The 144,179-nt window shown below is 29.2% G+C and overlaps 5 protein-coding genes across 8 annotated transcripts; 1 reads left to right on the forward strand and 4 right to left on the reverse strand.

Moving 5' to 3' along the window:
* Positions 1-29,807: 29,807 nt before the first annotated feature.
* Positions 29,808-32,399, reverse strand: LOC147810986 (uncharacterized). The gene is made up of 3 exons (XM_087162179.1): positions 31,932-32,399; positions 31,149-31,871; positions 29,808-30,866 (listed from the first exon to the last, which is right to left on the reverse strand). Exons 1-3 carry the CDS (start codon positions 32,397-32,399, stop codon positions 29,808-29,810), a joined length of 2,250 nt encoding a protein of 749 aa, XP_087018305.1.
* Positions 32,400-32,711: 312 nt separating this feature from the next.
* LOC147810987 (uncharacterized) lies at positions 32,712-33,515 on the reverse strand. Its single transcript, XM_087162180.1, has one exon. The coding sequence runs from the start codon at positions 33,513-33,515 to the stop codon at positions 32,712-32,714; it is 804 nt and encodes a 267-aa protein (XP_087018306.1).
* Positions 33,516-36,361: 2,846 nt separating this feature from the next.
* LOC107439507 (protein spaetzle 3) lies at positions 36,362-102,648 on the reverse strand. Of its 4 annotated transcripts, none has more exons than XM_016052137.4 (6): positions 102,348-102,626; positions 59,115-59,239; positions 56,568-56,618; positions 54,651-54,842; positions 51,714-51,839; positions 36,362-39,092 (listed from the first exon to the last, which is right to left on the reverse strand). In XM_016052137.4, exons 1-6 carry the CDS (start codon positions 102,360-102,362, stop codon positions 38,924-38,926), a joined length of 678 nt encoding a protein of 225 aa, XP_015907623.1. In that variant the 5' UTR covers positions 102,363-102,626; the 3' UTR covers positions 36,362-38,923. The 4 variants fall into 4 exon arrangements, with proteins under 4 accessions (XP_015907623.1, XP_071038441.1, XP_015907625.1 ...); XM_071182340.1 differs by lacking the exon at positions 102,348-102,626 and adding an exon at positions 81,359-81,492; XM_016052139.4 differs by lacking the exon at positions 56,568-56,618 and having other exon boundaries at positions 102,348-102,648.
* Positions 59,362-60,636, forward strand: LOC147810988 (protein GVQW3-like). The gene has a single exon (XM_087161185.1). The coding sequence runs from the start codon at positions 59,563-59,565 to the stop codon at positions 60,304-60,306; it is 744 nt and encodes a 247-aa protein (XP_087017311.1). The 5' UTR covers positions 59,362-59,562; the 3' UTR covers positions 60,307-60,636.
* A 24,968-nt stretch (positions 102,649-127,616) lies between the features above and the next one.
* LOC147810989 (uncharacterized) lies at positions 127,617-130,880 on the reverse strand. The gene has a single exon (XM_087162181.1). It carries the CDS (start codon positions 130,878-130,880, stop codon positions 127,617-127,619), a length of 3,264 nt encoding a protein of 1,087 aa, XP_087018307.1.
* Between the last annotated feature and the right edge of the window lie 13,299 nt (positions 130,881-144,179).

The raw sequence follows: 144,179 nt of genomic DNA on the forward strand, positions 1-144,179 counted from the left end.
GTTAATGGTAACCAAACCAAAAGCACAGCACAACTGTATTTCAATGTATTCTATTTCTTCGTACCCTCCTCCGTTCCTACCAACTTAAATTGTTTTAAATAATATATTTATCATACGCTGGAAATACTTTAATTTCAATTTTGACTACTTTCAAGAGATGTCCATGATACATCAAAGTTTCCTATGTATTGAATTTTTTGAAGTTATTTAAAATCTGCCGGGCAGCTATTAAATCACTCAAACCACCATGAGTTTGGAACATTTCAGTTTAGTAGGCAGCAGATGAATTAAAATTATTTCCATCTCTGCCCTGAAATAAGATAATATGCATCCCATTATGTGCTGTACTTCTTCCTCGCTCACCGCTTGAGCCATAACTTTGAAATCGTATAATATATACTCACAATTGCTCGAAAAAGGTCATCAAAAATTATGGCGTGACAATGTGCGGCACGTCTATGCTTAAAATTCCTACAGCCATTTCAGAAAGGATCAAAAATAAATCTGAATAATTAGTTCTTAACTAAGTTTTTATTTCAATAGAAATACAAAATTACTCGAAATAAATACTTAACAGAGAACTAACTTTACAACAGTACTTAAATTTCATTTAAGACATCCTAACAAAATGAAAAATAATTATGGTGTTGCTTAGTTGTGACAGATGAATAATACCATCCGAATTTTTTATATATATATATATATATATATATATATATATATATATATATATATATATATATATATATATATATATATATATATATATATATATATATATATATATATATATATATATATATATATATATATATATATATATATATATATATATATATATATATATATATATATATATATATATATATATATATATATATATATATATATATATATATATATATATATATATATATATATATATATATATATATATATATATATATATATATATATATTACAGGTAGTAAAAGATCTAGAAATCGTAGTTTCCGAATTTAATTTAAAAAAAGCAGATAAGGCAAACATAGATTGATTGACTTTTTACTATTTTTTTAATAGTTTCATTTATATATTTTTTAAGGTCCTTGTCTCAATGAATCCAGCTCTTATCCAACCTCAAGTGATAAAAATACCCTGTGTCTTAATCAGTATAATCAGACTGAAACATTTCTTATAAAATCTTAACCTTTAAAAAAAAAATAACACAAAAATCTTTTCCCAGGAGCAGCATAGCCTCTAACAGCGCAATGCAGGTGGGCCATTGAAGTACAACGAAATCTTGAAGTTTCGGTGGCACTAAAGAGGCTTTGATTGTTCAAGTGGCGAATTTTTGTGGTGTACTTACCTTTCTGATCTTCTCTACTCGTATGCTTCTTATTTGAGGTGCAATATTCCACTTAAAATGTTTACTTGCGAGTCAATACAGCTGTGAAACTGTTACCGAGTAGCAGTTACTCTAGTTTATTTAGACTAAAGCACACAGCAGTCAAATAGCAATACTGATAAGGGGCACATTTGGGGAGACTTATACACTTTTTGTTCATTTTTTATTTTACTTAAACTGCAGTTTGTTTGCATATGAATTGAAGAAGGCAATATCGGAGCCATCAATTTAACAATGCTACAAATTACATCCATTAAAATTGCTTCCATTCAGAATAAGGAATACATACGGAATACGACTGATGCATACAGTTCGATAAAATAATTCTGACGCGTACAACTTTAAGCCCGGACCTTCCTGAATTTAAGACAGGAGCCACCTATTTAATGATGCGACAATCTAGATAGCATTGTGTGATTGATTTCAAAGAAGCAGTAACTTTTAAATGTAGAAGAGCTGCTGTGGCTCAGGGGCTAGAACGTTCGCTTCCTAATGAGGTGTGCAGGTTCGAATCCAAGCGGTGGCTGATTGATACGAATTCTGCGCCAGCTCGCACCGACCACAGTGCTGTTGCAAAATATCCTCAGTGATAGACGGAGTCCCCTTTCCGTCCGGCTGAACGTGGGAGGTTTTGTGATTTTCCTCTCCATGTAACGCAAATGCGCTTAGTTCCGTAAAGAAGTTCTCGACCAAGGCTAGTTTATCCCTTTCATTTTTATTATGAGACTGACGCGCTGCCTACTGCGCTACCGAGGATTTTGGGAGTTTCTTTGTCATCGGGGTTCGGCTCAAAATTACAAAGCTATGGATTTGAATATTGAGAGTCGTAAGCTCAGAATTGGATAGATGTGTTCAACGCCGATAATAAAATTAAATATCCTTTATCACAAAACCTCAGCAAGCTTTATAAATGATTACCAGATAAAGCATGCACTCTTGAAATTTTTTTAAATTTAACTGGGCTAGTTAAGCTTAGTTTGCATTAAGCTTAAGGTGCATTAAGGTTCCACATTAAGGTTTGAATTAAAGTGCTACATTCTGCAAAATATGGTCCCAATAGTTTGCTCAGAAGAGCGTTTAAATAGTCTTACTGTGAATTTTACTTTTTTGCGTATTTCGGCATGCCACGAAAACTGTTTCTAAGCAATCAAAGCATTTTTACATGCAAATATAGATTTGTTTTCATTGCTCACAAGGACAATTATTTTCAATTATTTAAAAAAAATTTTTAAAATTTTAATTTGTAACCATGGAAAGAATTTTGAGTTGATGGTACGAAGTTTTACAATATTTTAAAAAATGTAATTTTAAATAGATAAGTTCAAAATTTGAACACATTTGGTGAAATAGTTCTTGAGAAACTAGATTTGAATCACTTTTTTTAAAAATTTGATAAATCAGACTTTTCTATCAATTTCGTTCAAATTTTGTCGCTTAAATTGCATTATTTGAAACGATGCGTATAACTTGCAAATAACATTTTTTCGACCATTAAGAAATAAAATAATAAAAAATAATAAATACTGAAAAATATGTTTACACGGAAATATGTTTCGTTTAAATAATTTTATAACAGAGTGCAAACATTTTGATTCGTTTAAAAAGTTCACGAGATATAGCGAAACATGCAAAAAGGGAAATCAAAGGAAAGGGAAAGGGAATATTTGACTAGTGCTGAAACATTTTGAGCTAGTTTCTAAATTGTGCTAATTATAAATTTAGAATTGTTGTACTATTAGCTTTCGAAAAATACTTTACTTTTGTTTGTGTTCTAATTATTTACTAAGTTATAGCAGTTTTTACGCAAGGTGATAACAGTGGATATACTTACGATTTCAAGTGTGTTTATTTCAAAATCAGATTTTTTCACATTTTACATCACCTTAAATACGATATCTCCTTCTATCGATATCTGTTTTTAAAATAATTGTCTACAATTTTTCATGAGTGCTTATAACACATGTACAGTCCGCAAAAAAAAAAACGAATCACCCTGAATAACTTTCGTTCTAATGATCGGATTTTCACGAACTAAGTGTCAATCTTAATGGTTCCTGGGGGTGACCTCAAATATGCTAATTAATTAGTGCTAACTATTAATTAAGTTACGAAATCAGACACAAAAACGTACTTTCTCTGAATAAACATGTATTTTTTTTTATATATTTGGAATCTAGACACTTGAATTAGGGGGGGTAGACAAAATTTTAAAAAAATTGGGTGGTAAAATGGGTTGCAATAAAGGTTTATATATTTGGCGATAGTCCAGAAAACAGCCAAAAAAAGTCGCCTGCGCAAATGAATAATATTAAGATAACCCATTGAGTAATTCAAAAGAGGAATGCGTAATTTTACTAGGTTGCTAGGCAACCACGCTCTGACTGTAAAAAAAATTGAAATAATGTTTGTGACTGATGGGAGAGGTTTAATTATTTGTTAATAGTAAATATCTCGAAGTTTCTAGGCAATAGACAATTTTTAAGCTGATTTCTGTCCAAAAAGCAAAAAAAAAATTATAATATTTTAATCCCCTTTGAAAAGAAAATTTGTATCGATTTATAAATTATTTATGATTTTCTAAGTTTTTAGAATTTAAATACATGAACTTTTTATCTGATATTATATAGATTATGCTGTTTTTGCTATATTTATTCGAGGATTTCATACTAAAATTAAATTAACATAACTTATTATAGCTGAATACAAAATTTTAGGGATAATCATTTTTACAGCTTTAATCGAGTCTTCTAGGCAAGAAAGTTTGAAGAAAAAAAAAGTACTTGAAAAGTAAAATTAAAGATTGTATAGTAATTCTAATGCACATTTACAAGGTTTTCTATAATTTACGATATTTCTTTTTTCTATAACTCAAGGAATTGCTGAATGTTTAGTTCCATTTTAAAAACATTGAAATATGTTATGTTTAAGAATAAGATATTGAAATAATATGTTGCACAATGTATGATTCATTTTTTAAAAAATCGCTTCATTCTGCTAGATATTTAGTTTACATGGTTTTCTTTGGATAAAAATGATTAGCAAATAGCATCCTTATGTTTCGATACATTCTGAAACTTACGTTCGCAAATTCACCATAAAATGTCGCACAACATATTCTTCAATTACGATACGCTACATTTACCACCAAATACTGCTACTATGATTAATTTGTTTTCTTATATATATCTGATACTTTCTTTTTAAACAGAGCTCGTACAAGATACTGAAATGGGGGCACAAAAACTTAAAAGATAAAATATTTAATTTCATTAACTCAAAATATCTGGTCTCAAAATTTTAACTTTTAAGTTAAATATAACTTTTACAATATTGATGCTCTTACATTTTTAAAGACCACATAAATCCTGTTAAAATATTAAATTGCATATGTTTACTTTAACGAGTGTAAAATCCTTATCAAAATAATGATCAAGACCCAAATGTAAAACAGTATAATTGACGATAAAAACTAAACTGGCTTCAAAACATAGGAAGAGGGAAGCAAAAGTCAACATGTTTCGAGCGTTCAAATATAATCGCCCATACTCAAGACTTGTCAGGCTTGAATAACTTGTGACTTTTATTATTGGACGCTCAAAACATGCCTATTTTTATTATCATCCATTATTTTTTTAAAGTAATGACGTTATTATATTTTCGATTCCGTTTCTTGGGATTATCCATTTAGTTACACAACACATTAAATTATTTCACTCTATATTAAAATAAGTTTCAAATAAGTTATAGACACAGGTTCTTAGATCGAAAAAATAACAATTCACTACTTTGTAAAAAAATCAATGCAGTATTTTTTTTTTATTGCTACAAGCCTTAACATTTTAATTTAATGACATCAAAAAATTCCGTTTAAAATTGAAATTTATCTTTATATTATTTATTATCTTAATAAATAATATAATAAACTATGTTTGCTGACTAAAAATAATAATAAAAGCTTGAATGGAGTTTAATGTCCAAACGGGAACTGGTAGGAAAAATCCATTTAAAGACAATCATCCAGGTAAAGGGTTTTTAAGGCGACCTCCACCGATGACTCAGTGCAATGCGAAGATAATTTCAAAAAGCAAAACTTCCCTTAGAGAATAATATTCGAAATATTGATTTTAAGAACTTTAGAAGAATCTTTAGGAGGGAAGTAGCCCTGGCATCCTTTTAGAAAGTGATTGCATTTACAATGCGGACGAAGTAAGAGTTGCATACTGCCCTTAAACGGGAAAAATTTTTGGCCCTAAAAATTATAAGGATTTATATTCTAAAGTACCCAGAAAAGAAAAAGTACCTCCCTTGGTAGTTTTTCCTTACTGAAGAATTCTTTGAGATATTACAGAATCAGTCCCTGCTATATATTTCATGAAACGATGATGGCAGCAACATTTTACAAATATATTGTAAATGCTTCTACCCATGGCTAATTAAAAATGCTATCAAATTTCCTATTTCGCTTGTTCTGGATAGGTATAAATCTTCACATCAATTTGAAACTGAGCAAGTTTTGTTTATCAAAACAAATTTTCTGGTTCAATTTTCTACCTAATTCATTGAAATCTCCCGTTAGATCGTGAAAGCAAAAGAATTGTAAAACAATATGTCGAGAAAATTTTTACATCCATTTTTAAATAAGATTTTGAGGCATCAACTGATGAAGTTAAAATGCTTTTATGAAATGTGATATTTTTCCATTTGATGTAGAAAACGTTGAGTTTAACGAATGCATGCAAAACAGACACCAAGAGTTAATGAGCGAGACAGCTTATCAACAAAACACATGCTTCGAGAGTAACGATGCACTATTTCTTCAGAAGCTTGAGATGGAAATCTCACAAGTTATGTGGCAAATTTTTAAAGGAACACTGACAGAAAAGTTTAATCTCCCAAATATCCAATAGCCTGTGCTTTTCTCAATATTGAAGAATTTATTTCTAAAAGAACATTTGGTTAATCAAATTTTGGCACTGAAGCTGAGACAACTAACATTGATAATGAAAGTATCTTGAAAATTGATTTTGAGATAAGTCTTCTTGAGGCATTGTTAGTTCGCAAAAACAATCGGTTCCACAAGTAAATGGTAAGTACTGCTGATGACCCACTAGATATAAGTCAATGAGAGATGGATTTTACGCAAACTTCGAAAATCCTTTTTCTAATTTATTATCCAGTGAGAAATTCTAGAAATGGTACTGGAAAATCAAAAGAAATTTCGAAGATACATTTACAGTGGCCAAAAATTTGGAAAAAAGAGGAAGGTTAAATCAAAAGAAAAATAAACAAATTACTTTTTTGCATTAACTTCAGAAAAAGAACGAAAATTTAAAGAGATTGAAAGAGCTGAAAAAAAGTTAAAGCAGAAAGTATGAGGAAGAGAAAAAAAATACTTAAGATAAAAAAGAAGTTCAAAAAATATGGGGAAAAGAGTAAACAAAAAAGTGATCTAATTATAATAATAATAAAAGCTTTATCGGATTACACAATAATAAACATTCATAATTTAGAATTGACTATTAAACTGTTTGGAAAAAAATTAAAAAAAATTTTTTTTAAATTATGTATTCAAACATATTTTACTTTCCATTCCATGACTGAAAAAAAGTAACATTTTCCACGTTAACTGTGGTTATATGTTGCAATTCCAAGAAAAATCTTGTTTTTAGACATTTGTGTGGCCTATGGATTCCTAACGAGCATCAAACATTCTCTAAATTAAGTATTCATTCACTTAAAAATTTAGTGTTTATTCACTGGTAAGAACTGTTCCTTCACTTGGTTATCTTACTACTTATTATTTAAACCACCAAAAGCTTAAAACAATTGCATTTAATAACAAATTTAGAAATTTTTATGATTTTTTTTAAAGGCAAGCTAAGCTTAAGTGTTTCTTCATTGGCTAGTTTACCCTATAAGATGTTGAGAAATTTGCGATGTTGTGACAGATGCTAAAAAATGTTGACTACGTATTTTTATTAATATTTATGAAATATATATTCAAAAAATTGATAAATATATTACTCCAAATCTAGGCATACGTATGTATATTATTGAAATTGTAACAGTTATTGAAAAACAAAATCAAAAAATAAAAAATAATCACATTAAATTAGCACAATCTGGTGTATAATCATATTCTATCAGAAGCACGCTTTTATAAAACTAGACATTCGTTGAATAAAGTATTTTTTATTCAAATTTCTTTACTAAATAGAAAAATAAAATATTAAACGACTAAAAAAGAAATATCCTATTTTATAGTTTGAAAGAAATAAAAATAAAAAGATTAGCAAACGGTTATTAGCGAAAAAAATATGAATGAAATTTTACGCTACGCGCGCGAAGTCAAGTTCCTCGCAAGTTTATCACATTTTAATATTAATCGCCCCATTTAATTATTTCTTTACTGTCGCCAAATTATTTTTTTAAAAATAATTAGTTTTAATTTTTCTCAGCTTCTAATAAATAAAAACGGTTGAAACTTGAGATTTTTCAATTGAAAAACATGTAGATTAATATAGTATAAAAAAATTCATACCTTATAATTCAAAATTTTTTAGTCCTCAATTTAATTAAATAATAAAAAATAATTAATAATTATTAAAAATTATTTTTTTCATGAAATTATCTTTGGGTAATCGAGTTTTATGAGTGGGTGCAATTTTCTTTGAATTGCTTTAATAGTTTTAAAAATATGACTAAAAACGTAAAAAGTGAAATTAACATTAAGGGGTACGAATTTTGGATCGCTCTCCTGACCAAACTATGGGGACCATATTTCCCAGATTGCGGCTACCCCCTATATTTTGAAGGTTAGTAATCCAAATATGTAAAAAAAATATATGTTTATTCAGAGAAAGTACGTTTTTGTGTCTGATTTCGTAACTTAATTAATAGTTAGCACTAATTAATTAGCATATTTGAGGTCACCCTCCGGAACCATTAAGATTGACACTTAGTTCATGAAAATCCGATCATTAGAACGAAAGTTATTCAGGGTGATTCGTTTTTTTTTTGCGGACTGTACAACTTTAACACTCACACTACAGACGAAGAGAAAAAAGTAAAATTTCATTTTTAATGCTTTTTTTCTTCTTCGTGGAAGTGAAACACGAGAGCACTAATTTTTAAAAATTTGCTCTTTTAGCTTTGATCCCTAACTCAATAGTATGTGCATTTATAATAACACTCGGTATTATATGCACTTAAGATAATAGTTCAAAACATAGTTGATAGTCTTTTAAAGAAAAGCCTCAAAGGAGGTTTTGCTTTAGGCGATAGAAATTTATTTCAAAGGGCTTAGCGCATATGAAAAAAGGCCTTATTTTGACCTAAAAAGGACCATTTAAAAAATATTATTTATAATTATTTGTTTGCTAGTTCAATAATTTTTAATACAAAATAAAACAAATAAACTAGTTTTTGAAAGTTTTATATTAATATTTAAAAACAAATTGTCGCAACTAGTCGGATACCTTTATCCATAATATAATATTGATAACGAAATGTTGGAATCATCTTGGATTTTCAAGAATTGCATTTCATAAAATGTTCAATGATTGTAAATAACTAATACCTTTATAAAATATTAAAAATTAGAGATCCTCATTTTCATGCCATTAGTAAAAGTTATTGTGCAGCTTATCTACAAACTTTAACATTTCTACAAACTTTAAATATGCCAATTCTAGTAGATAGGAATAAAAGTAGAAAAAAATTTCTCCTCAGCATGCACTATGTAAAGGAAAAAGCTTTTGTAGCTCTTTTTTTAAATATATTTTAACAATCGTCTCATGAAGTTTTATTTTGTTACCTTCCAAAGGTCAATTGGGCAAAGCGATTTTTATTTCGATAAGCATTAAAATATATATATATGAATAATTTCTTGGAAAGATTCTTTTCTTAGTACGTACGACAAAATAATCGCCAAGTTTTGGGAATTTCCGTAAAATGGCTCCCGAAAAATGAAAACATCACAGAATTAACTCGTAGGCATTCCTCTACATGTTTTTTTAAAAAAAATTCAAGTTTTAAGTGATTAAGATAAAAAATATTTTCAAGTTTAATATTAAAATGATTCCCTGGTGGTATATACATGTACCGTTACAGAGATAACCCAGTTTAAATTTTAACTGACAAAATTTTCATTTTTAAAAGCTTAAGTGCAAAACTACTTACTTATTAATTTTAAACTTTTGTTTGAGACTTCAGACACTGCTCATGCAAACTAATGGAAGAATAAGTTTTTATATCTGCCCACTGCTAACATAACTTTTTCTTCTTTTTGCATGATAATTTTTTCCTAATTTTTTACTAGAATTATATTTTGAGACGCTTTTTTCTTTGATACATGCTAAGTTCAGTATAATTAATATTATGGATGAAACGAAGCTTCTATAAGGCCGAGCTTCGTCCACCTCGCCAAATAATGAACTGTGATTCGGTCACTTTGGCATGAAACAATTTATGTTGTGGATATTCTTTTACAATTATTATTATTATATACTAGGGCGCTTAGCCCTCTGTTCACTAATGCTCATTCACCCCGATGACTGCTTTAAAATAATTGTTTCTTGGTATAAAACATTTGAAATTATTCAACTAAAAATAAGTATAGGTTTTAAAAAGAACACTTGTTAAAAAGAACACCACTTCTCATGACCAAATATTTCCCTTATGATTTATTGGTGAACATAAATCATTTTTCAAAATAATCAATTTTTGAAATAATATTTTTAAATAAAAGTACATTGTTATAACAAATTTGGTGAGCTCACATCTGTAATTTAATATTTTTGCTTACCAAACGGAAGTATATATTTTAAATACAATTTTTTCATTCACACATCGCATGAAGAATTACATTACATTTGATGCCGGTATCAACCAAACCAATAAGAAAATTAATGTGAGAAAACTGGATCCTACCACGTTATTTTCCGGCCAATAAAAATGCACCAACAGCAATGGTAAATTACGACTCCATCATTAGATTTCTATATATACTTAGAAAATATTGTCTTTTAAATTATGCACAATTATACTTAATAATAAAACTTAGCAAAAATTTATAATTTATAAAGGTGTGTATATTATAAACTTTAAATTATCCAGTATAATATTATTACCTTGTGCACATCCATTTTCGGGTCAATTCTTGGTAACTAACAAATCAAACGAGCTTCAGTACTGCAGTAAGAACGCGCCATAAAAAATCCCTTATTCATGCTTCTAACTCCATTTGCGCTTCTGTTTTCATATTTCGTAATCTGGGAATCTTACTATGAAAATGCTTTAAATCATTCTTGAAAGATTCGATACGTGTAAGTTCATTTGAATTCGATACTAGCTTTACAGATTTCGTTTTGCGTTTTGTTCTGTATTTTCTTTACATTTTATTTTTTGTTTTTTAGTTGATATATTTTTTACTTAATGTGTTCTATTTTCGTTTCAAAGTTTTTGAGGATATATATATATAGATATAGGCTCACCTGAACTCACTCTTTCTATAGTTTAAAGTTTAAATTATTTTAAGTACACTGTAAAAAAAATTCCTGATCAAATTAAGGTATAAAGTACCGGTAGTTTGTGTGCATCATCGTAAATTCCATTTTTACCGATAAATATTCTACCGTAAATTTTACAGCAATATTTATTTAATTAGAGTGATTCAGGAAATTTTCGGTAATAATTACTGTAAGAGTTACGATATATCAAAATTTTTTTGCGTAACGTTGCTCCGGTAAAAATAGGTTTTACGGTAAGAAGTATCGGCGCCTTGAGCGGTGGTACTTTTTACAGTAATTTGATTTGAAATTTTTTAAAGTGTAAGTGGACGAGAATTTTACAAGAAGAGTTTCTCCCGTAGTTTAGCGTCCTCTTAAGAAGCAAACTGTATATTGCGAAAATATAAAAGCGAAATTAAATATGTTTCGTCGACAAGAATGCTTTTATTTATTTTTTTATTTAATTGTCTGATTTATACCTAAATGTTTGAAATTACTCACTCGAAACAACAGCCATGAAGAAATAAAAACATCTCAAATTGATTAAGAGAACAAACACCTTATGAATTAGTCTCAATTCACATTTAATGACGTCTAATCCTTATAAACTTTCAAATAATTAAGATGTTTTTCAGACTAATTTCTCTATAAGGAATAATTGCACTCTTTGACGTTTAATTTATCATAGTTTTGTTTAGTACTATGAATATTTTTGTTGCTAACTAAAAAGGCTATTTAAACTGTGCTTATTAAAGTAACAGACAAACTGTACATTTACAATTTTCTGAAAGAAAGCAGAATTAGATAGTTTCAAATTTTAGGAAGTTTGAAAACTATTTAGATTTTAAAACTAGTGCTATGAATATTTTCGTTGTTCAGTTGTTAAGTACTATGAATAGTTTTGTTGTCTTAGATTAGTCGTCCAATACTATGAATATTTTTGTTGCTAACTAAAAAGGCTATTTAAACTGTGTTTATTAAAGTAACAGACAAATTGTACATTTACATTTATTTGAAGGGAAGCAGAATTAGATAGCTTCAAATTTTAGGAAGTTTGAAAACTATTTAGATTTTAAAACTACTACTATGAATATTTTTGCTGTTCAGTTGTTAAGTACTATGAATAGTTTTGCTGTCTTAGACTAGTCGTTCAATACTATGAATATTTTTGTTGCTAACTAAAAAGGCTATTTAAACTGTGTTTATTAAAGTAACAGACAAACTTTACATTTACATTTCTCTGAAAGAAAGCATAATTAGATAGTTTCAAATTTTATGAAGTTTAAAAACAATTTAGTAGATTTTAAAACTAGTACTATGAATATTTTAGTCAATAAATACTATGAATATTTTGTTGTCTAAGACTAGTCATTCAGTATTATGAAATTTTTGTTGCGAACAAAAAAGGCTATTTTGTCTGCGTTTATTTCAGTTACAGAAAGACTGCCCATTTGCATTTTTTGAAAGAAAGCCTAATTAAATAGTTTAAAATTTTAAGCAGTTTAAAAACTACTTATATTTTAAAATATTTAGTTATTAATGCACGATAATGCAAAATAATTTAATGGCTAAGATGTAAATTTTTCATCCACAAAAATTAATTCTTATCTGTCACAATTTTTTCAGAAGCGTAATTTTGAAATTGATAGTCTGAAAATAATTTCAAAAATAAAGAGCTAAGAAATTTGCTCATTTAAAATTGTTGTTTTAATTTATATATTGTATGAAATTTTTTTATAAAATTAAAAACAATATGCATTTTTTGAAATTAAAAAATTTAGTTGTTTGCTCTAATAAAAGTTTGAAGTTATTATTCATTATTAATTTGCAAAATGTTATTGTTTCGCTTGAACATAAAATTTTTGTGCCTTTTACGAAGCCTGAAATTGAAGTCAAAGAATGTTTTCAGAAATGTTTAATTTTCTAAACTTGTTTTCTTTAAGAATCAAAATGTCCTTTCCCTTTTATATTCTTAAGATATGATGAATTTTATTATTATTTTAATAATATAGGTATCAATAGTTTGTAAAGCGTGAAAATTTTAAAATAATTTGACCTAAAATAATTCTTTTAAAAAATTTTAAATCGCTTTTTTTTTTAAAGTAAAAAAAGCTCATGAAAAACTTTTTGGTCACAGTATGTCAGATGTTGATATGTTTAAAAAAATAGTGAACGGTTATGTTTACAACAAACAAAATATTCTGGAACGATTTTTTATTCGCGTTCTGTGCGATGTACAGCGCAAAGAGGGAAAAAAGAAAAATAGAATAACTTTTGGTCAAACAATGAGTTTTCTCCGGCCAGCAAGCCATCTTCATAAGTTTAGAGATTTCCCTTAAATATACTAAATGATTAAAGCAAAGGAAAACTTATGTTAACATTATGTTATGTAACATTAAGCAACAATAAAAAAGTAACGTCAGGTAAACTTATGTTAACATTAGGAAAACTTATGTTAACATTACATTATGTAACACTAAGCAACAATAAAAAAGTAACGTCAGGTGGTCAAAAGTTTAACCCTTTAATGTTACTTTTTTGTACTCCGCCATTGTGCTCCATGTTCATCATAAGTATTGATTTATTTAAACGAATTAAAATATTTTTGTAGACAATTACTTAACTAATTTTCTTTCTGAGAAAAATTTCATGAAAGGAGGAAATTTCGCAATTATTTGTTACCTTTTTTTAATTTAATCATGATCGTTGTTTTTAATAGTGAGGTGCATACATTTTTACCAAATTTTTAAATAGTTGAAGGAAACATGGGAGCTGTAATAATAGAGGAGGTTTGAATAACTTTATATTATTTTATATTTAAATGTGATAAAAATGGCTAAATGAAAGATAAAACAATAGCCACCAAATTACATCGTGGTGTTGAACAAAATTGCATATTGGTTTTGCCATATGTTTTTCAGGAAGGTTATTGAAAAATCACATGCAATAATATTTCACCCGGAAATTTTTTTTTTGTAGTTTTTTGCTCTGTCAGTAGTTTTAGTAGTCAGTAGTAATTAGTTATCCTTTTAAGTAGTTATTTTCTCCTACTTAATAAGTCATTACTTGCATTAGAAAAATCTGAATTTTTTGAGTACTTCAATAAAATTCAGCATACCAGTGTTTTACTTTTACTTTTTATTTTAATAAATTTTAAATATGTTTTTTTTTTTAAATTTTTTTAATAAAAAGGCTAATAATAGAGGTTAGAACCTTCTAATCAAATTCAAGATTTTTGACAGATACTTCACTAAAGAAAAAATAAATAAGAAGCACAATATGAGAAAAATAATGAAAACTTCACAAAATATTACCAAACTGACAAAAAAGCGAATATTATAATTTTCTTCAGATAGTTCAAGCTCATATATACAAACTACATTAGTTTAACAATTTCAAATCAGATATATTATTTTTTATCAGTAAATAAATAGTTGGTATTTTCTAAGACACGATTATAGTCTGTAATATTTATATAGAAATTAAATTTAATTGGATTTAGTAGGATTTATAAACTCTTTTTATTTCCAGTGAGTATAACCTTTTTTACGAAAATATCCCTACGTAAGGAAGTTTGAACATGTTTTTATATTCCTGAAAAGATATTAATAAAAAATAACTTATAATTTACATACAAAATGATAATGTAAATGGCCAATAATTATTAAAATTCGTAAAAAAATCTCTACTCGGAAATTTTATAATTAAAAAAAAAAATCTTTGTTATTTCGAACGTAAAAATTTTATAATTAAAATTACTTGTTTTATAAAAAAGTATTTCAAATTTTTCAGGTTTTATAGTGGCAAAATTCAAATTATAGTGGCAAAATTCAAAACTTGGATGAAATCGGTCAAATATTTTATGAGCAATGATGCTACAAAAGTTATATTTTTAAATTTAAGTTTTTCTAGAACTATTGAATGTTTAAGTTATTCAGATTTATTTACTCTGCCCACTTTTCATTTCAATTACTTCAGTAAAGGACACAAGGAACCATATGGCTCACTTTTCTTTTACCCTACTATACTGAAGCTAATAGTGAAAAGATTCCATTATTTAATTACAAAATATTCGTCTATTTAATGATTTTCATTTCTAGATTAAGTAAACACGTGTTTGGAGAATAGTTATTAAATCATTTCTGAAGGGGAAATTCTCTTTCAATATCTAATAAATCTGCATGACAATTAAAAGTTTTACCCAATATTTAGATAAAAACATTTTAAATTAGATCTTTAAAGGATTTTTTTACATTCCGATTATATTTTAATCTTTACGATTTTACTTATAGAAAGGATGAAGCAAGATGCTATCGGTACTTTTGCATATCTCTTAGTGTATTAAATTTGTTTCTTTTTCTTCCTTCGTTGGCAAAACCTTTCGGGATTTGTGCTTTGAAAAAATAGTTTGTGATTTTTAATAATTGACAAGAACTTTTAGAGTTTCATCAGAAATGCATCCCATTTATCATTATTTCTACATTACAGATAGATTTTTTCAAAATTTCTAATTTAAATTCTTAAAACATTTCAAAACTTGCACAGAAGTTTTTAATTTATTTGAAAGATTCATTCCTTATTCAAAATGTGTTTTTCGAATTCGCGAAAATCCCATGTAAGAAATCTTTCATGAAAAGCATAAGTACGATTTAGGGCACTTTTGCAATCTGACATCTGGCACTTGAATCCAACTCCTAACCCTGGAAGTGGCTCCTCGCTTGTGAAAATAATACTATATCCGATATTTAGCTTCGCCTCTCCAACTAAAACTGCCACTCCAAATACAGAGGAATCCTCTCAACATAATCCACAATTCGTATTGGCCCATTCTCTAATAGTCAGGATTTCTTTTGTTTGTTCTGGCAACAGCAACAAGTACGGGGAGTAGCTAGCTCCTTCTGCCGTAGGTTTCCTCCAACCCAAACAGATGGTACAACTGATGTGTGAAGACAAACATGAAAGTGGAGGCTCTACGTCACCTGTTTCAACACGTGCCGTTTGTTCAAACTGCGGCTCTGGAGTCTCGTATTTCTTGTATTGTGGCTACTTAATGGGTGTTGTATCTTATTTTCACACTCTATGAATAGCTTCTACTTTGCTCACTATTAATATTTACAATACTCTTGGAGTGGTGCGATTGTTGGAAGTGGATGGCTTTTTAGAGAGCTTTTATGCTGGACTGTCAATTAAGGAAGCGAAAGAGATGGTATAAATTAGAACTCGATTTTTATGATTGCACCATAACTTATTTTTTTAAGGGGACAATTTGTCTTGGACAACTGAAATTCAAAGATTTAGTAGCTCATTTGGATAAATGAAACTTCATTTACAAGTGTTCAAATTCAATGCAAATTATTCAAAATTAAATTAAATTATTGTACTCAATGATGTAATTTTACATTTTTAAATTCATTAGAAACTCTGAAGCTTTTCAAATTCAACCTGAATACTTAAAATTTCTGCAATTTCATTTTTAATCTCGGTCGATATTCATCAGAAAATCTTAAGCTTTTCAAATTCAACCTGAATACTTAAATTTTCTGCGATGTTATTTTTAATCTCCTTCGACATAATACTTAAACGCGAAAGTAGTGCATTCAAGACAATAAACGAATCAATTATGAAATGCTTCAACATTTTGAATTTAAATACCAGAGAACTTAAAACCCAATTCAGAGACCAAGATAATTCCTTATTTAAATAATGACATCAGAAAGCATAGGCTTTTTTTTTAGGGAAACTATCATCGTTGCAACGTGCAGAAGAAAAATTTATGAAACCATCCGTTGGCTAAGGGACTTCATTGTTAAAAAATGCCATTATTTATTGCTAAACGTTTCCGACGAAATTAAAATCAAAAATAGGTTAAAAAAATTAAGTATTACTAGTGTATTTATTACCAATATGAAGAACAATGTGCAAAAATTAAATAAGACAAGCAAGTCTAAAAATTTTTTGTTAATCTTTTGGTGAAAAAATATTATGTAGATTTAAAAAAGATCAAATTTCAAAATTATTCAAATTCTACTAAATGTAATTTTTTAAATAAGTATTCAAACACTTTCTCCCCGAATTCAACTACTTTGTAAAACGCTCTAAATAAAACGAATTTAAAGACGACTCCTTAAATGAGTACTTAGACAAAATATCACATCATTTATAATCCAATAAAAGAAACTATAGATTTATTCTCGTTTATGAGGGATTTCCAATCTACCATCGTTCGAATGATTCAAGAATATTCCCCGAGATTTGTCTGATTTCCAATGAAGAAATCCCTAAAGGTTATCATCATGATTCAAGACTATATCAAAAAGTAATGTTTTATAAAGAGGAAAGGGAATTAGGAATCACAATTTGAGAAAACTTTCCCTCATAAGAACAAAAACGAGCCGTCGGATAGCATTTCTGTGGAGGATTAAGTATTAGAAGTTTGGAAAGTGAGGTAAAAGCGTTTGAATACTTTATCCTTTGTAGACGCTTCTTAAGAGGGAAGACGCTTGGAAATAAGCGGGGATTTATTCAGATATTTCTCCCTCAACTTGAAATCTTTTCCCCCAACTCAAGCATCAATATGCAAAGTAAGGGAGAGATACAGCGGATATGAGAATTTCATTTCCTTTTTTTTTTTTTTTTCGGTAATGTTTTTCCCCATCATCTTCGATTTCTATTTCACCACCAAACGCTTCGAACTTTTTTTTTATTTTATTATTATTTTTAACTTATTCCTTTTAGTTCTAATCTTTTTCTTGCGAGAACGATTAGAATTCTGTGTTTCTACCAAAGGGTATAATCCCAGATATTTTCTTTACCAGAACAAAATCCCTATTTTTTTTTGTTGTACCATTTTAGAAAAGAGATGGGAATCGATGCTTGAAGTAAATGCCAAAAATAAATGAGGGAAACGTAGAGGGAGAAAGCATCAAATCGTGAAATATCCCCACCCCCCGAGTAAAACGATCCCGATTTATTTATGACGATTATGTCTGCGGTTGAGAAAGTGTTATGGTAATCGTCGTGTGTAAATAGTCATCTGGTATAGAAGGGGTGATATAAGATCGAAGGATCTTCTACATTTATTAGAAATGACTTCATAAAGCGTTATTTCGAGCTAAAATGGTGCAAGGAATTTTTCTTGCTTAAATAATTGAAATACAAAACAAACCATGTTTAAATAAGGCCAGTTCCTGACAATTTTTTTTAATTTAAATTTATCACATAACTCCTCATGCCCCACAAAGTATATCATGAGGCATACAGAAGTAAGTGGGCAAAGTTCAATTGTAAATTAAAAAGAAACAGAACAAAATTGAAAGTTTAAGGGTGTAAACAAAATTGCGTAAAATATTTAGGTTTTCGGTGCATTTAACTAACAAGGACAGAACTGGTGGCCAAAAAATAGAGTGTCCAAATTCCTTTTTTAAGCTTTCTCTTTGAATTGAATATAATTTAAAATAAAGTATAACATGTTCTACAGTGTCAACATCCTGACCTAAAAATTACAATTCAATAAATTAAACCTAAAGATGTAGCTGCTAAGATTTTCATATCCTGTTAATATCTGAGCTGAATATAATTTACAATAAAATATAACATGCTCTACAGTGTCAACATCCTGACCTAAAAATTACAATTCAATAAATTGAGCCTAAAGAAGTTGCTGTTAAGATTTTCATATCCTGTTAATATCTGAGTTAAGGCCAGTAAAACATTTCATTCACTTCAAATGCTGAAAAGCAGTTGCAAAAAATCTTTTGGTACACACAACTTTTGGTGAAGCTAAGAATTCAGAATTGCTGCTGACAAGAATCGATGGAAAATTCGACTGACCGAATTTTTGACCAGTCCTTTATCTTGAGAATCAAAAACCGAAATGCATAGAAGCATTTAAATTTTTTGGTGCACTTTTAGAAATATTGGTTTAACATTAAACCATAATATTTGAACTCTGACTCATAATATGGTGCATAATTGCACCACATTAATAAGGCGCTGAATTGAACCATACTTCTGCTCGACATGAACCATAGTATTGTATTGCGGAATCAAGTTCAACAAGCACGATAGTGTAATTCAAAGTAGGACCATATTATGGTTGTATCAAATTCGAACGATATTATGGTTCCACGAGCACCATAAATTTCCTTTTCAACATTGTACTAAAAAAGGTCATTAGGTCAGGTGATCCTAAGTAAGCTTACAGGATGCATTGTTTTGTCCATTTCAATGTGGATCCATTTCAATGGGTCCATTTCATTAGGTTTATTTAGAAGATAAAATTTAGAGTTTATGTTAACAGAGGATTTGAAATCGTGGTAATATTTGAAATATTAAAACGAAATTAACTTTTAAACTTTCTTATTTCTTGCCTTTAATGTTAACTCTGTCGATAAATCTGAAAATTTTAAATGGTAAAAAGAAGGAAACTTTGCCTGTCAGCTTATTGTCGTACAAATGTACGTTAATCTATCTATATTATATAAAACGCTAATACGTACGTATGTATGTATGTATCAATAAAACCGATGATATTTCTTTTCTCGCGCTGGCAACAGTTTTCATTTTTAATTGATTGGATTCGGCGCGCAAGAGCACGTAGTGAGCAACCAGATAACAATAACCAGAGTGAACATTATCAGGTTGTTCAATTCAGATCCATGCACTGAAAACATGACAATATTTAATTTAAACTCAATTAGGAATTAATTAATTAATTGAAGTGAGAATGCTTTAAAAGGCCGCTGTTGAATTGATATTTTTCTACTGGGAGCTACCTAAACGTCTAAAAAACGTTTAAGTGTTTGTATTGAATGCATTGAATTTTTTTATATTTCGCGTTTATTTATGCATTGAATTTTCACTCTTTAAAATGCAGAATATTAGTGAAGCAATATTTGATAATTTATTTTGCTAATATGTTTCTTATTTAGCTAATGTTTTGATTTTTTCACCATGTACAATCTAAATAGCTAATATACTTTTTTAAAAGTCAATAAGAACATTGGTAGAATTCATCTACATAAGTACAATACTATGTCTTTGATGATAAAATACTATGTCTTTGATGATAATATATTATGTCTTTGTGCTAGAACATTGTGTTCATTGGCGAGCGAGCGCAGCGAGCCATGGTTCACGGCGTGAACCACATAGGATTGCGTAGCAATTCTCGGGGGTTGGCGAGCGTTAGCGAGCAGGGGGCGGAGCCTCCTAGTTATTAAAAAAACCAGCTATAATTGAGGAAATTTTCAAGTGGTAAAATTTAAATAAAATAATAAATATATTGAAATTTCGCATTTTTTATGACAACTGTACCAGTTTCCTTCAAAAGGAAGATGTTTTTTTTTATACTATACAAAAAATTCAAAATGCATCCATTTCTTTTGGCGTATTTTTGATTGCGGTGGTTTGAAAAAGGATTACTTAGAGATGCTTATATTCTTACGAAAGAGCGTTCAGGATGATTTCGAATTGCAAGTACTGAAATCTTTATTTTCCTGAAAGAGGCGACAATACCCGGCAAATTGCGGCAGATTACGAATAGGAAAAACTTCCGAGATTTCAGATGCCAAAAATCTCCTATCGCTTATCTTCTAATTTATTTATTTGTTTCGTATAAAAATGCATAGATTCCCCTTTTGGCGATTTTTTTTATTTCACTTAAACCACTTAATATGCGATGTCTTTGGCAAGGCTGTAAAATGCAGAATTGTGTATATCATTATCTTCTTTAGAATAATGCGTAGACGTGGTTTTTAAGGGGTGGGGAAATTTTTTGCTAGTGCTCTTCTTCTTTCTCCTCAATCCATTTTTTTGGTCTTTTTTTTGGTGCTGAGTTTTATTTAAATCCATTGCTTTGAGTTATAAGCTTCGAAATTTTGCACAATTGTATCGCTTGCTTGGGAAATATTAAATAGAAAATAAAAATAAAGTGCAAATGTATTTTTTTTTAATCTCCGCTTTATTTGTTTAGAAAAGGGATTGTGATTTCGGGATTTTAATGAAATGACATTGCTATTCCAGGAACAAATGCAGGTAAAAAAAAGCAACCATAAATCGAGTATTTTTTCCGGTTTATGAATAGGAAATTATTTTTGTAGTGACAAAAAATTTGCAAAAAAAGAAAAACCAAAATTTTTTTTCAGATTCGAATGAAAGATTATGAATTGATGGGGTTATTAATTTGTGGTTTTATTACAGGGATTAAAGAATAAAAAAATGTCATATCGTTAATTGAAAAAGGAAATGAATGAATTGTTTCGTGCTGGAATTAATTAGTTTTTATGCAGACAAGTATTTTGCACAATTTTTTTTGAATTAATAAAACTAATGAAGACAAAATAAAAATAATAATTATGAACCATTGTTTTGTTTTTGGTGAAATTAAAAGCAGTAAAATAATTAAGGGGTGAATATATATATATTCACCCCTTAATTATTTTACTGCTATATATATATATATATATATATATATATATATATATATATATATATGTAATACAAAAAATTAAATACTCTTGTATTAATAAAAGAATTAAAACTCTTTCGTTTTCATAAAATGTCTTTGTTAAAGAATAAGCGTAGAGAGATTCTATTTTGGGAATTCAAGGCTGAAAACATACCATTGAAATATAAATAGATTTATATTTCAAAGGAAGAGTTATGCTTAGAATCTTTCCCTCTTTCACTTCCATATTAGGAAGCAGTAAATGATTTTCCTTAATGCGTAAGGTTACAAGGAATGTACGAAGTGTGCCTTTTTACCTCAAATCTGTGTTGGTATAAAACGTAGGAACACTAGTTTTGCGTGTCCTTTTCATCATGATGTGATCCTGATAAGCTGTTCCGGAATTGTCAAAAGTCTTGTCTATCCCCCTCCCGTAGGGAGTGTGGATGTGAACTGTTATCAATACCAGCCTACATTTAAATAAACCTGTTTAGAACGTCTGATGGCTTAAGACTGCATTATTTCAAGCTAAATACAACACTGATAACAGGGATGTAGCCCTGTTATTACAAGCCGGCAGGATAATTACTTGCGAAGGAAGTTTACCCATTTTTATCTCGCAGAAACTAAGCGTAACGTAGTCTGGCTGACTGCTAAGTTGAAGTTTTCCCCATCCCATCACACACGCCGGGAGAAAGAAGAGAATCGTTGGAATCCCTCATCGTACAGGGAGAAAAAATTGCTGCAGTAAAAAAAAAAAACGTATAAGGAAAGGAAGGATAAGGTTGTCGTTTCAAGTACCTGTACCTCATCGCGCCTGAAATGCTGATGTAGATGGAAGGAAGGACGATTTTCCCACGTCGTTTTCAGAAGAGACGTTGGCTGGAGATTGTCCCCTGAAACCAGTGAAAGTATCCCATCCGATGACCCTACAATTCCATAGTGCCTCTAAGTTGGAAGAAACATCATCCATGGTATTGATTCGACACCGAGTGATCCTACAATTCTTACTACTCAAGTTGTGAAAACAAAAGTGAATGTGCGCGTTGCGAATAAAAAAAGAAAAATGATATATTTTGTGTCTCTCTTCAACGAAAAATAGATGAAGGTCAAAAGAAAAGTGTGGCAAATGGAAAGGATTTACTGTAGATATATTTTTTTTTCTCTCATTTTTTTTCTTTCTCAATGTTATGATTAAATATTTTAGTAATATTAGATATGAGTAGTAATCTAAATATTTTATTTTGAATAATGGAATAGAGTATTATTAAGAGTTAGATTGTATTTCTTGTGTTTATATATATATATATATATATATATATATATATATATATATATATATATATATATATATATATATATTTTTAAATTATGATAAAATATTGTTTTTATAGTGCATTTAAAATGTTTTTTGAAGGAAAAAAAATATGGTTCAAACATCAATTAAACTAGTGACGGCAAAACAAAATTAAGTTTTTTTTTGAGAACTTCTGTTTCATAATGATTTATCACGGTTAAATCGTTATAAAAAATTTAATTTTTCAGAACTTTCTTTTGAACCTAACGATGAAGAGTTTTCAAATAAACTTAAAGAAATTTGTAATTCTTTGACTTTTTCGGACTTGGTCAAAACTAAATATTCCTATTTAAAAAATGTGAAAACTTATATGTTACCCAAACAAACGGACAGTTAACACTTAACAAAATTTGTGAGTCTCCCTTATTACGATAGGCGAAATTTTTAACTCAGCAAAGTTTTATACTTGATACTGATTTACCATATGCTTTAGTAGGGTTGTAGACTTGCAGGGATTTTAGTTTGTTTATTTATTGTGTCGGGCCAGTTGTTACTCAATTTGGTAAGAGACTGATCATCTCTGCTAATTCCAAAAGTGACAACTTATCTTTGCACATTAAACAGCAGAATTCTCAAAATGTTAAGGTTAAAAATGATGAAAAAGATGTTTAAAAAAAAAGTAAACATCGAAAAAAAGAAAAGTTAATGATGTTTCAAAAAAAAAATAAGCATAAAAAAAATGAATGTTAAGGATGTTTCAGTAAAAGTAAACATCGAAAAAATAGAAAGAAAGAATGTCCAAAAAGTTCAAATGATTCGAAGATTGATCTAGGTAATGAATGCGCTCATTATCAGGTTAATATCGACGAAAAAATATGTAAAGGGTAACAATAACAAAAAATAAAAGGAAAAATAGGAAAAAGAAAGAATGACCAAGAAACTGATTACAAAATAAACAAAAAGAATAATTTAAGTAAAAAAAATTTTGAAATAGTACATGTATCAAAGCTTACGAAATATCACAACCCACAAATGTTGAAATTAAATCAAGTTTAGAGTCCAAAGGAAAAGAAATTTTTTTTACTTTCTTCAAAGGAAGAAGTAAACCCTATATTTTTGAGAGATCCGAATCACGTGTGGAGATGTTTTCCTCTACATCATTTTGATGTGAGGGCGATGTAAGTTGAACCTTTTTTTTCTCAATAAGGTAAGAAAAATTTTTATAAACTATTTTTATATCGTCCAAACTGGATCTCTCATTTTCCCTCTGTTTCATGAAATTCTGTTTTCTTCCATTTTAACGGGGAATACAGATTTTCATAAAGTAAATAACCCCTTTTATCCACACAGAATCTTAAATTCTGAATAAATGACACTTGTTGTCCGGTTCGTTTTGCATAAAAATTTTGTATATTTTTGCTTGAAAACTTTTTTTTGAAAATTTTAGTAGAATAGTTATATTTTATCAAGTAAATAATCATTTAACCACACAGAATCTTAAATTCTGATTAAATGACTCTTGTTGTCCAGTTCGTTTGCATAAAAGTTTTGTATATTTTTGTGTGAAAAATTTTTTTGAAAATTTTAGTAGAATAGTTTATAAACATGTTTCATTTTTCTTTCTGTTTAGTTGACTAAACAGATAATTTGCATAATTATGTTTTTCATATTTTTGTCATTGTAAAAAATTGTTTTTTTCTTCTTCACATAATTGAAAAAATGTTGTTTGTAGTAGGGAAAAAGGAACAGTCGTACCAACCTAAAAATTTTAAATTTAAAGTATTCTAAATTTTTTTTATATTGGCTTACCAAAAATTTTTTTTGGGGGGGATGCAATACAAAAATTAAATACTTTTGTATTAATAAAAGAATTAAAACTCTTTCGTTTTCATAAAATGTCTTTGTTAAAGAATAAGCGTAGAGAGATTCTATTTTGGGAATTCAAGGCTGAAAACATACCATTGAAATATAAATAGATTTATATTTCAAAGGAAGAGTTATTTTTAGAATCTTTCCCTCTTTCACTTCCATATTAGGAAACAGTAAATGATTTTCCTTAATGCGTAAGGTTACAAGGAATGTACGAAGTGTGCCTTTTTACCTCAAATCTGTGTTGGTATAAAACGTAGGAACACTAGTTTTGCTTGTCCTTTTCATCATTATGTGATCCTGATAAGCTGTTCCGGAATTGTCAGAAGTCTTGTCCATCCCCCTCCCGTAGGGAGTGTGGATGTGAACTGTTATCAATACCAGCCTACATTTAAATAAACCTGTTTAGAACGTCTGATGGCTTACGACTGCATTATTTCAAGATAAATACAACACTGATAACAGGGATGTAGCTCTGTTATTATATATATATATATATATATATATATATATATATATATATATATATATATATATATATATATATATATATATATATATATATATATATATATATATATATATATATATATGATGCACCGAAAGTATGCATCAAATGTAAATGGAAAAACTCTGCATGGTATGCATTGTATTATTAGACATTAAGATAATGTTCCTTGATTTAAATTTATTTTAAAAGAAAGTAAATAGCATAACGTTCTGGGGGGAATGGCGAGTGATATCAAGCATGAGGCGATTGACCCCCTAGTTAAATAAATATTGTTGTTGCTTCCCTTTTTTTAATCTTTCTTTTTTGGAGGGTATTTAATTTTTTGCATTAATTGAATAAAGTTTTATGTATCGAATATTTAATTTACTTTCAAACACATTATTTAAAATTATATTTTTGTAAACAGCTTTTTTTCTTCTTATTTTAAAGCAATAGTGTAGTAAAAATAATAAATTCATAGCTTAATAGTATAAATTTCATATCATACTAGTAAGCTCTGCAAAAAAAATGTATTTTCGCAATCATTCAATTTGGTACTTACTCGAGAAGAAGTAAAGTAAATGTGCCTAACCATGTGATTTAAATCAAATTTTATCGAATACCTGTAAACAACGTGACACGTTTGTGCCGAACCTGACTGTCTTCCTGAATCCACAAATGCTAAGATGACATAACTAGCTTATATCCAATCCTCATATACAGGTTGTTGTTATATTTATGTCTTATTTTATCCTTTATACCTAGTGGTTACTTTATTATGATCACCTAACAGTATTGTGCAAGGTGGTTTGAATAAGGCACCATAACTAAACTTCGTTGTTAACTATATTTTTGGTTCATACGCGCATTTTAAAAGGTGAGAACAATAACGTTAATAGCAGCTAATTCTGAATTTTATTAATATTTATGATATCATATGCATAATTAAACATGAACAGAGATGCCAACTGCTCCGGACAAGCCAAAATAATTTAAAAAACGGTTAATAAGTACGAAGTAAATTTTGCAAATATTTGACTATTTTTGCTTGCTTTTTAAAATGTATAGCTTGACAAAGGTACTATAAAGTGGTGAATTACATAAACTTACGAATTCTTTAGAAATAGTGGTGGATAAAAATCTACTACATAGAATTTATTAAATCAAGAATCACAAATTGATAAACTACCACTTTAAATTATATATTTGCTGTCCGGAGCAAGTTGGCATCTCTGCATGAATTATGAACTAAATGTTAATTACTTATGCAATGTACTTCTCAATGTAAATAAGCACTATAACAAAATTTTTCATTGAATTTCAAGTCATCAGATTATCTTTAATAAAAGCATTTGAAAAACTATCGGAGTTTTTAAACAATTCCATATTTGACGCGTAAGAAAATTGCATTTTACAACATGAATATTTCATAAAAAGATAAAAAAAAATACTTAAACTAATTTCCAGAATTGATAAATAATTTTTTTTTGTTAAAATGAAAGGGAGATTTCATACGATATTTTTCTTGGACGTGCTTTAAGCAAACACTTTTTCTGAAAATCTTTCACACAAAAATATAAATCTCTATTGTTACCATTTGTTAAAGATCTTATTAGCAAACAATCCTATTTAATTTTTATACTGTTATTTTTTTAAACATTAATACACTATTTAAATTTTTTTTGGTTTTATATTAGCTTAGGCATTATGAATATCCTAAAATTGGTCTTTTTGATTAGAAATTTTTTTAAAGGTCATTGTACTTCTTTTTTGCAGTAATTCATTAATATAAATTAGTGTTATAATTTTTTCTTCAACTTACGTTAATTCTTGTCACGAGACAGAATTATAAATTTTCTCTAAAATTTTTATTATGAATGAAATTTAAACTTATCGATGTCAGATTTTATATCTGCGTGATAGTCCTTCTCCTCCTTTTGAAAAATGCCCCATCCCAACAACTGTGGGATACTTTTAACAAGATAATGTGCCTTGCCAAACTGCTGTCATTGCAAAAGGTCGATTCAAACATGATAAAGACTTGATTTGACATAGTTGTGTTGGCCTCTACAATCTCCAGCTCTCAATCCTATTGTTGGATGAAACTGAAAGAGCCTAGATCAAGAATCATTTTGTCTCATATTTTTGGAAAGTGCTGAAAATAGACTATATATATTCTTATCAACGTGTCGTAATCTATGCCATAAAAGTATGTATATACAATTTTATTTAAGGGAGAGTTATTGAGGGTGGGTTCAAATAAAGTGAACACTTAGTGTATTCGCTCTTTTTTACTTCCAATAACTCTGATCGGTAGTTAAAAGCAATAAAAACCATGCGTTGATGACCACTTTTCCGAGTTGGTGCTAAAATGAACATTTACGACTACAACCGATAAATGCCGTATTTTATTATTTTGATGAATCGCCAAAAAATGTCGATATTTAGCAATATAACTCGATATTTTCTCAATTTAAATAACTTAACAGTTAGACTGAGAAGTTCGTAGGCTGACACATAGATGGGGCTATTATTATTAAATACATATGATTTTTAGTTAGTTCTAACCTTTGAAAGACACGTGTATAAATTTGACAGCTGTCGGACTATTAGTTTGTGAGATATAGTATTTTTAGTGAAGCAACTTTTTTTGGTTTAAAAACAATGGATAAAAAGGAATTTCGTGTGTTTTTAAAGCATTGCTTTTTAGCGAAAAAAAATACTCTTGAAGCCAAGGCTTGGCTTGGGAAACATCATTCGGACTCTGTACCAGGAAAATCAACCATTGAGAAGTGGTTTGCTAAGTTTAAACGAGGCGAAATGAGCACCAACGACGATGCGCACAGTAGTCGCCCCAAAGAGGCTGTTACCTACGAAAACATCAAAAAAGATCAAATTTTAGATAACCGTATAGTGAAGTTGATCAAAATATCTGAGACTCTAAAGATATCAAAGGAACGTGTTGAACATATCGTGAATAAATATTTGGGTATGCGAAAGCTCTAGGCAAAGTGGGTGCCGCACGAGCTCCCAATTGGACAAAAACAACAACAAATTGATGATTCTGAGCTGTGTTTGAAGCTGTTTAATCGTAATAAACCCGAATTTATGCGTCAATATGGGACAATGGGTGAAACATGGCTCCATAATTTCACACCGGAGTCCAACCGACAGTCAGCCGAGTGAACTGCACGAGACGAACCAATTCCAAAGTGTGGAAAGGCGCAACAGTCAGCAGGCAAAGTTATGGCGTTAGTATTTTGGGATGCTCATGGTATAATATTAATTGACTCTCTTGAAAAGGGAAAAACCATCAACAGCGACTATTACATAGCGCTATTGGAGCGTTTGAACTACGAAATCGCAGAAAAACGGCCCCATTTGAAAAAGAAGAAAGTGCTATTTCATCAATACAATGCACCGTGTCACAAGTCAATGAAAACGATGGCAAAATTAAATGAATTGGTCTTCGAATTGCTTCCGCATCCACCGTATTCTCCAGATCAGGTCCCCAGCAACTTTTTCCTGTTCTCAGATCTCAAGAGAATGCTTGCTGGAAAGAAATTTGGCGCCGATGAAGAAGTAATCAGCAAAACAAAGGCCTATTTTGAGGCTAAAGACAAATCATACTATAAAAATGGTATCGAAAAATTATATGGCAGCTATAATCGTTGTATCGCCCTTGAAGGAAACTATATTGAATAATAAAATGGAATTTTATCCAAAAATTTTTTTTTTCTATGTTAGCCTACGAACTTTTCAGCCCAACTGTTATATTATTTTTATATTGGTTAATATTTTTGTTACCCTCATTAACAGCACGATCTTCAATAATTCTTTAAATGCTTAAGTTGTTTAATGCCACTCTGCTCTCAAGAAGGAAAACAATAATTAGACCTATTGTCAAATGTGCAGCAGAAACTTGATCTGCCGCTGAGAATGAAGAAAACTTACTTATTATTTTTGAAAGAAAGATTTTGAGGGAAATATATGGACCAATCAGAGATATAGACGTGTGAAGAATTGGGAGTAATTTAGAATAAAGCAAGCTTTCTAAAGAAAAAGATATGGTAAATATAATAAAAACAAAAAGAATACAGTTGTTTGGACATCTGAATGAATGATGAAAGAGCAAGAAGGAAAACCTATAGGGGAAGACCAGTTCTAACGTCTAAGGAAAATATAGCTAGATGAGGGAAATAGCGATTTGAAAAACTTAAAATCAAAAACTGGAGGATAAAGGCTAATGATATTTTATAATTTTATAAACCTCGTTGAACAGATGACCCAATTTCGAGTGCACGACTACCAATGTTCAACTCAATAGCCTTGCAATTTTGAACCCTATTCAAAAGAGATGAGTATACAAGAAGGGGAGGGCAATCAATATCGAAAACAAGAAAACAAATATTTATTTAAACAAAGCAACGAGTTCCATATTATTAGGGTGGAACCCTTCTGATTATAAAGTTATACATTAGAAGACAATTATTACAAGCCAATGCTTACTGCTTAGTGGTTCAATGTAGACTGATTATCAGCCCTCTGGTGGGGAGATTTCGAATTATTAAATTTACTTCTACATTTCTCAACACTCCCCACCTGATAATTTTAAAGTAAAAATTATCACAAAACAATATACAATAGCAAAACTATAATTCTACATTATATCAAACATTATACGTTTTAAACTTAAAATATAAAAATAAACACTAATCAATTATAAGACAGTAAAATATAATTTGAAGTATCAAATTTAAAGGAATAGTAAATTATTAAAATATCATTAGAATGTTAATTATAAGTTTTTAGTTCAGCTCTAAGGGATAGAGCAGTTGAACTGGTCTCCTATATTCCCCAGTTTTAGTTTTTATAAGACAGGATCTAACTAGTCCGTCACGACCCTTATAAGCTTCAAGGACTCGGCCTAAATTCCACAAGAATTTGGATTTACTCTTGCCTTGAGAGAGCACCAAATCACCTATTTTAATGTTTTTCTCACAGTTTGGTTTGTTGGAAAAGTGATGTTGCCTCAAAGTCAACAAGTATTCATTTTTCCAGCGTAACCACACTTGTTTCAGAAGACGAGTTTGATAAAGCTTTCTTTTTATCAGACTTTCTCGCGTTGGGGTCACATTAATAAGTTCCGCAAAATTACGCGGATATTCGCTCACCAGTCCAGAAAACAAAAAATGAGCAGGTGTCAGGGGCTGTAGTTCCGATTTATCATCACTTACATATGTGAGTGGTCGACGATTAAGGACGTTTTCAATTTCAACTAGGATAGTCATGACTTCTTCGAAGGAAAGTTGAGCCTTTCCAAGTATCTTTTTGAGAGGTTCTTTAATACTTCTCATCAACCGTTCATAAAATCCTCTCCACCATGGGGCAAACTCAACAATAAACTTCCATGCAATACCTTCAGAGGAAATGAAATTTTGAAATTCTTCTCCTCTAATAATAGAAAAGAAGTACCTTATATCTCTTGAAGCAGTTTTAAATGTTGCTGCGTTATCAGAATAAATAGTTTTACAGTTATTTCTTCTTGACATGAAACGGCGTAAAGCTAAGATAAATTTATTCGTAGACAAATCGGAAATCAGTTCTAAATGTACAGCCTGTGTGACTGCACAAGTAAACACAATAATATAAGATTTCAAAACTTCATCTTTATGTTTTACATAAATAGGACCAGTAAAATCAATTCCAACCACTGAGAAAGGTGGAGATTGTGAAATTCTATCTTTAGGCAGTTCTCCAGTACGCTGATTGGCTGGTTTCGCAAAGTGTTTTCTGCAAATCACGCATCTTCCAATTATTCTTTTCACAAGTTGTCTGGCTTGTGGAATCCAATAACTTTTTCTAATCTGCGAAAGAGTGACATTAACTCCACTATGAAGCAACTTTTTATGTTTTTCAGTGATCAAAAGCTCGGAAAATTTCGAATTCTTGGGTATCAGTATACGATTAACTGCTTCAGGATCCACTTCAGATTGAAACAGTCAACTGCAAATTCTTAACATCTGTTTTTCATCTAGGTATGGACGAAGACAAAATATGCTGGAGTTATTTTTTATATCTTCATTCTTCATCTAAGTTTTAATTTCTTCTTGATAATAGTTATTCTGCGCCTCCTTTATTAAAATAACTTCGGCTTCTTTCAATTCTTCAGTAGTTAATGGACCTTTCAGTTTTTCATAATTTCGACAGTTTTGGATAAACCGCTTTGACCAAGCCACAATTCTTTTCACCTTTAATAAAGAACTGTAATTTTCTAAAACCAGTAAAGTCTCTTTCGAATCTGCGAGGCAACTGTGTTGAGAAATAACGCTGTTTCTAAGTTCTAAATCAACTGAATGCTGCTGATGATTAAATTCAGTATTTTCTTGATGCCACTTACTTTCATCCTCTATGAGCCAAGATGACCCGAATTTCCATAAGTTATCATCAACAAGGCTTTTTAGTGATTCTCTTCGAGTTAATTTATCAGCAGGATTTGAACTTCCTGGACAGTGCTGCCAAAGTTTAGGATCTGTCAGAGTTTGAATTTTAGACACTCTGTTTTGCACGAAGGGTTTCAAAGAGTTGTTATTCTTTATCCAAAAATATGTAATTTTTGAATCTGTCCACAAATAAAATTGTTGGCAAATGTCACTAAACAATTTGTGTAAATAATCATAGATTCTAGCACCAATAACCGCTGACATAAGCTCTAAGCGGGGCAATGTTAAAGTCTTGATTGGTGCTACCCTACTTTTGGACATAATGAATGAGATCTTAACTTCGTTCGAAACATTTGCATATCTGAATTGCGCTACAGCACCATAGGCCTTTGTGCTAGCATCAGTAAAAATATGAACGGCAATTTCTTTCTTATTATCACAGTTATCAAAATATTTCCGCTCCATAAAAAAGTTCTTTAAATAAGGAACTTCAGAAATCCGATTGTTAAAGTCTGTTTCAATATCTGAAGGCAGAGGGTCATCCCAATCGAGTCCAGCCTTCCAAATGTTTTGCAGCAAAATTTTCATCTTAATAACTAAGGGAGAAATTAAACCGATAGGATCATAAATTTGAGCAGCAAATTTTAAAACAGTACGCTTGGTGCACTGAACTGACTTAGATGATGACTGCTCTAAATTTTTATATTCAATCAACAGTACATCACTTTCTGTATCCCATCGAAGACCTAACACCTTTGCATGTGCAATTGAATCATTAATGGCAATACCATTTTGAATCCATAATTTCTTTAGTTCGCTTGAATTAGAATTAAATTTCCGTAAATTCATACTCGCGGATTGCAAAATATTTACAGCATCAGATGACAGTCGATATGCATCATTAACTGTATCAGTTACCCAGTACAGATCGTCCACGTATAACGAAGAATTTAACATTTTAACGCAATCGGGTTTGTCATTAGCATATTTTTTTAATGTGGTACTTCATTATTGCCTTCAAAATGAAAGGGGAAGTGGTAACTCTGAACGGTAACCTTTTCATATTCATAATTTTAAAACCTTCACAATTATCATAATCAACCCAAAGAAATTTTAAATATTTGCGCTCATTTTCATCTATCTCTATCATTAAAAACGCCTTCTCAATATCACCAGAAAATGCAATTTCATACTTTCGAAAATTTAGTATGACATCCAAAATATTCGGGTTCAAATTTGGACCTGACAATAACATATCATTAAAGGATTTTAAACCAATATCCTTCGAACTAGCATCGAAAACGATACGAACACGAGATGTTTCTTTATCGGGTCCGGCATGAAATAACCAGAATTAACGGATTTATCTTTACATTCCTCAACGATTCCATCTCTTATCTGATCCTCAATAATATTTGCATACATGTCAAAAATATTTTTATTTTTACTTAATTTTATCATTAAATTATCAAACCGTTTTTTGGCAATAGAGAAATTACTATCAAGATCATCAGGATTTGAATTCCAAAGTAATCCGGTTTTATAATGATTGTTTTCATATTTTAAATTGCTTTCAAATTTATCAATTGTTTCTTTATCTTTTAGAGATAAAGTTTCACACTCCTTGATGATACCTAAGGAATCGAGTGACCAGAATTTTCTTAAATCAAACATATCACCTGATTCAATTACACTTTTCATAACCGCTATGTTTTGCGACAATGTATGCTCCCGTTTATAACTACTTCCACTAATCACCCAACCAAGAACAGTTTTTATTGCACACAGGCGATTACTTATAGTTATCTTTTCATATAAAAGAAATTCCCAGAATAAATCTGAACCAATTAAAAGTTCGATACTCAGCAAATTATCATTATCTTCCAAATAAGAATCAGCCATATCAATTTTATTTTTATTCATAAATTCAATTACTTTGGGGTCTGGAGGTTCAACTTTAACTCCAGTAATGCATGGTATGACCAGAGTTCTAATTTTAGTTCTAAAATTCGTGTTCTTTTTGAAAATTTCGAATTCGACTACAGGATAAGCCTTTTCTGTTGCTCTTTGCATTCCAAATTAATAAACTGACAAAACTTCGTAAGCAACCGGTTTTAAATTTAAATTATTTGTAAATTGTTCAGGCAAAAACGAACGCTGGCTGCCATTATCTAAAAGAATTTTTGTCAATTGAGACGAAGAATCTGATTTAACTTCAGCAGTACAAGTCTGCAAATAAACCCTTTTAGAACATTCAATTTCTTTATTATTACATTGGGAAATAGAACTAATAACTTCTTCATTGGAAATACTCAATGGTGGAGTTTCATTAGAAACTGCAACCAAATCAGAAGATTCATTTAACTCTAGTTCAGCATTTTGAATTTTACTAACTTTAGCATTATTTATTCCCTTATTACCTCCTAAACAAATAGACCTATGATGACTTAATCCCTTACATTTATAACAAGGTAATTTATTTACACGACAATTCTTGCTTACATGAAACAATTTAAAACACTTGAAACAACGATTAGAATTTTTCAATAATTTTACCTTGTTTTGGGGAGACATATTACATTTAAAAGCGTCATGGGGTTCAGAGCAAAAAATGCATATTGACTGCGTCATCTGTGCATTAAGCGCAGTAGCTGAGGGTGTGCCTTTATTAAAATTTCTGTTTATATACCTATTTTGCTCGTTACGCAAATTACAGCTACCTCGATGGTTATAGTTAGTCTTTTTATCATATAAAAACGCAACCGATTCACGATATTCTATCTCATTCCTTAAAAACAGCAATAATTCATTAACATCGGTTTCATCTTTAGATTTCCGTTTTCGTTGAAAATCTAAAACAAAATCTTAAGGAAATAATAGTAAAATTATTGGTATCAAAAGTATACCATAAGATGCAGATTGAACTTTCCTTGAATCTAAATTTCTAACTGCGATGTCTAAGTCATCGTACAATTTGCGTAATGCTGTAATATTAGAGGTATGTTTAACACTCGGAAAACTAAGTATTTTATTAACAAATGAATTCAAAATTAAATCTCTACGACCATATTTCTCATGTAATAATTTAATACAATTATCATATTTATCATTCGTTCAATCAAAACCTGATACAACATTACCTGCCTGGCCAGTAAGATAAGATTTCAAATAAATGAATTTTTCAATTTTAGAAAGTGATTCATTTTTATAGATAGTATTTTCAAAAGAATCCCAAAAAGAATTAAAATATTTCGGATCTCCCGAAAATGGAACAATTTGAATTTTCGGTAATTTAATACTGGAATTGTTATTAACTACTCTTTTCTGCTCAATTATAACCGAATCATTTTTTACAGTTTCAACTGTTTGTTCATTAACTGAAACCTTTATTCCTTTACATTTTATCAATTGCTTTAATTTAGCTACATACGTCAAATATTTATCCTGATATTCTTCACTAGAAGCTAAATCTTCATCCAGCAAATTAATATCAATTATATTTTCAATTTCCTTATTCAAAGCTATTAAATTTTGATTCCTTTCAATTAACACAGTATTCTCATCTAATACATTTGTTTCAACATTTTGCTCAGTTAATAATTAATCAATTTTATTTATTAATTTAGTAAAACTACTTCTTTCACTAGACCTTTTTCTTTTAATTCTCTCTAAATAATCTGTTTCAGCCATAATGAACGTCTAACACAAAGTCACACCCTTAGCAATATAAAAAAAACAATAAATTTTAAATAATCAAAACCTCAAAACGAAAACGAATTCTTCAACAAAGAATAAAAACGCTTACTTTGCACATAAAAAGAATTAGACTAGCTGTCTCCTTGAAGTGATCATGTATCTTTACACTGTTCGATTTTGCCCTTGAAATTAAAAATAACACTTTATTTTCTCTTGCTTTAAATTCCTCTAGTTCGTAAAATACTTCGTGGCCAATTGCACCATATACAAGAAAGGGAGGGTAATCAATATCGAAAACAAGAAAACAAATATTTATTTAATCAAAACAACGAGTTCCATATTATTACGGTGGAACCCTTCAGATTATAAAGTTATACATTAGAAGACAATTATTACAAGCCAATGCTTACTGCTTGGTGGTTCAATGTAGACTGATAATCAGCCCTCTGGAGGGGAGATTTCGAATTAATTAAATTTACATCTACATTTCTCAACAATGAGAACTCCTGGATCAAGTATTGGAAGAAATTTGCCTTCGTGGGGGATTTTTTGATGGAACTAACCAGCATTTGCTTTACACGAAGAAAAAAATTCCGAACATCTCTCAAGGTTAGCCTGACGGCAATTCGATTCTAACCTGTGATTCGTCTACTACTGAGGATATTTTACGCCAGTACTGTGGTCGATGCGAGCCGGATGCAGAATTCATATCAACCAGCCATCGCTGGGATTTGAACCGACGTCATCTCATTGGGAGGCGAGTGCTCTATCGCCTGATCCTCCATGGCACAAGGCATGGGATAGGAAAAAGTGGAGCTGTGTGATAAATGATGCCAAGGTCCTTCATGTACTGTAGAGCCAAGGAATAAATAAGTATGTATAATATTCACGATGCTATCTTTTTGATATGTCATGTTATCGATAATTATTGCGATATTACCGTTTTCAATGATCATAGCTATCAACAATGATTGCGATACTGTCGTATTTGATACACTTATGTGCATTATCGGTATCTATGAAAATCAGAATATGGAGTTGTTCATATAAGTTGGCGAATATGGTCGCTGTAACCAATGTGTACCATCTAATATTTCAGATCCAAATGTAAAGAAAAAGAGAACACCGAATTAGGTGTGTTATTTGCAGATTTTAGAAAACTGCAATTTTTTCAAAAAAAACTTTAAAAACTATTTATAAAAATGGCTAATAATTAATCTCAATGAGATTTCAAACATTTTTATTAAGAACAAAACACAACTAGCTCAATATATACAGCTAAGGAATTTTGATTTTCAATACAGTCATTACATAAAAATTCACTGGTATCTTTTATAATTACGAGAATTAGACTGTAAAAACACAAAATAGGAACTAATACTTACATAAAACTAAAGCTTAATAAAAATGATCATTGCACAGTAAATGAAATTTACATAAAAATACAGAAACTTCATAATTTTTAAAAGTAGTTTTGACTCCACAGTTGTTTCCTAAAAATGGCAATTTAAGCTCATTCTCAATTGGTTTGTAATGCTTGCTGTAACAAACTTTATAAAATCCTATGAAATAATATGTAACACAGAAAATGTTTGAGATTTTAAAATTCAAAGTGCATCTTGAAAAGATGAAAAAAATTGACGTTTAGAATACAACTTAATGCCAATAAATCATGTTAAGAAAAAGGTTGTGCGCGTCAAACCAATGAAAATGCATGAAAATATTAAATTAATGAATGCACTTATACAAAATGGTTTCATTTTTCTTTTTTAAAATATTACAGTAAGTGAAAAATTGATAGAAATATTTTTGCCATCTATACATATTGAAGAGTCAAAACTAGAGAGACATTCTGGAAACCTTTTTATTCATGAAAGTTATTTTTATAACAACAATACCTAGGTACACGAAAGTAAAATGTAATTGGTTACTTTTAATTGAAATTACAAGTAGTACTAATTTATAATTATAAATAATTATAATTACAAATAATTATAATTCATGATACGATAATAAAGGTATTTATGACTACAAATGATCTAAAATTACTAGTAACCATGATCTAAGCTTAATTTCATAAATACTTGATTGATAATTTCAGACTTTGCATTAGTAGCTTAGAATAACTACTATGTGCAGCTTTAAACAGATAGTAAGAGCTTTCATATTTTGTTAGGTACCATATTCAAAATGCGCTTTGCGTATTTTGACTCTTCCATGCATATAAATGTAGTCGAAAAGCTTGGGGTAAGAAAATGATAAGCCGAATTTTCAAATAGTTCAGGAGAACATTTTTAAAAAGTATTTTGGTAGAAAAACTCTTATCAGGCTGCAAGATTTTTCTGTGTTATCTGGAGGATATTTCGGTAACTTGTAATGTACACATAAGGAAAGAATATTAAGGATCCGTTTGATTTAAAAATATTGCCTTTAGAAACAGTGTGGCTTATCATTTATATTAATCCAAGCCCTTCAATTGAAGAAAAAATGTTTTGTCAACGTGCAATGATGTAGGACAAACACACATTTAATAAGTTAAAAAAATAGCATTCACAGAAACTATTTCACATAGTGAATCAAAAAGTTCTGCGATAAAAACAATCACACTTTCTTTAAATTATTCTAAACATGGACAAATATTATCCATATCAGAATAAATATCGAAAATAATGTTCATCGGTAGGATTGGTTTTACAGTTCTTTTTCAAAATCAAATATTGATCTTGAAACTTTAAAAAAAAATTGTACAGTTTCTTTAGATGGCACAATTTATGGCACCATTATAAGCCATGCAGCATAAACTCTGAGACATAATTTAACGTGGCAAAAATAACTGTGATAAGTAGATAACACACAATTGATTATATTATGATTTTTTCTAAATCAACAGCGATAAAACCTGCTGTAATTAGTTTTTTGATGTGAAATAGTTAACTTGAAATTATCTTTATATTTAACTTTATAAGAGCTTCGTTTCATGTTTTTGTTTTTGAAAAATTTAATTCTGATAACTGAAGCAGTTCAAAACATTAAACATTACTTTTTCTTTGGATTAAAACCATCTAAATATATCAGCTATTAGTTACATCTGTATTTTATTCTTTGATATTTCAAAAATGATTTTTTTTTAGCTTATTTGGATTATTAATTCATTTGTTTGTAGTTTTATATGAATAATCATCTGAGAACGTAAAACACCAATGAATTGGCTAGCATTTGTGTTAATATTTTGTATGTCATTACGTAATAATTATCTAATCTTGTTCAAAGGGATAAAACATTTTCTTTTTTGATCACATACTTGAATTTCTTGATAAATTGATCTTGAATTCGTATGCATCAACAGTTTCTAAAAAATTATTTTAATACAAAACTTATTATGTTTTTTGAAATTTGCATTATTTTATCTATACAGTACGCTACTTTCATTTATGCTTGATTTCTCTTAATTTCTACTAATTCAGTACTGATCCGCTATTTGGCAATATATATACATACATACATACTATATTTTGACCAAAATAATTTATTATAACAGCGTATTTATAAAATAATTTCTTGATTTTAAAAATTTAGATTAACAGGTATCAAACTCTTTTTTTTCAAGAACACAAAAGTGTTTTTGGATAGATTGAGAAATTTAAAACTAAGTAAATTGCAACTTAACAGGGTCCAGATGCGATTTCTTTCGTCATTCAAAAATTTCTCCAATAAAATTCATTTGAATCAGAGTATGGTGCTGCATGCTAAAATTTGTTTAATAAGTAATCTGTCCAAGAATTGATTTATTGCTTCAGAGGGCTGAGACACCGACAGACGCAGCAGGAGGGGAAGAGGAACCAGTCCATGAATATTCCTTTGCAATCATCATCAGGATCATACGCTAGGAGCCTGTGCCATTTGTATTTTTGCTCGCAATTGCATTCGCCGTTGCATTTTTTTGTCTGCACTGCCCTGAAAAATAAAATACACATTAAATCATACTCTGTGCTTTTGTTTTTTGTGTTCAATCATTCAGCTAAAAAAATGGCTTTATTTTTCGTCACTGATATTTCGGATCTGTAACAGAATCGAATCTGTTTTGAAAGTAGCATGTTACATTGAAATTAATATTATATAGAGCTCGTGCGGAAACATTGAAGAAATTCTGGATCAAATCACGGTATAAAGTACTGGATCTTTGAATGCGTAAAATTATGGTAAAAAAGATTTTTTTGATCAGTAATATGCTCCGGTAAAAATGGTGAAAGGTAGCAGCATCCTGAGTGCCGGTAATATTTTACAGTGTATTGCGATTTCATTGAACTGCAAAAACCTATGTTTCCTACTTTATGTTTTAATTAAACTGTCTTTAATTATTTTTGATGCAGTTCTTACAAAATCAATTGGAATATAAAGGCCTTATATATTTTGCCAAAGTATTAATAAAATTTATTATTTTTTTAAGATATTACGTTTTAGCCATTAGTTGTTGAAACTGCCTGTATCAGCTTAGCCAAGAATCTAAATATCTATAACACAAATTGTTCATTTTAAGCTTTTCTACGGTATCTAGAGCACATTTCCAAAACATTTTTAAAAAGGTTTTTATTACTCTCTCTAATATATATATATATATATATATATATATATATATATATATATATATATATATATATATATATATATATATATATATATATATATATATATATATATATATATATATATATATATATATATATACTGACCATTAAAATTGCTACACCAGGAAGGCGACACACCATGAATGTGAAATTTGGACGGATAAAGCATGTTGTGGTATGCAAATGATTAGCTTATTAGCGTATTCATGCAAAGCAGGCGGAGGTAGCAGATTAAAAGAAGAGATTTGACAGTAAGTTTCTCATACAGAAATTGAATTTGAGCGTTGTTCTTGCTTTGGGTAAAAAAGAAAAAATATTATATAACGAATTCCATTAACGAACTTCCATTTGGCGGAATTCTCTGTTTTGCGATATTTTTTCGAGGAACCAAGAACTATTTGGAAATTTCTTCGTAGAATAACTTCCAATTAACGAAATGAATTTTCTGTTTAACGACATTTTTTTCGAAATCCACTTTCTCTATTGCCAAAAATATCTAAGAACATCTCAGACTTGTTAATGCCTTTTATGGGGGATATGACCTTGAATTGATTTTCGAGGCCACTTAACTTTTAGATAAAGCAATAAAATTCCTTTCCCCTTTTGTTTGCATTTCAAACGAAAAACTCAGACAAAATTGAAGGAATTTATCAGTAGCAATTAAACTGTGGTAATGCATGTTTAAAAGTACTTTTATAATAAATTCAGCTGTAATTTCATACAGTAATTTAGCTTTTTTTTAGTTGAAAATATATGTAGCATAATAGTGTAACACTGGATAATGTTTTGCTCGATTCTTGCTTTAAATGCAGATTTCTTTTATTTCTCAAGATTTATAAAATAAATAGTAGATACCAGTTTACAAGATAAAGGTGTATCAAATGTTATTTAAATTATGTCTAGTTTTATGAATTTAAAACCTGTTTAGTATTTCAAAAGGTAATTTTCTGAATTTCCCATTTAACGAACTTATTATGGAGATTTAGCGATTTCGTTAAATAGAAGTCCTACTGTGTTTTTTTTCCCTCCAAATTTCAGAAGTAGACAACTTTCTATGCAAATAATTTCATTTTTATTTATCTTGTTATTTCACTTGATTAGAAATTGTAATTTGCACCTTTCCGGAGGAAATGTCAAGAATTTTTATTATAGAATAATCTTATTAATTAAAATAAATAAATAAATAACGCGAAAGAAAATTCTCATTTTCTCGAAAACAATAGTTTCATTCTTTTCCAGGACAAAAATGCAGACAAAAAGTCGAATCGTGTACATTCTTAAATATAAACGTCGCTTTCCTAAACGGGTGATCTCATTTCGATATTTATGGGTACATAAAAAAAGAAAGAATTAGAAAAGATGGAATTGAATAAAAAAAAATACATTAAATAGCTACAAGATAGGACAACAATAGAAAGGGATTGTTCCTCACATTTGCTGCAAAATACTGCCAAAGGAGGGTGGGGGGAGTCAAGAACACTAGCCTTAATCTAGAGCTATAATTGAGCAATTACCGTCCATAGAAATCTTTTGGAACTTTCAAAAATCATTCGTGACTTTCACTGTGTTGCCGGTCTTCTCTTTACTGTTCCATCACTGATATTAAAAAACGGATAGCAATGGGAGGGTGTAAGGTAAGGTGAATATGGGGGATGGGGGCCTGGAAATGGGAGGGGGCTTGTTTCGAACCGATGGGAAGGTAGTAGACAAAGGAATGCTCTTTCAGAGGAACAGAAGAAAAAATCCAACTAGGTCGTAGGTTATGCGTGGGTGGTATGGGAAGAACTGACCTTGGGTCAAGAGGCCCTGAGGCGACTGACCCCGAAAGCGAAGCTTTCATTTTTGATTTGCTTTCTTTCAAAGAGTATTTTAGTTTCAATCTACTCGTTCTATTTGAAGTTAGTTTTTTCAAGCAAATTTCTAATCTACTCTTCATGGCATTTAATGTTATTTATGTTTTATTTTATAGAAACAATAGAAATTTGAAGCTACTAAGGTCAAAATTTGTACACATACACTGAATGCAAAATTGATCTGTTTCTATATTTGGAAAGAATATTTTTTAGCTTTTCATAATGATAAACAAAGTAACTCTTTCCAATTCCTTCGCTAAATTTTTCAAATTTTGCTTTTAAGATAATTAATTACAAATTTTGCAAAATCACTCTTCTAGTTTCAAATAATTTGCAAACAATTAAAATGTTCAGCTTGCAAAAGATTATTTGTAAATAATATTCCATTTAGAAGCAACAGTTTCAAAATGAAGAGAAAAGAAAATTTATTCAATACTATTTTTTAGCAGCATCTTTTTTTTCTTTAAATTTAAATAAATTAAATTTGAAATATTAAGAAATTTTATATAAAATTTACTGAGAAAAAAATGCTCCCTTTTTAGTAGCTTATTTTGATTTCAAGAGTATATGGCACAATACAAAAAACAATTAGGTTTTCTTTTGCGGTGGACATCACTTATCACTTTTACTTTTTTACTCTTATGAAAAATAGCAGAAGCTAGTGTAAAGCAACGCTTTGGTGACCCTACCACATGCCCACGAAGGCGAGCAGTTTGGGGTAGAACAGTTTATCAGGGCCAATACCACACATCCTCGACCCCTTCGCAGGCTGATCAAGGTGGTAATCCACCCGCTCCCTGACACTAACTGATGTCAAGCATCACTAACAGTGATGCTTCACATCAATGCTCTGCTTTGCACAGTGTTTTAACAAGCAGTCGACTGCTGGACTTGTAGTAATTACAATACTTTATTGTAGAGGCCGGGATAGCCTGGTCGGTAGGGCGCTGGGCCCATATCCAAGAGGTCGTGGGTTCGATCCTCGCCGGCCGAAGACTCCCCGTGTAGTAAATGGTGACTGATGCACGTTAAATCTGTCGAGTCTCAAAGTCCTCCATGTTCCCACAACAAATCAATACCTCTGGGGGTACTGATCCAGGAGTTTCCTTGTTTTCTGGATTGGTTCAAAAATTACAAGGCTACGGAGTTGAACGTAAGTAGTTGTAAACCCATGAAATTGGGTCGGCTGTTCAACGACGGTTATAAAATAAAAATAAAATACTTTATTGTAATAATAATAATTTCTGTTCTATTAGATCACTGATATTATATATGAAAACATCTTTTATAATAGTATTAGACATCCAATAATCGGTTCAATATTAGACATCTAAAACTGTATCCGCTATTAGATTCATAATATTATTATGAAAATTTGCTAATTTTAATCACTTCATTTGAGTTTTTATGCAACGTGATTTAAAGGATAACATTTTTTAGTAAAACATTTAATTTTTTATTTATTATATAACTAAAATTTGCAATTTTGTCGCCAGAAAATTATTTATTTTGAAAAAAAATCTGCATAAAATATGTTGCAGAGAAAATAAGTTTCCCTTAATCTACTTAGTACTTATTTGACATTTTGAATTTTCAAATAATTAATTTATTAATATGCCCCTTTAAATTATAAATTTTTATTAATATTAAATCATTGCTATTATTAATTTTCCTAAAAAAGGGAAATTGAATATAAGTAATCGAATATATTTCTCTCGATTATATAACATTACATAAATCGAGTATTGTTTTTAAATATCATGCTTTAATCTTGTTTATACTTTGTTAATTGTTATTAATATCTTATATGTTGTCCCGCTATTTATATATTGTTATTTCTATCCTACTAACTTCAAAAGAAAAAATGTGTAATTATTAGAAACCAACTTAGGTATTTCTTCGTTATCTTAACTTAAGAGAAGAAAAAAACGGCTATCTCAATTGAAATATAAATTGAGATGCAAACTAATACGATCATCTGGTATTTCTGCTCTATTCACTTTAAGAGATGAAAAGCAGCTATTACATTAGAAATATAAATTGAGATGCAAACTAATACGATCATCTGGTATTTCTGCTCTATTCACTTTAAGAGATGAAAAGCAGCTATTACATTAGAAATATAAATTGAGATGCAAACTAATACGATCATCTGGTATTTCTGCTCCATTTTAACTTTAAGAGAAGAAAAACGGCTATCACAATTGAAATATAAATTGAGATGCAAACTAATACGATCATCTGGTATTTCTGCTCTATTCACTTTAAGAGATGAAAAGCAGCTATTACATTAGAAATATAAATTGAGATGCCAACTACTACGATCATCTGGTATTTCTGCTCTATTTTCACTTTAAGAGGGGAAAAAAACAGCTATTAGATTAGAAATACAAATTGAGATGCAAACTAATACGATCACCTGGTAAGTGCACTTTACTTAAAAGACCAAGAAGTGTTAAAATAACACAAAAAAAGTCTTTTTTTCCCTTCCCCGATACCGAAGGTAGGCAAACAAATAAATAATGTGCGTTTTTGAGAGCATTTAATACCTGCTAAGATTCCATAAAGATTTCTTCGGCCATCTCTTTCAAGAAGCCTCCAGAGAAAATGACCTCTTGACCTCCTCAAAAAGTAACAAAAATCTTCTTTTACACCATCTCGGTAGCCTCTTTTCTTCAAGCTGAGTGGAATATACACACCCAAGGCCATAAACCTCCAAAAAATACCTTCGCAAGGTTTTTATTCGAATTGTGTCCCTTTATTTATTTATTATTTTTTATTATTACGAATATTTCCCTCCCCCGAGCACTGTCAACATTTCGATGTGATGGGGACTTATCCGAGATTTATTTTTCCTCTTAATTTATTTATTACTGTTTTATTTTTTTAGGATACAAAATTGACCGGCCGGCGAAGACACACCTAAAAGACGCAATTATAATTGAATGTCTTACCTGCGGCCTAAGGCAGTCTTATCGTTTACCATTAGGCCTTGTCGTTCACCCGCCCCCGAATGTGATAGGGGGTGGGCAACAAAGTGATAGAGAGTAACGAAATTAATCTTTAACAAACTTTAATCAGATTTTTCAATTAAAATTTAACGGCCTAGTTAGGAAGAAAGGATTGAAAGTAAAAAAGAGAATAATAATAAATTCATGTTTTAAATTATTGTTAATACAGAATAATTTTTTTCTTCTTTTTTTCTTCTTTTTTTAAATTATGAAACTATCTATAAAAATGCAAAATACATTTACTTTTTGGTTATCTATTAAAAAAATTAAAATTTTTATCTTATTGAATGACTATGAAATGACTTACTCTAACACAAAATAAGTCACTTTATATCAATTAAAAACTAAATTGGATCTTAAAAACTAAAATTTGCTTTCAAGAAAATATGCTTTTAAATTGGGTAGGAGTAGTTTAACTTACATTTGAGAATAAATTATTAAAGAAGTACTACCGATGCAAAATTTATGAACGAGATTTTATAAAGACTCTACATTGCTTAGTAAACTTGTTTAAAACAAGGCGAAGTTCTTTCTTTTTCAAATTAGGAAAGCTTTTTTTTTCAATTATTTTGTCTTATTTTAGAAAGTAAGTTTTTTATACATTACTTAATTTATACATTACATTGTGTTTAAAAAAATATGATTTATAAACTATATTATTATCACATGCAATGTATAAAGTTTATAAAAAAAAATAAGACTATTAAAAAGCATATTGTCTTCCATCGGCACATATGACTCATTTCTTTCAAAAACAATACTTTAAAATGAGAAAACGAACACATTTCATCGGATTTTTTTCCAATTCCCAATTTTGACTAATTTCTAATTGACTAATTCCTAATTTTCTAATTGACTAATTCCTAATTTTTTTCTAATTACCGATTTTTAAACTTTGTCTATGAATAAAATGAGACAGATCATGCTACGTTTTCGATGATAAATTAATTTATAACAATCGTTTGTAAGATGTGCAAAATATGAAATATTATTCTCCCAATTCAACACACACGCACGAAAAAAAAAAAAAAAAAAAAACCCTGCTAGAATTAGCATTTTTTGAATTAAGCATTCTATGTGTTTTAAAACTGAAAAAGGTGCTAACCGGCTGCCTAGAGATTCTCCTTTATAATGTGCTAAGTTAAGCAACTTGGTTGGAAATTTTTAAACGTAATTACACGATGCTATGGTTCAATTTAAATTTCATTATATCCACAACAAGTTTTACTGTTGGATCAATTTTTGTTAAAGATTTGAAGCATCATTAACTTTTTAGCAAATTTATACCATATTTAGTTTCTTTGTTGGATCGAATTTTCTAAGAGTGCATAAATCTTAGAATTTCTCATACTCTAACATTAGGTCACTAAGGCTTTAAGTATTCCTTGAAATTTCAGTAGACTAAACAGCAATTTAAATAGAATAATATATTGATGGCCCCTTATATTTGGCGATGACATTCTATTCTATACCTGCAACCATCGCATACCGGTCTTCAACATCATACGCCATGTGACAACCTCCAACCGTGTTTCTTAAGGTGTATTCCACGTGCACCACCCCCGATACAGAAAAGCCCACTAGTCTGTCATCACTGAAAAGGCACGGGATGGAATGTAAACATTCCGAAAGTGGGGTCGGTCGGCAGCGGTGAAATACCCCAAGAAAGAGAATAGAACGTACATCACAATTTGATTGCTGCTGTCTAACTTCTCGCTCACTGCTTTTTTTCTACCCCAGCCAGAAGAAAAAGCTTTTTAAAAATGTGATGAAGGTTACAAAGTAACACTTTAACCTAAGCTCTCAAATCGAATTTCATTATAATTTAAGTCAAGACCGGTTCAATTTTTTTTTCTTAGTGAGCTATTTTTTTTCTATTCCTCTTGTAAAGCTTAGACACTTGAAAGGTTTACGAAATTGAGGAAGTTTCAAACTTAAAATATCTCATGAACAAATCAAATTACTATAAAATCAGGATGATTTAGAGAGCAACACGAGGTCCAATTATTAGAGTAATAACTTTACAAACAGCAATTATTAAATTAATGCTGAAATTTATGTAAAATCTTGTCTATTTTGTATTTTCTTGTAAAGCTTAGACAGTTGAAATGTTACCAAAGATTACGAAATTAAAAAAGTAAAAAATAATATGAATAAATCAAGTTACTAAAATAGAAATGATTTAAGGAGCACACACAATGTAAGACCCAGTTACCAAACTAACAGTTTTTAAAATTGGAAGTAATAGATAAATACTAAAATTTAAATAAAATTTTGTCTATTTTTTATCTTCTTGTAAAGCTTTGATGCTTAAAAGGTTTACGAAATTGTGCAAGTTCCAAACTTAAAATATCTCATGAACAAATTTTATTACTATAAAATGATTTAGAGAGCAGCATGATAAATATATCGGGATGATTTAGAGAGCAACACGAAATTCAATTATTGAAGTAATAACTTTACAAACAGCAGTTATTAAATTAATGCTAAAATTTGAATAAAATCTTTTCTATTTTGTATTTTCTTGTAAAGCTTAGACAGTTGAAATTTTACCAAAGACGAGGAAATTAAAGAAGTAAAAAAATATGAATAAATCAAGATACTAAAATAGAAATGATTTAGAGAGCAACGTAATACCCAATTACAGCTTATGAAATAAGAAGTAATAGACAAACACTAAAATTTAAATAAAAGTTTATCTATTTTGTATCTTCTTGTAAAGCTTTGATACTTAAAAGGTTTATGAAATTGAGGAAGTTCCAAAAGTGAAATATATTAAGAACAAACCAAATTAATAAAGGATAGGGATGATTTAGAGAGCAACATGAGACCCGATTGTCACAGTAATAACTTTTCAAATAACACATGTTAGATTAATACTGAAGTTTAAATAAAATCTCGTCTATTTAATATTTTTTTGTAAAGCTTAGACAGTTAAAAGTTAATCAGAATCGGGGAAGTTTCAAAACTAAAATAAAATATATTACGAGCAAATCAAGTTACTAAAAAATCGGAATGACACAAGAACAACGTATCCAATTATCAAAAATTAAAAAAACTTTGAACATAACAAGTAATAGATAAATACTAAAATCTAAATAAAGGTTTTTTTATTTTGTATCTTCTTGTAAAACTTAGACACTTAAAAGGTTTACAAAATCCACAAAGCTTCAAAAAAAAAAAAAAAAAATATTTAATGAAACCAAAATATACGGTATTTAAACCTTTTATTCGGTAATTTTTCCCGTTCATGTTGTAAAGATTTACAAAAAATTCTGGTTTCATAAAATTATAGTTTTTATTACCACATATTTAGTTTAAAAAAAAAAACAGAAAATTAATTTAACCGAATAAAAGGTTTATGTACAATGCTCTAAGGCATCATGATAAAATTACCAAATTTTACCACATTTACCAAATTTAATCAGATATAAGACAATATTTTAAAGTCAATTTAACCAAAATCATTTCAAACTGCAATGGTAAAAATTACCGTGCTTTTCGGTGTTCCTATGGAGCCAGAAATACTGTAAACTTTGCCATAGTCTAGTAGTTTTGACTATACATTTTTTCTCAGAGCCGAATAACTTTTTTTTAATTGAAATGAAAACTTCTTCTATTTTCAATTTTTACGAAAGTGTGGAAGTCGAAAGTGTAGAATCTGTTTCGCGCAAATAAAGTTTTCGTGTCAATCGAAGTTATCAAAGAGAACTTCGTAAGTTGCAATCAACACAGAAACAGCCTTTCAAATAACAAGTTATAGATAAATACTAAAAGTTAAACAAAATTACGTCTATTTTGTATCTTCTTGTAACGCTTAGACACTTGACATATATGACTGAGACGTATACGAATTTCCTAAATTTCCTAATGGCAATGTATAAATAATTAAAAGGCAATGTATAAATAATTAAAAGGCAATGTATTCATTGCACCTTTTTTTCTCAACATACTAAAATGTCTTCGTAAATCATATCATAGACATGAGCTTTTTCAAACAACCTCAGTAGTATAATAATGACATCAGTCAACTCTATGAACTTGATTTTTAACATTCAAAATAACACTATCAAAAATTTTTAAGTTTTGTTTGTTTAAGAGAGTATTAAGGTTAAATTCAAAGTGAATAAACAACACATATTAAGTTTGTAAACGCCGTGAAAAACGGTATTTTTAAGGTTAAATTCTAAGTAAATAATACATTTTAGGTTTATAAATGGGATGAAAAACAGTATTTATAACAGTATAAAACAGTATTATTAAGATAAAAGTCAAAGTGCATAATGCATGTTAAATTTGTAAATGTGACGAAAAACAGTATTTATCTAGTACACAGACAGTTGATACATACGCAACTGTTGGATTACAAAAGTATTTATTTACCTTTTTTCACTAGTATTATGACTTATATACTTTTTTAAATAAAGAATTATACATTTATTTCAGAATAATTATAAATTTCCATAGCAAAAACAAAATTTTTTATAGGTTGTTAGATTTTAGGAATACATTATTACTGATCATTCTATTTTAGCGTTTCCAGATGTTAAGGGTTAAGTTTTTGCGGTTTCTGCATAAATCAAATGTGTGGCAGAGAAGATGTTATCAGAAATGGTTTTTGAGCGATTATAATATTGTTAGAAATAAAATGTATGATACAACTTAAAATGCAAATAAATACTTCCTTATATCGCGATTTAAATTTAATTACCGATGAGAAATAAAACCATTCTATTTATAAATCTATTAATTTTAATTAGACAATTCAAAGTTACCATAACATTATTCTTTTGAGAATTTGCAAAAAAGAAATCGACAAAACTAACTGTAATTAAGTAGATCATTCTCTAATCATCTACCCCACTTTTTTTTTCACAAGAGCAAAGTTCAAGAAGAAAAAAAATCACAGATAATTCTCCATCAACGGCAGACAACTCAATTAAGGACCCTCCACGAGCTTGAGGGAAACGTCGGAAGTAGATCAAGACGTCACTGCAACCCCACCCCCAATTCACCAGGTAAAAAGAAAATTTAAATCTACCTGGACAACCAAACGTCCCTAGCCGTAATTGACATTAGCAGCAGGGGCACCACGAAACCAAATACTTTGAAATTGGAAACTTATTTACTTCCCTATATCAACTGCTACAGAAAGACAAGAGATTTTTTTAATGGGGAATTATATTTTTTCTGTCCCTTGTCTCTGTAACTGTCCCAGTGGGACACCCTTACATTCTAGAGATGACCCATAGATAAGAACTGTTGCAACAAGTAACTCTAGATAAAAATCAGCACCATGTTTGTCGTAGTTTTATTGTTTCAAAAGGGATATTTTTTTTGGTGACATGCTTTTGTGAATTATACGATTTTCTAATGTGTAGCTAACTATAGGTGTGTTGCTGATAGAATTTATCGCTGGAAAATTTATAGTATGTATTTTTTATGAGCCATAGATTCAATATTATTTCTATCTTTGGGCAGTTAAATAAAATGAGAAGCATTGCGGTAGGAACTGAAGCTGAGTTCTATATTGTGCCATTGTTTCGTTGTTTAAACTCTGCTGGTTTCAATGCAAATCAAAATACTACATATTGGATTAATTTTATAAGATAATCTAAATTGTACACTGTAAAAAATTCCGGATCAAGCAACGGTGAAATGTTCCGGCACTCAGAGTGCCAGAACTTTTTACCGTAAAATCCATTTTTACCGTAACACGTTGCGGAACAAAAAAAACTTATATACCTTAAATTTTACAGTAAATATTACCGTAAAGTCACAGAATATATACCTTGAAAATTCTCCAATTTAATAAATATTACTGTAAAAATTATGGCATAACATTTTAAGCTAAAAATGGAATTTACGGTAAAATGGATTTTACGAATAAAGTGCAGGTACTTTAAATTGTAATTTGCTCTGAAATTTTTGACAATGTATGAACTGAAATAAGCGTTCTATATTTGTTATTGTTTCTATTTTTAATCTTTAGGGCAGCAAAATTCAATGCAAATGAAAAAGTTACACATTGGAATACTTTAACACGGTGTATCTAAATTGTATGTAACTCATATTTTTTGAAAATATATATTTTTGGAATCTACTTGATATAAGCTTATTTCTACGCATTGCTCCCTTTTCATTAAAATTTTTTTCATCATTATTTGTTCGTCTGATAGTAAGAAAACTGCTGCTTTTTTGTTCTTTTTTAATATTTCAAAAGATTATTTTATATTTTATAAGTATTTAAATTTTGTAAGATTATTTAATCAGTAAGATCACTTATTCACTTACACCTTCACAGAGAAAAAAAAATTGGTAAAATTACTGTACTGCATGATAATTATATGTCTGAAAGCAAACCATAATTCTGGTTAATAAAACCAAAATATACCGTATTTAAACAATTCATTTGGTAATTTCTCCGTTCATATGGTAACAGATTACCGGAAATTCTGGTTTTTAAAATTATTGTATTGAAGAGGTAATATTTCAATTAGTTTTTGTGACAAAATACTTTTAGATAAAAAAAAAAACAATCCTAAATTACAAAAAACGTTTATCGTGTTTCAAGAAAGTATGATTTTAATCTAAAACATTTGAGCTTAGATTCATTAAACGATGTGTTCTTTAACTCTATTAGACTATAAAATATGAAACCTGTGGAAACAGGAACTAAATACAGTGAAATATTTTGAAATATTTTGATTGAATAGTATTTATATTATATTTTGTTGTGGGATAAAATAAGCAAAGTAATCTTACATATTAAAAAAAATGTTTACTTTAAATTTAAATCAATATTATAAGGGTTGTGTTGTGTATAATCTCTTCTTATAAAGCTACATGACCTTTGTAATGATTGTTTTCTTCTTCTTTCAAGGTCCTACAGCCTGTTACTGCTCAAGAAGAACCAAGGGTCCTAGATGGGTCCTAGACGCACGCAAGCCAACCCACCACAGCAAGGTGGTAACAGCAGTCGGAGAGAATAATCATTTTAGAGAGTTTAAGTAAATTTTATAATTTAAAAAAAAGCATGAAAATTTATGCAAATTTGTAAATATGAGAAAGGAAGATTTTGCTTACTGGCAGACTTCTTGCTGTATTGCTTGTTGTAAATGTTGTGTGTTGACTATGGCTCGAATTTTTCCTGCGCTATTCGAAGCCCAATATGGAGTAACAATCTCCACTGCTGACTCGCATGCGTCCACTCTATAGTAGAAAGAAAAATAAAGTATAATTACTAATTAAATGAAAAAATCAAATGCATTTTTTTTGTATAATGATATACTTTTTTCCAAATGCAAAACCGCATTATTTAAATAGAGGATATGCACTCATGAACTTTAGCATTATTATAGTTATCAAAAATTTGTTTTATGATAAACTGAAAATAGTACAAGAAGCAAATTATTTGAACAAATCTTGCACAATTATTCTTTTTAAAATTTTGAATAGCTATGCATTTTTGCATTAATTTACCATTTGATATTTTTGTGGCGTATCATACAATGGAAATAAAAATTAAAGAATCAAATCTTTCATTTTATCAAAGTTTCAAAAAAACTTTATAAAGAGACATTTCGATTTTCATCTTGAATTTTTCTTTAATAAAATTTTAGTCATACTTGATGTGTATGATGTGATATGAAATTTTATGTATAGTTTTCACAATTACACATACAATATTTCGAGTTACAAATTGGGAAGTAAACGAGAACAATATAAAATTTAAAAATTTAAATATAATTTATTGCTAGAAATGATTTTCTTATTGACATGTAATGATATGTTTAAAATTAAAATTCGAAATTTAATTTTTATTAATATATGAGTAAAACATATTTGTAATTCCTTATATTATGTGTAAAAGGAGAATGAGGTATTGCTTGATAGAATTGGGATAATATTGTTCTTATTTGTTGAAACATGAATGTATAATTCTTTTGATATTTCTATTATGAAAAGGAAAGAAACTCCAACAATAATAAAAAAAATACTTATAATGAAAAAGAGTTTTAAAATTATGATTTCGAATGCTAAGCGTAAAAACATAATGTTACTTAAATAAAATAAAATATATGTTTAGGTTCAATGTTTGTTTTCAACGAAAATTAAATTTTGTATTAGTTACTTTTTATTAAATAATTGCAATTTTTTTCTCCCATGTAAAACTAAAACTAATTAATTCAATTTAATTAATGAATTAATATTTAAAAAAATCTGTTTTAACATCAAGTTTCATCCACTACAGGTTTGAAAACATGTATTTGGATGGATAAAATGTATTTTATTAACGATTGAAAATTTGAACGAGATATATAAATATTAACAGGGAAAGTGAACTAATAGTAGGTATTGGAAAAAAAAAGGCGCGTGGTATCAGATAACTATAAAAGTATAAGTTTGTTCTTTATTGAATGTATCTGACACATGAAATATAAAATAATTAACTGTTTAAATGTGAGCAATAAATTATTTTTTTCTTCAAATAGGGCTGTAAGTTAGAAATTATCACTGATTTTATTTTTAAAATATGTGAAAAACTGAATCTCTTATGGTGAAATTTAAAACAATGACTGACTCTTGTTTTTCACTCATCCCTATTTAATTAGGGAATTAATATTTGAAAAAATTGTATTAACATCAAGTGTCATCATCCACTACAAGTTCAAAAAAATTTATTTAAACTTTGAGTATATGAATAAAAAGTATTTAATTAACGACTGAAAATTTGATCAATGAGATAGTATGATAGGAGTAAAAAAATGTGTGGTATGAAAGAAATTAATTTTGAAATTATAATCTTCATCATTTCAAATCTTGAATGTTAATTGTTAAATATCATTTAGTCTTATCAATCAATTCTTATATCAATTCATGATTTAGTCCTCAATAAAATCAGCCTATATTGTAGAAGTTGAAATTCAGTATTGTTTTATCAAAATAAAAAATAAAGGAAGCAAGAAAATAATTCTGAAATAATTATTTCGAATTTTTAGTATTATCATTTATTTAATATTTGATAATATAAATTTATATGCGCGCTGAAGCTTAATTTATTCGCAACTCTTGTAAAGATTAAAAGGCTCATAATTTCAAATCTTAAGAATTAAAATTATGCAATAAATTCTTTCAACACACTTCAAAAATTCTGGATCAAATTACGGTATAAAGTATCAAAATTTTGAGTGCAACGTGCGTAGTAAAATTCCTTTTACCGTAAATTCCATTTTTGCCGTAAAACATACCGTAATTTTTACAGCAATATTTATCAAATGAAAGGGATTTAGTGATTTACAGGAATTAATTATAGCTGTAAAAACTACGGTACGATTAATTCCATTTTTGCCGTAAAACATACCGTAATTTTTACAGCAATATTTATCAAATGAAAGGGATTTAGTGATTTACAGGAATTAATTATAGCTGTAAAAACTACGGTACGATTAATTCCATTTTTGCCGTAAAACATACCGTAATTTTTACAGCAATATTTATCAAATGAAAGGGATTTAGTGATTTACAGGAATTAATTATAGCTGTAAAAACTACGGTACGATTAATTCCATTTTTGCCGTAAAACATACCGTAATTTTTACAGCAATATTTATCAAATGAAAGAGATTTAGTGATTTACAGGAATTAATTATAGCTGTAAAAACTACGGTACATTTGAAAGTTTGTTCCGTAACATGTTTAGGCAAAAATGGATCTTAGGGTGAAAAGCACTGGCGATACTTTTTACCGTAAATTAATCCGGAACTTTTTACAATGTAAGCATTTAAATTCACATTTAAAAAAAGAACTTCGTTTAGCGTGAAAACATTTCTAAAATATTAAATTTCGAATGTTCATTAAGTTTCGAATATTCATTTCGAAGTTCATAAAATCAACACATAGGTATACAAGTTCAATACATTAAAAATATTTCGAGATGAAAAATGACAGATAAATAATTATATTTACGTGTGAAAACTTGATCAACTTTCAAAAAAATTAAATTTTATGAGTTCAACTTACTTATTGGGTGACGCTCCAAACGCCGTTCTTGCTCTTTTATTTCTACTATGTACAGGATGACCATCATATGTTTCAAACTGGTCAAATTTAAAGGCAGGAGTGTTGTTATCATCTTCATTTCCGAAGGAATATTCACCCACCATTCTTTTTACTAAAGCTTTATTTTCATCAATGAATTTTTCAATTCGATCTCTACAATACAAAAACAATAAATGAATACTTAATGCAAATGTGTAAAGAATGCTTTAAAAAAATAAAGTCAAAACTATGTATACAGTAGAAAATGTAAATGTATTTTTATACAAGGAAAACGAGAAAAAAATTTTATATGCGGAATTATAATTGGGGAAATGGGTGTTAAAAACTTCAAAACTAGTTTGATTGCCAAATAAAATTTAATTTCTTTCAATTGGAACTAGGGAATTTTAATCTTGCTGAGCTCAATAGTGATTCTTCTGATTTAATAATGCTTTTGTATGTTTTTTTGTTGCTTGAAGCACTAATTAGAGATGCTAAATGTGTTTTTATTTTTATAAGGATTCTAGAAATATATTTTGAGGGACGTGATTACAGAATATTCTTTACATTTACTTAAACATAAAATAAATTTAAAGAACAATTTGAAAAAAAAAGCTGTAATTGAAATAAAAATTATGAATTAGAAGTTTTTGTTGAAAGCTTACGATTTTTAAACATTTTAAAAGTTTTGCGCAATTTTTCTAACATGAGTGCAAAGTTTTGAGTTCAATATCATATCAAATGAAGCTTAACTATTTTGATTCCACATGTTAAAGGAATTAATTGAAACTTTTCTTAATTAACCACTTTGAAATTTTTATAACAATAATTAATATAGTACTAAAGAAATGACAATTTTAGAGATTTTTTTCTAAGCAGACAAAAGTTACAAGATAATCGATATTTTTTTCTTATTTTCTTGAAAGAGTTTTTAATTATAATAAAATAAAAATTGCAAATTATTAAAATTTTATGAATAATTTAAAAAGTCTGAAACACTAAGTCATTGTTTGTGAGTTAAAAAATTTAAAAAATGCTGAGTTATTTAAAAATGAAGTTTTATATTACTTTTGTTATTTTACTGTAATTGAAGTAACGCAATAATTAAATACATGAAATGGTGGTTTGAGATAACAAATCATGATTTCTATCAAAATTCATTTTTATCTTTTAAAATAAAAAATTATGTGATAGAAAATTCATTCAAGGAATTAATTAATTTTAAAACAAAAGAGTAATTTTAAATTATATTTAAAATCCGAACACATTTCTGTATCATTGTTTGCGTAACTTAGTTATTGATAGCATGCATACTATACAATGTGCATACATTTATCTTAAATTATTGGGAAAAAAATCAATAATGCAATTAAAAAGTCTGATATAAATTGTGTCTTAAGTAAAACTTACAATACTTAAAACGGATGAAAAGTTTTCTATCGTTTGACCTTAATTTCTTTTCAAGTAAAATATTTTTTAGTTTCGATTATTAAAAATTAAAATTAATTACTTTACCATAAAATTACTTTTAAATTTTAAAATTATGTTTTTAAAGATAATGATTTAATACTTGATTAAAAAAACACTTCTAAAAGGGAGTCAGTAAAGTTTATTATTAATAAAAGGAGATTTTAAATAATAATAGAATACATATTAATTGGATTAATAAATGATTTCGTAAATGTGTATAAAATAATTTCATATAATTAAATGTGCATATAATAATTTCATGCATACAATTTTATAAGGATCAATGTTAATTGAACTCCAAAAGATTTTCCGACAACTCATTTATTAATACATAACAAATCATTATTCATTGATTTCATGCAATAATCAAAACGAATAATAGTCCATAGAAAAATATAAAATAAAAGAGAAAAAAAAAAGTATTTTTACCTTTTGCTCCTCTTCTCCCTGCCTGTCCTATCTTCTTCCCCTTTCGTCGAACTGAGGGAAAATAATTATAAAAAAAAAAGAATTAATTTTGTAGAAGATATTGGAAGGACAGGGAGAAAAACAGCAATAATGCGCGCTTAATAACATTCAGTTCACACACCCACAAAATAAAAATAATTAATTTACATTGTGTATGAAATACCAAGTTTAAATTAAACTAAAATATAAAGAACAAATTGACTGATTATATTTTTAATCAAAAAAAAAAAATAATTACAAAAGAAATGCTGATCATGTACAATTTAATTTATAGATAAAATTAAAAATAAAAATATTATATCTTAACAAATAAAAGAAAAAAATGATTTTGATGATTACAATAATTATTAAAGGAATAGTATTTAATATTAAGAAAATGTCTAGAATATTATGTTGCAAATTTTGATAAATAGTGACAAAAGCATGTGAAAATCTAGCATCGTGTAAAAAGTTTGAACAAACCATAATGCAAGAAAAAAAATAATCTAATAACAAATTTTTTTTTTTTTTTGTAAATGCTAAAGATAACTTCAAATGTGAAAGAAAGGTTGGTATCTCAGAAAAACTACATATTTATCATATTAGTGTATAGAAATGTAATTTAAAAAATTTTTCGGAGAAAAAATTTAAAAAAAATTTGGTTTTGGTGTTTTTAGTATATTATATTTAGTAGAGAAACATAAAATAAGTTTTATAGTATTTTATAAGTTTTAAAGTTTTGTAAATTTTGGTTTTGGAAATGCTAAAGATAATTTCAAATGTGAAAAAAAGGTTGGTATTTCAGAAAAACTACTTATTTATTATATTAGTGTATAGAAATGTAATTTAAACATTTTTCTGAGAAAAAATTAAAAAAAATATTTCGTTTTGGTGTTTTTAGTACATTATATTTAGTAGAGAAGCATAAAATAAGATTTAAAGTATTTTATAAGATTTAAAGTTTTGTAAATTTTTGTTTTGTAAATGCTAAAGATAATTTCAAATGAGAAAAAAAGTTTGGTATTCCAGAAAAGCTGCATATTTATTATGTTAGTGTATGGAAATGTAATTTAAAAAATTTTTCGGAGTAAAAATTTAAATTTTTTTGTTTGTTTTGGTATTTTTAGCATATTATATTTAGTAGAGAAACATAAAAATAAGTTTTAAAGTATTTTATCTTTTTACAATTTATCTTTAAATATCACGCATGTACTGGAATTTAATTTTAATTTCCAGATTATAAATGAAAAATTTATATTCTGTGTTTGTTTGCTTCAAAAAACAAAATTATAAAGAACCCTATAATATAGAAACAAAGACAAAAAAACTAAATGGAACTTGTGATTGCATTAGCATTAAAAATTGAGAAGTGTGCAGAAATAAGGTTTGAATGACTTTAACAAAAATTAATTTTTAGTTGATGTTTTCTTTATTCGATATTCCTTCAATACCATATTCTCGTATTACGCAAAAACAATAAATTAATTCTTACACATTCAAAAAGTGCAATTTTAGAAAATTTTTACCAAAATATAATTAAAAATTAAGTATACGCATGTGACCAAAACGAACCAGTTTAAACTCAGAAAAAAAACTTATAAGAATATAAAAATAATTGTCCTTCCAATAAAGTATAAGAATAAAACTAAACATGAAAATCGTTTTTTAAAGTATAAGAAATAAAAGTTTGGATTTTTATTTACACGTATATGTAAATATGTATATTGTGAACATATAAAATATTGCGAATTCTTTAAATACACAATTAAAACTTCATGACGTGCATGCTTAAGAAATGATAATGAACATACCATAAAAATCATTGCTATTTATCAACATGGCTATACAACTTCAAATTTTAACTGTAGAAACTGAAATTTAATCTCGCAAGCTAAGTTTGTTATTATTCTGAATTTTATGAAGTTAAATTAACTTTGACGATATATGATGGATCCTAGCTACTCTGCTAATTTATATTTCGTATCAAACATTTATGTCTTAAGTTCATTAATAAAAAAATTACATAATTTTTTAAAGCTGATGCAAATAAATCGCAAGAAATTAAAAAATGTTAACTATTATATTTTATTTTTTTAATATTCATATTGATACATTATTGAATATTATATCTATTGAATTTTAAAGTATAAATGCGTTTACATCAAGTTTATTAACCAACATTAAATCAGGAAGAAGACACTTATCTCTTTCTCTTTAAAAGTAGAGACAAGATAAAGAAAGATTTTCAACATTCCTTATAAGTTTTATTTTAAATCTGTTAATATACAGAAGATAACATGATTCTATGTCTGATAGGAATAAATATCAATTTAACGTTCATTACTCACATGCAATGTATAATGATTGTTAAATTGAATAAAACTGTTCAGAAAATTATAAAAATTATCGTAATTTATAGTTGGCTAGTATTTTTCGTTACGTTAATTAATAAACATTAATTAATAAAGCTAACAAACGTGCTATGCCCTCCATAAGAATTGAAAGAAAAAATCTCTCTATAATACATACTTTGGATAAGTATTTCCCGGCGAAGGACAGTAAAGTTGGTTTTTCCGCCTGATACAAGGATAACCTCTGAGGATTTCTGCACACGTTTCCATCCAAAGTAGAAGTGCGAAAACAGCTAAGCTCGCCTGTAATAAAAAAGAAAAGTAAACATCACGAAGAAAAAGTTGGATCCTCATAAGAACTATATATATATATATATATATATATATATATATATATATATATATATATATATATATATATACGAGGTATGATCAAAAAGTATCCGACCTTAATTTTTATTGGTCAAACAAACGCAGCTATGGGGGCGGGGCTCGATGTGTGGTTGTAAGCATGCCTAGTGCGCATGCTCATTTTTTTCTACAGCTCCAATACAAGTCAGTCGGCGTCAGGCCATTCATGATTGAACAGGTGCAAGTGAGTGTCGTCGGATTTTATTTTTTTTTAAATGTCAGAAAAAGTCGAACAGCGTTATTGCATAAAATTTTGTTTTAATCTTGGTGATTCGCAAGTGGAAACAATTCGCAAGATTAAACAAGTGTTTGGAAATGAAGCGATGGGCACCACACAGATAAAGGAGTGGTACAACCGCTTCAAAGATGGCCGCTTATCAGTTGAAAGTGAACCACGCTCAGGGAGACCCTCAACATCGAAAAATGATGCCATCATTGATCAAGTGAGGAACCTGGTGATGCAGAACCGCCGAATCACGATCAGAGAGCTTGTAGACGAGGTGAGTATTAGTTTTGGTTCCATTCAATCAATTTTGACTGACGACTTGGGCCTCAGGAGAGTCTCAGCAAAGTTTGTACCAAAGCTGCTAACATTTGAGCAAAAAAACCTTCGTCTGGAGATCGCACAAGACATGCTGGAAACTGTGAACGGTGATCCCGATTTTATGATCACAGTGATTACAGGTGACGAGTCATGGGTTTATGGATATGACCCAGAAACCAAGCGCCAGTCAACACTGTGGAAGCATCCTTCATCCCCGAGGCCCAAAAAAGCAAGGCAAGTTCGCAGCAATGTCAAGGTCATGCTAACTGCCTTTTTTGACTCCAGTGGCTTAGTACAGCACGAGTACGCACCACACGGTACTACAATCACCAAGGAGTACTACCAAGAGGTTCTGCGTCGCCTTCGTGACGCAGTGAGGCGCAAGCGCCTGGATCTGTGGGCAACAGGCAGTTAGAAGCTCCATCATGATAACGCTCCCGCACATTCTTCCCATTTAATTCAGAACTTCTTGACAAAACACAGCACACCAGTGGTTCGTCAACCTCCCTACTCTCCTGACATGGCTCCCTGCGATTTTTGGCTTTTCCCAAAGCTGAAAATGCCACTAAAAGGGACCAGATTTCAGACCAGAGAAGATATTATGCAGAATGCGACAGACCATCTGAGAGCCATACCGAAGGAGGACTTCCAGCGATGCTTTCAACAGTGGCAGAAGCGTTGGGAGAAGTGTGTGGCAGCCCAAGGGGACTACTTTGAAGGGGATTTGTATTAAATAATTATATCATAATAAATGTTTATTTTATGAACAAAAGTCGGATACTTTTTGATCACACCTCGTATATATATATATATATATATATATATATATATATATATATATATATATATATATATATATATATGATGATGATGATAATTTTTAATTTTCTTAACAAGTTTTTGAAATCAAACAACAAACCATAGAAAAATTTTATGTAGCATTGCCTTTCATACACGGAAAAAAATTAACTAAAAAAATTATTGTACTGTATGGTTATGACATTTCTGGCAAAAATAAACATAATTATAGTAATAAAAACTAAACTATACGATATTTAAAGTATTCAAACCACTCATTTGGCAGTACTTCCGTTCCTATTGTAACGGTTTACCGAAAATTCTGCTTTTCAAATTTATAGTTCTTATTACCACACACTTTGTAAAAGTTAAACTAAATTTAACTGAATAAATGGTTTTTTAAGCCATGGCCTACATCACGACTGGATTTCCATATTTTAACATATTTTTCTAAAATTTTTTTCACTTATTATAAAATTATAATTTATTGTTAATTTTACCAAAATGATCAGGTAAAAATTAAGAAGTTTTTGGAGTTCTTGTACTGGCAATTTTTAGGTAATTAAGTAATTTTTTTACCATATTCTGTTCCGTTTATACCATACTTTTTCTTAATGTATATTTTTTACATTATCGCACTAACCATTTAAGGTCAAATAAATTAATGGTGTTCCAGATACTAAAAAATGTGTTAGTATAACAAACCAGTGTGATTTTCATCACTTTTAATTTAACGGATCTGATTGTTTTTCATGGCTGATTCTTGGATACATGGAGTAATGCATGCAAAAATACACTATAAAGAATTTCAGATCAAATTACGGTAAAAAGTACCGGCAATGATGGTGATGGTAATTTTTAACTTGAAATTTCGTTTTACGGAACGTGTTACGGAGCAAAAAAAAATGATATGAAGTCATTCTTACAATCATAATTGCGCGCAAAATTCGCTGAATTACTCTAATAAATTAAATATTACTGAAAAAATTACTGTATAGTATTTTACGGTAAATGGATAACTGGGAAATGGATTTTACGAATGATGAACCAAAAGTACCGGTATTTATTACAGTAATTTGGCCCGGAGTTTTTAACAGTGTAGGTCACTCTCAATCTATTTTAGTCGTTTTAATTTTTTACTTAAATTGAGAAACCTGACTTGCAAAGATAAATCGGCACAAACGGAAATAATGCTTTGATTTTCCGCGATTTGTAGATAATACTTGCACATCAAAGATCAAGACTTAGTGATTGAGTTTTCTCCTAATATGTTTTTTGCCTGGAGATCATCTCTTAATCCAAAATATTATCTTGCAAAACATCAAGAACTTTTTCAACAAAAGTTGAAATAGATGGATTTTGAGCTAAATTTAACTTCGCAAAAGAGAGTTGATGGAAGCATAACTTAAATTTATTTTCTGATGGGATACAAAGGAATGTGCAGTTGAAAGTAAAGATAATGAAAATAACATGATTCTCCCCTTGGAACTATGAAATTCTCCTCTAAGGTAAGTTCCCTCAGGTTGTGAACCATTGTCTATAACAAATAGGGCTCTTATACACAGTTAGAAATTTCTTGGAAAAAATGGTTAAATAACAATTTATTGAATGGTTAATTTACCATATTTAATCAAGGCAGTCAAATAACCATAAATAAAATATTAATCAAACTGTTTATTAACTGCTTTCACCTAATACTGTTAAACAACCAGAATTTTATCGCACCAGCTAGAACCACCTTATGAAACTGTTTAGCTCTTTGCAACTGCTTACATATCATAGCCGAGCGGGCTTATCTGTCAATCTCATGACCGGCAGAATCTGAGTTCGAGTCCTAGTGTTGACACCACGATATTTCCTCCATTCCCTTCAACACATGAAGAATTTCCAGTATCCGAATCTCTCCAATGCCCAATGAAAAGCCGAGCTCCTATGTCTAGATAAATAATTATTTTTTTTTACGTTTTTGAAAAATGCTAGTTGAAAATGGTTAAAAACCCGTATAGTTTCGTATTGATGGTTTTATAACCATACCTTTCGTAAATGGTTTCAAAACCATAAAAGAAAAAAAAATGCTCTTTACCGTAAACTTTACGGTTAATCGGATGGACAGACAGCTGCCAGTTATTTTACCATAATTTTAGAATGAAAATTTTAACAGTGTAAAAATATTGCTTAAATTTTTATAACAGTTTTACGTGAGAGAAGCTTTCCTAACTCTTCATGAATTTCCCATGAAAATTATACTGAAATGAAGCTTCTCGATCTCAGTATATATTTTCAACAGTAACTTCACACGGATGGTGATATGCAAACTATTTATTAAAGCATTAAATGAGATTTGAAAGTCACCTCTTAAAATCTCCATGGTTGAAAATTTAATCAGTTTTTTTATTCTTTAAAGCGATGACGTGTGCGTAACGCTTTTCCCACTTTCTTTTCTCACGCCAGCGCGGGGTTCCTACCCTTGACCCTCAACTTGAGATGACGGTAACTGACCGTCCACTGACCTCTAAAAAAAAGGGGGACTTCCATTAAAAGAGAGTAAAGAGATGGAACACTTTGCATGCGCCGCACGCGCCTATCTTCTTGAAAGAGAAAGTAAAATGGAAACAAAAAAATTAACTCTACTACACCTGCTATAATACTTGGTGACTTATAAACTAGAAGGGTGAGCCCGTTTATGTTTTTCGTGTTTTGGTTATTAGCCAGCTCCTGGCTTGTCTTTGTCTTTAAGCAGGGAGCTCATCTTTCAGGTTTGCTTAAGATGAGTTGTTTGCAGAATGGCTCGTATTATGTGGCATACTGTCAAGTCTATGTGGGTGTGGGTCACTTATTGCAGCGTGGGTTTATTTTTACAAAATTCTCACGCCTGAAAGCCGTCACAATTTAAAGGTATTTCTCATCAGAAAAAGCCGGCAAGTTTATCGAAATTATTTATGTCTTGATATTTTTAGACTAAAAGTCACCTATTTAATTTTAAGTTCGTAAAAATGTTCAGATTTTACAATTCTAAAATTCTGAATTTTTTTTTTTGTTAAAAGTATTTTTTTAGTTCATCAAAAACTTTTTGAGCTTTTCGTTAACATTGGTACTTGTTCCTTAGTCGGTTTTTTCTATAAACTACAAATGTCAGTACGGAAAATTATTTTTTTTAACACTACTGCTGTAACAGACTTGAATTTCGGTATATATTGCCTTTGCAAAACTTTTAGAATTATTTTATAGAAGCTTTTGTGTGAATATTTATTAAAAATTTTCTATCAATACGATTCCTATGATTTTTCGGTGTTTTTTTCCAAACATTCATAAAATCTATCAAACAAATATTTCCTGAAAAATATTATTCCAACTTTTTAAAAAAAAACTTTGATTACTATAATCATAAGTGTTGCTTGAAAAAAGTTAAGTTTGTATATTTTTTAAATTCGTAAAAATGGTGTTTTTAAACTTTACTGATATAGGGATTCAGCTTTCTGAAGTGATCAGTTAAGAAAAATAATATCATTATAAACTATTCAATGTACTTAATTATTAGAGAAAAACATAGTATTCCTGAGAGATTCTGTTTGAATCCTTGAATCAATTATCAAATAAACGCATATCTGATTAAAGTATTATGTCATTGAACCATTTTAAACGTGATTACAATCGAAACAATCAACGACACTGTAAAAAATGTTCCCGTATCTGAGCCCCAAAATGGTGGCAAATACTTAGCACCAAAGTGGCAGAGTGGTGTTCTATTCAGTGTTCCTCGACACCAAAGCCCAAGGATATTACTACTGCGTGAAACACCAATGTTCTTTTGCACTACTTGGTTTAAGTAGTCGCCACCTACCACCATCTTTGTTATTTATTAACACTAAAATTTATAATTACAGTAAGATATGATAAACATAAGAATCAGTAAATAAGTTTCACTTTTACGAGTTACTTGCTTACACTAAAGTTGCATACTTACACTAGTTCTTAAAATAAAACGAGTTTGTAAATAAAGCATACGCGTAGCAAAAAAATTATTAAGACTAATTCGAATTAAGATTAACAGAGCAGGAACAGGATGGAAATTATACTTTATGTAGTTATTTAATACAATTTACAAAACTCGAAATTACAGAGGCTCTTAAATATTCTCATTACATAATTAAAAACAAACATAAACATTTTTAACGGCGAGCTTAAGTTTCTGCAGATGCAAAGCAACATTGAAGACATCGGCCAACATGCGTCAACTTGTTATGGATTGTAAAAAATATTACAGATGAAATCAAAACGCGCCAAGATTGAAGTTTTCGGAAGTAAAAATATTTAACTTATGGTGTAAAGGTGGATGAGTAATCTCGGTGTAAACTTTTTCATTCACGGTGTTTCGAGATTTCATTCCATACACCCTTTAAATTGTATTTGAGCGATCGATTTGGTGTTAACTTGTGGTAAAACAAAAAAGTGTTTCTACACACAGCTTTTAGGGTTGTTTAGCTTGAAATTCGGAGAGATATTACACCAGAGTTTTTACAGTTTCTGCTATAACGTGCTTAAGATTTCATGAAATGTGAAATACATTCGAGTTTTTACCATATTCGAATTCCATCAACGCACAAATATTGATTTGAATTTTTAACTACAGAAATACCAAAATTAACATGTAGCTTAAAAATGATTCCTTTTGATTTGAACAAGATTTTGCTTAGGGATTAAATTGTACACAAGTAGGAAATAAAACTTGATATTTTTTACAATATCATAAATCATAAATTCCCGTTCATAAGCCCACAGGATCACAAAGTCCCTTTTTATGCTACTAGTAAGCTCCACTATTTTACCCACTGTGTTCAGCGACACCTGAAACTGTTTTTGCAATTCTTATCAGATTTCTTTTTCATTCTTACTTGCTAATAGGTAATATGTATTTTTAGTCTATTTAATATGTACGCTGGTGCTTTCAGATTAAGTTCTAAAAATGAGCAGATTAAGTTCTAAAGTTCTAAGATTAAGTTTAAGTTCTAAAAATGTGCAACATATACATTCTGTAAAACTTTTGAGTCATAAATATTGCATTTATTTCATTTATGTTACTTTTCAACTTATATGTATCTCAATGCTATTTGGACATTGCATTTGGAACTAATTCATAGAATTTCCCTTTATACTTAACCATAAATATCAGTGTTGTGAGACGCAACAGCTTGGAGCTAATGTTAAGAAAAGTCCTTTGTTTTTTACATAATCTCCAAGAATGAGTAAATAATAAGCCCCCTCCAAAAAAAATATTAAAAAAAATAGTTACAAAATAGATGAAAAATTGAGACAGTACACTGGAGTTTAAAAAGAAATTAAAGTTTAGTCAACAATCAACATATTCCTGATTGATCTCTCTTGTAGAAACGCTGACTGAGTTAGTTATTAAGCATCATGCATATTAAACACTTAATAAATTATTCATGTTCCCGTTATATAAAAAAATGCTTTTTTTCCATTAAATTTTGAATTTAGCTTCAAAATTTCTTCAAGAACCAATATGATAAAAATTTTTAGTTTTAGTTTGTTTTTCTAGTATAAGGTCTCACAATTTAACTAAATATTTTGATAGTTGAGGCTCTGAAACGACTGAAATGAATAGCTCATTTAAAAGTCGCTAAGCTGAATTAAAATACATTTATAATATACTATGCGTAATATTAATCATTAAACAATTTTTACGCCATACATATATTATTACATATATTATTTACAGATAAAAAAATTAAGAAAGATCAACTAATCAAAATAAAATTGATTGAACAAATCGAAATATTTTTACGCAGAAATTAAAAACTTATTGACGGATAAAAAAACAATATTACATAAATATACTTAGTAAAAACTTAAAACGGGGTTTACAAGTTACGACTATCTCTCCAGCTTTATTACTTTTGAACCAAACCCAGAAGACAAGAGAACTCCCGTATCAAGCACTGGAACAAACTAGCCTTCGTGGCAGAATTTATGACGGAACTAATCCGCCTTTGTGTTACATGGAGAGGAAAACCATGAAAATTTCATACGGTTAGCCTGATGGCAAAGGGATTCTAACCTATTATCTGTCTACCACTGAGGATATTTTCTTTAGTACTGTGGTCGGTGCGAGCCTGGAGCAGAATTCGCTTCTACCAGTCACTTCTGAGATTCGAACCTGGGTTAAATCATTGTGAGGTGAACGCTACATCACCTAATCCACGTCGGCTGCGGTTATATATTTGTAGTACGACATTTACGCCCTAAGCTGTAGCTTAAAAGAAAATGTTTTCATGGGAAGAGGACTTATTTAGTAGATATTTAAGTTTTTGCTATTTTGGAGTACTGATATCACGCTGTAACCGATAAAAATGTAACTAGGAATGTTGTATATATATATATATATATATATATATAATAAATAAATACAAGAAAACACGAAGAAAGTTAAGAAAAACAATAAGTTTCATTTATTGCGCTTAAGCTGCAAGTAAAGCGCAACAGATAGTAATAATATTTAATATTGTTGATCAAAAATGGTAATTGAGTCGGCTTGTTTGACTTGGATGTTAAAAATGACAAAATCTGTAGATTAATCTTACTTTAAATGCATATTCAAATAAAGTACCTCGCTTAGAAGATAGCTCAAAAAACAAATGCAATATCAGAAGAATACAAATTTTTCCTTTGCCTATGAATTTGCACAAAACTTTAAAAGATCTGCTTGTGCCTAATTTTAGAGACCACCTATTTAAATCTTTCATTCCATTAAAGCCATAATTCTCGAAATTTTTCAACAGATAGAATGAAGATAGCATATATTTCACCAGATCAAAACAATCCGACAAGCTCTTTTCAGAAGCCAGCCAAATAGGCGATATATTTATTCCCGAATAAAGAAACTGTCACAGATCTCAGAAAAAAGTCACCAAATAAATTTCCTCGTGATTTAAACCTCTCGTCTCATGCTCCTTAATCTGAGCAAAGCAACATGGCGTTCCAGTCATCTCCAGGTTTTGACATTGACTAAAAATTATGATCTTGTAAAGCTCGACTTCCTCTCTTCTCCTCCGGACGGCAGCGAACTCGAATCTGGTGTAAGGGATTACCAACCCTATGTTCATAAAGCATTGAATCGTTGTACAGCATGATGTATGGACATCACGGGGATGTTTCTTTTTTATCCATCTTGGCAGAAAAAAAAGAAATAAAAGACGGACTCGCTAGTTGTCAAAACAGCTGTTGCAGTCTGTCTTCGAATAACTATAAGGGTGACGGGTGCAAGAAAGATTGCTGGATTTTGTGACTCTGAACAATCGCCTTTCATGTCCAAATGAAACAGAAGTTCGCTATTGAGAAATATGTTTTCATTGTTCGAATCATCTCTAATATCGCATAATATTATGTACAGTTTTCGTTGTAAGAAAGACAGTTTAAGGAAATAAGTTAAAAAATTAACCCCCTCTGAAGAAAAGAGCAATATATCTGAGATGGATCTATGATGTTTTAGTAAAGTTATTTTTTGTGCCTCACTACTCATTAAATGTAAGTGTCATTAACCCGCTCACTAACACGCACTAACACGTTTTTTTTAACATTCAGGGTAGTCAGGTATTGTCTTTCAGGCAGCATTTTTATGATGACTATGTTCTTAATATCTCGATTTTCCGAGAGGAAACGCTAAAATTCGTTTCAGTTATAGGAAAGTGTGACTAGTTTAATAGTCAGGTATTGTCTCTCAGGCAGCATTTTTATGATGACTATGTAGTTATTATCCCGATTTTCCGAGCGGAAACACTAAAATTCGTTTCAGTTATAGGAAAGTGTGATTAGTTTAATAGTCAGGTATTGTCTTTCATGCAGCATTTTTATGATGACTATGTTGTTAATATCCCGATTTTCCTAGAGGCAACACTAAAATTCGTTTCAGTCATAGGAAAGTGTGACTAGTTTAATAGTCAGGTATTGTCTTTCAGGCAGCATTTTTATGATGACTATGTAGTTATTATCCCGATTTTCGGAGTGGAAGCACTGAAATTCGTTGAGTTAGAAGAAAGTGTAACTAGTTTAATAAATAAAATCTATACAATTTCATATTGATTGGCCTGAAAAACCACCTGACTTGAGATCCGTAGAATATATGCGATGCGCGTTGGAATACCGGCAAAATGCCGAAATGAGCAACTCGGTTATTTGGAAGATTTTCCGGATCAAGTATTCAGCGAGTGGCTATAATTGGAGGCGAAGAAGTAGTAAAACTTTGTGGTCTCAGTTTTTAATCAAGTCTATGCGATAGTTATGTCCAGTGGTGGAGTTTCAATGTATTTAGTTAAGTTTTTTTTAAAATTGTTTATCTAAGGATAACTGATTTGTTCAGTATGCTTGCATTTGCTTTGAAGAAGATATGAAGTTTAAATCAGTAATGAATATAGTGCTAAAGTAACCTTATCATATTAATTGATAAAATTCTTTTTCACTTGTGTCTGACGCTTTAATAAATTAGATAATAAAACTATTATGTAAAATATTTCATTGAATATGGCATGATATGTAGTTAAAAAGTCATAAAGTTAAAGTATAGATACTTAAAGCTATAAAATATTTGTAAAGTTCTAGAATAAACTTACACAAATAAATATAAAATTGTAATAAAAATAGCAAAAATTATCAGTATAAAGCCGTAGACTTATAATAGAAAATTTATTTTTAAAGATAAATTACTTAGAGCAGTACATAATATCATTATTATAATAAAATATATTATTTAATTGGGTGTGACAGAATGCGTGGCTAGGGTAAAATAGTTTTGATCAATCTATAGGAAGTAAGTAAATGCTAACAAAAGCAATTTTTTTCTTCTAAAAATGAAGATGAACAACAAAGCTTTATTACGTAAGTAATAATTCTTTAGTAAGTAATAATAGATTACTAAGTAATAATTAAGTTTTCTCCGTTCAGTCATCATGTTGTTTAAATGTACAGTAAGCAAAAAAAGAGAAAAAAATGGGACACCCTGAATAACGTTTGATCTAATGATCGAATCTTCACTTTCTAGGACTCAATCTTTAGGGCTCAAGGGGGTGTCAAATATGCTAATTAATTAGTGCAGACGATATTTTAAGTAACAAAATATCGTCTGCACTAATTATTTTCGAAATAATTAGTTACCTTAGTTACCTAATATTAGTTATAATAAATTAACCTTCTTACATTTTTTAATTAGTCTAAAGGCATATATGGTCACACTAAGAAAAAAAAAAGTATGGTCAAAACTACCAAAATATGGTAAAATTTACCATGTTTCTGCTTCATGAGAACACCAAAAAGCTCGGTAATTTTTATCGAAAAGGTTTGGTTATAATTTCTGTAAAGTTAACAATAAAATATAATTTTATAATTTGCAAAAAATTAGGTAATTGGGGTAAAATTTGGCAATTTTTATAACGATGCTTTGGCGCATGTCATAGAAACCATTTACTTAGTTAAATTCCTATTTTTGTATTTTACATTAAGTATCTTTGTTTTTATGAAATAATCTGTATTAATAATAAATAAATTTAGATTTCAAAAAATCTAAAAGCTGAGAAACGTGCAGTTTTAATTTACTCACTCAAAGCCGTAAAATGTATCATTTGTTATTTCAAAGGTTTTGATGAAAAATTCATACAAGTTCTCATAATTATCAAGTGCATTTTTTCCTAATCTATTTAAGCGACCCTTTATTTTTTATTCTTCTGTCTAATAATACTATATAATCAAAAGTCTGTTAAGTATAAAAAAAAATATCAAGAAAACACAAATTTTACCTAAAACCCTTTCCCTTTACTCTGCCTGAAAATTTTACCTAAAATCGAAAATGGGGATGGTAGAGGCCTCTTAATTTGCAAAACATTATTTGAAGCGAAACGTTTAGAAAAATGCTTCTATCAAAAAGGCATTTTGTGAAAGGCAATTGTGTAAAAATTATCTAATACTTTCAATACTTTAAACCAAAAATGTATAAAACAGTTTGTAACTTTTAAGTAGGTATTATATCTGATATGTTGTAGCAAATTTTGTAACTACTTAAACCTTTCTCGTAATTTTAGAATAATATTTATATATTTACATAATTGCAATTGGTACATACATCGACTATAAAAGAAGACACATCATATCACGATAAAACACCACAGAACTGGTCTTCTTACGTTCCGGAGCAGAACAATAAAATTAAATACATATATATTACTGAATGAACAATAACAACTTAAACGTTCGCAAAAACAGGAATCAGCGGGAGGTTCCACTTTGAACACGAACTATGGCCTTCCCGAAACGAGTTAAAAACATCTAAAGCGTTTAAACGAGGAAATGAATTTCGGTTAATTTCTCATAAACCACGTAGAAACAACCACTCTCCGAAAGACGAAAAACAAGTGTAAAAATCAGCTTCGTTCCCACGGTTTACCGAAAGAAAGATAAAAGGCAATGAAAAAAAATTTTTTTTCCTCTCTTTTCTACGAGATCGAAACATAAATACTTGCCTCGCCTTTTCTTATGAGTCCATAACCCACACTTCACTAGAAGTTCAGAGAAGAAAAAAAATTACGAGGAAGAAAAAAAGAAATTGTTCACAAAGCTTACATTAAACGCTGACACTATCGTCCATTGAAAAGAAAATCCAGAGGATTATTATAATGTCCTATTAGAAAAAAAGCAATAAAAAAGGAAGAGAAAGCTTTTTTTCACCCCCCTTATTTTAAAGAGGGGGATAAGTCAGAAGAATTTAGAAACATGGACGCACTCCATAGTTAACCTCGCGGTACACCTGTCAGAGTCCAGCGGCAAGCATGCCGCGCACGCCCACATTGCTGGAAGGTTTGCTGGAAAGTTTTTATCAAGGGAGTCAAAGGCGGAGGGTTTTTTTTTTTGGCGAATTTTCATTCATTACTTTACAGTGGAGTCAACTCAATGGGATTGTGGAAGTTAGAACATTTTAGCTACCAGTCGTTTTTTAACCGTGGGTCCGATAAATCCATACTATTTTACTCCATAGTTTAGTTGGTTCTGAAACCACGAACACAGATAAGATTTTAAAATAATTGGAGAATCAGTATTTGCTTTTGTGCATCAACAATGAAAATAAAATAAAAATCGACAAGTGTGAGAGTATGCGAAATTATGATTTTAAATGCTAAATGCGTGGATTATACGTGTATGAATAGTTTTAAATAATAGAAAAAATACGTACGTCCCCGTATGCAAGTTTGAAATTATTGCACGCGGCAATTCTGATGAAATGCGCATGAGCCCGTGAAAAAAATAATCTTGCGTGAATGAATATATAAGATTTCGCAAAAGCTAAAAAAGCAAACGTAGTGAAATAACATCTTAACCTCGACCACAAAATTAAAACAAACATTTTCAATGGACGTGGATATTATTGTTGATAATCTTCTTCCAACTAAATTGTATGAGTAAAATAAATATATTCTTTAATTTCAGAAAACGGAAAAATATTTAGTTACTTATGGCCTTAGTTAGACAAGCACAATTTTTAACTAAAACTGATAAAATGTAATTTTTTTAATTAAATCAATCAAATGTTTCAAAATCTCCGAATTTATTTGAACATTTCGTCATAAACAATTCTCCACCTTCATTTTGTGTTGGTGCTCCTTTTGATCTATCTGTAACAAGTCCATATTGTTAATTTGAAAGTAATATTAAACAGAAAACAACATTCAACAACTTGCAGCTTTATAAAATCACGCCAACAAACCTAGAAATATATAGGGTTAACGCAAGCATGTGGAGTTTCTTTGACTCTTACGTACGGGAAAGTACGAAATCTAACTTAAATTCCCAAATCCTTCCAGATAAATGATCGAATATACGTAGTAATAATTTTAATGATGAGTGCTTTCGATGCTTTTAAAAATAAATGACCCTAACGTGGTGACGATGACAAAGAATGAGAAAAAAATTTTAAATGTTCATTCTAGATGAAAATTATTTGGATGTAAATGAAAAATCTACGAAAAAATGATGGAAGTATCTAAGTAGCTCTAGATGAGAATGTTAAACTTAAATGAAAGCTGTAGATGATAACAATAAGTTTTAATAAGAGCTTTAGGTTGCAATAATAAAGCTAAATGAAAGTTTTGGATAATAATTAATAGGTTTGAATTAAAGCTCGATCAATAACTCTTTATGGTAAAAATATATTACTGAGTTTGCAACAAATTAGCACAGTATCATGGTTCAAAATAACTCTTATCACGTTTAGAGCTTCATTTTAATATGATGATGTAAATAATTGCCATGTATTATAACTGTATTTTAGAAATATATTTACGATAAAAAATGGCGTTTATAAATTATCTCTTCAACAATTTTATAACCTTTTGTTTTACAATACGCGAATTTTTTTTTGTTTTGAAATTTGCAAATAATTGTGCTTAACAATAAACAAATTAGCTACCAATAAAAGATTTTGGAAAGATTCTTGCAAAGTGATTATTAAAAATTATGAGAATTTTTCTGGTATTTTTGCATTTACACTGAAGGAAATCGATATTGTTTTATGAAAATTTCCTAAAAACTCATTATTGCTTAAAACAATATAACTTTTTCAAGCAAAATTACCTTCAAATCTTTTACGTTAAGAAAAGCTTCAATAGTAATAATATTTATCAAAAATTAATATTATGATGTCAAACAGTTAATATTAATATTTAAAACTTAAATTATTTTAATTAGTTTCATACTTCTTTTAATTATTTTCAGAAGAGTTTGCTGAAAATTAAACTCGTAAATTTAACGTTTAAGCAAAAAGATGAGCAACCAATTTCAATTCTAGTGACTTAAAACTGTCTAATCAAAGAAAAACAATTGTCTTCTAAGTTTTAAGATTAATTAAATTAATTAATTTAAAATTAATTGATTTTAAGACAATAATTCTGTAAGTATTTGCTAAAAAATACAACCCAAACTACAAAGTGCACATCTAGACTATCAAAAATTAATGTTGTGTGATCAAACAGTTAACGTAACTATTTAAAATATTATTTATTTTAATTAATTTCAGAAGAGTTTGCTGGAAATTAGAGATCCAAAAATTAAACGAATAAATAAAAATATGAGCCACCAATTTCAATTCCTGAGTCATAAAGTTGTTTGATCAAAGACTAATAATCGTCAACTAATTTTTAAGCCTCATTAAATTCAATAATTTTAAAACAATAGTTTAGAGAGTGTTTGCTAAAAATACAACACAAAGTACATCAGAAAGTACCATGATACCTAAAGGTTAAAATACGTTAAACTTTCCACCAATACACCATCCAGATAATAGATCACAGCGCCGACTTTTAACAACTACTAACCTACGGCATCACGTGATCCCTTGGCCCCAGTTTCCCATAGACCTCAACTGACCCCAAAGGTCAATTCATCCTCCGATTCTTCCTCAGAGATGGAAGATGCTGGATACATTCTTCTTTCCCCCAGCCTTACATAAGTAAGGAAGGAAGGAAGGGGGGGTGAAGAAAACTATTTCTCTTTTGGATAACGATTATTAGACTGGTCATTTCGCGTGTGTCCAAAAAATTCTACCTTTAGAGTTTATTATTCTCTTAAGAGTGCTAAGGTGAACCCCCTAATTGTGAAAGAGGCATAAAACCGAAAGACCTCCAACCATATGAAAATAGTCATTAAATCAGCGGAACCATTTAGCCGGCACAAATTTTTATGTGTGTAAGCCTTCCACTTCTGATTGTTGTACTAGGGGCGGAAGAATTGGAAAATTGGCGGCTTCAAGTACGTTGCTTGTGGGAAGTGAAATGAGTATGAAAGGTAAATTCGATTACGTAGCCAGTGCTTTTTTTTCTTTTCTTTTTTTCCTTCTTTCTTTTGCGGAATATCTACGTCATTTTTCTTTTGTTGGTTGAAATGAGTAAAAAGGAAAACAAAAATAAACAGAGCATGACTGACTTTTTTTTTTTTTTTTTACAATGCAAAGAAGTTTTATAGAAAAATGACCCCGGTTAAAATTTTAAAGGCTTTTAAAATGCGAAACTAAAAAGCGGGTGTGAAAAACGAACAGAGCAAGGCTGCATTGTATTTGTTTTCCTGTTGCTCAAATATTACGTTAAGCACAAAAATGGGGGGGGGGAGAGGTTGCTTATTTTGCTGAGGAGAGAGGAATAGAGGTAGAACAATACTTTCGGAAGACCTTAAAATCCCTTTGTTTGTTATAATTTTTTTTTTCAAAATTCAAATAAAGAAAGAAAGAAAAGAAAAAGGAAAAAAGGAGAGAAAATATGAAACGAAAATAATTTGAAACATATTACACATGTAAAAATTTTAAATTTGAAAAAGTTAATTTTGGGAAAAGAAAAAGTTAGAAATATATTTTGCACTAGTTTAAAAATTTTATTTATTATTATTTTATTATTATTTATTTATTTATTAATTTTTTTAAATGACGGGCACTTGGAACTATTGTCCATTGGCCACAGAAAGTGCCAGAAGTGCTAACTCTCTTTTCGTTACCCAGTGGGTACCTGTGGCGAAGCCAAGATGGTGGAGCAGCGTCGCTCACGCCACACTACCACAACCCGTTTATACGGCGAGTCACATTCACACACAAAGGAGAAAGGACATAGAACACAGATAGAGAGAAAGAAACACCCATGCCTTGCCCGGAATTCGAACCCAGAACCTTTCTGATGCAACGACAGTTCCCTGCCCCCTATACGGGCCGGTCGGCTTAAAAATTTTATAAATTTCTTAAAACGTACGTTTTGTTTTACGCAAAGTTACGTCATACACTTGAGTATAATTCTAAAATTCTTAAAATCGAATTACTGCAGTAAAAGTTATAGTAAGAGAAAAAACACAAAACAAAAAAGGGTTACAGGAGACTTCTTACGTAATATTCTATAAAATGAATTTAATAAAATTCTGAAAGCTAACCAGCATGCTATTAAACGATTTAACCCTTCACGCTTTCCCATTCTGTTGCAAGCCAAATGTCTAACAGTCTAAGTATGAAATGGATTAAAATTCTATCAACGGCTTAATTATTCTATAGAACACCATTGCTGGTAAGAGGACATACAGGTTCTGTTTCAAAATAACATTTGTACTTTTTAAGGAAGCTACATCATTTAAAAAACAGATTTTATCAAAGGTACTGTACCTAAAGAGAGTTTGTCCTTCTATGCAATGGTGAGATGTTATTCCTTATGCTTAGGTTAATATTGTCATAATTATCACATTTCATACTTTACCTGAAAACTTCAGGTAGTCTGTAAATTACTAGATACTAAATTACTAGATATTAGTCATAAATTACTGGCAGTCTATAAATGACTAGATATTAGTCATAAATTATTAGTCATAAACTACTGGTCAGGTTCATAAATTACTAGATATTCTATAGAATGTCGTCATTTCGTATATTGTTTGTAACATACATCTAATTATATATTTTAAAACTGCCTACACTATGCATTCAAAAGGAATTAAAAAAAAAAATTTTAAGACTTTTGTTACTCAAAAATGGCATAAGTGGGGAAAAAGCAAGCTGAGCATTTTTTTAAATGAAGTGGTTTAGTTTTTATCTACAAGGAACTTTAATTTAAAATTACTTAGTTAAACTTTTTTAGAACTGAAATTAATTCTAATACAAATTCTCGATATGATGAAATATCGCAGGACATAATCTTGTGTTGACAAAATATTGCAGTGGAGCAAAAATTATTGCTAATTGTGTTATTTTAAAACTGCCTAATAAACTTCATTCTCGCGAAACTTTGCTTAGCAAAATTTTATGTATTTTGATTTAGTTCCAAAATTTTGTCTGGTACAACTAAAAAAATAATTTCAAACGAAATTGAAAGCGTTACCATATTTTCTCCCTATTCTACTTTAGTTGCAGCGCTCTATTAATATTTCATTTCCGGCTGTTTTTATGTATGAAATTGAGAGTAAAAGTATATCATAGATGCCATATAAATAAAAAAAATTGTATTTGAGTATTGTACTGAAAAATGCTTGGATTAGTTTTAATAAATTGGCATGTTTTTGTTATTTATTTTAAAATGAACCAAAAAAAACAAACTAGTTATGCTTTTAAAAAAATGATGAAAAACGCTTTTTTTTACATTGATTAAAATATAGAAGAACTATTTATGTATTTCTTGACAATTATAAAACTATATAGGATTGGTGTTCATAAATTTTACAATTTTAAATGACACATATTCGTGGATTCTTTGTTTCTTTATGTATCTTCCTATTTCCTTTCATTGATTACTCATTTCATGGCCTTCCTCCAATTCCAGCGTGATGCCCTACATAAGTTTCCGACAGCCACTGGCAAGGAACATATTTTTAAAACTATAGCCTGCACATAATGATTAGTTTTATTGGTCTCCATGCCACACTTTCGGGGGTCGGTCACGGCGCATACACGTGGGAGTCGAAATATTTCCTGCCACCCAATAGACTCTAAACAACAACTGTAACAATAAATAGACAAGTGGAAACTTAATGAAGTAGAGGAAGGAAAAAAAATTGAAATTAAGAATCAAGGCCAGCATTTACCGTTCCTATAGCTCAGGAAAACACAATATCGAAGTCACCAATTTGTGCCTGCACATTCTAGATCTCAACAAATGTTTCGTGATGTGCCCACGGCGGTTCGTGAGTGGGCCTATTCTGCACATTGCGATGGTAGAAGTGTGACATACCGAATAAAACCCCGCCTTTTGAAGTAAAAAAAAATTATTTTAGCTCCACTGGTATTTCATCGTCTTCTGACTAGGGGCTATTTCTCACACAATTCGATGACATTGTCTGAGTTATGGTCTGAAACTATTAGTTGCTCAAAATTTTTCCCTCCTCTTGAAAATGGACGGTGTTAATAACGATAATAATAAGCCGCCTTATTTTGCTTGAAGTCTTTGATTTATTTACAATTTTTTGGCTGAGCTCCATATATTTTGTGTTCATATCTATGAGCAATTTTAATTCCTACGTTTGAGCGATTGATCGTTCAGCTGATGCTGTCATCTGATATGGAATAGAAGATAATCCAATAGCAGGCAAAAAATGTTTGTAGTTATTGGCTTAGGAGTAAGCTGTGGCTATATCGTAACAATAACGGGTACCAATAAATAGTTGTTATAAATAACGAATTTGTTGTTGGTGAAAAGTTAGATTGATGGATAAAAGTCTATGTTCTTGAGGTATGGGACAACACTTTTCAGAAGGTTGTCTGTAATCAATAAAATGAATGGTAGATTGAAGCTACTGAAACAGAGCTGTTGCACTGGGTTAAAATATATTAGCCAGTTAAGTGCATTTAATTTAATTATCGAAATCTCTCACAGAGTGAGGAATTAAAATTAAACAATTACGTGCATTTACGTCGAATACGTAGAGCAAATTGTCCTTATTATAAATTTTACGAAAAACGTCCTACCAAAATTTCTCTTTACTGTTATAACCTATATGTAGGGCTAATTCCGTTCCCCCCCCCAGGATAAAGTAAAAAAATTAATAGCTATATAATAATTAAAAAAAGTAAGAGCTTCTTTTACTCCTCACAAAAAAATAATGAGCTATTAATGAAATGGTTTTGCTAGCAGATTTTCTTCTTTTCAATTTTCTTTCAACCCTGCTTTAGAAAGAGAAAGGGTTCGGATAGAACGTTTTGGATTATTTTTTTTTCGATTCAAGAATGACCAGGACTCGTAGAGAAAATGGCCAGCACTGTCCCTCCTAAATGTTTCACAAATCAACGCTCTTGATAATCCTGCTCTTCTAACTCTATGACAATATATCCGGATTGCCCATATTCTTACTATAGGACAACAAGCTTCATTTACGCATCGAGAGAATTACATAACCATAGCTTCACAAATGGGTGCTGAAAAACTATACTTCTCAGAGCCCCGATCTAAACCTCAAAGAACGCTTTTAGAACGAAATAGGACGCAAATTACGTAGCCAACCAAATCGACCATCCTCACTGCCAGCATCAATTTCCGCTATGATGGACACCCAAGACAATTCCTACGGCCACCATCGATCGAAAACTGGTGAAAAGTCAACGAATGCAAGCTATCATCAATACAAAAATAGGACCTACATCCCATTAATATAATATATGCATAAGGACCTTTCGAGTTCATACCACTGAATTTACGGATACTTTCGGCTAGGTAGTGTATGACTGCTCTGTGAAGTTCTTCTTCGCAGCAATTATTTACATAATTACTTTGACTAGCAACAAATGCTATAACTGTATACTCTACGCTAAAGAGCAAACATAGCAGTGATAAATTATTTTACTTCACAATGGTAAAAGTAAATATTGTTGCTCAGGGGTAAAGTCTTCGTAATAAAATATTTTTAATCGGCTCCAATTATCTGAATTCTAACATAATCGTATTTGTTTGTATTGGTAAAAAAAGATTTATGTTTTTAATAAGAAAAAAAAGGGGAGATATAAAAAAGAAAGAGAGTGTCCGAAGTCCTTTCTTCCAGAGTAATTTATACTTTATAAGTATCCGAGATTCATTTTAAGTCATTCATAAGTATATATATCTCTCTCATATTTTTTAAATAACTTTTCAATACTTATTTTTATTCTCATTTAATTTTTTATCATGTAAAATTTAAATAATATATAGAGCGCAAGGTATTAAATTAAAAAAAAAATTACGCTTATTGTTGTTTTTAAAAATGTATAGTTTTATAACTGAATAAAGTAATTCGCCCATTCAGGGTTTTTCTTTCTTTTTAATCTTTCTTTACACATTTGCATATCTAAAGTGTGTAATACATTAGTTGTTTAGTTTTAAAGCGTGTTTGACATTCCTTAGTTTGTGTAGCTAACTATACCAGGGGTCTGTCCAGGTTTTTCTGAGAGGTACCTATTTTGTGAAAATTTTGACATAATTTGTGAAAAATTAAAAATTAAATTAAAAAATCAACACAAAAATATGATAAAAATATGGATTTATCGTTTCTTAAGGAATACAAAAATAAAATTTTAAGAAGAAGTATTTTGTGAAACTACCGTTTTTCCTAAAGTTGAATTTGTGAAGGTACCGCTAAACGGTAGTAAATTCGGAACAAAGAAAAATATTCAAAACTACACTAGGAAGCAAAGACTGAATAATTACAAACATTCAATAACATAAACATGCAGAAAATAACTTGGTGAAAATACATTAATAAAAGCTTTGTTTACGATTTTTAAATTCAAACAATTAATATTTGCATGCATTATAGTCAAATAAAAAAATCATTTTGATTAAAAATGGAAAAAAAATGAATTTATATTCAAACACAAAAATCATTTTGATCACAAATGGAAAAAAATCAATTTATAATCAAATGAAAAATTTTTCAATAATAGTTCTACGAATAAATGGAATGTTTCAAATCTATGCACCTTACCAAGATTGACTAATTAGAAAGCAAAAATGGCTGGTTCATGCTTAATTCTAAAAAAATGAAGTTACATCTCAGGTGTTAATTGTAATACTTTATAGAAATAAAAATTATATAGATTAATGACCTTTTCCTGTAGGAGAAAAAACAAGATAGGAAAGACGCTACTGTGAATATTGAGGGTTATAGAAAAATAAATAAATCTGAAACAAAAACTTTAGTTTTGTTTCCAACAAACGAACATTATAGTACATACTACGAACATATTTTTTTTCAATTGCCATCATTCTAGAATTGGCTACTTTTTTTTTCGTTTCAAAAATTGTAATTTTTTCTCGCCAAAATTCTTTTTCTATTATAATCCTTAGTACTTTTTGGTTAGCCGGGAGCAAAGAAAATTCAGCTATATTTTATATGTTTGTGTTTTTTTTTTTGTTTCATTTAATTTTTTTGTGAACGTCGATTTTGTTCAGTGTTTAAAAAGTAAACAAAATAAAAATAATAAAAGGTTGGCGGAGGTCTACATTTTTTGGCGCCTTATCGCTTGCATCCGGCTAACCTATTTTCCCCCTTGTTTATTACTTATTATGTATATCACTTAATCAAATTCATTTCATATATATATAACCTAACATTATCTTTTTCCTGGGTGAAAATAGATTGCATTAGACATAATAAGGCTGCTTTAAATTCGTATTTACTCTTGCATCACAGTTACTTTTATAAGTAGAATTTAAAATATTTTCAAAAAGTTGAATTTTAATCCAATGCTTAGCGTAAGTTTAAAAAGTAACTTGCTTTTTTTTTTTAACAAAGATTCGAAAGGCAATTGAGAATGCATACTTTTAAAATAATTTAATTTAATCATAAGTGTTTTCTACTGTAGTAAGTATTTAAGGACATAAAATTTATACATGAAAAAATTTATAAGAAACTCTCATATTTTGTAAAATAAACTTTTGAAAGTGTCCTAAAATCTCGTAAAAATTCGTTAGCGAACACTCTTTTATTTTCATTTAAATCTAGGGTAGATATATTTTATTCCGTATGCTTCATATTACTTTTTTTATTAATACTGTATCAAATTATATTTTTTTCCATTAAATATTTAATCCAAATAGAATGAGAAAAATGCAAGCTATAAATATAAATAATATCAAAGATTCGCTTATCATAACATGAAATTCAATGAGAAGAAAAATAAAACATGAACTTACTAAAAAAGTCTTACTTTGATTACGGGTTACATAATAATTCCATAAAAACATTATTATGTCTTACTCAAATAAATTGTTAATTACATCAAAGCAAATACATTAACATCTCTAACCAGTGTTTAAAAATCCTTTTTACGCTGTTGTTAAAAACAATTTCATTTTTCCAATGTTGCCATTGCGTGATTCGTATTAAAAAGAAAACGATAATTTTGAATTCTATTTCGTTGTTTTTCTTCTTTTTCGTGACTCATTTATTGTAAAACAAATGAATCACAGTGTAAAATAATTTAATTCAGATACTTTTTGTAGCTAGTTTTTTTTTTCATGTTTATAATATGGGTTCTTTTTTAAAATAGAGAGAAAAAAAAACATTACATCGCCAGTTTACGACGTAAGATAACTTAAAAGAACCTTGTTACATTGTTCAGTTGTTTAACAACTAGTTTTATCCCGTGATTCTTTTCATGTATAACTTATTTCTGTAATTTGGTGTGGAAATCGTTCATAAATATCCAGGATTAACATCTCTCAGTTAAGCAGCGGTGATTCGAATGATTCTGACCGCGTAAAAAAACGAAACGTTTAATCTAATTGGAGACCTTTGTCTTTATTTTTTTTACTTACATTTGTTCGTTTGCGTCCTTTGAAAGCGGGCACATTTGAGCAGAGTTATTGACTGAGCGGCTTCTCTATCAGCTCGTTATTATTGTCCAAGATTATGGGAAAAAAGCCAACGTAGTGGCAACAATAAAAAAAAGCAGACGATCGTGAAATGAAGTAAAAGTAAAAGAAGAGCATTTGGAATTGCATTAAGTTTGACCTCCCAAGTGTCGGCGCAGTGCATTTTCTAATTATTTTAATTAACGATCGTAGAAAAAAATTCAAAACTACCGCAAAAATAACAAGCTACTTTCTACACGTCATATTTCGGTTTCATCTTTTGTATTTCTCTAACAGTGGAAAAATTAGCTTGCAAAACGATTCTTTTAGAGCTTGGCAATTATGAGCATAGTTTCTTTTTAATGATGGATAAGCTTTGCGAACTTTTTGGGAGGTAAACATATAAAACATATTTTACTATATTTTTGTGGATTATATTTCAATAGACTTGATACTGGAAAATGTTTCATTTTAATGTAGTGCTGTAACAATTGCTACTTCTTGAAAAGTAAAATGTGCTGCATCAGTGTACAAAGTGATCGGGATAAACTGAAAAATTTGTTTCTTTTGAGAAACAACTAAGCTTTTACTCATACTATATTTTTATATGGATACATGAAGAAGAGCATGGCTTAATTCTGTTCTAGGGAATTTGTGAAAATATTTTGACTTTGGCTCTATAGAATTGTGCACATATTCTTGATTCCATCATCATGTAACCATGTTTATAGCATTATTCATTAGAATTTCTTGTTTTGTTTACAGTCTCGTTTTTTTAAAAAAAAATTTTGTTTTATTATTTATTTACTTTCAAAATGCTTCGCATGCTTTCAATTGCTTTTTACGTTTGGAGAACTTTCAAGTAAATAAAACAACGATTTTTGATTTTCCGTTCTAAGTCTCTAGATCATTTTGAAGACACTAGATAAGAGATTTGGCATTGGCTCCATAGAACTGCACACATATTCTTGGTTTAATCCTCATGGGACCCATATTAATACTGGTATTTTTATAAAAAGTTTTTTTCTTGCTTGCAGTTCTATTTTGCACATACTTTTAAATTGTTCCACAAGTTCTCAATTCGATTTTACTCTGGAGAATGTTCATGTAATTAAAGCAACGATGTTTGATTTTTCATTCTTAGTCTCTCGATCACTTTGAAGATGGTCTTGGAGACATTTTAGTATTGGTTCCATTGAATTGTACGCATATTCTTGAATTCATCATCATGGAATCATGTTTAGAGTATTATTCTACAAGAATTTTTTTGCTTGTAGTTTCATTTTTTTGTTTACTTACTATCAGAATATTCCACAAATTCTCAATAGGATTTTACTCTAAGGAATTTTCATGTAAATGAAGAAACTTTTTTTTGATTTTTTAGTTTAAGTCTCTCTATCATTTTCGAATTGTGACAAGAAGGCGAGCTATGTTTGTTTCGTCAATGTTTGCATCCATACAATAACTTAATGTCGCAAAATATTTACGTTCTTGGTAGAGCATTATTTAATAAAATATTGTACTTTAAAAATCATAAAAGCAGGTGATATAAAATTGATTACTTTCAGATATTTTCTAATTCAAAACTGTGTCACAATAATATCATCATATTATACACAATACTGTATTACCACAATACATTATTACATGCACAATATTATGATAATGCTAATAATACCTATTATTACAGTTAATCGTGCATCATTATTATCAATAAAAATTTTGTGATTTCTTACGACCCCCTAAAACGAAATAATATCAAAAATACTTTATATAAAAACTAGATAAAGTTAGAGTTCCTATATATAACTTTAGTTAGAAATAAAAACAACTATATCTAATATAGGAATAGTTGAAAAAAAAAGATATGATACATCCTCATTTTAAAAGATGAAATGGCAAATAATCCATTTGATGATCAGTTCAAATGGACTAAAATCCATATTAACTTTGCACTAGTTGTAAACATAGCCTGTATCTGACAGCAACAGGCAAAGCTGCTATAAAAGCAGGCAATTGTAGAACCAAGATCTTTAAAAGATCGTGTAAAGTTCGTGTTAAAGAAGTTCAGAAGAATTGATAGAGTTAGTTTAAAGTAAGTACTGATTTTTTTAAAAATTATTTTATTGTCTTGTTATGTCATTCAAAAGTCATTCGTGAAGCATATCTGATTAGTACATTCTTGAAAAGGTAAACACCTAATTATGATTATATGATAAATATGAATGAATTATAATAAAAAAAGAATAGTAATTATGGTAATCCAAACACGCTTTTAAATTTACATTAGTATGTGGCACCATAGCACCGTTTATGTTCAAAATTTCTGCAGCTACTTTAGAAAGGATCAAAGATAAATTTAAATTTCTTACTTCGTAACTAAGTTTTTATTCCTATACAAAAAAACTATTATAAATAAATACCTAATGTATAACTATTTATTCTACTCTACAACAACCTAACTTAAAACAACCTAACAAAATAAATCTATATAAATCTTAGCTAATTATTTAACCCTACTTAAATTATTACTTTAAATTACCTAAGCAAAATGAATAATAACCATGGTGTTGGTAACTAGATAGAGAAATATCAGAGTTTATAGTACCACATAAGAAAAAAAAATTATGTATATAGAATATTTTTTTAACATTCAAAAGCATGCATATTTTATCTAAAAGGAATTACTGAAAAAACTTTTTTTTCTTAGGGATTACAAAACTGGTACATTCTGTTTATTAGTTCGTTATATCGACTTCTTTAGGAGGACGTAAGAGTTATATAATAGGTAGGGTGGCTCATATTTGCATATATCTTCTTATAAATGTGTCACTTTCATTGATTGTTGATATCTCTAGGCCAGTGGTCGGCAAACTTATTGGCCAAAGAGCCAAATATGAACATTACAACAATTTTTAAAAAATTTAGGAGCCAAATCTGCTTGTTTAGTAAACTTTTGTTACACTAAATAAGTAATACACTAAATAAAACTATTTCATACTTAATAAATATGTATTAATGCGAACAATGTGCTTGCATCTCCTTGGGAAGTTTGAGTAAGTCAGGTTTGTATATTGTTGTTTTTAATTTTAGGCATGATTCCAAGTTCTCATCAATAAGACAACTTCTCAGTTTACTCTTGACAATGTTCTTGTTGAAAAAGATTGTTCGCATATATATGTAGAACCGAAAAGGGAAAGAACAGCAAACGCGAGTGCTGGTCTGCAACTGCTGGTCTGTGATGCCAATTTGTACCCCCACTACTTTAGAAAAAGTATACGTGCATATGCTTGTGGTACCTTTATATCACACCGGAGTACGCCGAAAACATACGAACAGTTTCAGCCGGTAGCTTGTACATGGTTTGCGTTTACGTTTACGAAAACTAATAAAATTAAACTCGATGTTCGTTACGTATTTTTACAACAATATAAAATTTTAATCACCTATCTATCTTTTAACTTAAACAAAAAATAATACATGTTCTCGATTTATAGAAGAATTTTAATTTATCAAAATAAGATGCAATTTTTTTCTTACCAAGTTTTTTTTAAATGAAGATATTATGGCACCTTCCGTGGATATTTGTGCCAGAGCCGCACTTAAGGAGACAAAGAGCCACCTGCGGCTCTGGAGCCGCACTTTGCCGACCACTGCTCTAGGCTATTAAACCAAAAATTTAAATAAGAGTAGTAGTCAGTCTTGATCATCTATCCTATGTCTTACTATGTGAGTTTATGATATGATAATTTAAAAATAATTATAAAAATATTTGTTGTTTATACATACCGTTGGAAGGAATTATTTGTTGTTTATACATATCGTTAGAAGGAATTATTTGCTGTTCATACATATCGTTAAAAGGAATTATTTGTTGTTTATACATATCGTTAGAAGGAATTATTTGTTGTTTATACATATCGTTAGAAGGAATTATTTGTTGTTAATACATATAACTAGAAGGAATTATTTGTTGTTTATACATATCGTTATTAGGAATTATTTGTTGTTTTTGCATATCGTTAGAAGGAATTATTTGTTGTTAATACATATAACTATACTAAACTGCAATGTTTCTTGACAATGGAGAAATATGCTGAGGGCAAACGAAGAAAATAGTTCCCGGCGCGATGTCTGTATTTCGAGGTAAATTACGCATTTCACAATAGAAATATGATAAGTTATCTTAACCCACACATATATAGCGTTAATTTGTTATAATTTTCTTAAAATTTTATATATTTTCAAATTTACGAGCGGCGCATCGCGGAATGGTATCTTTATTTAGTTATATTTCTTCTATATAACGACTGAACTTATTTCTCCTTCTTCCTCCGCCAGCCGTGACGTCATTGTCAAGAAACTTTGCATTCTAGTATAGAAGGAATTATTTGTTGTTTATACATATCGTTAGAAGGAATTATTTGTAGTTTATACGTATCGTTAGAAGGAAATACTTGGCTTCCATAGTTCGGCATTTGATAGAGGGATATTCATATTCTGTGGTTTTTTTTTAAAGTAAGTAAGGCATACATGATATGGCACAAACAAACTTTAGTTATAAATATCGTAGAAATATAGAATAATCGGAATATTGAATACAACAAAACAAGGAATGCAATAAAACATGAATGAATGCGCTAAATACGCTAAAAATTAATAAAGTTGTGTTTCGAAAACTTTAAAAAAAACAAATTTTCATTCTTTGCTTATATTATAATTACAAAAAAGAAAAGGAGGAAAAAAGAAAGAAAAATAAACAATAAGAAGAATGAGAATTCATGAAAATTTAAAGATTGTTATCATTGTAAGAAAAGGAATTCATAATATATCTAAAAATAATATCACTTGAAGAATAAGTGATTAAAATTACCTAAAATTGATAATGATCTTTACAGAAAGTCCTTAAAAAACAATTTCTCTTCTTTTCCCTATTACATTTAATATGGGAAAATGGAAATTGATAACGCAAAGGTGAAATATCTACAAATCAATTGAACGTTCTTTAATATTTTATTAAAATAACGTTAAATAGAGTTTCCTAGAAAATTAGCTAGAATATTGAGGAGGCAGAACAGTATTGTTTACTTATATGAAATTAATCACGTAAGCGAAGGGAGATAGCAAAACACCGAAACGATTATCCAATAACAAATCTAGACGAACGCGGTGTTTTATTTTTAACGTGTTGAAAAGCATTGAGGGGGTACTGCTAAATAAAACAGAATAACTTCCTGTCAAATTTGCTTAGAACAAATGAAAAGTATAGTTATAACTAATGTTCCGGGGGGTAAGAAAAGAGAAAGAAATTTTTGCCTGTTTAGCGGTCTCTTTGTGGGTAATTACAATGCGGTTTAAGTCTGTAGCTATATTTCCCCCTCTCTAAGAACAGCCCTTCATCTTTTGTTGAGTTTTAAAGCCAAAATTCGTGTTCTGAGGGCAGGACCGGCTCGTGCATAGACTGTCCCATGTATAATTGGTACAGGAAGAGGGTTTGTTTTGTTGCCGTCAATTTGACGACAAGAAGCCAAGCTCAGAGTTCACTTGACGCCAAATTAAATTTGAAATTGCTTGAAACTTCTTCTTCAAACAATGAAGGATCGATCTTTTTTTCAATCATAGTTAAAAAGAACAAAATTTCGCCAATTTGTTTTTCATTCGGGAATGGTGCGGCTCAGAAAGTACCACATCAAGTGATGTGATGTTGTAACATCAAATTTTTTTAACAGGAAATAGTACAAAAATTCGTAATATCTTTGCTGCTTGAATGTATAAGTATTTACAAAATATATTTTCTTTGAATTAGATCTAAGTACTTTTTAAGAAAATTTGCAAAAATTTCAGAAGATAATTTATGAGAACATTAAACTGATCTTTCAGAAAGCAGTTGTGAGTATTATTTAGAAAATAAATGCTATAGATTAAGTCATTTTAGATAATATTATATATTTCAGACTAATTTAAAGAGCTTTATTTATTACATTATTAATAAGTCAATTTTTTAAATTCATACATGACTTATCCAAATTACAGTAGAAAATATTTTTTTTGTATGAATAAAACTAACATGATTAAACACAAATAATTTCATAAAAATGGGCAGACTTAGGTTTCGGTTTCACAAACAAAAAGTAACCGTATTGCCATAACCATGGTTCAAAATTGTAGATTTTTAACTTCCCTCACCCTTTTATAATAGACTATTGCATGATTTTTTTAACTGAAACTATTTCAGCAAATCAGAAAATTTATATTCAAAAACAATTACAAAACTCGCTTACACGGAAAACATTATTTTTTATTATCAATTTTATTAAAGGCTGATTAATTTTTGAATTGTAAAGTACTCGCGTTTTAAAGTGTGACTAATTAAATGACAAAATGCAAAATTTGAGCATATTTAAATGAATAGTTTCGGAATAATAAAACTAGAAAAAAGTTATATTTTTTCTGATTTTCTGATTACAAAAAAATCAAATCAGAAAATTTATATTCAAAAACAATTACAAAACTCGTTTAATTTTATTAAAGGCTGATTAATTTTGGAATTGTAAAGTATTCGCGCTTTAAAGTGTGACTAATTAAATGACGAAATGCGAAATTTGAGGATAGTTAAATGAATATTTTCTGAGTAATAAAACTGCAAAAAAGTCATATTTTTAAATTTTCATTTCTCAAGGACTATTTGATCGATTTTTCAAAGCTATAGTAAAATACTCCAAAAGCAGAGTTGGGTTTTTGACGTGAAAAGCTGATTTTTGACATGACGCATCAAAAACCGGACGAAAAGGGTCATAAACTGCCTGAAACCAAAGGCAAATTTCGTTTTTTGGCATTGGAGACATTTTATTACATACTAAGTCATGCACTAAACTTACATTATATACTTGCATTATATACTTCTGTAATTATAATTTCAATTATATATCACACATAAAAAAAGGTTGCCAAAATTATTGTAACTATCAGTTGGTTTTCCTAATTGTAATCTCAATACTTTAAGGCCCATATTATAACTATTTGGTTTATATTACAGGTAATAACCATGAATTGTTAATTATAGTCAATCTAAGTATTGATTTTAATTCTTTTATGCTACAATTTAGGCAGATTTTTTAGATTAAGTAAAATGAAAGTGGTCACCAATAATTGTCAGAGGTAGTTGGACCATGGGTTAAAGTCCCTTTGCTGTCAGGCTAAAGGATTCTTTTTTCCGCTACATGCAACGCAAATGCGGGTTAGTTCTATCAAAAAGTCCTCCGCGAAAGCAAATTTCTCCCAATACTTTACCCAGGAGCTCCCTTATTTTCTGGATAGGGTTCAAATACAAGGCTACAGAGTTAAACACTGCTAGTCGTAAACCCAAAATGGGGTCTACTGTTCACCGATGGTCATAAAACAAAAATTATCTTAATAAATGTGCATGGTTAGACTAACCATCTAAATATTTATCAGTAGGTAGATAATAAGTACAATGGTTCCAGCATAATGGTAAATACGATTTCTCCTCCCTAAGATCTCTTAGTTTTTATTAAAAACAACTATTTTCATGAATAGGATGAAATTGACAAAATTTATTTAAAAATGATGATATAAATATTATTTATTCAGTTAAATTCGCTTTTCAGTTTTGTATTCTTTGCTAATTGCATGGTAATAAGAACTATAATTTGTTTTCAAAACCAGAATTTTTAGTAAACCGGAAAAATTTCAGAATGATATAATACAGAATGAATATATATGAATAGAAATGAATGGTTTAAATACCATATATTATAGTTTTATTAATCTGAATTAAAGCTTTTTTTTTTTTCAACAGAAATGTCACGCAGTTCAGAAATTTTGCCAAAATTTTTTTCTCCTTGAAAGTCTTCTTGACATCCTTAGTTTGTTAACATTAAAATTATCGATGAAACGTACATAATTCGTACTTTCTTGTAGAAGGAATTCGCCTGAACTGACTGACGGGCAAGATGGCAATTTGCGTAATGAACAGTAAATAATGTGAGTAACTGCAAAACAATAGAGATGATTCAACGAAAGTGTAGGTCTAATGATTAAACATTTCCAGTGGTAAAAGGCAAATACTGTCCCATTTACTGCTATCAGGTTAAAACATCACGTTATACACTGTTAGAAAAATGATTAAATAGTAATTTATTAATTTGTTATTTGACCACATTCAACCAACACAATCAAGCAACCATAAAAAAAAGATGATATTCAAAGCATTAAGTGCGAGAGAAAAAAGCGCATAATGATAGTTCTTTTTTCTGATACTGTAAAACAACCAAAATTCTATCCGCACCAACTACGCCCACCTTATAAAGCTATTCCTTGCCACTGGGTTCATATTGCAGCTGAGAGGGCTAATCGGTCAATCTCAGGACTGGCTGAAAAGGGGTTCGAATCTCAGCGGTACTAATACAATATTTCTCTCATACCTTAAATACCTGAAGAGTTTCCAGTGTGCTGCACTCTTCAATCGGTGACCCTGGACTATTAGAATACGAAACTAACATTCACGCATGAATGTCACAGCACCCACAGAGATCCAATGTCCGTTTAAATTTAATTTTTACTATGTTAGTTGTATATGGTTACGAAAACTGCACAGTTTTGTATTCACAGCTTTTAAACCGTACGAGTCGTAAACGGTTTCAAAACAGTAAAGTTAAAAAAATGTTCCTAACCATAAACTTTATGGTTAATATTACGGATGGGTAGACTGCGGCCGGTTATTTTACCGTATATTAAGAATAAAAATTCTGACAGTGTAGAAAACCGTAATAAAAAGAAAAGTTAAAAAAAATAATTATTAATTTCTGTTGTTAAAAAATTTCAAAAGTTCTATTATAAATGAAGAATAAACTTGCTTGGGAGATTGCCAAGTGACAAAGAAGAATATTGTTAATAAATCGACAGATTATTTTATATATTTATGGCAGTTACTTTTACTAATTATTGCACTATAAATTTATTACAGAAATTGAAGCTATAATTTACAAGCTATAAACGCAAAATATTTATCATTTATCTTAAATTTCTAAAATAGTTTACAGCTTTTGTTAGTTTTGATAAAATTTGATCTCAACTACCATGTATTAAATTAATTTTAAAATAAATTAAGTGAAAATTATGTCTTAACTATTATGTTTTAAGTATTATTTCAAAGCAAGATGCAAATGAATCTTATTTCCTAAAAACATTTAAAAAGCTAAATTTTATGAAAATTCAATAAGATTCGTCTTTTAGAGTCTTGTACTCAACCCCATTTATATATATACAATATTTGTTTTGTACTTTTTTTACTGTTAATTTCAATTGATCAATTTTTATGTACAATAACAATCTATTAAATGTCAGAAAATTTTTATTTAACTTGCTTTTTTTTTTAAAAAATGCAATAGGAAAAATTGCGTCAATGTTTCAGTTAAAGGAGTAAAGAATATAAAAATAAAAGTAATAAAAAACACTTTTATACAAGCATTCCTAAAATACACGTTTTAAAGTTAAAACATGTTTTTATGATTTAATAAAGTTGCATGTCAAGTCACGTCAAAAAATGCAAAAATTTGAGATCTTAACTTTTCTGCACGCCAAAAGCTGCAATTAAAAAACTTCAAGTTTCTTTTTAAAAAACATAAAATTGTAATTTATAAATTTTACTATGTATTAGTGAAACTTTGTTGTATGTTGAACTATAATAGGACAACCACAGCAAGGTTTCAGAGTAAACCATATTATGCGCTCAAGTAACATAAGGAGTAACATAACCTCTCCAGCATTACCATGCTTACCAAATCTTATCAACTATTATAAAATTATATTTTATTGTTAAATTTACCAAAATCATTATGGTGCTACGGTAAAAATTACAAACCTTATTGGTGTTCTCGTAGAGCCATAAATACGGTAAATTTTACCATATTCTGTCAGTTTTGACCATACTTTTTTTTTCTCAGTAAATAAATAGATAAAATTTTCCAAGTGATGAAAATAAAACAAATGTTATGAATAAATAATTCTAAAAATAGTACATTTTTAAAAAAAAATATTTCTTTGTTTCAAATTTAAACTTTTGTATTTTAGTGATGCTGGAATGCTTGACATTGTGCTCTCATTATTTTCCAATAACTGATGGTTGTTTTTCTGTTATCTTTATTTTTCGCTATGAAACAGAAATTTTACAGATAAATATTTTCATCCCATTTTAATATAGCTTATTTCATAGTTATTCATGACGAAATTAACTTCGTCAACTTATATTTACTTTTCGTAATTTTAAATTACTCTCTAAATTAAAAAAAATATATACCTAATGGTTAATGCTAATCTCTAAATTAAACCACTGTCACGGCTGTTTAGGGTCCTAACCTTAACCTTTTGTTTGGCTGCACGAAACTGTACTAATTAAAATTTTAAGAAACAGAGTTAAAAGTTGACTTACTATACGGTCACTTTCATTTATGAACGTAACATGGGTTAAACATTTAAAATTATTGCAGTTTTAAGTGCTTTTTCGTGAATTTTTTTCACTTTCTTTTCTTTAAATAATGAATATTTATCCATTTTTATAGAAAATTGCATTTTTTTCAAGTAAAATTACTTCCCATTTATTTCGTCTAATTGTGTTAGGCATTTTATATTTCTTAAATCTCAATATTTTTAAGTATAGTTAAGGATGTTTCAAATCCGAATAATAGTTTATTGTTTTAATAATTAGCGTATTAACATGTTGTCCTGACGCAAAGCTATAATAATCGTATATTTTCTAAACAAAAAGATATTTAATTAAAAGAAAGAGCCTTTCAAGTGAAAAAAAAAACAATGTTGAATGAGGGAAGTCACAGGGGTTGGTGATCAGAGCAAGTAAACTCTTAGCAACTTAAAAAAAAAAAGATCTATTATTGACAAAGAAACCAATTTGTTTTAGAGAAGTAGATTTTGAATAAATTTAAAATTAATTAACTCTCTTTGTAAACTAAAAAGAGAAGAAGGACACGAAAACCTCTGGAGTTTGTTTAGCGACAACCCGAATCTAATCTTTGTTCTAATTATGAATGGAAGTAATTTTTGCCAGAAATAAGACTTGGCAGAAGCGCTGTAGGTTTGTAAGCGTTCAAATCACTTTTTTTTCGAATATAGAAGGACATTTTATGTAGATAATCATGCTACAGCATAAGTTAGAAAAGTTACTAATGCTCGAAATAGAGGCACGATGGCTCAGGAGATAAAGCGATCGCCTTCAATTGAGGTGAACCGGGCTCGAATCCCAATGATCTCTGGTAGATACGAATTCCGCATTCGGCTTGTACCGACAGCAGGGCTGACGTGAAATATCCTAAGTGGTAGACGGATTTCCTTAGAGTACCTTTGCCATCAGGCTAACCGTGGGAGGTTTTCGTGGTGTTCCTCTCCATGTAAAGCAAATGCGGGTTAAATCCTTCGAAAATTCCTCCACGAAGGGAAAATTTCTCCCAATACTTGATCCAGGAGTTCCCTTGTCTTCTGGATTGGTTCAAAATTGCAAGGCTACGGATTTGAACATTGGTAGCCGTAAACCCAAATTTGGGTTGGCTGTTCAGCGCCGGTTATAAAATATAAAATAAAATATAATGCTTAAATTTTTTCTTTATGTATAATTTTAAAAGTAAATTTAGTTTGTTCCCTTATAAAATAAATAAAACAATTTTCTTTTTCTATATGTTGATATGGTTGAAAAATATGTATACTAAATAACAGCAGTTCCAAAAGACATTGAAGGAAGAAGAATGATTCAGACTGGCGATATAGTTGTGAGGTTGTTGCGCATACTTTCGAATTTTACAAATAGGTAAAAAGGAACAATTTATATAAATATTATAGATAAAAGAGTATGTCTAAATAGAGAATTTAAAGAACGTATCAGGATAAAATATTCAGAAGTATTAGGATAAAATATTTGAAAATTATTTGATTGAAACTAATCCACAACTGCGCTCCTTTGAAAATGAAAATCACCATTAGTCCGATGGAAACCTGTGATTAATTTATCCATGGTTGTTACTTCATCGCTGTACACATGCAAGAGCAAAATGCTATGAATTGAGATAATTATCTACTATTTGAAGATATAGTCACACTGAAATTTAAAAAATGGCACAGGAAGTTGTTCCCCAAAAGCGCGAAAAATAACTTTATAGTTTTTATGATGAGTAATTTTACAATGGAATTTAAAATCTTTTGTGAAACTCATTTTAAACATTCGTAAAAAATTCAAGAAAATCATCTTAATAGTGGTTAAAGAGATATTAGCATAATGAAATAGTATTAGAATGCTTAAAAAATTACATTAGGAAAAATTTTGGAACAATAAAGTAAATATTAAAAGGAAGAAGTTAAGTCAAATAATAAATTCTGCAGCTATATGATTAGAGCGTGATTTAATTAACGAATTATTTAAAGCTGCAAAAGTATTTTAAAGTAGAATTTGGAAAACTATTAACACAAAGTAATGGCATATGTTATTTTATAACTGAGGGCCTTGTTGGAAGAAAGTCACAAAATATTCACGTCGAGAAAATGCTAAATCTAAACTTCATATTTTAGCATTATGCATCTTTATCTAATCAGAAATAACAGAAAACACTTGAATTCTGATACTATTTTTAAGAAGAAAAGAAAAATTAGGCTTATCAAGACATTTAAAAACGTGGCTTACCGATTTCTCGCAATAAATCTTTCATTTTTTCTTTTATTCACCTACGTCAACAAGTTACATATTGTTTTATAGTACATGCACACACTTTTTTCCCCGAAAATTTCAATTTGGTTACTACATTTTTTAATTTTTTAAAACTGTTTTTCGAAGGCTTCGTCGTAATATGAAATGAAGCTTTTTGTGAATAATATGCTATTTTTATAACTTTTGTGGGTTTGCAATTGTTACTCATGATTGTTAGGCCAAGCTCAACTTATCTAAAGCCAGCGCTGTCTACACTTATTTTAAAAGCGGTGCAAAACGTCTTAATTTAGAAAAGCCACAGTTTCGCGAAAAAGAAAAGCGTTTGTGATCTTACTTTTTAATGTTTAAAAACTTACTCCAATGCTGCAATACCTGGTATCATAAAAAATTTTTAAAAACTGAGAACAAAGCCGTGATTTTGATAATTTTCTTCTAGGTGGAAAAATGTCGCCAAATTGGCGGCTTTCAAAAAAGTTTAATAACTTTTAAAATATTTTAGTTATTTGTCAGTTCTAAAGCCAAGATGATTCTTCACGCAAGATTATATCTATAGTATAAAATCATCGCATTCAATGTAAGGCCCTTCAAATGTAAAGTCCTTAAATTGTGGCTTTTTTTTTTATTTTCCTTAGCGAGAAAGATTCGAAAAACAGCGTTAATGAAACATTAGCACAATAAACATGCAGTTTACAGCTCTCTCAGAACCAAACCTTCAATTGCTTGCTTATTTATCTACGTAAGCAAATTATTTAAAATGAATGAGTCAATCCTTTCAGGCTATGCTTTACTTTGTTACAGGATGTTCCACCGTTCCATTATGACCACATGATATGAAAAAATCACTAAGAATGCGGACTTAAAATGTTTATTAGCTTTATACGCATGCGGACTTATTTATAAAAACTGTATAGTTATAGAAAGATGCGGAATAAGTTTAAACGGTGATAGACATGCGGTTACTTGATCACAATGCGGATCATAAGAAACCACATCCACACCTAAAGTAGTGGGTGATGTGCTGTATCACTCACTTGTTTAAATAGGATTAGGATAATAGATCTTTGACGAATGAACTAGTGGGTAATTTGCCTCACCTTCTGCGGTTTTATTACTTTTTATTTCTATGTTTTAATGTCTTTTTTACCGATCGCTCAAAAATCCCATCAAGGCTTCTCGATTATTTTTCGGGATAACTATAAATGGTGGAAAAAAAAACTATTAAAATTGCCGTACTGTGTGGTCATATCACTTTTGGTAAAAAAGAACAATAACATAATTCTAGTTATAAAAACCAAAATATGGTGTATTTAAGTTATTCCTTTGATAGTTTTTCCGTTAATATGGTAACGTTTTACCGGAAATCTGGTTTTCAAAATTATAGTTCCTATTATTACACATTTAGTAAAATATACAAAGATGAAAAGTAAATTAAGCCGAATAAATAGTTTTAGAAGGGGTACTAACTAGAAGGGATATTAGCTAAGGGTAAATAATTAGAAGGTATACTAACTAAAGATATTTATGATTAAATGCTGAATAAAATGTATAATCACGCACTTAATTCACGAAGATAAAATGAAAAAATAATCCCTGAATTTTATAATCACTTAATCCCTTAATTTAATAATAGTTAAAATCAAATAACAGTGACTAATAATTCAACGAGAAGTAAATATTAATGGTTATAATTAAAGCCAAATAAAAGTGACAAATAATTCAACGAGAAGAAAAAATTGTGTTAATACAGCTATAATTAAAATCAAATGACAGAAAATAATAATTCAACGAGAAGAAAATATTAATGGTTAATACCGTTATAATTAAAATCAAATAACATGAATAATAATTCAAAGAGAAAAAAATATTAATGGTTAATACCATTATAATTAAAACCAAACAGTGACTAGTAGGGTGACCTGGGGTAATTCCTGATCAAAAAATGCAAACATCTATTTTGTGAAAAAAATATTCAAGATAGAATTTTAATATTTACTGGAAGTTTGAGAGTTTATGAGAGGAATCCTATGCTACCTTCTTTTGTTTGAAAATCCAATTAGAATTTAAAGGATTTTAAATTTTTAGTGATCAGAAATTACCCCTTCTCTTGATCATTTATGGGGTAATTCCTGATCACTTCTGGGGTAATTACTGATCACCAGTTTTTATTGTAAAGGAGCTGTTTAAAAATTATTATACAATGGTAATTAAAAAATAAGACATCAAGATCAAACAAATAAACCAAAAATATATGTTTAAGCAGCTAAAAAAACGATTTATTTAAAAGCAATAATAAAGATTAACACTTTAAATTTTCCAAAAATCTTTGCATCATGCCATACATTTTAGGCAATCAGCCAACTCATTCTCATGTTCTGCTGGAATATATGAAAGAGTTCCCACATGGGTTACTTTTGGTGGACTTTTTAACTTCATTAAGTGAAAGTGTAAAATTAAGTTAGGTGTGTTAACAGCTCTGACAGCAGCTCTCACACTGAAATTTTCATTTTCAATCATTATAAGAAATTCACTGATTTTGCTTTCTAAAAGCTTAGTATCCTTTTTAGGCTTATAATTTCTCACCATATTTATATTAAGTTAATTTATAAACTTAATTATTCTAACAATGTACACACATAAATTTAATATCGAAGCAAGGTAAGACAAACCAGAAATGGTGCAAATCAGAGCACATTTGTCTTGTATAGAGTTAAAAACAAATTTTGTGATTACAGTTATAATATATTTTATAGTTGTTCCACTTAATAAGTATGAACTGTTATTTAAGAAAAGACAACTAGCTATTTATTAGGTATTTTTTTATGCTATTTATAAGAAGAAAGGACAATGATCAATAATTACCCCATCTGTAGGGGGCAACATTTGATATAGTTTCCTATAATCAATAACAATGTTTACAGTAGATGTGAAACAATTAAACAAAAGCTTACACTATTTTTATATCAAAGAAAAATAAAATAACTCAAAATATTTATTATTAAAAGAAGGAGAGGGATCTTTGCAGAAATGTGCACATTTTGAAACCCATCTTTGAAATGGAAAATACAGAAAGCAGTTTAAAAGATACTTATTTTGTTAGATTAAACAAGAAACTATTATTAAGTAAATGTAGTTATACTTTAGTAAAGTATACAAGCATTCTTGTCCATGTCTCAAATTTAAAAAAAAAAATTTCTTTTAAAACTAAAACTTAGGTGATCATTATTTACCCCAGAAACAGAGTGATCGTGAATTACCCCGGGTCACCCTAATTCAACGAGAAGAAAAAACTAATTGTTTATACCGTTAAGTTTGGAGAAAAAAATTTGTGGTAATGCTGGTAAATAAACAAATGAATTATTGATTTTGTAGTGATGACAGCCAAATATTTTCGGATCTTCTTTCCTAAATCAAGGTCTCTATCAAACACAATTTTTGGCGAATATTAATGCGCCGACAACGATGAGAAATGGTTTTTGATCATTATCTTTTAATGTTACATAAACATACATACCCAATATTTTGGAACTTTTCTTTGAACAGCGAAATTTGTACCACTTTCCAAATATTTTGTTAAAAACTTGTGATTCAAAAGAAATAGTTGTCAGGTTTGCGAAAGGAAACAAGTGATATAAGCTACATTTATTTCTTACTGTCTAACTTTAGCATTAAAAAGTTTCGTTTCGTATTTAAATATGATTTGACTGGTTCTTCTTAACCAGTCAAATCATTTTCAATTTTTTTTTAATGTTTGGGGAATTTTATATCAATAACAATAAACTGAAGCAAGTATCATAATATGATAGTTTCAATAATAAATTTCAATACAATCAGTACTCTCTCTTTCTTTTGATCAAATAATTTTTTAACAATAATTACTTTTTACGTTTATGCAGAACACTTAGTTTTTTTTTGCAAATGAAAAAGTCATTGTAGAGTCAATATTAAATTATTTATTTAAAAATGTCTATCCATTATATTATTTATTAATAGATTATTATTTACTGTTAAATTATAATTCAATATAAGTACGAAATTAAAAGTATTTAAACATAAAAATTCTTCAAATTTTTTTTTGTATCTTTTTTAGCATTATATTATAAATCATAAATTTCTGTGAAACAATTTTTTGCTCCTTTTACAAAAATGTAGTTTTCGTAAGACGTACAATATTAATATATTTCAAAGCAATTACTTTTATCTTCTAAAAATCTTAAAACTTTAAGTTTTCTTTTTTGCTACCTTGTTTTTTATTAAAAAAATTATTGAAAATATCGGGAAAAAAAAGTTTTTTTCTTCTCATTTTTGGTGCAAAACGATCAGTTGATCATGACTATCAAGAGTTAAAGCTTAACGAAATATTTTAAGAATAATATTTTTTAAAAATTGTAAAGCGTTTGATGGGTTTGAAAATAAATCCTTAATATCTTTTGAGGAGTTCTTCAAAGTTCTCTTTTTATGAGACTAAAGCAAATTTAAACATTCATTCTAATTTATATGCAAAAATTTAAGATAAGAGTTGAGATCTATTTTTAATGCATAATATATGTTTGCTAAATTCATTTAAGGGGTTTTTTCAAGGGCATTTTTTAGAAAACGCTCTTTCATGAAACAGCATACTTTGTAAAATTCATTTAATCATCCTATTCAAAAGGTTAACACAAAATATAAAATTATTTACACTATTAAGCCAGGGCAGTTTAAAAGCTAATTTAAAGTGACTGGGATATTTTATATACCCTACGAACATTTAATTTTTACTTTCACTATTATTATTTATTCATTCTTACCTCTCAAAGTGAATTACATTCTTTCATTATCAAATTCTAGAACTCTTGTAACGTTTAAGTTAATAAAGTTTTAAGCTAACAAAGTTAATAGTTTTTTCATTCAAATTATTTCCACATGGCACTTATTTTTTGATTTTAAAAGCCTTTATATATATATATATATATATATATATATATATATATATATATATATATATATATATATTATAATATATATATATATATTAAAATATATATATATCATAATAATCGTTTTAGCAAGAAAAAGTTATTTAAATAAAAATAAATTATAAGCAAATCGAAAAAAGTAAAAATAACAAACGTTATTAATATACCCTAATTGAATGAGTAACTAATTTAATATAATAAGAATGGTGGTATTAATTTTTAAAAAATTGGTACACGTTTTCAGAATATCAAACATAACTTTCCTCGAACTACATACATTTACATTCAACAAATTTTGAAAAAAACAATCTAACAAAATTGGCTAATTAAGACAGTATTTTTTGTTGGTTATTAAAATAATCACATTTTTCTAAATAAAAAAGTATTATCTATCTTATAAGAACGTTTAATCCAATCATTTTACGTCATCTAAATGAATAATCCCAAGAAACAGAAGCAGAAATAAGCACTTAATGTTTTAAAAACTTCATTTGCCTCAAAATATTGATGATAATAACAAAAGTCGATAGGTTTCGATCTCTCAAAAATAGGCGCCCATTATCACGACTCGCCAGACGTGAATGAGGAAACAACTAAATCACTTTTGTTTCCTTATTCACGTCAACCAAGTCTTGAGAATGGGTGCCTATTTTTGAACTTTTTTTTCAAATTCTAAAGTATTATCCAGTATATGTTATATTACATGTAACATTCACCAAAATTTAAATAATTAAAACTAAGAAATATCCCCGTTTCAAGTTGTTGTTCATTACTGAAATGTTATTATTATTCTTTAGAATTTTGCTAGCACTTTATTATTTTACTAGCATAGTAATTTTAAGTATGTTTGCGTTTATATAAGGTATAAATAAATTGTACTTAATATTATTTTTTATTTATTTCTATGACATATCTTACTCGTAATTTTATATTGAATTTATTTATTAGTAAAAATTTAACTATAAATTCACTCGAAACATTTAAAATAACAGTAATTAAAAGCTAGAAAAATCTGTGTTATAAATTATTGGCCGTAATTTAATTAAATGTTATATTTTAACTATTATTCTGAAACATTTAATTCAAAATCTAACAGCTTACTTTTTATTTTCATTTACGCATGTCTTTAACCTAAATTATCTGTACTGCTGTTTATATTTAAAAAAAAATTATTAGAAGAATAAAAGAAAATTCCACTAAATGAATTTTAGTTATACTTTCGATTAGTTTTGTTTGCTACATATAAAACATTACAGCAGAGTGTGCTCTTATGTAAATACTCTGAGGTAATTTCTTACTTTTGACAGTGAAAGTGTGACATTGAAAACCACGTGATTATTAACCATTGTTGATGCTCACGTGATTCGTATTTTCTCACGGTTGTGCTACTTATACAGCAATCAGGTATTAAGCAGTTTAAAGTAAATAAAATATTCTCAACTATCATACTTCTTTTTAATAAAAGCAACAAAAAAAAACTAAAATGCGATGAAAACTGTCATTGAACTAATGAGGCAATACTAAGTAATAAATACTTTATGAACGAGAGTTCACTTTTACATTCAGAAACTGAATTATAATAAAAAATTCGTGTTTTTTTTATTAGCAATTATAATGTAGCATCAAATAATAAAATAAATAAAAATATATATATATATTTGTTATTTTACTACAAATATTACCCCTTTGACACAAATGGGACACCGGTATCCCTTCTATATATATCTTTTCTGGGGCTCTATTTACGAACAAAAATATATTTAACTATTTTTTAATTATGTAAACTAACTAATTTGACTAATAATTACAAAAAAGCCTGTTAGATTATCGGAATTGTATCAGTACTAAAATATAAAATCCACGAAAAAAGTTCAAATTTTTTTTATTTTCATTCATATTCAAAAATTTATCAATATTATTGTATATTAAATAAATTTCAATGATGACTAACTGTTAATCTTAGATCTAAATAACTACAAATAAGTTCAATTTTGAAAAATTATCTCTTGGAAGTGAGCTGTGTTTGGACGATTTTAACTTTTTAACACAGGAAAAGACCGCATTTCGTAAATAGAAATTATTAAAATGCTTAAAATAAAATTTTTCACTTATTTGACCTAAATTAATACTAAATAACGTAACAAGCATGAAAAATATGTTTTACAAGAATTCTGCTTAATAGAGTTAATGTAAGGAAATCCTTTCTCTCGCTTTTAAACCTAAAAATTTGATTTTAGAGAATTGAGTTTTGATTAAAGAGAATTTAATGAAATATTATTAATTATACATGGTTTTTAATTTTTTTCTCTCTCTGTCTGTCTTACAATTTCCTGAACTGAACACACATATGATTGTTGTCTCCTTAATCAAAGCGATTGCAATCCACTCTATTTTTAAAAAAAAAATTTTTTTTTAAACTTAGGAACTTAATCAGGGGACAAAAATTGGAAAAGTTGCTTCGATTTACGATAAACAACTTCGCCTAAGTTTAATTCGTATATAGAAACAAAATAATGAATGACTATATATTTTCAATGTTATCAAGCTAACGAAAACAAAAAATTGTTTTATAAATATGTTCATTTAAATAGAGGACATAAAATACTATGATAGAATAGAAATTTACGAACGAATAAATTTGGCTTACCTGTAAGGCGATCATGCTTTTTTGTTGATATGCGTTAGCCCGGTATTGCACTTAACGTTTGCACTTTCTCCCTTTCTCCCACAAACTCTCTCTCTCTCACTCCCTCTTAAAACACCAAGTTCAATCTGAGTGTGCTAAAAGCTCATGCGGCAGGTTACTCAGCAGGTGCACACCATAAGCAACAACACCAAAAGAACAAAACAATAAAAAAAATGAAGAAAAATGTATAAAAATAAATTAGCAACATCTCTTAACTCTCAAGGGCTCATTTCATCGTCTGCTAGTTCTTTATTTTACCGGTAGGAGGAGAATATGGAGAATCGTCTGCGTATTGATTCGTTGAATTTTTATTGTTTTTTTTCTTTATTTTTTGATTTTTACTGGACTTACCATTCACTAGAGGGAGTACGAGGCGGGACTTTTAGCTCTTTTCAAGGTGGGCTAGCAGGGGTGGCGTGGGAAAAAAAAGTGGACGAACTTTTCTGCCGCATTTTCATTTTTTCTACCTTGAATACTATTTGTTTATTTTTTTCGTTATTTCCTTTTTTTTACTGCTCGTGATCGTCTGCTGGAGTGTGCGATCAAATTGTGCGGTTAATGTGAAGTGGGGGAGGGCAGGAAGTTCGGTCGGTCAGTGCGGTTTAAGCCCCGCCTAGGATACGAGTTAAAACAAGATGGGGTTTTCCCACTTTTTTTTTAAAGTTTAGGACGGATGAATGAATGATTAGAATTTATTTTTTCTTCTCCCAATCAGGTAAAAGAGTTAAAAAAGTTTAAATGATTTTTTTTTATTACGATTATTAAATCTCGTGAAATGCTTTTATAGATCTTTTTTGAAGCTTTAACGAAATTTAGAAAAGTTTCGATGAAAAGTTATAATTGAGTTATTATCATTATTTTTAATACGTGTTTTTTCTTCAAAAAAAAAAAGGCGCCTAATTCTGTACGAGATTGCCCCTTATTTTAAATTTAAACGTAAAAATTTTCGAAATTTAGGGGGTAATGTTCCGGTTTTCTTAGGAATAACGAACGAAATATAAAAATTATAGAAATTCTTTAGCAAAAACACCGATAGCCAATTTTCTAAACAAAGACTATTTAGAAGATTATTGTAACTAGTGGATAATTATTAAAATATAATTTAATTAAAGCATCGTTTAGTTAAAATACACAAATCTAGGCGATAAATATAGTGATATGAATAACTGAAATTCAGAAAGAATTCAGAAAGATTTAACTCTCAACATGTATTAAGTAAAATAACATGGGGAATATATAAATTTAAGCTACTTTATTTCTCTATATTGTAAAATCATAAATAACGTTTCCTACGTTTTGAGTGTTCATTCCATTCCAGTATATTTTATTTTAGCTGTCCAAACATTATGCAACTTAGAAATTTGAAATGATGCAGTGATGCACTGTAAAAAATAAATGTAAATTCTGCAGGAAAATAAACATATTTTTCGCAAGAAAAAAAAAAGAAAAAAAAACATTTTTTTTTAACTGTTATCCACGAATTGTAAAAAATCATGTTTTACGTATTTTCTCTGTATGTTTGACGGTTTAAAGCTGTTTCGTTGACTGTATTTCCTGTTTTTTTACCCTATTCAAAAAAGGATTGAAATCGTAAGTTCAAAATATAGTTTGTGCAATTCAGTTTTGCTTACCGTACGATCACTTTACCTTTATTTTAAATAATTTAACGATTATTTTCTATACTTGCTCTTACTTTTCAGCAATTATTTATGTCTTTTTCAAGAAATTATTTTATGGTTTTTACTTGTCAGCAATTATTTTATAGTCCTTACTTTTTTTTCTTCCTTTTTATGGGATTTTTCTCACTTTTATTTATGGTTTAAATTATGATTATTTATCCATTGATGTTGTAAAGTTTATTTATCTCTCTCAATATCTTTATTTTATAAGTTGATATTCAGTTGATATCGAAATTCATAAAAACGAGAGATATAAATTAGATGTTGCCATTTATAAGTATAAATCTTAACATTTATATTGGAGTTTTCAAAAATATAAGAAATCTAGATCCAGATAGAAGAAACTATTTCTTTGACGATATAAGTCACGTTAACGAGTAAAATTACTCCTCATTGTTCACACAATTTTTTTTCGAATACAGATTATTAATTTTCTAATCTAGGTAATTGTTGATATTGTTAGGATAACAATAATAAAAAATATTCTTACATAAAATTATAATAGCTATCTTTATTTTACATATATTTTTTGTTTTTGTTGAAAATATTGATTTTTAGGGGGGGGGAAACAACGATGAATGATTAGCAATCAATGGTTTAAATAGGATAATAGGAGAACCTTCCCACTTTAAGCAAAAAATACTAAATATCTTTCAAGTTAATATGTAAGATTTTTTTATTATATATTTAATATTTTTAGTTTTATTAATATATTTGAATTGATATCGTAATGGATAAGATCAAAAATAAAACTATGAGGTGAAAAAAAAAGTGCGTTCAGTCGTAAGCAATAGTTCTAGGTTACTAAAGAAAGAAAACTTAAACAAAAAGCACGAGGCTTAAATCTTTAAAATATATAAAAGTCTATTAATTAAATTCTATGCGTATTCACCGTTTTTTTTTTTTTTTTCATTTTCACTTTTAATTACTCCTCCAAGTTATTCCCAAAATTTTTTTAAGATCTCCTGTTACTCTTTGTGTTCCCTGTTAATTTCTTTATTCTTTCACACTCTCTTTATCATCTGTGAGTTCCATCACTATCTTTTGTTCATCCCCTTGTTTTATCACCACTTTGTTTACCTCATCGCTGTTTTTCCACCATACCACGATCTTCCCCTATCCTCTATCACCATCTCGTTTTCATCCCTGTTTTCTATATAACTATCCCCAGTTTATCACAATCTAATCATCATATGAGTATTCCATCACCATCTTATCTTTCTCCTCAAATTTTATCACTATATTATTCATTTCCTTGGCATTTATCCCCACCCTGTATATTCCTGTATATCCCATTCTCATATCACTCTCGCTTTCTGTTCATTTTTTTGTTTTTTGTTTTACCAGAGTTTATGATAATAGCTTTTACGTTACATTACGGTTTCTCGTTAACGCAAGCGCTAATTAAGCGTAACAGCGCATGCGTGTAAATTAACGTAAGAAAATAGCATATGCTTTTAAATACAGCTTTTGCATTACGTTTGGCAGAACCTTAACGTTAACGCTATATCTCACACATTTTAATTTATGTTGATTGTTATTGTTGCGCTGTGCGCCGTTCGAAAGCTATTTTCTTCTTCTTTATTTTCACTTTTTCTTTATTTTCATTATTTTTTATTTTATTATACTTTTCAAAATACGAATAATTCGCTGGAATCAGTGATGTATGAAGGTATAAAAGAGGGAAAAGTAAAGAAAGCGCTTATGTTAAAATTGTCGCAATTTCATCAAGAGATATACTTCCGATAGACGAAATAGGCCAGAGTGAATTTTCTTTGATAAGAGAATTTTTCAAGATTATGCGAGTTTACTTTAAATGCAGTTCAATTTTTTTATTTTATTTTAATAATTTACTATTTCTTATATAATTTGTGAATAATATTAGAATGAAAAGTAAGAAATTTACAATTGTATTAAAAAATTGCTTTTTAACGTGTAGCGTGTTATGTAGTAATGGACTATGTTTTAAACATTAATATTAATTGCTAAAATATGCTTTTATTCACTAGCTCATTCTGTAACTTTTTAAACCGAAGCAAATAGATGCTAAAATTGATTAGTCTTTTAATAGAGCTTGATCATAAGTACTAATTGAATTTAAAAAAAAAATCCGCCATTTACTGAAAAGCAAAACTAATGGAGAAATGTAACTAGTTCGATTAAGAAAAGCGCGTAAAATATAGCCATACTATTATTGTCGCCAATAATGCTTAATTAATTTCAGCAATCGGTTCTAATTGAAAGAAAAAAATTACCATGTATTAGAGGCAAATTTAATGGAAAAACTTTCGAAACGAGTTCAATGGAAATTAAATTAGTTCATTCAGGAAAAACATAAAAAATCGCCATCTTATTATTATCCTAAAGCAATTTAGAAGGGAAGAATTATAGAAGAATTTAATTTTATTGAAATTGTGAACATAAATCTTAAATGAAGTTTATTCAAATTATATATGTTAGTATATGTTGTGCTCCTATATTCTTTTCGATCGATTGCATAGTACAATGATTTTAAAAAAGAGTGCAACAGTGTGAAAATGCTAATTTTATTATAAAAACACTATTTTGTGTACTCGGTTCATCGAAAACAAATAGCGAAAGTAAATAAAGTAACCTGACACTTGGCATTAGTTTTAGCTGATTAACACCGAGCTTATGATAAATAGCGCTAAACTGACTGGTAGTTATTATTATAGCCGTCGTTGAACAGCAGACCCAATTTTGGGTTCACGACTACTAATGTGCAACTCCGTCTCCTAGCAATTTTGATCCTAATCCAGTAGACAAGGGAACTTCTGGATAATGTGTTGGGGGAAATTTTGGCTTCGTGGAGGACTGTTTGATGGAATTAACCCACATATGCGTTACATGGAGAGGAAAACCGTGAAAATCTCCCACGGTTAGGTCTACCGCTGAGATTATTTTACGCCAGCACTCCGGGAACGGAATTCATATCGACCAGCCATCGCTGGGATTCGAACCCGGTTCACCTCATTGGAAGACGAACGCTTTATGCCCTGACCCATCATAGCTCTGACTGATAGTAAAGAAATAATTGCTGATTCAGACAGTAGATAATGTTGGCGATAAAAAACTATTATGTTTACTTCCACTATCAGTTATCGCTAAACAAAAGTTTAGTTGTAGAATATGAAATTTACACACACGTTTACAAATTTTTTTAAACATATTATTGCACTCCGCAAACGATCCCAATAAATTTGAGAGCAGTATAGTATACAACTGGTGATAGTAAGCTGAACAAATATAGAAGTACATATAGTATACATGTACATTGCAGTACATTGTATCCAATAGTTCGTGTCAGAGTAACTTTCCTTACTTAAAATTGCGAAAATATTACGCATTACCTCCACTATTGCTCTGCGGAACACCTTTTTCGATAAGGTTCTGCGGAGCCCTTTTTTCGGGATCGCTGGTTCAGAAGTTTATTAACAGTTGTTTTAACTGTTAATAACAGTTATAACAGTTGTTAATAACAGTTGTTTTAACTGTATAGTGATGGAAAGTTCTCAGGATAAATACTTTAAGCGTCATTGAAAATTATTTTAGAAATTTAGTATACAGTTATACTGCCTATTTCGGAATTCTATTTTCAGAAGTTTTTTGGAGGTATCCAACAGTACCTTTCCTGTGGTTAACAAATAAGATGACGCGAAGTACGTGTGCAGAACTTTTATTTCTGTAGTTTGTGTTCCTGCTTTTATTCTAAACTGTGTTTTAAGGTTTAAAATTTTAAACTTTACTGACTTTAATAATTACTTATTTTTGGAAACATTTTTAATTTGAGTACTTGTGACTCGAAAAGAAGTGAAATGTTTATGCCAAACCATATGTGATTTAAATTAGATTAAATTGTATGCCGTTAAACGACGTTGCGCGCGTGTGTTGAACCAGATGGGCTCCTGAATAGACAACTGCCATGATGCCCCTACGATGACGTCATTTGCAAATATCCAATTATGGGAATCTACTATTTATAAACTTATTTATTGTTAAAACTAAGTTGTTTGAAATTCTAATTATCAATAAGCAATGAGAATGCGAAAAATCACTCTTTCGATGAAGTCTGAAAATATAATTTTTTCTCTTTCAACTTCTAGATTTTTTTCCCTCGATTCATGTAAAATTAAAAACAAATCTGTGCCATAATAATTACATCCATTACAATTTATATAAATTAAAAATTGATTCCGATGGGTTTTACCTTGAATAAACTTTCAAATGAGTTTTGAGCTCAAAGCTTGTTTTGCTTTGTTTTCCGTAAAAAAATAAATGGCTGTATTCTGCTGCATATTTATTTTAGTACTGAATTTCTTATTGATAAGTGAGGAAATACATCATATAATAAGACGCATGGTGACTCAGGTATAAAAAGAAATTGAACTCAACATAGTAGTTCATTTAAATTATCTGAAATTAACAGCTTGAATTTACTAAAATTGGCTTAACTAATTTACCAAAATTGGTTCAATATTAGTTAATATTTGTCAAGCCAATATTAGTTAAGCCAATATTAATTAAGCTAATATTAATTAATATTTGAAAATTAGTTAATATTTATTAAGAAAATAAAACTTTTGTGAGGTCTATGTTGAGATAAAATATTAAATCGTAATTTCATTAAAAAAAAAAAACTGTGTTATCTTTTCTTGGAGGAACTATTTATAATTATCTGACCCTCTGAGGAAATTAGCTTAAGGTGATTGCCATAATGTTTAGATTAAATTTATAATATTTAATCGTTTAATCGGTAAAAAGTGTAAATGAAGTTTTGGAAAGTAATGTCATATGAAAAAATGCGCATTTCAAAAGACGATGACGAAAATTATCGATGCAGATTTTTATAATCGAAGTGAGTATTTTTTCATTCATTATATTTAATTTTGTCAATAAGAATCAAAAAATATATTTTACAGTTGTGTGAAATATATGTTTTCAATAAATTTATTTAATCTGTTAAACATTTTCAATGAACTTATGAATAATTTATTCGGAGAATTTATAAAAATTATCAGGTTTCTATAAGCTTTCGCCTGTTCGTTACAGTGAATAGATTCTTAATTTTGTTAATCCATTTAAAACAAAATTGAACTTCATGAACTATCTGAATATTTGATTTTAACGTTCGTTATACAAAATTTATAAAATTTTAAGCCAGTTCAGAAATAATAATTAAAGAAAGAGAAGGAAACCCCGGACAGGAAAAGCCCAGACTCTGTTTGTATATCTAATAAAAAAGTATATACTTGTTTATATATTGCCATATAAGACAAGAAATATGAGTTTAAATCCAAGAAAAAAGTAAAATAAAAATTGTTTACTAGAAACAGTTTCCTTTTTCAAATTTAGTTTAACAAAACATTCTTTGATAAAAATAAAATTACGAACTTTTACTTTTAGTCGAAATCTAGTAAAATTACATAGCCTTTGTATGAGAGATTTAATTTTAAAGAGGTCATAAAAGATGAAACTTTTGCATTTGAAAATGATTTTTAATTACAGTTTGAAGAAAATAAAGCGTTATTAATGAAACAAAAGTTTATCTAAAAGTAATTTTCGATATTATTCCAAATACTTGCATTCACGCAGAAACTTAATATTTTTTTGCTGAATTGACCTTCTTCATGGACCTCTTTAGCTACATAAATTAATGTTTTTTTTCTACATTGAAAAAAATTCCGGATCAAATTCCGGTATAAAAAACCAACTCTTTGAGTGCATGATCCGTAAAATCCATTTTCACCTTAAAATCAATTTTTTGCCGCAAATATTATACCGTAATTTTAACAGTAATATTTATTTATAAATATGGTAACGATTTATATAAAATTCTGATTTTCAAAATTGTAGTTCTTATTTCTACGTATTAGTACAAAATACAAATCTGAAAGGTAAATGTTACCAAATAAATAGTTATTACTAGAGCCCGGATTTTGATGACCTAAAAAATCTCAATTAATGCCCTTAAAAAGTGCAAAAAATGCCCTTATGAACTGCAAAAATTGCCCTTAAAAGTGCAAAAAATGCTCTTAAAATGCGAAAATTGCGCTAAAAATGCCTTATGACATGACTTAAATAGAAGTAAAAATATTGAACTAAAACAATGTTTTACTCTTCAAAATTATTATGAGTCGTTTCAAAAAATATGAAGCAATGCAATACTTGTTCTACGTTCATTAAAGTTCGACAAATATGTTTTATATCCAAAAATAACAAAAAAAGGAAAACATATTGACTCTAAAACATTTTCATTTTGTATAGAAACTTAAATGAATATAACAACTTCCATCTCATAATATTACTAAATATCAGAATTACAGTGGATTATTAAATTTTTTTTTTAATAATTTGAAATGTAAACGAGCGTCTCTTGTCTGAAAGCAAATTTTTATACCAGGAGAAGCTTCTTTCAACGTCTACTGATGTTATTGGTGCGTACTTGAAAAGGACGGTCACACTTACTGACAATTCTTCTTCAATTTGAAAAGACGTTGCTTCACCTGTTAATATCCTAGAAATTTTCTTCATTGTTTGGAAGCCAGTGTAATAATGAAAATTGATAAAAAATAATAAAAATTGGAAAAATTTAACAAAAAATTTAAAAAATGCTTTAAAATTTTAAAGAAAATGCCCTATAAATCTCAAAAAATGCTCTAAAGGACAAAGAATGTCCAAAAATGCAAATAATTCAAAAAAATGCAAATGTCATCAAAATCCGGGCCTTAGTTATTACGAAATGCACTAAGGTATCATGATGAAATTACGAAATATTACCACATTTGACAAATTTTATCACACATTAAAAAGCCATATTTGATTGCTAATTTTGCCAAAATAATTACCCAGGCGCTTTGGTAAAAATTGTTGAAGTGCCCATAGAGCCAGTAACAGGATACAATTCGCCATATTCCTCTAGTTTTAATCATACTTCTTTTCTCAGTGTTTGTTGTCCATTAGCACGTAAATAATCTTCTTAAATATGAATATTACATAAATATGAATATCTGAAATAAATATGTCTTCACGCATTTTAATACGTAACTGTATTATAGTTTTGGGGTGAGAATAATTGTTTATAGTTCATTTAAAATTCGTAAATTTTCAGCATTTTTCGTTACTTATAAAATGTATGCTTCCAAAACCTTTTTAAAAAGGAAAAATAAATTACATTTAATAAAAAATTACATTCCGTTAGACATTAAAAGAACTGGGATTACGCCTTCTTACATCAGAATCGCTTAAAAATTTTAAATTGAAAAATTAAATTTCCTTTATCTTTTAGTCATTTTCAATCATAATTATATTTTTCATAACTTTTTTCAATAATCATTATTTTTTACTAATTTCTTATTAATATCATAAAAATCATTGCTTGTAGTTAATTTTAAATTTATAACCTAAAGCATTTTACATTATTAATAGAATTTAAGTTTTCAAAACATTTTTAAAAATGAAAAAGAATGTTGCATATTTCAAATAACTTTTATGAATTTATTACGCATTTAAAGAAATAAATTTAAGCTTTTTCTGTCCTAATTGTTAATAAAAGTTAAATAAAAAACAAAATACTAACAAAAATTAAAACAAAGATATCAAACATTCTTTATTAACCAATTTTAAATTTACCAAAACAGGATCTGTGTAGTTTTTCGATCCAACTGTCTTACACCAACAAAAAATTACCTAAAAACATTTTATTTAACTAAAATAAATACCTAGTAAAAAGTTTTAAATTACTTAGAAATTTAATTAAATAAAAATTGCCTATTTCAGATAAGAATCACTTAAGAATGTTCAAGATTAAACTAGTTGAAATATTTTTTTTCTTCAAACCAAAAGCCTCAAATGAACTCCTTTCAAAGTATTATTTAATTTTTGTTATAAACACATAAATTTTCGACCCTTCCCTCCTTTTGGGATTTTCTTAGTTCTCAGCTGCTGTTGAAAAGTATTTTGTAGATATAAAAACAAAAGTAAAAGAAATTTACTTTTAAAAAGAATGAGATTTGGAGGCCCAAAGAAACGGCATGTGGTATATCTTGACTTTCTGTGATTGATAATGGTTTCAAGACAGCATAGTGTTCTGACATTTAACCTTTGAATTCTTTTCGAATCATTACATTATGGCTGATGGTATGGTTCAATTCAATAGAGTCACCCACAAAACGGTTAAAATGCCCCTAGCACTGGAAGGAAAGGGATTTTTTTTTTATTTTACTTTCCTGATAAATTACACGATAAAAAAAGCAATTACTGATTGTTTAGAATCCTTTAAAAATAGCTGTCATAGTTTTGAAACATATTAAATAGTCATGACCAATTTTTTGTGTTTTTTTTTCGATTCAGTTCAATGAATGACATAAGTCGGATTTTTTTTTAAAAATTTTCCTTTATACAGAAAAACGATCCGAAACCGATTAAAAAACTTGACAAGTCATGATTTCTTTTGTCTGTTTTTTTTTCACGAATCAGTTCAATAAATGATAAATTTTCGATTTTTTTTTCTTCAAATTTCTTTCTATATTCAGGAAAAAATACCCGAAACCGATTAAATAGACTTGATAAGTCATCGTGATTTTTTTTTCACGTATCAATGAATGATATATGTTAGACTTTTTTAAAAATTCAGAAAAAAAATCAGAAGCTGATTAAATAAACTTAATAATTCATGATGAATTCAATGAATGACTTAAGTTGGATTTTTTAAAATTTCCCTTTTTGTATAAGAAAAAAAGAGAAAATCCAAAATTGATTAAATAAACTTGATAAGTCATGTTAAACTTTTTTTGTGCTGGTTTTATTCCCGATTCTGCTCAATAAATGACAAAAGTTTGATTTTTTTTTGAAATTTTCCTCTCACTATATGTACAAGATCCGAAACCAATTAAATAAACTTGATAAGTTATCGTGATTTTTTTGTGCTGGTTTCTTTCAAGAATCAGCTCAATGAATGACATATGTATGATTTTTTAAAAATTCTTTCTATATTCAGGAAAAAAATCCGAAACTGATTAAAAAACTTGGTAATTCATGATGAATTCAATGAATGACTTAAGTTAGATTTTTTAAAAATTTCTCTCTCTGTACAAAAAAAAGAGCAAATCCAAAATTAAGTAAACTTGATAAGTCATGATAAACTTTTTTTGTTTTGGTTTTTTCTCTCGATTCAGCTTATTAAATAACATAATTTGTATTTTTTTATGAATGTCTCTCTATATGCAGGGAAAACAATCCAAATAAATAAACTTGATAAGTCATTATGATTTTTTTTTGGTGTTTTTCCCCGGTTCAACTCAATGAATGACTTAAGTTTGAATTTTTGAAATTTCTCACTATATGCAAGGGGAAAAAAAGAAAACTTAAGCTTCATGCATTAAAAAATTTCAACATAATTATTAAATTTTTTTTAAACTGAAAAATCGACAAAAACTCTTTGCTGCTTTTCTGTCAATTTTTATCAGTATATATTCAGTTGAGTTCTAAACATTCTTATTTATACAGAAAAAAAACCCCATCGAAATTCTAAAACGTATAAAAAGATTTTACTTATAGTTGAAGTGTTCGAAACATTTGGAATAGCTAATAAAAAGTGTTTTTATGATACTACCCTGAGTTAATTAAGAAGAAAAGTATGGTCAAAACTACCAAAAAATGATAATATATAATAGTATAATTCTGTCTTTCTGGGAACACCAAGAAGCTCAGTAATTATTACCGAAGTGCATTGATAAGGATATTGGTAAAATTAGCTATAAAATATGGTTTTATAATCTGTGACAAAATTTAGCAAATATTTTGGCAAAAATTTGGTAATTCATTCTGATAGCTTAGCATGGCATTAAAACTATTTATTCGGTTAAATTTACTTTATTTTGTATTTTTTATTGAATGTGCAATAATAAGAACTATAATTTTGAAAACTTGAATTTCCAGCAAAAACCGTTACCATATGAACGGAAAAATTAACAAATGAATGATTTAAATACCGTATAAGTTGTTTATTGACCAGAATTACGTTTTTTTCTTCTTTCACAAATGTCATTGCCACACAGTACGGTAGTTTTGACAAAAAAAAATTTCTCTATGTTTTGTGATTATTTTTTCAGTTGAATGCAGGAATATTGTTAAACTTAAATATTAAAGGGACTTTTCCTGTACTTTCCTAATCAATTTCACAGTAAAAAAGAATTATGGATTATTTAGAACTCATTAAAATAGCTGTCATAGTTTCTTAACATGTTAAATGATCAAGATCAATCTTTTGTGCATGTGTTTTTCTCGATACAGCTCACTGAATGATTTAAACTGGATTTTTTTAAATTTCTCTCTATGTTTAGGGATAAAAAATCGGAAAATGATTAAATAAACTTGATAAACCTTTAAATTTAAATTGAATGCATTAAAACTTATTAAACTGATTGAAAACTCATATTAAACTGCTAAGTGATTTTCAATTTGATCTTATGAATATGTTTAAACTTTAGTTTTGAATATTCTTTCTTTTATAGGAAAACAATCAAAATTCTTAAACACAAAAATAATTATAATTTATTGTTAAAGTGTTCGAAACATTTAAAACAGGTAATAATTTATGATTTTGAACCCCTTTCAGTTTTCTGATTACTATACATACCTTCAGTTGATTATAAGTGAGCGGTAATGCTAAATAAATTAAACGCAAATATTTATATATTGTTACTAATACAAAAATTATTATTTTGTTTTTTAAACTTATGTAATAACTACATGTTCAACGATTTAGGTTTAAATTTAATATGTTTTTAATTTGAAAAATCTGTATAATATTTTTTAAATATAAACTTCAATGTTTCTTATTTTTCTAATACTATATTAAATAATAATGATCAAGTTTATTGAGAATTCGCATTTAGTTACATAATTATACTTTAGAGAGTTGAATTTTTAAAATACTCTCTTACACAGAAAAAACTTTCGCAATTTCAAAACACAAATAATCATTATAAACTGTACAAGTTTGATTTTTACGCGTTTAATCTTAGAAGTATGATAATTATGATCATTTTTAAAATGCCTTAATGCGTCTAAATGTCTAACTGTTTTTAAAGTTTTTGCGTTTAGTGATGGTAACAATTCAAATCTAACTGTAAAATTTTTCTCTCAGAAAAAGTAGAATTTATATTAGAGCTAAGTTGTTATTTTATATGAATTGATATGAATTTATGAACATATGAATTTATGTTATATGAACCTGAATTTATGTTATATGAATATGAGTCATGTTATACCAATAAGTTAGAGTTAAAATTTAATGTACTAAATTTTAATAAGTTCTTCAGGTTTTAATTATTTTTCTATCCGAATGTTAACTTTTAAACTGATTTCGATTATTAATGCTGAAATAAAAATAATGCGCAATTTAAAATATTGTGCTTCTGAAAGAGGGATGATGTATAGATAACGTTTCTAACAATAATTTAATTTTGATTACCTAAGTATATATACTGTGTTAAAAATTTCTAGAAAAAAAAGGTTAAATAACAAGTTATTTAATTGGTTATTTACTGTATTCAAGCAAAACAGTCAATCACCATATTCAAAAATTTTGCATTAATAACAATATTTACCGTAAGGATGAATTAATTAATGTCCGTTGTGTTTTATTTCTATTCACGAGAATTTAGTCATATAGAGCATTAATTATTTTGATTATATAAGTAACTGTGATTGGAAATAGTAAAATAATAATTCCTCCTTCTGGAAGAAATGAAATCATTATTTTTATAATTTGCAAGAGAAATTTTATAAAGTCCAAGCATCTAATTTTAAAAATAATTTGCAAGGCAATTTAATATATCTAAACAATAGAAAATATAACAAAATAATCTTTTGCAATTTTTATAAATAAAGCAAATAAAATACATTTTTACGCATACATTTAATAATAAGAAAATTATATTTAGGTAATAAACACCTTTAGAAAACATTGTCAAAATATTGCTTCGAATTTCTAAATATTTCTATAAGTTTGGAACTATTCTTTCTTTAAGTGGATACATAACCCTAAATGATCAGTGTAATAAGAAATATTTGCAAGAAACACTATTGCCGATACTTGGCGACAATTTTGGCGACAAAATGATAGTTCAGGAATGTAATAGGACTAATATTTTATTTTATTTCACAACCGTCGTTGAACATAAGATCCAAATTTAAGTTTACGACTACCAATGTTCAGCTCCGTAGCCTTGTGATTTTGAACCCAACCGAGAAAACGAGGAAACTACTGGATCAGTACCCCCACAGGCATTGATTTGTTATGGGAACTAGGACTAATATATATATATGTATATATATATATATATATATCATCTCTGAACAGCAGACCTAATTTTGGGTTTACGACTACTAGTGTTCAACTCCGTAGCCTTGTAATTTTGAACCAATCCAGAAAAAAAGGAAATTCCTGGGATCAGTCCCCCCAGATACGGATCAGATACAGATACCAGTACCCCCAGAGGTATTGATTTGTCAAAGGAACATGGAAGACTTTGCGACTCAATTACTGTGACTGCAGTAGCTGCGCTCTAACTTGATATAGTTCATTGATCCGTCTGAAGAAACCTGTGTTTTGTTTTATTAAGCTGTTATTTGAGCTAGAATTGAGTGCTGTAATAAGCGATATTTTCAGAAAGTTTTTACCGATTTGAAGTCTTAAGTGCTGTTTAATTCGTCTCCAATCCAAACAAACCCTTCTCATAACATTTTTGGCTTCAGAATCAGAGTTGGACTGAATGCCAATCGAAAAAGCAAAGACTGTTGCTATGAATAAGCTGGTAGAGACGTTTTATAAGATGTTTTTTTAGATTGCTCTCCTGAGATACGTCAATATTTGGCCCTTCAACACTTCGTGGACAATGCGTGAGATCCAGAGACAACAAACGTTCTGAGGGGTATAGGATCCACTCTCTACGCACACAAGATTGAGGCTGCTCAGCTACCATCATTGAATGACCGTAACTGTCTTTGATTCAAATGTATCAGCCAGGGATTCAAACGCTGGCCTAAAAAAATGTTTGAAAATATCCTGAGAAAAATTCGTATTTCGAGGGAACGCAAGACTAACATAAATAAAGAATTATAATGTTGGTGCTGCGGAAAAGATGGACGTTACGTAAAACTGTCCGAAACTTAAGGATGGCGGAAGAAACACACCAGTGTATCAGGAATATGTCTTCGAGATTCGTCATCGAAAGGGTACTTTGAAGAGAAATGCAATCGAGGTAATCGAGTATCAATCGAGGTACCGAAGTATTATCGAGGAAACCAGGCGATGAAAGCTGTTGATATTGCTGAAAGGCAGGTGTCAAATATCGTCCAATAAGTCCTGAGTTGCGCCAAGTTCAGTTTTGACGAAATCAAATCTACAGACCTATGGAGTGATGAAGGGAAAATATTAGCCCAAATGAAAGAACCCGATATAAGCCCTACCCGTGAAATGAAGGAATTTTCAAAGTCAGGTCAAGTTAGCTGGTCATTTCCACCTAGAGCTCTGCTACTAAACAGTATTGGGCTCTATGGGACTCACTCTATATTAGAAATGGCTTGTTAAGTAGAAAAAGGGGATCTAAGATGGACGCAGCTTCTTCCTCTCAAATCAAAGACTGCAGATGCTTTGAAAGAGCTGCATAACAGTTCAACCAGAGGTCATTTTGGAGCAATAAGGTCTTTACAGAAAATTTGTGACCACTCCTACTAAAACAAGTCAAGAGATGAGGTGTCGATCTTGCGTTGGCATTATGGCTCGGTAAGAACCGAAGTATAGTATCAGCGGCATCACAATAATGTAGGACCGCCATTTGAGTGCATCGCACTTAACATCTGATACAACTATTGATATGACTTTAGTATGCATCATGTTAATTAGAGTTAAAATCTATTACACATATTAAAGTTAATTTAAGATTTTAATGATTAAAATTATCTTGATTACAATTGATTCCATTACACTTAGTAACACAATAAGGGGGGGGGGCAGAAACTAAGACTACTCACCAGGGCGTCATGTCTATTCGATTCAACCATCGTATTCCAAGGCAACGCTTCAACTGATTCCTAAAAGGATGCAATCCCTACAGCAAGAGGGAACTTCGCCAAACTCACCCTTTGACTCACTTTATCGATGTTTTTGGCGCACTTACTATTTTGGGACTCCTTGCTCTGCATCATCCCTCCCCCGCCACAGACGAAGGATTACCGAGAAATTCATTGACGCACCTGGTGAGGAACCTAGTTCTCTAAAAGTGAAAAAATTTAATTAGTGTCCAAGGCAAAAGTCCATGAGTTCAAGAAGTTACGATCCTGGAAAACATCTTTTGGCACTGGAAACAATGTCGAGCTGGATCTCGCAGGCTAATGTCCAAGCTTTTGCTTCGTTTCTAGTAGTCAGATGTAAGCTGCTGAATACTTTCGGAGGAAGTGGTGAAGCATGCATACTGGGTGGAGCAGATATTTGAGATGCAACTGTTTTTGGCAACGAACGTGATGGTGGAGGAATCCTTCCAAATAATGAAACTGTAGGAGCATGAAAAATCCGGATGAAGGATAGGTGGAGGAACCATGTGAGTGGGAACAGGCATTGTAGCACCAACAGTACGTGGAGCCTCAGCAAACAGTTCATGCATTTAAACTATCAACAAAAACTCGATGAGGACGATCAGCAAGTAACACCATTAGCTTTGTATGTAAAAATAGCAGTTTATCCAATTTGACCAATAAATAGCCAGTGACCAAAGGCCCCCGGTGAGCATCCTAGTTTTCCCCCATAAATGGGTGTTACTGCTTTATACTAAGTAGTGTAAAAGAACATTACTGATGTTTCAGAACAGTATTGTTTGTGTTTGTTTGCTTATCCATAGAGAAAGATGGATTTTTGTGTTAAGTAGTTGGCTTCATTTTTAGTGTTAAGATGCCCAAAAAGTTTTGATAGTGTAGAAAGCCTGCCAATATCTTGCGCAAAATTTTCAGAATTTCTTATGAATACTTTCTACGAAATTTTTTCCACTAATTAAAAATTGGTTTTGCAGTTAAAGATTTAAAAAGTGGGTTTTGAGGTTTTATTTAAATATTCTTCAAGAATCTGAGGTTATTTTACATAAACTGAGCTAAATTTCTGTAAATCATTTTTAGAGGGTTATATTTCATAAAACATATTTCAGAGAATTAAATTAAATTAAGATAGTTTAAGATATTAGCGCCTTTTTTAATAAATAAAGAAACAGAATTCATATAATTGTTCGTTGGTTTATATACAGGAAATTAAAACTCTTTTATGTATATTTTTGAATATATCTATACTCTTATAAATCTCTATAACTCTTATAAATCTATTTGAAAAAGAGCCTTAAAGAGGAATTAAAAGTTATATTTTGTATAACTTTATATTTTATTTTGTATAATTGTATGTATTTATTTTGAATAACTATTAAAAGTTATATTTTGTATTAAGGATTTTTATGACAAAGAATATGCACAGTTACTAATTTATCTAATTTGAAAATTTAATCTAAAACTGTAGCATGATTTTTTCCCGTCAAAACTGAATGTAAAAAAAAGCATGTTGCTCTGTATAATTCATAGCACATATGATTATAAATAACACATGTGATATGACATATGATAAGATTGTGATAACGCATATGATATGATTCATAATATACAAATAATAAAATAGCACATAAATAATAATAAAAAAAAACGTGTAACTGTAATATTTTGAATAAATTCACATTTCTGGACTGAAGAACACGTTAGTGTCCACTGTAATCATAGTTTGTTTTTACCTAATGAAAAATAGAGTTAGAAAAAGAATCTTTTGAATAGAAAAAAGGTTTCTGTTTAAAATTTTTTTAAAGTTTCGATATGCATTGAAGCTGATTTTTTTCAAAATGACTAAAGATAGATGGATAAATAGTACTTTGGCAATATCGCGGTTATTTCTTAAAAATATTTAAAATTGAAATAAAGTTTTTCCGTGCGAGCATCAGCTGGGTAGAAAAGTTTTTGTTAATATATTATTTAAAACTAATTAAGGTGTTAGGATTGGAGGAAGAGTAGGAGAATTAAAATATTTATATAGGTCATTCTCACGAAAACTGTCATTTTTCAGTTCATAAAATCTCAAAAAAGTAAAGTGAATAAAAAGCTCTGAAACTTTTTATATTAATAGAAATATGTAATGGCATTATAAAAAAAGTATATATCCTATAAATTATACTTAATATTTAAATAAATTAATTCATTTCACTGTTTAAAAAGTGAGGGAATGATATTTTATTTTAATACATGTTTTTCTCTAAGTTACAGCTACCTCAAGTTCGAAAATGATAACATACTAAGTATATTTAACATTTATTATAATTTAGTTTTATATTTTTAATAGTTTTTACAGGTCTGGGAAATAAAACTGGCTGGTACGATTGAACAAAATTTTTTTTTAATAATATGCTCATCTTGAATCATTCCCTCACTTTAGCATCATTCCCTCACTTTATACACTAGTGAGGGAATGACAAATTTAATAAAATTTAAAAATAACAGTTAGGCCTAATTAATTTCTGAAATCAATCACATACAATTATATTCATACAAGAAAGCAAGATATAATTATCCACTTTCTCGATGAAGTTGTATTTTATTTTACTCTAAAAAACGACATGAGGGAATGACAAATGTAAAATATTTTACCTGGTTTGATTCATTCAAATTTATTCCACAGCAAAGCTTCTTTAAGTTGAAGATGGAAACATACTGCAATTTTGTTCTATGATGCTAGTTGTTAACTGCTAAAGTTTTTATTAAAATATTTTTATTCTAAGAAGATTGCAGGTGATAAGAACATTGTTGTGAGGGAATGACGCGAAACACTAGGGACAAAGTTTATAATAGTGCTGTGTTAATATTTTTATCAGAAATTAAATTTAAAATTGATTTTCTGAATTCTATATTTCAATATTCTGAAATAAGAAACATGAATTTGTAAATTTTTTAATTTTTATTTCAGAAACAATTTTTTCTTTTTTTAAATCAACAGTGGGGACAAGTGAGGGAATGACATATTGGTATATTTTAATTACCTAAAATAAATAAAAATTGATAATTTTATTTTTTATTCTTTTGTTAGCCTGCATTCTGAAGGACACTTTCCCTGAAATCTTTTTTTTCGTAAGTTGTAAAACAAACATAAAATATACTGGGGACATGAAAATGACTGTTTTTGTGAGAATGACCCATATACAGTTCTAATGTGCATTCTGCTTGGTTATCCTTAAAGTTTATATCCTGTGGACGGTGAACAAGCAGGTCACCAAAGGCAGCTAGAATTAAAACAAAAGTTTTCTGATGTGCTTGTTACTAACTTTCCAAAAGCAAAGTAGGCATTACTTATTTCTTGTGGTACTATTTAATTCGATGTCCTTTTGAATGAAACAAAGCTTTGATTGATACCTATGACTTAATTTCATTATTTCTTCAAGTAGTATCCATATATAATTACTAAAACTGCTTTGCTTGTTTCCAACTTTGAATGAATAAAGCTGAATCATTTATTGCTTGCGATAGAATATAATTCAGAGCATTACAAAATAAAATAACTGCTTGCGATAGTATTCAATTCAGAGCATTAAGAAATGAAACAATTGCTTGCGATAGTATTCAGTGCAGATCATTACAAAATAAAATAATTGTTTGCGATAGGATTCAATTCAGTGCACTGATAAATAAAATAATTGTTATTGATAATATTCATCTTAGAGCATTGCCAAATAAAATAATTTCCTGCGATAGTATTCAATTCAGAGCATTACCAAATAAAATAATTGCTAGCGATATTATTCAATTCAGAGTTTTACCAAATAAAATAATTGTTTGCGATATTATTCAATTCAGAGCAGTACCAAACAAAATAATTGTTTGCGATAGGATTCAATTCAGAGCACTGACTGACAAAATAATTGTTTGCGATAGGATTCAATTCAGAGCACTGACAAATAAAATAATTGTTTGTGATAGGATTCAACTCAAAGCATTGCCAAAAAAATAATTGCCTGCGATAGTATTCAATTCAGAGCAATACCAAATAAAATAATTGCTTGCGATAGTATTCAATTCAGAGTTTTACCAAATAAAATATAATTGTCTGCCATATTATTCAATTCAGAGCAGTACCAAGTAAAATAATTGCTTGCGATAGTATTCAATTTAGAGCATTACCAAACAAAATAATTGTTTGCATTTGTATTCAGTTCATTGCATCATCAAATAAAATAATAAATCATCGCTTAATTTCCTAAATTCTGAATATAATATTCCAATAAATGTTTTTTCCTTGTTGCTAACTTTCAACAATCAAAGCAAAAACAACATTTATCGCTTTCGGCAGTATTTAATTCTAAGCATTTCCGAACGAAATAAAACTTAACTGAAACATTTACAGCATATTTTAAGTTCCATCTCATCCTATTTCCTTTGTTTTTCGAGTTGAATGGGCAAACCCCGTGACGATGAAACAACGAATCGTGATTGCATACCTGTGAGGGGGAGGACCTAAATATTTTTTAAAGGATCACGATCGTATCACCCTTCGTTGGACTACGCAAAGAATCCCTCTTTGTACAACACAGCAGTAGCAGGTGCATCGGCGAGACGGCAAATTAGCCCCAGAAGGAGAAAAAAAAATCGAGGAATTAAAGGGCATAAAAATTCCTTTGTTTTTTTTAGCACAGGTTCTCGTTATCATTGATGATATCATATTGAACATGATGCATCTCAGATTAATGATGTGATGCTATTTCGTACGCTCGTAACTTTTAATTAACTCGCAAGAAAGGGTATTTGATAATTAAATTTGAACTTTGAACAATTTTAAAGAGTTTTGTTTCAATTTTAATATTTTTTACAGTGGTTTTTCGAATCGGTTACAAAAGCAGTGAAAATATGTACAAATTTTTTCTAATGGAAAAGCTACGTAGTATGAAACAATGTATAATCGGGTACTTGCACTTCAAGAAGATGAAGACTTCTCATACCCACACATGTGATCTATGACGTCAGTTAATCTTTATCAGCAAAATGGCTTATTAAAGTTGAGCTAAGTTTCTCTACATAAGTTAGAATGTTAATTAAATATAAGTTAATTAATTACAGAGCCGTATAGCACATCGAATTAGTTGAAATATAATTCTATCTCTTTTATTTAACTTAGATTTATTATTTGTTTATGTATTTTACGGTAACCGTGATATATTTTTGTTTTGTGTGCCTTGCAGCTTCGATGCATAATTAGTTTGTTTATATTCCGCACGGCTTCGTGCCTTTCTTTGTGTTAAGTCTCTGTGTAAATATATAGTGAAAGAATTGAAATCTTTGTGAAAGAATATAGAATGTTATGTGTCACTAATGAGAATTGATATTTGACGGACTTGGCTTACTCGAAATAGAATGCAAAAAACAGTTGCTAACGTAAACAGATGCCACGCTTCGACAGCCAATCAGTATCGAGATACCCACACTACGTTACTTGCTTCCTATTGAAATGTTTAGTTTTGAAGTTAGATTACAATTCCATTCATTTTAGGTTTTTTTTTTTTTGGTATTACTTACGGTATTTTTCAAAACATTCTTCAACAAACTTGATAAAAAAATTACAGTTGAGGTGTTTGGTTTCTAAATCAGCGCAATTTCTTTGAAAAACGGAACTTTCTTTTCTTTTCTTTTTAAATGTCCTTTGAGACATTTTTTAACATCTTTCAATGGTTTCGATAAAAAAGAAAAAGGCTCCGAAAAAATATTTTTGAAATTTAAATAAAAGATATTATAATAAGGTATTTAATTTCAAAATAGCGTAATTCACTGAAGAAAAAAATTACTCTGTTTTTGAAAATTCACAAAACCCTTTAATGATTTTCATATAACAAATTAATCATATTCTTTTTTCTTAAAAAAAAAAAAAAATGTTTTATATAAATGAGGTTATTTAGTTTCAAAGCATCTATTTTCACATTTTATTTATTTATTTATTTGAAGAAAAATATGACAATTCTAATATTGTTCATTGATTAATCAAAAAATAAGTTATAGCTTGGGTCTTTCTAAACAATACCTATGAAAACAAGGTAAACTAACTAGACCTCCATTTGATTCTTAAAAAGAAAAGCCTTAATTTTGCGTTTAGTAGCGTGTTCTTACAATTTCTAACAGTCTTTAATGATTCTGATAAATGAAAATAGCTTCTACTTCTATTTTTTAAATAAGACTTCAATATGTAAGATATTCGGTTTCAAAACAACTAGACCACTATTTTATTTTCTAAAAGAAAAGTCTTTATTCAATTTTTGGCAGCCTATATCAAAATTTCTGCAGCGGTTTTAATAAATGAAAATAAGTCTTACTCCTATTTTTTTTAAAATCTAAGCTTTATGATTAAGAGTTATTTTTTCTTTAATAAATTGACACATTTTTTTTAAGAAACTTTACACTGTATTTGACAGTTCATTATAATTTTTTTTAATATCTTATATTTTTTAATTAAAAAAGCTAAAAATTCGAGTCATTAAACTTCAGCCTGGACGCAACAGTGGAATTACACACCCTATAAAGGCATTGAAAATAGACACGTTGGTGTTCATCACTGTAGTTGTCTTTTCAAATGACGACACTAGTGTTCACTGCTGCGTTTAAAATAAAATTGCTTTTTTTTTTAAATTTTAAATTTAAAAAATATGTTAAACTACTTTATGGCTAAAAATAAAACCATCAAAATGTGGTTCCGCTTTTCTGGCTCTTTTGGGAACATTAAAAAGCTCAATAATTTTTACCGAAGCACCTTAATAATAATTTTGGCAAAATTAACAAAAAAGTATAGCATTAAAATTTGCAATCAAAAATAGGAAAGATTGAAAAATATGGTAAATTTATCATGATACATTAGTTCCTGACATAAAAATAATTTATTAGGTTAAATTTATATCTAAATTTTGTGTTTTTTACTTAATGTGTGATAATAAGAACTATATTATTTAAAATCAGAATTTTCTTTAATCTGTTACCATAAAAGGGCAAAAATTACTTTAGTGTAGGATTTATATACTGTGTATTTTTGTTTTATAAACCAGAACTATGTTTTTTTCTTTACCAGAAATATCATTAACATACATTACGGTAATTTTACTAGAATTTGTTTTCTCCGTGTATGAAATGGGGAAAAACTCGTAAATTTCATTTTTTAAAAGTGGTATAAAAAGGTTCTAAAATCGAGGAAAAATTTATTTATACATGAATTTTTCCAAAAATTTTATTATATCTTGTATATGATCTTACTTAATCTTTTCATACCCTCGGACATATAAGACCTCTAGCTTAATTCATCAGATCATTCTATTCTTGGGAACAGATCTTGTGTTTCGCCATTCCGATGAGCACAACTGCTACAATTCATTAAAAATAATTCTTATGCACAGTGCACAAAAAAAAATGGACCACCCTGAATTTTGATCTAATGATCGGATCTTCACGTTCTAGGATTCAAACTTAATGGTTCGAGGGTATTCGAGGGCTAATTAATAAGTGTAGACGATATTTTAAGTTATTAAATCATAAGATCAGACACAAAAACGTACTTCCTCTGAATAAATATATCTTTCTTTCGTCGGATTAAAATTTCTAACTCCCAAAATATAGGGGGTAGCAGCAATCTAGGAAATACGGTCCTAGTACATAGTTTGAGTAGTTGAGAGTGCTCCAAAGTTTGAACCCTTTAATGTTAATTTTACTTTTTAAGTACTAGAGGGCTCCGCCCCCTGCTCGCTGACGCTCGCCAACCCCCGGAGAATTGCTTCGCAATTCTTACTTGGTTTGCTTCGCAAAACCAAGAATGCTTTGATTTCATATATTTCAATATTAAACTGAATATTAACTGTTATCATCGAAAAGAATTAATTTTCTTAAATGCAGAATAAGCAGTGTGTCAATATCAATGTCACTTTTTTTCGTTGACTACAGTTCCTTCTATGTCCTATTTGTTCTCTAAATGAGCCAAAATTGTCAGAAATTAACATCAATGTGCAGATATAATCTTAATATGAAACTTGTTTAAAAAAAATGATAATCACAATAATACAGACTTTGTCCCAAAGAAATGAATATATTTTTAACACATTTAATTCAATATATATATATATATATATGCAAACACTATAATATTTTTTAATAAGCAATATTGTTAAGAACAGGGTAATTTTTAAAAAAATATTTTAATAATATTCAGCAAAATAACTATAAATGAAAACATTAATTTTGCGGAATTAAAATAAACAATGCACCAATAGCATTTTCTTTACGCTAAATACATTTATAAATTTGACATTATATATATATGTTTCTCTATATACAATATTGTTAATGACAGGATCATCTTTAATAAATATTTTAATGTTCTCCTTCGTTGTGCATCTTGACAATGCCACATATAATTGACCATGAGAAAAAATAGGCCGTTCAATATATAGCCCAACTTTATCGAAGGTTTGGCCCTGGGCCTTATTAATTGTTAAGGCATAAGCTAATCTAACAGGAAATTGTCGTCGATAAAGCACAAGGAAGAATTACTTGATAATGTATTTAATTCTATTCTTGGAAGATTGACAATACTACCATTTTTATTACCAGTAGCAATTTGGCAAGTCAATACTCTTTTCCCTATTTTAAGAACAGTCAATCGAGTTCCATTGCAAAGGCCATCAACAATAGATATGTTCCTGATCAGCATTACAATGCATCCAACTTTTAATTTGAGCTGATGAGGTGGCAGTCCCGGGAGATTTATGGAGTTTAAATATTCAATAGAATACCTTAAAGTAGCTTCTTCTTCTCTCCCGTCTGATTTATCTACTCCATATAGTGTGGCCTTATCAATACTATAACTTATAACCTCTTCACCTGGCACACGTGATAAAATATTTTCATTAACTTTGTTAACTTCATCATTTTGCGGTGATAATATGATGTGATTAATGAAGTTAGTATTAAGACAATCGATTTTTTCAAAAAACCAAGAAATGATATCTTTACAATAAAGATCAGGAGTGCTTGCATCAAGATGTAAAAGTTCTCCATTGCCAATTGTCAACAACCAATTGGCAAATTCTTGATTACCAGCTTTAACTCTCATATTAATTGTCAAATGGAGGATTTCAAAAAATGGCCAAAGAAAAGAGTATTTTATAGTTTCATTAATAACCTGCATATGTGTAGCTTTTTTAACGACAGGTAACACTTGTCGAAAATCTCCACCTAAAATGATTATCTTACCACCAAATGGTATCTCATTAGCTAGAAGATCACGAAAAGTTCTATCGATCATTTCTATTGCTTTTCTGGGAATCATACTTGCTTCGTCCCATATAATAACGTCAACATTTTTTAAGCGAATCTTATCACATTTTTTTAAAATACAAATCCCATCGTCACTTAGATCAATAGGCAGATTAAAAAATCAGTGTGAAGTAGTTCCAGATGGAAGTAACATTGACGCAATGCCAGTCCAAGCTACACAAGCAACTTTCATGCTCTTTGACACAAAATAATGATATAATCCTTTATATAGGAAGGTTTTGCCAGTTCCTCCTGGACCATCGATAAAAAACAAAGTTTGCTGATTTGATGATTCATCGGAGACAGACTTTATTATTCTTTGAAAAATGAACAGTTGATCTTCGTTAAACTTAGCATTTATCAGAGTAAACTTTTCAACTGATTCGTTTATATCCATAGCATAAACCAGTTCTTCATATAATGGGGGCTCGGGTAATCCAAAGTCCTTACAACTTCTATTTTCAGAATTCAACAACTGTTCAATGTGTATTAAAGCATCGTTGGCATCGGCATCTTTATCAATCATTTGATCATGAAAAATATTGTATAATTTTACTGCATCTGATGGCTCATCACATATTAAATAGTACACGAAAAAGTGCCTTAATTGCTTAGGCATCATATTAGCTGCTGCCTCTTCCATAACTGCTGTAGATTCTTCACAGCATTCAGTTAAACCCATAGCAATTGCTGATTCTCTGAATGTTTTATACATCGTACCTTCAAATGTTCGCAGATCTTCATAGCTGAGAGCTCCAGGAACTCTACATAAAATGAGTTTCAAGAAAAACCTCTCAGAGTCTCTAGGAGAAACATTCATTAAACGTCCAACGACATGGACATTATTTTTTCTTGGCATCCATTTTTTCAATTTGTAATTCCAAGAGTACTTTTCTGGTATATTACCGTACAAAGTAATACGTGCAGTTGGATCTTCTTTATTCAAATTAAACCACGCTAATAACATGGTAAGGGATGCTTTTTTATTTGAAACTGCAGCAGACTCACAACCTTCCTCAAATCTGATGTGTTGCTGGCCAGGAAGATGCACTTGAAGCCTAACAACAGTGTGACTTCTATTATGCAGTGGAATTTCATTTAATCGCCATGCAGCTTCCATTGGCCCAATATAGCGGCTATCTATATAGCTTGCAATTTCATTGTCCTCTTGAACAATAGCAATTCTGGCTCTATCATGGCCTTTATGAATATATTTATGTATATATTTAATAGCCATCACTGAGGAGCAATATTCAACATTTATATGGCAATTAAATTTGAGTAAAAGATACGGATTATGAGGTACAACCATGCGATTATCTACATACACAGTGGTGCCTTTTATTTTAGCAGGATATTGGTATAATTTATTGATGTTATTTCTTCTCCGATATCTTGGAAAACCATCACCTGTCATATCTGTTTCATTGATAAATTCTTTAGGAAATCCTTTTGAGCATTCTTTTTTTTCTTCATTCCAGCAAATAAGGCCTGCAATATGAGGTCCATGCATCATGTGTTTTAGTTGATGAGAGCGAAGATAGTTATCATCAGAAAGCTCAGCAGTTATAAATCTGTCAACATCTTCAGGCTTTAACAACTTACAGTCTGTTCGGAGTGAAGCAAGAATATGAACATGTGGGAGCCCTCTTTTTTGAAATTCTATCGTATAAACGTATGCCACAATAGGGCCTAAAACATGTTTTTTTGTTAAGTCATGAATTAATTCATCCACTTTAGCTTGGAAAATCTTTGTGACGATTATTGAAATGTCATTTACAGTAGTACCTTTAATGAAATGATCTTTTAAAGTTTCAGTAATTTCTGGCCACTGCGGATTACATGTCATCGTAATAAAAAAATCAGGCCCTCCAACCTTCCGACAAATAGCAATTGCATCTTGATACAGTTGTTGCATACTTCGAGGTGACCCAATATACGTAGCTGGTAGTATAACAGCTGTGCCCAACCTTACTCTGTCAGTTTCATTTAAAGAATTCCTTTCAACATGGTCAATTAACCCTTGATAGCATTCAGTGCGCAGGGTTCCTTGATTGTTTCTAATGAAATCTAATCGCTGACTTTCAACCAACAAATAGCAATTTATCACATACTGCTGAGATAATTTTCCAGCATGCAATAACGGGTTAAAAGGACCATTAGGTCGTAAGGCTAACCTATGCCCATAATATTGAATTGGACTTATTTGTTTTCCTTTTTGCGAAGGCATTTGATAAGTCCATCCTAAATCGCCTTTAGGAAAAAGTAAAGGAAAGACCATAGGATCAGCATGTTGAGATCTTTGGTTTATTATACTCGTTTCTCTTATTTCTTGTTCAGGATATACAGTTAAATCGCATACAGGAACAACACCATCTTTGGAAACAATAATGGCAGCTAATTCAGAAAAAGTAGGTTTATTGTATCTTCTTTTATCATCGAATATAAATCTTTGAAATTGTAAAACAAATTCACTATCATGAATAGTTAAATCTCTGAGCATCCGATATTTCTGTGCATATGGATTGACTTCCCTTAATAATTTTTCAATATGCCTTGTCAACTGAAGATTGTCTAAATTCATGCGTAGTTTAATAGCCTCCTCAACACTGTCATAAATATATATTTGTCCATTCCTTGGAGCATTGGTTGCTGAATTTAGGGATGTTGTCGCATGGTGATATACTTGTCCTTGAATTTTTATCAACGGTGGACCTCTGCTTTCATCTTGAAGAAATTTAGCACTAAAAGTGGCAAACGCAAATGATGAATTGTATACACGGATATTTTGCCTAAATAATTTTGCTTCTTGCTCATCAGAAAGAAGTAAGTTTTTCAAAAATAAAGGATATTCATGCAGCGGAGGTATATGTATGTTATCATTATGGCAGCAAGAATTAACAGAGCGCCCTTTTGCAGAAGCAAATCTCAAAGCTCCACAATAACTGCATTTTGAAAACATTTTGCCAAGACTATGTTTTGCCACTTTGATAGGTAACAATTTCGATAAATCACCAGCAAACTCATGTTGTTTTGATTTTAAAATAGGTGGATTAGGATTTTGGTCCATATCATTGTCAACATTGCGAAAGCGAATTGGTACAGTGTGCATTCCAACCACATTTTCTGTATTTACAGGTCTGGTTTGATGTGGGCAAATGAAAGTCGATGTTGTTGCGACTGTGTAGCAATTACACACATTCTCTTTTAGCTCAACCTTTGTTAGTTTAACTTTTTTTTTGTTAGTTGAATCATCATTAGGTTGTATAAGCAAAAGAGCATTATTTTCTTCTATACTATGAAGTTTACGTTTTTCCCGCTTTCGATTAGCTTTCGCATTGAGTTGCGACTTTTTAGTAATGTTAGGTCTTTTCTTTTTAGGCATTACTTGTAAATAAACAAATCGAATTAAGATTTAAAACCAGATTAAACTTACGAATTAACGTTTTAGAAAACAAATAATCAGATTAATCAATATATCAATACGAAATAAGTTGAGATGTTGTAAAACTGAAGAATGAAATTCTAACTATTTTGTGATTGGTTGCATCTCTGAAAAAGAAAATTCAGACTAAATAAAAATTTAAAATTATGTAAAAGATTTGAATGCCCTAAATGTCTTCCCTGAAAGATTCTGAATGAATTGATTCCTTAATCTTAGATTTTCATCACGTAGTTAAAAAGTTTTTCAGGGGACAAAATTAACTGCAAAAACTTTTTTTTAGAATAGAAAAATTTTTAAAGCGAATTTAAATTTTTAAAGACAAATTTTTTAAATAATTTTCTTTTTTAAAAGCCCATTATTGTTAAAATAGCATATTAAAAAAGTAATAATAAAAGTATTCGATAAATATTAAAGGTCCAACTACTTCCTTCCAGCCTATTTATATTAGAAAATACGCTGATTCTCTAGAGGCAAATTCAGTAGATCGAAAGAAATGGACATTTCTTTTACATAAGTGCTCGGATGCTGCTACAAGAAGTTACTGTAATTAATATAAAGGCATTCTACTTATATATTTGATCAACTTTTTCATTACATATGAGCTCCTTTTTATTAAAATAGCATGTTGAAAAAAGAATAAAGTAACGAAAAGCATTCAATAGATATTAAAAGCCGTTCATTCAAGCCCATTTGCAAAGGAAAATAAGCGGATTCTCTAGAGGCAAATTCAGTAGATCAAAAGTAATGGTCATTTCTTTCCCATAAGTGCTCGGGTGCTGCTACAAGAAGTTACTGTAATTTATATAAAGGCCCTCTACTTATATATTTGATCAACTTTTTCATTACATATGAGCTCATTTTTATTAAAATAGCATGTTAAGAAAAGAACGAAGTAATGAAAAGCATTCAATAGATATTAAAAGCCGTTCATTCAAGCCCATTTACAAAGGAAAATACGCGGATTCTCTAGAGGCAAATTCAGTAGATCAAAAGTAATGGTCATTTCTTTCCCATAAGTGCTCGGGTGCTGCTACAAGAAGTTACTGTAATTTATATAAAGGACCTCTACTTATATATTTGATCAACTTTTTCATTACATATGAGCTCATTTTTATTAAAATAGCATGTTAAGAAAAGAACGAAGTAATGAAAAGCATTCAATAGATATTAAAAGCCGTTCATTCAAGCCCATTTACAAAGGAAAATACGCGGATTCTCTAGAGGCAAATTCAGTAGATCAAAAGTAATGGTCATTTCTTTCCCATAAGTGCTCGGGTGCTGCTGCAAGAAGTTACTGTAATTTATATAAAGGCCCTCTACTTATATATTTGATCAACTTTTTCATTACATATGAGCTCATTTTCATTAAAATAGCATGTTAAGAAAAGAACGAAGTAATGAAAAGCATTCAATAGATATTAAAAGCCGTTCATTCAAGCCCATTTACAAAGGAAAATACGCGGATTCTCTAGAGGCAAATTCAGTAGATCAAAAGTAATGGTCATTTCTTTCCCATAAGTGCTCGGGTGCTGCTACAAGAAGTTACTGTAATTTATATAAAGGCCCTCTACTTATATATTTGATCAACTTTTTCATTACATATGAGCTCATTTTCATTAAAATAGCATGTTAAGAAAAGAACGAAGTAATGAAAAGCATTCAATAGATATTAAAAGCCGTTCATTCAAGCCCATTTACAAAGGAAAATACGCGGATTCTCTAGAGGCAAATTCAGTAGATCAAAAGTAATGGTCATTTCTTTCCCATAAGTGCTCGGGTGCTGCTACAAGAAGTTACTGTAATTTATATAAAGGACCTCTACTTATATATTTGATCAACTTTTTCATTACATATGAGCTCATTTTTATTAAAATAGCATGTTAAGAAAAGAACGAAGTAATGAAAAGCATTCAATAGATATTAAAAGCCGTTCATTCAAGCCCATTTACAAAGGAAAATACGCGGATTCTCTAGAGGCAAATTCAGTAGATCAAAAGTAATGGTCATTTCTTTCCCATAAGTGCTCGGGTGCTGCTACAAGAAGTTACTGTAATTTATATAAAGGACCTCTACTTATATATTTGATCAACTTTTTCATTACATATGAGCTCATTTTTATTAAAATAGCATGTTAAGAAAAGAACGAAGTAATGAAAAGCATTCAATAGATATTAAAAGCCGTTCATTCAAGCCCATTTACAAAGGAAAATACGCGGATTCTCTAGAGGCAAATTCAGTAGATCAAAAGTAATGGTCATTTCTTTCCCATAAGTGCTCGGGTGCTGCTACAAGAAGTTACTGTAATTTATATAAAGGCCCTCTACTTATATATTTGATCAACTTTTTCATTACATATGAGCTCATTTTTATTAAAATAGTATGTTAAGAAAAGAACGAAGTAATGAAAAGCATTCAATAGATATTAAAAGCCGTTCATTCAAGCCCATTTACAAAGGAAAATACGCGGATTCTCTAGAGGCAAATTCAGTAGATCAAAAGTAATGGTCATTTCTTTCCCATAAGTGCTCGGGTGCTGCTACAAGAAGTTACTGTAATTTATATAAAGGCCCTCTGCTTATATATTTGATCAACTTTTTCATTACATATGAGCTCATTTTTATTAAAATAGCATGTTAAGAAAAGAACGAAGTAATGAAAAGCATTCAATAGATATTAAAAGTCATTCATTCAAACCCATTTACATTGGAAAATACGCGGATTCTCTAGAGGCAAATTCAGTAGATCGAAAGTAATAGAAATTTCTTTCCCATAAGTACTCGGGTGCTGCGACAGTAATTTAAATAAAGGCACTCTACCAGCATTTTTGGTTAATTCTTTCTTTATATATGAGCTCATTATAGTAAGAAACGAGCCAAGCTATAAAAAGGGTATAGTAAATATTCGCTTCTTTCAAAGCCCATTTTGATTAAACGGCATGCGGGTTCTCTAGAAGCAAATTCAGCAAATCTCAAGGAGTAAAAACATTTGTCCTATAAATGAATCCTGAAATTTAAAATGCTTACTAAAATTTAAATGAAAGCACCATGCCCACATTTTCGGTACATTTCTTTATCTATGAGTGCACTATCATTTAATGCTAAGAAATAATAATACATCTTATTTAAAAAATAATGTCATAATGGAAAGGTTTCTAAAAATGTTATTTGTCCAACCACTTCATTAAAGGCCATTTACATTAGATGATCCACGGGTTCTCCAGAAACAAATTTAGTAGATCTCAAGAAGTCGAAATCTTTTTTTCCACCATAAATGCTCGGGTGCTATGAGCAGAAATTACTAAAATTTCAATTAAGGCACCCTACCTACATTTTCGGTAAACTTCATCTTTATATGCCAGTTATCATCATTAAAGTTCCCATGTAAAAAAATTTTTAATCAAAAGGGCTCACTGAATATTATTCGTCCATTCAATGCTGTCAAACCCATTTTCATTGGAAGTTACACGTGATCTTTAAAAGCAAATTTAGCACATCACAAGAAGTCTTTCTTCCATCCATGACCGGATGCTACGAGCACTGTTACTTATACTGTTACTAAAATTTAAAGTCACCCCACCAACATTTTCGGTAAGCTTCTTTAAATATGAGCTCATTTTCATTAAAATTGTATATTAAGAAAAAATTTAATAATGAAAAGGGTTCCATATATATCATGTTCCATCCACTGCAATCCAACTCATTTACATGAGAAGATACACTCGATCTCCAAAAGCAAATTCTGCAGATCACAAGAAGTAGACATTTCTCTTCCATAAATGATTGGATGCTACAAGCACTGCTACTGTTACTCAAATTTAAATAAAGCCGACCTACCAACATTTTCGGTAAACTTCTTTAAATATGAGCTAATTCTCATTAAAATAGTATATTAAGAAAAAATTTAATAACGAAAAGGGTTCAATATATATCATGTTCCATCCACTGCAATCCAACTCATTTACATTAGAGGATACACTCGATCTCCAAAAGCAAATTCTGCAGATCACAAGAAGTAGACATTTCTCTTCCATAAATGATTGGATGCTACGAGCACTGCTACTGTTACTCAAATTTAAATAAAGCCGACCTACCAACATTTTTGGTAAACTTCTTTAAATATGAGCTAATTCTCATTAAAATAGTATATTAAGAAAAAATTTAATAATGAAAAGGGTTCAATATATATCATGTTCCATCCACTGCAATCAAACCCAATTACACTAGAAGATACACTCGATCTCTAAAAGCAAATTCTGCAGATCACAGTAGACATTTTTCTTCCATAAATGATCGGATGCTCTGTTACTGATACTGTTACTAGAATTTAAATAAAGCCACCCTATCACCATTTTTGGTAAACTTCTTTAAATATGAGCTCATTCTCATTAAAATAGTATGTAATGAAAAAAACTTAAAAATGAAATGGGTTCAATTATTTGTCCATCCAAATCCATCTACATTAGAAGATACACGTGATCTCCCCAGAAGCAAATTCAGTAGATCACAAGAAGTTCCACCATAAATGCTCGGGTGCTATGGGCAGAAGTTACTGAAATTTCAATAAAGGCACCCATCCCAAAGTTCAAGTAAATGCCATACCTGCAAGGTATGCTCATTATCGTCATCTTCTCCACATCATCATCAGCATCCGAGAGAATGGGAAGAAGAGGAGGGACAGGCCAAATCTATCGTCTGCCGAAGCGTGGGAAGCGAACGAAAGGCCACACGTATTAATGTACGCGGTCTCAGTTAAGAAGAAAAAAAAATATGTATATACATATATACGGGTAAAGAGGATTACGGCATATCTCTGGAATTCCTCTGTTCCAATGTGGAAGGGGGGATGTAAAGGTTGGAGAGTAGTAATTATAGCCCCCTACCCCATTTGCAGAAGGGTGGGGCAAAATGGTGAGATACTGCTCCATGGTTACTCCGATGACCCCTGGGGTGGACGAACGATTTGTCTCAAGGTGCATCTTCACATTTTCTTTCCTTCTATTCGGATTGGAGAGTTGTTCGAATTGTTTATTTGATGGCCTGTAATTTTTTGTTGTTCTTTTTGTGCTGGTTCTTTTTAGAAGCCAAATTTGCCGCATGTTTTTGTCTAAAAGTATTAGCGGTTTGCCCTTATAATTCCTTTCAAATAATGTTTTTTTCTTCTTCTTTTTGTATGTGTATATATTCTTTCTTTATTTATTTTTCTTTTCAGGTTCAAACTCGTTTTCTCTTGTCGAGGTGTTTATTTACGTTTGATGGTCGATGAAGGATAGATTATACAGATAATCCGATAAACTAGAGTTTTTATTTTGTTTTTATGAAAAGAATCTTTCTTTTAACGAGGTATTCGATGTTAATTTAACGAGGCTATAATTTCGGTATTATCTAACGAATCTAAATCTCCTTGGTTTATTTTAAATTACCTGGTAATGATGAGTAAATAAGGATGTAAACATGTAGAATGTAATAAATTCTTTAATAAAGGTAATAAATGTTTACAAAATGTTTTAGGGTGAATGATGAACTTCTTGATTAATTATTTACAAAAAAAGAGAAACAGGTTAAATTTTCACTGACATCGGGTTATTTTATTGATAACTTATAATTCAGATAGGCCGGGGTAGCCTGGTAGGTAGGACGTTCGGCCCGTGTCCAGGAGGTCGTGAGCACGATCCCCAATTACCATAGACTCCCCGTGTAGTAAATGGTAACTGGAGTACGTTAAATCTGTCGGCTCACCAAGTCCTCCATGTTCCCATTGCAAATCATACTTCTTGGGGGCACTGAATTGGATCTCTCTGGGATCGTTCTCTGGTTCAGGTCAAAATTACGATTTGTGAATAAATGAATGGATGTGTTTATGGGTTCACCCTATAAATGGGCTGTGACGTACCAGTGGTTGAAGTCGTATTCTTGGTCATGGATGGCGCCAATGAAAGAGAAATCGCACCCTTTGCCTTACATTCGCTTAGTTTCACCAAGCAGGCTTGCTGGTATTGGCAAATGGCATTAGAAACAAAAACAACAATGTAATTCAGATAGTATTTTACTTTTTTATTTTTTAAGCTATTATTAACAATAATAAATATATATTACTAATGAATAATTTTATAGTTAAGGCATAAATTATAATAAGTACATATCCAATATTTTATTGCGCCTCAATGGTAAACTTTTTTATTCAGAATGCGTATTTAAGAGTAGGAACACGGCTTGAAATGCGTGTTGAAGAAAATGAACACAGCTCACAATGCGTGTTTAAGAGGACGCCATATCACGAGAGAAACTTTTCCTCACAAATTCTCTTCCATTATTAATTTAAAACAAAGAGAAAGAAAAGTTCAAGCAAACCTAAAGCAAACCATGAAGTTTCAATTGCTGAAAAAAAAATTTCAATGAAAAAGAAATACAAATTTTAATAAATAAACAAAACAATAAAATTTTAATAAAAAATGAATAGACTAATTGATCTAAATAAATTAGTAATGTAGCGATGTTCGTTTGCCATTGTCCAAATCTCTCAATACATTTTTAATAAGTAATCTTTTTTTGAAAAGTTATTAAAAGTTATCAGTTCTTCTTACTAGATTATCATGCATCCTATAATTTTATAATGGTGGTATTAAATTGACGTTGTACGAATTTAGACTCACATTTTGACCTATACCTATTGGAAAGCTCAACACAAAACATATGAAATCAAGGAGCAAGTATGGGGTTTGCCTAACCAAAGAGTTTCTTTTTAGAAAAAATTTAACATAAACTCGAAGCTGAGGTAATTATGGCTTAGGTTCAATAACTGTATCGACTGCGGTTTCCTGTATTTTTAGAAATTTTTTCCAGTGTTACCCAATTGTGGTTTGTTTCATGAAAACTTATTGTAAAACAATTTTCAATTACTAGAAAATAAGCCCTAAACTACTGTCTGTCTCAAATATAAGTATCAACCACGGCTCCACTTAAGTTCTGATGCTAACACAGTGATTATTTTTAGTAACTGTAATTGTAAATATTGTAGTTTATTTTTTACTTTTTTCTTTAAGAATATCTCTTAGTATCTATAAAACTCCAAAAACTCAAAAAAAGTTTTTTTTAAAAATAAATGTTAATTATTTTGTACTTATTAAATAAATGAAGTGATGAAACATTATTTTAATCATATTCCAAGAAAAACTCTTATAATCTCATAAAAATAAATCATAAAAATAATATCATATATATAAATAATTATCTCATAAAAATAAATAAGTAAATAAATGCTTAAACACAATAGAGTTTATTTAAAAAAAAAAATAATAATGTGTAAGCCGATGACTCAACTGTAAACTGTTTTTATATATATATAAAAGAAAAGTGTATTAAAATTGAATAAAGTATAGCTTATTTCATATTGGAATTTCCGAAACTGATCATATATCAAATTTTGCTATTCATTACTTATAAGTATTTTTTTTTATTAGCATTCAAACTTGTAAAATAAATGCTTAAACATAGCAGAGATTCCTTAATAAAATCAGTCAAAATAAAGTCAAATATTTAATTGTGAATGCGTTGTTGATATCTAGAGTTGTAAGGAACAATACTTAATAAAACTGGTTATAATCATATTTACTTACAATACTTTCATAGATTGAACCCATATAAATCAAACTTTTACAATTGTACTAGTGTACAATTACTTTTACTGTGTGTACAATTAATTACAATACAATTAATTGTGCGTACAATTAATTACTTGTTGGATCTCAAAATTAAAAAAGTTTTTTTTCTATGTAAGAAATCATTTAAAATTTAACTCTTTAAAATATTAAATACAAATCTTCAATAGACTTGAACATTGTCATCTAATATATTAGAAAAAATTGAGCAATTAAGTTTATATTTAACTAATATTATATAGATTTTCAAAATAAAAATATATTAAATTTAAACTTAAGTTTTAAAGTTAAGTTTTAAAAAAATTAACACTTTTAGTACTATCAGTAATGTTTTAGTTTAATATTTTAGTATTATAGCTCTCTCATAATCAATTGAAATTATGTATAATTATCATGAAATGAGGAAGAAAATAAACAAAAAATACTCTTTATTCACGATTTCAAACGTTTCGAACATTTTAATTACAAATATTCATAACTTTCAGAATTTTGATGCTTTTTCCTACATAAAAAGCAATATTTAAAACTAAACTTTAAATATATTCGTAAGAACTCATTTAAAATCACCATACCACGACTTTTTAATTAGTTTAAAAAGTTTTGTTACATTGAATTTAAACTTCGAATTATGAGGTTTATCAAATTTGTTTAATTGGTCACAAATTTTTTTCCTTAAAAAATGGATAAATTTAAAAAATTCAACTTAAGCTATTTATTAAGCTGAATTAAGAAAAAACACATGCACAAAAAATGGATCTTGACTATCCATATATCTAAAATACATGGTAGCTATTTTTAAAGGGTTCAAATAGTCAGTAATTGCTTTTTATTGCGTAATTTGCCAGGAAAATAAAAGAAAAATCCCTTTAGTACTTAAATTTAATATTTCAGTATTACAGATTTAGCTTTTCTACAATCAACTGAAGGTCTAATCACAAGACAAGTGGAAAAAAGTTCCTTTGAAATTATCATACTGCATGGTTCAAAAAAAAAAAAAAAAAAAAAAAAAAAAAAAAAAAAAAAAAAAAAACAATGATTCTCGTTAATAAAACCAAATAGTACGAAATTTATACCATTTATTTTGTAATTATATTCTGTTCATATCGTAAAGGTAAATTCTGGTTTTCAAAATTATAGCTCTTATTATTACACATTTAATAAGAATAACAAAACTAAAAAGTAATTTTAAACGAATAAATGTTTTTAAGCCATGCTCTTACGTATCATGATAAAATTACCAAATTTTTTACCACATTTGCCAAATTTTATCACTTATTGTAGAACAATTTTTATTGTAAATTTTATTAAGTCATTATCTTTGCGTTTCGGTAGGAGTTCCATGGAGTTTCTCAGCAGATAGGCTATCTATGTAATGTATGCAATATTAAAATGGAAATAAGAATAAAACAGATAAGAATTGATGAATTAATTGTGTTTGGTGCTGCCATCTATGTTAAATGACGTGAAAGGAATTCGTACGCATAAGAATTTTTTACAAAATAAGAATTTTAAAGTACATTATCCCATTACTCATTCTTTTAAAAAATACAGGGAAAGTAGCAATAAAAAATCAAAGATATGAAATTTGAAAAAGAGAAACTTCAGGTTTTAATTTAGTTTCCTAAAGAAAATAAATATAATAACGTAAAATTCTTTTTAATGATTGACTAGTAAGAAAATGAACAAATTAAAGAAAAGATCTCATTTTTTTTAAATTTGAAAAATTCTTCATCGGATTAGGCATTAGATGAATGGAATTAATAGCAGTTGTATCAAAAATTCGTGTAGTAAATACAAGACGAAAATATAGCATACAAATAAAATTACTCAGCAAAAAAAGCTAGATAATTTCATAAGAGATGGCAGCACCACATTTCATTCTAAGAAAAGCAGCATATTTGGCTGATAAAATGTGATTTTTTTTTTTTTATTTTTTATAAAAGAGAGTGAGAAGAAAATGAGTGAGAAGAAAATATTTCACGTGTTATTTCCCTCGCTATCATGTGTAATTTAATTCCTTGTATTCCTTTAAAACTAATTTTTAATTACTAGAAATAAATAATATGAAACGTATAATACTTAATATTTTTAAACATTAAACAGCTATTCCTTTTATTCCTTCTATTTTTATAACTAGAACTTTTTCCAAGAACTTAGTTTAAAATATATAGTAATGCATAGCAATTTCAAAACAAATAGTAACGAATTATAGTTTCGAACATTTAAATGATAAAATAAAATTCTTTACCAAGTGGGTTCAAAGTAATGTGATAGCTGCAGAAACGAACTTAATTGTTCTTTACTATCCTGACTATAATGAATAGGCATACTACAAAATAAACGACATTCTCCACCCTTCGTTTTAAAGAAATTGGGCTATATCTAGCGAAGGAAAGTAATTTGCCATTAATGTTACTGTGGGAATGTCTCTTTTAGCGTTAAAAAAAAAAAAAAAAAAAACTTTTTTTCAAAGCTACTAGCATGTAATAAGTAGTTTGTACTTTTTATAATTCCATTTTATTAAAACTAGAGGTAAGCAGAGATTTTTATAATCATTTACACGCAGTGCCCGAATAAAAGCGGGAAAGGTCCAGGGCAGAGTGTTTACGAATTTGGGCTCACTCAAATTTCAACTGGCTTCTAAATCTTGTTCAAAGAAAAAATTTTTAATTAAGACATAAGAATCGTAAAGGTTAAACTATTTATTTATTGTGTAACAGTTCAACGAGCAATGAAGAATTCTTAGCTATTCAAATAGTAAAATTTATATTGTTCTATTTTGATGAAAGCTATCTATCGTAAATCTCGAATAATCTTAAAGTTTATCCATATTAAAAATTATGGAACATTATAAAGAAAAATATTGCTTAAGATTAATTTTCAATAAAGTGAGATTGATTTAATTTAAATGTTCAATTAAAGTATAAATTTCCAAAAAGTAACCTTTCAACTAACAACCCTTTTAAAAAAATAAAGTAATAAATTATAGTAAAAATAAATAATTTGAAAATTTAAAGAAAAGATATGTAATGGCATTTGAGGGGCCGAGGCCTTGAGCAAACGTCCCTTCTATCCTTGCAACAATCAGGCCCTGTTTCATGAACAGTGAACTCAGTTCAGACAGTTCTCTTTCTTGGAATATTTTTCACTCTATCTTAACATGAGAATTGATTTTCTATCTGAGATTAATGAGTGATATCACGATTTTGTGAATGTACCCTGTCTGTAAAAGTGGCTGTGACGTATGTGTGTCGCTGAAGTCGATTTCTGTGCCATGGATGGCGCCACTGGAAAATAAAAACAAGCGCACCCCTCTGACTTAAAATAGGCTTGTAAAAGTATAAATTTATTTTTAAAGTATAAATTTATATAGAGACCGCCACAATAGTAAATCATGACATACATTACATTTGGTTAAAAGTTTTTAAGATATCGGGAAATAAGCAAAGAGTTAAATAAAGTAATATCATAATAAGGTGATTATAATACAATAAAAAACAACACTTTTAGTTTTAAGCATTTGAATAATAATAAAATCAGAAACGTAATAATAACAGATAATAATATCAGGAAGGAATAATAATTAACATTAAAAAGAGATAAATATGAAATTTACAAATAAATATCGTTTTAACCTTATTACTTTCTTGCTCATGACAATAGCCAGAGACATCTAGTTTTTCTTTGAATTTAAATAATCATATCATATGATTTACAAAACATTAAAATGATATTTATCTTTTTATGATGTACAAAGAAATATAAATTATCTTTTAATCATAATAAACTAATAAAAACAATTAACAAAAATACGGATAATTTTAAAAATGCCATCAAGCCACTTTAATCAAATAATTATTTTTTCCCCCAAAGAAAGGCATTAGCTTGGAATAAGAATTTAGGCTAATACATCAGCCGAACTAGCGTGAGCAAAATTCCCGTGAAGACACCCTCATAAAAAATTCAGTCCCAACTTCGATCAGTCTTATTTGGAATGAGGTGAATAAATAACGATCACGTTTTTAGGGCAATCTTCACCCCACAATCATTAGCGGTTTCCGATCACGACAGTGATTGATCCCTTTTACCCCACAGAACCCGGCACTTTTGTGTTTGGAGCAATATTTACAGTCAAGTAATAAAGAAATAAATTAATATGCATGAAAAAAAAGTTAGTCTTTAGTAAGTTTTAAGTTTCTAAATGATTTTTTATGATTAAATTTTCTTTGAAGTTGTTTGCCTTATGTTAAAAATGTATCCTAATAAAAAATTTAAAAGATAACTGCATAACACTAACAATACTACATAGCATATATATATGTGTGCGTTTTATTATTGTATTTTAGTCAGTTTTTTATCTTTTTTTTATAATAGTGAGATATTACGGCATTTTAATGTTAACGAGGAAAAAGATTAACACTAGATTGTCTAAAGAAGTCATTTTGACTGCTTTTAATTTCAATCAGAGAAACAATGATGTATATAATGACTCAATTATTTAGAATTTTGAACAACATATAATTTTTTTTATGGTTAATATTTGCAAATAACTTGTTATATAACTGTAAATAATATAAAAATATTAAAAATTAATTTTAAACAAATTTCTTTACAAATTATTTATTCTTTTACAATCCAGTCATTTTGACTGTCTTTGGGCACTATAGGTATATACAAAATTTCAGTCTTTCTAGAGTTAAAAAATCAAAATTTTTTGATGGTTAGATGTAATTATAATTATTTGAATGTTTTATATTGAATTTTTAATAGTTATTGGTAAATGTCTCAACTTTATTATTACTCTTAACTGAGTTATTTTGTTTTTCAGAATAATTAATAAATAATCGAGTAATTCTGTTTCTCACAATAATTAATATTTTATTTTGATTTTAAAGCTGTTTTGAATCATTTTAAAAAGAATAGTAGCAGTTTAAGAATAACTTAGCAAAATATAGATATATTGCTTAATAAGGCATATATCGTACAAAATGATAAGTAAAAGATACGGAATAAGTAAGTTTTAGCAAAGTAAGAAAGGAAAGTATAAACATATTGATATAATATTTTATCGAAGTAAAAAGAGATAATTAAAAATGTGAGGAATAAGTAAATTTTAGAAAAGTAAAAGATATCAAAGTGTAGATATATTCTTTTGTAAAATGTGAAAAAAATAATTGGTAGAGAAAACATACAGGCATTTTTTAAACAAAGCCAACTTTAAGACAAACTACAGATACATTTTTTAGCAAAAAAAAAAAAAAGCTAGCAAAAAATATTTATAAACAAATATTTTTCACGGAAACAACAGTTTTGGAAAATTAGCGTAATGTAACGACATTTCTGTTGGAGAAAAAAATGCTGGTTAATAAAATCAAAATCTACGATATTTAAACCAGTCATTTGGTAATTTTTCTGTTCCAACGGTTAGCCAAAAATTTTGGTTTTCAAAATGATAATTCTTTTTACCACACATTTAATAAAAAAAAAAAAAATAAAAAATACGAGATTGAAAAGTAAATTTAAACGAAAAAGTAGTTTTTATAAATGCCTTAAGGTTTCATGATAAAACTACCAAATTTGACCAC

Source organism: Parasteatoda tepidariorum, chromosome 4, assembly GCF_982258835.1.
Source record: "Parasteatoda tepidariorum strain Cologne lab strain chromosome 4, Ptep-v5.0, whole genome shotgun sequence".
Taxonomy (NCBI): domain Eukaryota; kingdom Metazoa; phylum Arthropoda; class Arachnida; order Araneae; family Theridiidae; genus Parasteatoda; species Parasteatoda tepidariorum.

What these genes read in the sequence shown, in the direction of transcription:
- LOC147810986 (XM_087162179.1), bottom strand. Translation starts at nt 32,399, where the DNA reads ATGTTAAATTCTTCGTTATACGTGGACGATCTGTACTGGGTAACTGAT. An exon ending in TTAACAATCGGATTTCTGAA is followed by an intron (nt 31,872 to 31,931) that starts GTTCCTTATTTA and finishes TGTGATAATAAG; the next exon opens with AAAGAAATTGCCGTTCATAT. An exon ending in AAGAATTGAAAGAAGCCGAA is followed by an intron (nt 30,867 to 31,148) that starts GTTATTTTAATA and finishes ACTCTTTCGCAG; the next exon opens with ATTAGAAAAAGTTATTGGAT.
- LOC147810987 (XM_087162180.1), bottom strand. Translation starts at nt 33,515, where the DNA reads ATGCAAAGAGCAACAGAAAAGGCTTATCCTGTAGTCGAATTCGAAATT.
- LOC147810988 (XM_087161185.1), top strand. Translation starts at nt 59,563, where the DNA reads ATGTCAGAAAAAGTCGAACAGCGTTATTGCATAAAATTTTGTTTTAAT.
- LOC107439507 (XM_071182340.1), bottom strand. Translation starts at nt 81,409, where the DNA reads ATGTTTTTATGGAATTATTATGTAACCCGTAATCAAAGTAAGACTTTT. An exon ending in AGGGAGAAGAGGAGCAAAAG is followed by an intron (nt 54,843 to 56,567) that starts GTAAAAATACTT and finishes TTTGTATTGTAG; the next exon opens with AGATCGAATTGAAAAATTCA. An exon ending in TTTGGAGCGTCACCCAATAA is followed by an intron (nt 51,840 to 54,650) that starts GTAAGTTGAACT and finishes TTTCTACTATAG; the next exon opens with AGTGGACGCATGCGAGTCAG.
- LOC147810989 (XM_087162181.1), bottom strand. Translation starts at nt 130,880, where the DNA reads ATGCCTAAAAAGAAAAGACCTAACATTACTAAAAAGTCGCAACTCAAT.